This window comes from Palaemon carinicauda, chromosome 13 (genome assembly GCF_036898095.1).
Source record: "Palaemon carinicauda isolate YSFRI2023 chromosome 13, ASM3689809v2, whole genome shotgun sequence".
Lineage (NCBI taxonomy): Eukaryota > Metazoa > Arthropoda > Malacostraca > Decapoda > Palaemonidae > Palaemon > Palaemon carinicauda.
Window position 1 is genome coordinate 4,869,039 of NC_090737.1, and position 126,288 is coordinate 4,995,326.

Consider the following 126,288-nt stretch of genomic DNA (forward strand, 5'->3'; position numbering starts at 1 on the left):
CCTGGAGTCAAGGTCACAACTGAGCTATCAATATGCATAAGAACTTTTGCTTGCCACAGAGAGACGGGGGTAGAATCGAGTTTGACTAAACTTGTCAGTCTGCAATAAAGAATACTTCTAACCATTCACTTGCCTGATAATGGTAAGATTGATTCAGATCCAGGGCGGCTTTCTGCTTCTTCTTGAGAAGGCAAAAAATTTATACTCATACTCTACAAGGGATTTGTGGTTCAAGGAAATATGAACAATCCATGGGATGGAGAGGTTTTACCCATTTCCTTGCTGGTTTAATACAGAAACTGTTGTGTACCAATAAGGCAGTCGCCATAGCAAAGGAGCCTGGCAGTGCCCTTTGGTTCTGCGTGAGAATTGGAGCTTGGTTTAACGCCTGTAATGCTTAGTGGCTAGTGTGTTCCCCCTGGAAGCACCTGTGGACAGACGTCAAATTACCTATCTATGGTTGAGGAACTCCTCGTCTGATTGAGCGAAATCTTTTGAACATGCTCTTGCAAGTGCTTGTAGTAAAGAATGCACGTGGTCAGAAGAAGACAAAGACATTGCTGTCTGCCATACAGATTATCGTGAAAAAGAATGTGTTCGACCACGAGGTTGTGCCCCAACAAGACCATACAACTTTTCCAGGAGGTCATGAATGTCCAGGTCTGTTCTCGCTTCTAGATAAGCGCAGCAGCTGGGGACTGGACCTTGAACCTCTTATTGATAGTCAAGGGGTGCAGCCTTACAAGTGAAATTATCATCTAAAGAAGAATGGGTGCGACCACAAGATTTGAGTATCAAACTCATAAGGCAGCAACAAGTGGGGTACGAGTACATAACTGACAATTCATCAAAAGAGTTAACTTCTCTATAAGCAGACGTGAACTGCCACTCACAAAAGTGAAGAACCCCCTCAAAAGCGGGTTCTCCTTCTGAGGCATAAGTGTGCTCTAGGACACTAGCACTATCACATTTATCAACCTGATGTACCTGTTCTACCAAAAATTGGATGCAATCTGTAGGCATACAAGAGTATGATGGTTGACCTCACCAGCCTCAGAAGGGGTGGGTGCGTTTTATGCTGTGACCTGGCGGTGCCCTTGCCTCGTGAGAGATGGTTGGGAAACTGAATGGGCATAGGAGAAGCTCTCTTTCACCTTTGGGAGTTGAGCAGCAGCTGAAGACTATTCTTCCAAAGGATGTCTAAATTGCCTAGGTTAGGGAGGAAACCCGGTCATTTCTAACAGGAAATCCTTGCCACAGCGTGACAAGGCTAATGAAGGCGAGTATCACCATAACTACAGACACCTTGTTATATTTTCTTAGTCTGAAATCATAATTCTACTAATGGCCAAAGTTTGTTATGTGTAGGAAAAAATTAATTCATCAATTTATTTATCCCGCAGAAGCAAGAATACCTGATAAAAACTACTGTACTTATATTTAAAGGTTCAATTTCAAGAAAAGTAGGTATAATACAAGCAGTTAATAACATGGTATGGTCAATAAAAGATATCTTTCACTGATTTAATTTAATAAACAGGAAAGTTTTTGTAACCCAAAACATTGCTTTTTCATGGTTTAACCTCTGAGCGCTTAGCAGCTCTTTCTATCGCTCTTTTCTTCTGCTGAGAAGATGTAAGGTTGTGTTTCCTGGAATACTTCAAGTTGAGCAGAAACTTGGGATCAACCTGAAAGAAAAGGAGATGTTAACTTATAATCTTAAAACTATCACCTCTGTTTCTAAGGAAATGTTTAATAAAACCATTAAAGGTGTAATAAAATATACAAAACAACCTTTATATAATTCTTTCAGATAAAAATTGGATAAAGTTTAGATATATTTAAAAATTACGAATTTTTTTTTTAAACTTCACAAGAGATGATTTACAGTATACCCCACAATTTAGATTTGTGTGTAATTACCAAAATTTAGACTACTGACAACAAGAGATTAATTAAGAACCCTAACCTAATTGTAGCAACCTGGAGTGGAGAAAAAAAAAACTAAATAGATACTACATAGACATTGCTGTGCTTTTAAAAATACTTGTTAACCTCCAATACTTACACCTCGCATTGATGGATGTCTTTGAACCTTTGGTTTCCGGATTGGGTTACTGAAAGGGGAAAAAAGGTACCATTATGACAATTTCAAACATTATACCAATAAAACATTTACAATAATGTATCCAATTTAGACAAAACATTACAACTGACCATAATCATTACAATTATTCAATGCACCCTTCTTGACTGCCGGGGTTTACCTAATTTTACAATCATTTTCACGCTATGTAAATTCCTTGAAAGAATTATCAAGGGTCCCTAGACAATCGTCTAAACCAAACACAAACATGATTTCTTTCTCCCTAACGATCAATTAACTGTACACAAACTTGCATTCAATTTTCACGTCCCTCTTATAAAATACAGTACTTAACTATACACAATTTTTTTCCCGATCATCAATCAATAGTGGGTTAATATATAGCTTCTGCCTTTATTCAGGTAAAAGTAAGAAGTTCATACTTTACAATATTCCTCAACTTTCTCTCCCTTTACCTTCCTTGATACTTTTGGATGCTATATTTAGACACTTAGATAACAAAATGCTAAAAGCAGTTATTAACATGATATGCTATACAGTAATTGCCATTATTTCTTCAATTTTCTAATACCTTTTCCCTTTATCCCATACCTTAAGTTTCATAAAAATTTCATTTAAAAAATAGTATTTTCCCTTTTCTATCGTCCTACAGCCTACAAAATCCTTCCAACTTAGGCCTCCTATGTAAAGAATATTCACTTATAAATTGTAATTTCTAAGGCCAACTTTAATAAGTGGGACTGTAATTTCATCTATTCAGGTAATGCTTTCAGTCAGTCCCGTGTATAGATATATCTAAGAAAACAACATTAACCACGACAATTCAGCAACTTCAGTCATTCCAGCTAGTAAACTCCATTCATCAAATAAAGATTAGTTCCCTCAATTCTTAAGAATAATAAACACACACGCCCACATATGCTTCTCGGAAATTCATAAATTTCCTCACCACCTCTTGAAAATATTTCTGCACTCATAAGTAATTAATGGTTTGTCCCATAAAATAACAGACGAGTACATTTTATAATTTCTAGACTAAAATCTAGCTAGATAACTTACAAAAATTTTTTTAAATTTTTTTTTTTCAGCAATAAAACAAAAATACTGACCAGATAACTTTCACTATATTTGTTTGGCAATTGATCATGCAACATTCTGAAGTGTTTGAGTAAGGATTCTTTGCAACTCAAAAACTATAAGGAATCAAAAGAAACCTGACCAACTACTGCATAGCATGTAGCATAATTTGCAATATACCGCATACATAATACACATGAAGTTGAATCCTAAACACACTCCAAGTAAGATTGTAAGTCAGTCGAGGACATTGGTTCCTCAACATTCGGATCTCGGCATTGCTGCCGCTTCAACTCTGCTTGGCTTTTAAAATTCTAAGTGTAATTCTTGACTGCAAATTTACTTTTAAGAAACTAAACATTAGTTGTCTCCTTTTCAATTGCACAAAAAAAAAAATTGGGCTTATCGAGAAAGTCTTGTAAGATTTTTGGTGATTAAATTACTGTATCATAAACTTAGTCTATAAAATTTCTTATTCCTGATCTAGATATTCATCTCTGGTGCTGTTGTTCAATTAGTTCGTTATGCATATTGCATAAAGGTTTTTCATAATTCTGACAATCCTTTACAATCAGATATTCCCGGACAGTACCATCCTCTTCCTAATACTAGGTATGCAGTTAATTCTAATAGCTACAGTTCAGCCTTCTCCATCATAGAGCTCAATTCTACACAGTATTCTAGAAGTTTTATTCCAGCTGTGACAACGTTGTGGAATGATCTTCCTAACTGGGTAATTGATTCTATAGAACTTCCTGAGTTCAAACTTACAGCAAATGTTTTTATGCTGAACAGGTTGACGTGTTTTTTTTTTATAGTTTACATATGAAAGATCTGTATTTATGTTGTTACTGTTTTTTTTTTTTTTAATTATATTTTAGTTGTTCTTTACTTTTTGTATAGGTTATTTATTTCTTAATTTCCTCTCCCCACTGGGCTATTTGTCCCAGTTGGAGCCCTTGGGCTTATAGCATCCTACCTTTCCAACTAGAGTTGCAGCTTAGCTAGTGGTAATAATAATATTAACACTAAAATAGAAACTTTAAAAAACATAGGAAGAGAAATAAGATAGAGGTGTCCAAGAGAAATGAATAAAGTACCTTCACACGCATTTTTAATCACTAAAATCACTTAACTAGCAAACAAAAGAAAAAATTTCTTACTTTATAATCTTATCATTAACTAACGAAGGATTGCAAGGTAACCACAAGAACTAGCAAAGTTTAATTATATTTTTCTATTCTTCAACTCTCTGACTACTAAAATTAGCAAATAGTGTAATAATAATCTGAGAAGAGAAGGCAAATTTGAGGATTGAGAGAAATTGCGACACTGACTGACACGCTGAAAAGCTTATCTGGAAGCAGCTCTTCTAGGAGAACACCACTCCAAAATCAAACCATTGTTCTCTAGACTTGAGTAGTACCATAGCCTCTGTACCATGGTCTTCTGTCTTGTGTTAGAGTTCTCTTGCTTGAGGGTACACTCGGGCACACAATTCTGTCTAATTTCTCTTCCTCTTGTTTTGTTAAAGTTTTTATAGTTTATATAGGAAATATCTATTTTAATGTTACTGTTCTTAAAATATTTTGTTTTTCCTTTCCTCACTGGGCTATCCTCCCTGTTGGGGCCCCTGGGCTTATAGCCTTCTGCTTTTCCAACTAGGGTTGTAGCTTAGCAATTAATAATAATAATAATGTGGAGGTAAGAAGCATAATAGTCATCAATTTCTATATTCCTTAATCTTTTCACCCAATTCTGCTATTCTTAGAACTATTTATTGTACTGCAACTATCATAACAAAGGTTGCTTTGTTAACCTTTTGTTGACATCCATTGTCGGGAAATCGCCTAATATCTTCACTTTTCCAAATCATAAACCCAAAATTTAAGACCTTAAAATTGGTCTTCAAATAAAAAAATTTGAAAAATAAATTAGAAAAAAAAGACACGTACAGTAGTTGCTTATTAATAACTAATGTTCTTATTACACCATATATTTAAAGAACGATAAAACCAAATTGACATTTTTTCCCTGGCTAAAAAAGCTCTCAGGTTCTTAGAACCAATACCATTAATGCATTACTACACTTAGCTTAAAGCTATTTTTTTCTTTTTAAAATGACCTATAACAAAAAAAATTTTAATAACTTACCGATGAGCCTTTCGGTTCTGATTGTGATTGGTATGATTCTTTGACTTGGCCATCTTTAATTATCAGCTGGAAAAAAAAGAAAAACATTGTAGCAAATTAAAACATTCCCAAACTAAAGTTCAGTGTTTAACTTGTTCCAATTAAGCAATTAAACTCTCTTAGGCTTAAAATTAATATAACATTACTTATGCCTGGAACACAATTTAGAAGAATTAGGATTACACACAATTGTCAAAGAAATTGGTTGGCTACACTATTCATATTAATATTTGCTTCAACATCATTCTTAGTAGTAAACGGTCTGTGTACAGCTCATCTTGAGTTAGTAACACGTATGTATTTATTGTCAGCGTAGAACATGTACACATAACAAATAAAACTGCCTTCTGGCACAAGTACGAAACATATTTGGTACTGTACTGTATCACGAATATGGATGATTTGCTCTCATCCATGAAAATAATGAGGGTACTCTTGGAAATCTTTTGGAAAAGACTGGAATAGCTAGGGTACCTTAGTAAAAGGTACTCGACTAATGGTAAGGGGACGAAAACTTTTTCTAAATGCTCCCCCTCCAGTTCTCCTTTTGGGACAAGGAACTGGTTTCAAGTGAGATTTCCTTCCCCCATGATACAAATTCTTTGTACCTGTATGGACTAGCAATCCTTATTTGAGATATTACTATTGAACATTCCCTGTGCCCCAGAAGTCAAAGTATGACATGTAGCTATACCCCCAACAAATCAAGGCATAACTTCATGAATAACAACATATCCAAGGTCAAAAAGAAGGCACCTGCATCCTTACAACAGATGACTATACTAGTCTAACCCTTTACTGATGTACTCAACAGGTGCTGAGTTAGTAACATCATCCAATACTTCACAACAATGATAGTATAAGAGGTATGTTCCACATTCAAGCAGCCACATCAATTTTGAGGAGACAGAATCCCACAGATGGGCAATGTTCCGAGGTACAAAGACAGTCTGGCAAGACACCCCCCCCCCACACACCCTAAATACTGGCACAGTCAAGAAATAATTTATAAGGAAATGAGGACCCGAGCTCTTAACCCACGTGTACCTTCAGGTCGCCATCACAAAACCTGGAGGACCTTAGAAAGTGTGCCTGATCAGATTATAAAACTACCAGCCCTCTGATTAAGGAGCTACTTAGCCACTTCACAGGTCAGGTTTAATTTCTTGCTCTAGCAATTTAGGTCCTATGAACCGAGGTTGGGGCAAAGGAGATGATTACGCAACTGAGAAACAACCGCTGTTGCACTATGTAGTAAAACTTGAAAGGATTGGACAGCAAGATGGAAAAAGATTTAATAGAAGGCTAAGCAGTAGGTATAGTTTAGGGGATTAGAAGACGCTGCATAGACACTTAATAATGCCAAATGTTCACCTCAAGGTGTACTAGTTCCCATAAGGGAACAAAGATTGATTTAGAAATAAAATTGTATAGGTGGTCCCGCAATCAAGGTTGAAATCAACAAGATGTCTCCATAAAACTGAAATAGTTTCAAAACTAGTTTGGTTGTTCAGAAGCATTGAATAAACTAATAAACATTGGTTCATTGTTCCTCTGGTCAACAGCTACATCAGTCAGCATTGAGATAAAGATACTCTTCTCATCACCCAACAGTACTTTATGCCCTAGTCAGTAATAAAAATCGACTCTTGGGCCACTTATGGTGACATTATCAGTTCGAGTACTCTCTCCTAACAATGAAGTTATTTGTATTTTTCCTAACCATACAAACCTAAGAACTTTAATTCGAGCACGACTTCAGAAAAGGTTGAACGGGTATTTTATCTTGTAATGGGGTAAATACAGTTACTGGCAGGTGGAGGGTTAGGCCTGTCAACTTCCCAGATAGTAACCTTCACTTTGACCTGAACCTTGGACTTGTCGAGTGGTCGCGGCGAGCATTGTAACTTAAAAAGGTCTCAGGTCTAAGGTAGATACCATACAATACAAACTACTTAGGAAAATTTTTTATTTGTTCCAAAACGAATAAAAGTCATCGTTCTTTAATAGGAGACTCATTATTAGGAGGTTGGAATCCCTACACCAAACTAGCTTGTCTACCAACTCCAGAAATGCTAACATTTTGGTCTGTGAGGGGAACTTCCTTTTTCTTCATCTTTTCTCTACCAGCCTGGGTCTCAAGGGAAGAAGAAAAAACAGCTGGCTTTGTACCTGAAGGAATGAAGGCACTCAAAATTTCCTTAAAGTCAGTTTGGGTGATGCCAAGTCCAACGCCAAAAAATCCCTCTAACTTCTTTCCCTTTGAGAACTTTCCTCACTGCAGACTGCAGAGGCCACATCCTACACTTGAAACAAGGGCAACATAAGAGCAGTCATGTCTGCTGAGAAGCTACACAGACAAGGGTCCAAATTGGTCTTGATATACCAGCCACAACCTTGGCTGGGTTTACCAGGACAGAGTTGCAAATAAGGACAAGCAACATGAAAAGACAAACACAAGGGCACAACCTAACATAAGGATCCCCATCTAATATTGACCAAGGACTGATATCCTTACCTACTGGAGTTACAGTTATACAACCATATCATCAGCATACCTTAAGACACTCGCTACCCCATGTTTACTTCCAGAAAAGCTTAGCTTCTGTAACTTGCTTTTCCTGGTGCATTTCCTAGTTTAACCCATCTCTACTAGTCGAAAAATGATATTTTGATTATAAAATAAATTTTTGAATATACTTACCCGGTGAATATATAATAGCTGACGTCTCGGACGGCTCGACAGAAACACAAAAACTCACGAGCGATCGCCATGAAGGTTGCGGGTGTGCCCACCAGCGCCGACTATCGGCGAGATACAGCATATACATGTAAACAGCCTCAGTTCTTCTCATTCCGCTGGGTCTCTATCGGGGAGGAAGGGAGGGCCTATAATTTATATACAGTGATACCTCGGTACTCGACCATAATCCGTTCGAGATCCGTGTTCGACCTCCGATTTGTTCGAGTACCGAATTTTTTTTCCCCATAAGAAATAATGGTATATATTCTATTCCGTTCCCAAGCACTCGAACAGGCCCAAAATATTAATAAAACGTGTACCTAAACAACAATAATTATCTAAATGTGTATGAAATTGGTCAGAAAATCCTATAAAACAATTTTAAACCATTTACTGTACTAAAATAAAACAATTTTAAACCATTTTCTGTACTGTAGTGAACATACCTTTGAGCAGCGGTTCGATGGCATACAGGGATGGATGTGGAGAGGATGGAAGGGGGAGGTTACTGCTTGGAAGGAGAGTCCCCTTCCATGATGTGGCGGGGTAGTTCTCCTTCAGGAGTTGTTTCTCTCTCCAATGAAAGGGTGGGGAGATCTATTTCAGGGGTTTCTTCTCTTCTTTGTCTCTTCTTTGGAGGAGAAACAGGCTTTGATGTAGCAGCTTTCTTTTCTTTTGTGAAAAACTGGTCTATTGTTAATTGTTTCTTCCTCCTCTGCAGTATTCTTCGAAAATGATACATGACACTATCATTAAACATATGCACTGCCCGGTTTGCTACTGCAATTTCTGGGTGGTATTTTTCAGCAAAAGCCTGCACATCTGCCCACTTGGAACAAATTTCATTGATGAGAGAACTTGGAACATCCTCCCTTACCTCATCCTCTTCTGAAGATTCCTGCTCCACAATCAGATCCTGCTGCTGTTGTTGTTGCAGGTGCAACAATTCCTCCACAGTCAACTCGGTAGAATGGCTTTCTACAAGCTCATCAATATCATCCTTGTCGACCTCAAGCCCCAAACTCCTGCCCATGACAACAATTTCCTCAACGACATCAGTGTCATCAGAAATTACAGGGGTAGCAGTGCTTGGACCCGCCTCTGGTTGGAAACCTTCAAACTCCCTCTCTGTGACACATGATGGCCACAGCTTACGCCAGGCAGAGTTCAATGTCCTATAGGTCACACCTCGCCAAGCTTGGTCAATCATGTTAACAGAGTTGAGGATGCTGAAGTGTTCCTTCCAGAATTCCTTTAGGGTCAACTTCGTGTCACTGGTCACTTCAAAACACTTTCTGAAAAGGGCCTTGGTATAGAGTTTTTTGAAGTTTGAAATGACCTGTTGGTCCATGGGCTGGAGTATGGGAGTAGTATTGGGGGGCAAGAATTTGATTTTGATAAAGCTGTATTCTTCTTTCAAGTCATCCTCGAGACCTGGAGGATGTGCAGGAGCATTGTCCATAACCAGAAGACATTTCATTGGCAAGCTCTTTTCAATGAGGTAAGCCTTAACCTGGGGGGCAAACACTTCGTTTATCCACTCAGTAAAGAATTGTCTTGTGACCCAAGATTTAGTGTTCGAGCGCCACATAACTGGTAGTGCACTTTTACAAATATTATTTCGTTTGAACACCCGGGGGTTGTCCGAGTGGTACACTAACAAGGATTTGATCTTGCAATCGCCACTTGCATTTGCACACAGCAACAATGTTAGCCTATCTTTCATTGGCTTGTGACCTGGCATCTTCGTCTCGTCCTTGGTAATGTACGTATTGGCTGGCATTTTCTTCCAAAATAACCCAGTCTCATCACAATTAAAGACTTGTTGTGCGATCAAATTTTGTTCATTTATGTACCGATCGAATTCCCCCACGTATTTATCGGCTGCAATTTGATCCGAACTAGCTGCCTCCCCATGCCTAGTAACACGATGAATACCTGTTCTATTACGAAACTTTTCAAACCAACCCCTGCTCGCTTTAAATGTAAATGAATCACTTTCACTGGTACTCGGACTTTTCTTCACTAATTCTTCATAGATATGCAACGCTTTTTCACAAATGAACGCTTCACTAACACTTTCCCCGGCCAACTGTTTTTCTTTAATAAATATTAAAAGCAACTTTTCCATCTCCTCAATCACTTGTGGCCTTTGCTTAGTTACCGCCGTAACTCCCGTTGCAACATTCGCCTTCTTAATCATTTCTTTATGCTTTAAAAACGTAGAAATGGTCGACTTCGCCATTCCGTATTCTACCGCTAAATCGGACACTCGTACACCATTCTCATATTTCGCTATAATTTCCTTCTTCAACTCGATCGTTGTTCGCACTGTTTTCCTCTTCTCCTTCCCCTTAACACTCATTACTTTCTTGGGACTCATTATGAAAGCTAAAAAAGCAATTAAAAGCACTGAAAATCACTAAATCACAACGAATGCTGATCGCGCGTTGTCTGAGTGACGCTCTCGAGAGAACTGATGCTTCCCGAACAAGCGAGAGTGGCCGAGATGGCGCGATCATCACAAAGCCCATGCGGTCGTCACGTGTTCGGCTGGTCGAGTACCGAATTTTTGGTCGAGCACCGCAGCAAAAATTTCTCGAAAATTTTGGTCGAACTCCGAATTGTTCGAGTATAGAGTCGTTCGACTACCGAGGTATCACTGTATTCACCGGGTAAGTATATTCAAAAATTTATTTTATAATCAAAATATCATTTTTAAATATTTAACTTAGCCGGTGAATATATAATAGCTGATTCACACCCATGGTGGTGGGTAGAGACCAGTATTAATACAGTTTACGGCGTATATGCTCAGAGTTTTTGACAGTTATATCATAACAAAACCCAAATAAATATAGGTACCTGGTAAGGAAGCTGACACTGACGATTACTCTGCCTTGTTAGTCCGCTTTCCTCACGAAGCCCAGCCATCCTCTCAGGATGCTGAAAGACTTCCAGGAGCTGAAGTATCCAGGGCGACAACCCATACAACAGGACCTCATCAAAACCCCTAATCTGGGCGCTCTCAAGAAATGACATTTGACCACCCGCCAAATCAACCAGGATGCGAAAGGCTTCTTAGCCTTCCGTACAATCCAAAACAAGATTAAACACATTTCAAGAGACAGATTAAAAGGATATTGGAATTAAGGGAATGTAGTGGTAGAACCCTCACCCACTACTGCACTCGCTGCAACGAATGGACCCAGTGTGTAGCAGTCCTCATAAAGAGTCTGGACATCTTTTAAGTAAAATGACGCGAATACCGACTTGCTTCTCCAAAAGGTCGTGTCCATAATACTTCGCAGAGATCTGTTTTGCTTAAAGGCCACGGAAGTTGCTATAGCTCTTACTTCGTGCGTCTTAACCTTAAGCAAGCAACGGTCTTTTTCACTCAAGTGAGAATGAGCCTCTCGGATTAAAAATCTAATAAAATATGACAAAGCATTCTTTGACATAGGCAATGATGGCTTCTTAACTGAGCACCACAAGGCCTCAGATCCACCTCGTAAGGATTTGGTACGAGCTAAATAAAACTTCAGAGCTCTAACTGGACACAGTACTCTTTCAAGCTCGTTGCCTACGATCTCTGACAGGCAAGGTATATCAAATGACTTAGGCCAAGGACGAGAAGGCAGTTCATTTTTGGCCAAGAAATCAAGCTGAAGTGAACATGTGGCTTTATCTGTGGAAAAGCCGAGGTTCCTACTGAAGGCATGAATCTCACTGTCCCTTTTAGCCGAAGCCAAGCACACTAAGAAAAGCGTCTTGAGGGTGAGATCCTTCAGGGAGGCTGAATGTAATGGCTCAAACCTGTCAGACATTAGGAACCTTAGGACCACGTCTAAGTTCCATCCAGGAGTTGCCTTAGAGGTCTCGAAAGACTTAAGGAGATCTTGGAGATCTTTATTATTGGAAAGATCTAAGCCTCTATGTCTGAATACAGACGCCAACATGCTCCTGTAGCCCTTAATAGTGGGCGCTGAGAGGGAGCGAACATTTCTGATGTAGGAGAAAATCTGCGAATTGGGCTACAGAGGTACTGGAAGAGGAAATAGATGCTGACTTGCACCAGTCTCTAAAGACTTCCCACTTCGACTGGTATACTTTAATGGTAGAAGGTCTCCTAGCTCTCGCAATCGCTCTGGCTGCCTCCTTCGAAAAGCCTCGAGCTCTTGAGAGTCTTTCGATAGTCTGAAGGCAGTCAGACGAAGCGCGGGGAGGCTTTGATGAAGATCCCTTACGTGGGGCTGCCGTAAGAGATCTATCCTTAGAGGAAGACTCCTTGGAACGTCTACCAGCCATTGAAGTACCTCTGTGAACCACTCTCTCGCGGGCCAGAGGGGAGCAACCAACGTCAACCTTGTCCCTTCGTGAGAGGCGAACTTCTGCAGTACCTTGTTGACGATCTTGAACGGTGGGAATGCGTACACGTCCAGGTGAGACCAGTCCAGTAGAAACGCGTCTATGTGGGTCGCCTCTGGATCTGGGACTGGCGAGCAATAGGTCGGGAGCCTTTTGGTCAACGAGGTGGCAAAGAGGTCTATGGAGGGTTGACCCCAAGTCGCCCAAAGACTCTTGCACACGTCCTTGTGGAGGGTCCATTCCGTGGGGATCACCTGACCTCTCCGACTGAGACAGTCTGCCAAGACGTTCAAGTCCCCCTGGATGAATCTTGTCAACAGGGAGATGCCTCGATTTTTTGACCAGATGAGGAGGTCCCTTGCGATCACGAACAGTGTGTGGGAGTGAGTGCCTCCTTGCTTGGAGATGTACGCCAAAGCTGTGGTGTTGTCTGAATTGACCTCTACCACTTTGTTTCGAAGAATGCTCTCGAAACTCATCAAGGCCAAGTGGACCGCTAATAGCTCCTTGCCGTTGATGTGCATGCTCTTCTGAACCGACGTCCAAAGACCCGAACATTCCCGACCGTCCAGAGTCGCACCCCAACCCAAATCCGACGCGTCTGAGAACAACACGTGGTTTGGGTTCTTGACAGCCAGGGACAGACCCTCTCTCAGACTTATGTTGCTGTCCCACCAGTTCAGGCATGCTTTTACTGGCTCGGAGACCGGGATTGATACAGCTTCTAAAGTCTTGCTCTTGTTCCAGTGAGAGTCTAGATGGAACTGGAGAGGGCGAAGGTGAAGTCTCCCTAGTGAGACAAACTGCTCCAGGGATGACAGAGTCCCTACGAGGCTCGTCCAACTTCTTACTGAACAACTGTCTTTTTTCAGCATGAGTCGGACTTTGAGCAGGGCTTGCTCTATTCGGGTGGCAGACGGAAAAGCCCGAAAAACTAGACTGCGAATCTCCATCCCCAAACATAGAATCGTCTGGGATGGAATCAGTTGAGACTTTTCTAAGTTTACCAACAGTCCCAACTCCTTTGCCAGACCCAACGTCCAGTGTAGGTCCTGCAGACAGCGATGACTGGACGATGCTCTGAGAAGCCAGTCGTCCAAGTACAGGGAGGCTCGAATTCCCGATAAATGAAGGAATTTTGCCACATTCCTCATGAGCCTCGTAAACACGAGAGGAGCAGGGCTGAGGCCGAAGCACAGTGCTCGAAACTGGTACACCACATTCCTGTAAACAAACCTCAGATACGGTTGGGAATCCGGGTGTATAGGAATGTGGAAGTACGCGTCCTGCAGGTCGAGAGAGACCATCCAGTCTCCCTCTCTGACCGCTGCCAGGACGGACTTCGTGGTCTCCATCGTAAATTTTGTTTTCGTAACATGTAACTGCTTAAAGGACTGACTAGCAGCAACAACAGGAGCAGGAGGATGCTCGACGTCAAGTCGAGACTGCCTAGTTTGAGCAGTTAAAACAACTCTTGACTGCGGTGCTTGACGCCAAACGTCAAAACAAGTCAACTGAGCTGGTTGGTGAACGTCCTGAACGTCAACACGAGCATGCGGCAGCGGCTGAACGTCAACACGGGACTGCATCGAGTGAGGCTCCAAGTCACGTGACTGACGTGACTTTGTAACGTCAACAGGACGAAGGTTCGTTTGGGCGGCTGACGGCCAGGATCTCGATCAGCGTAACAGCGAGGATCATCGTGAACCTGCTCAACGGGATACTCCTCCATAAGGGAGGCAAGCTTATCCTGCATATCCTGCAGGACAACCCATTTAGGATCAACGGGAGTCGGTACGGGCCGAGACAATGGTAACGCCTGTGACGGCAAAACATTGCCTTTACTAAGACTCTCGGAGCCCGTGTTACGCTTTCGTTTAGGCGGCAAGCAGTCTTCCGATGACTGCACAGGGTCAGAGCTGTCCCAATGGCTACAGCCAGGACGCTGGACCTGTCCTGAAGGGACTGACTTCCACTTTAAGGGTCTAGAAACTTTGCTCCAAGGTTTCTTTCGCGAGAAGCCTTCGGATGACGAGGAGAAAACCGCCTCGCTCGTCTTATGGTAGGGGCGGTCTTGACGAGACACGCCCGAAACCATAGAGGGAACGTCTGTTCGTTGGTTAGAGCCTCTCGTCCCCATAAGTCCTACGACATTACTTCTTCCTGGTGCATGGGAGCTTGCAAGAGGTCTCGGACTAGGAGAACGACAAGCACGAACAGACGAACCCTCGGTCGTAACACTAAAAACACTTTGCGCACTAATCACTTTATCCCCACGATTTTCTAATGTGGCACTCTGACACTTTAACACTTTCACATCCGCCATGAGTTGATTACGGTCCGTTGCCAAAGACTCAACTCTCTCGCCCAACGCTTGAATGGCAAGCAACATATCCCGCATGGATGGTTCATGAGTGCTAGTAGAAGGTTCAGGCACAACTACTACAGGGGAAGGATTAGGTTCAGGGGCATGGGAGGAGGAAAAATCTAATGATCTAGAGGAACTTCTCCTCACCCTATCTCTCTCAAGCTTACGAGAATACTTATCAAACTCTAGCCAGTCGAATTCCTAAAGTACCACGCACTCCTCACACCGATCTCCTAATTGACAGGTTTTACCAAGGCAATCAGAACACACGGTATGTGGGTCGAGAGAGGCCTTTGGAAGACGTTTGTTACAATCCCTAGCATTACATTTACGAAATTTAGGAATCGGAGAAGGGTCAGCCATTTTGAAAAGTCAAAGAAAATCCAAAAACAATCTCAAAGTCATCAACAATAAAATCTATCCAAAAAAGGGTTCAAGAGTTTTAATTGAAGATAAAAACCCCTGCACTGCGAAAGCTCAAAACCAAAAAGAAGTACTTCACCAAGAATGACGAAAAACTCCAGGTCAACAGCGAGTAACGGAATCAACTTGTCGACAAGACCGACAGAGAAGAACCGAGGCTGTTTACATGCGTATGCGGTATCTGGCCGATAGTCGGCGCTGGTGGGCACACCCGCAACCTTCATGGCGATCGCTCGCGAGTTTTTGTGTTTCTGTCGAGCCGTCCGAGACGTCAGCTATTATATATTCACCGGCTAAGTTAAATATTTAAAATTTAGTTTTTCTGTAGATAACAATCATCAAAATCATTCAAAACACTCCAGTAACAAATTTTATTCCCATCAAAAGGAAACTGGTCACTTGTCTGGGATGATACTACTGAAAAAATCTTGTCTAAAAGAAGAATAGTTTGGAACATTTCGTCAGAGGAGCACATATTAGTATGGGAGGAGCTGGTACAGTATACTAACTTTGGAGGTAGAAGACCAGCCAAGAAAAGTAATTTTATAGTTAAAACATAAAGAATGAAATGCAAAAATATCTACTGGGTTGCACTTATAGTGTGGGCAAACGTACGTACCAAAAGTAGTTAAGTCACAAAGGATATATTTGAATTTGTACACGTGTGAAGAACTAGATTCTAAAAATCAAAGAACGTACTGCATGAGCTGCGTGATTTTACTTATATCATGAAGGCCGCTAAGTCTAATTTACCAATGTTTGCGAGTCCCGTGTCAATTCCTCCCGCTCGGTGAAACTCTACCACCAAACCATTCGCATCCACCCAAGACCCTCTCGTGTGACGCAGAGCCTACACCATTTAATCGCGTTTGCTAAAACATGAGGAATTAGAATTCTTGTATGGTGGGAGGAATTTGGAGTGAATTTAATCCCCGACAACTTAAGTGTTACAATATATCTATTCAGCTTTCTGGTGTAATATTAATAATAATAATAATGTTTATTGGACGAAACATATTTACATACAAAATCGGTCCAAGTCCATGTGGAGCAGAGCTCTTCGGGCAATAATACAATGAAAATATCATAAATTAAAAAAAGAAAATTTATAAAAAGTAATTATTGATATCGATAAACTAAATGTACACATACATATACACAAGTATATACAAATGCATACATATACACGCACATATACACATACACATATAAGTGAGATTTTTAGCCTAAAAATAAATGGAAATGGATATTCATATAATAAAGGGCGGAATAATAAACAGTGCAAATTTTGAATTTAAACATTGATATGGTAGAAATGCTAGAATTACAAATGTATACAAGCAATAAACAATATAAGAATTAAGAACATTATAGTGTGCATTAATGGTTAGGTCATGAAGAAATGTCGACTAATAAAACTTAGTACACAGATAATAACATATTAGTATATGATTTTTTAAAAGATTGAATGCTAAGCAATGTCTTAAGATAAGCAGGCAGAGTATTCCATTGTTTAACTCCCTGATAAAGATAAAACTGTTCACATTTCTTTACACGTACGAAGGGAAGAGTTAAGTTAGAGTCTCTTGTTCCATATTGGTGTGCTGATTGTACCTGAATTATTTTTTGTCTAATGGATGGATATTTATGCAGCGAAAGTGTTTGAAACATCAAATTCATTAAGGAGAGTTTGTGGGTGTCCTCCAACTTCAGAATCGAGAGAGACCAGAATAGAGGTGATGTATGAGCTAAATAATCACTCGAAGTTAATATTCTCACCAGTTTTTTTTGCATAACGATTAGCGGTTGCAGGACGTTTCTACTGCAACTCCCCCACGCTGTAATGCAATAATTTAGATGAGGAGATATTAAAGAGTGGTAGAGTTGTTTTAATATATATAGCGGGAAATAATCCTTTAGCCTATATATGATATATGCCGCAAAACTTATTAACTTAACTACGTTGACATGACGTAATTGGTCCATAGCCTGAGAATGATTTTGTCACAGCCGGGATCACCAAAATGGGTACATTTTATCCATAATTAATGTTGTTATGTTACTGATCAAGAAAGGTGAGGAAATACTGAGGATAAATTTATGATGACAGCCTTTTATTTTCAGCCCTATCAAGTGTTGTATAGAATAGAAATTGTTCAGAATGTTCTAAATAACCCCTAAGGATTTTCTTTTAAATCGAAACTGCTATAAAATTTATTAATCGTTCATGCTCTTTCCCTCTTTCTTGCTCTCATAGTCCTAAAAGTCACTGTCCTGTAGATGAATTTTGATAAACAGAGATACTAATCAGCAGGCATGGTAAACTGAAACCATCCAATTGGACCCCTCCTGGCATTTTTTTTATCCAATCAGATTTCAATCATTCCAAAACTCAAACTGAGTAGCGGGAGCATTAAGCATGGTGACACAGACACATGAGGATTGCAAAATATACCTCAGAGAGCAACCTACTGTACTTTATACAAGTGAGTTTTCTTACAACTTGAACTACCCGAAAATTAAGTTATAGACTTTATTTATATTGGATATGACTGCTGGGGGATTTTTCCGGCCTTTGTACAAAATGAAGTGTTGATGAAAGGCAGAAATTATGAAGAAAGATTAAAATCAACGGTAAATTTCCATTCTTTAAGCGTTGTTATATTGAACTAGAACTGCATGATTTAGATAATTACAATGACGTAACAAATACTTCCGAGGCGACTGGCATGAGCAGCACATCCATGTACTGCTTGCCAGAACAGAACAGTGTAATCTGTAATTTGCGAGCGAAGCAAGCCACAACAGAGCAAAAGCCAGTTGAATCAAGTGATTAATTTAATTAACGCCAAAATACTAGCCCACAGTTGGTATACGCACTACATACACATACCAGTTGCCAGAACAGAGCTGTGAAATGTTTGATGGCAAGTAAAACCAAATACTACCGAGTGATGAAGACGTTAATTTAGCGGACCAATACACGAATATATGCTTAATCAGGTAGAGTTTTGCAGTAAAACTGTCATAGCTACTAGAAAATGGGATGGAAATAGCCATTGTCCATGTGTGCAGGAGGGCGTTTGAGGGCAGATTATATTAACTTTAATTTGATCTCGTGATGCAATTATTCACTATGGTACAATATTCATAATGTAGAAAATAACAGCTTCTGGTATGGTGTCTTATTAGGTAGAGTAGTGTGCGAGTACAGTGGTTGGGTCACCAAAATTTTGCCTGCCAAAATACTCGCCCACTCAGATAACCCATGTACCACAACATGTACTACAAAGCGAACCACAGAGGACTGAAAGCCAGCGAGAGCATAATTACTGTACAGGTAGTTCATTGACCAACATGTCTGTATAGGAAGAGTGCAAGTCAAAACATACCCAAAAAAAAATTAGACAAAATGTACTCAGTCAGAAGTCAAAACGTACCCAATGTATTGCTTTTTTTCAACCCTATCAACAACCTGTACAAAATAAACTGTTCAGAATGTTCTAAATACCCAACTTAACACACATTTACGTAAATAGGTAAGAATACTGCTCGTAGGTTATGTTAGGTTAGGTAGTGTTGATGTGTAGGGGTTCTGCAGTACAACGGCCACAATAACAAATACGGGAAGTAAATTACCATGTTCCTTACAAGCAGGAGTCCTTGGCCGTCAACATATAAAGGCTCCTACCCTTACTGGTAGGGGTAACGACAGAGGAACGCCATCTACACACACACCAGGAAACAAAGACAGCTGAGCCTTTGTAATTTGTTGGGACGGGGTTGGGATCAACAGAAATTAAGAATAAAAAGTCATAAGGACTTTTCTCACGGGAATTATAACAATGAAATATTAATTCAATAGTTTTGTAAATGCTTGTCCCAACAAACTACATACTAGACAGGGTTGGGATCGTCATAAATTCGAGCAAAATCGGCTGTGTCAAGGGAATTATAACAATGAAAAATTATTGAGTTCACTCCATACTAAGGACACTCAGCACCGTAATGTCGGAGAAACGCAAGAATAGCCAACAAGAAATGTGTTGGAACACCAAGAAAACCGCAGGTTTGTGTTTAGCGTTTCATACAATATCAAATAATGTAACAGAAATTTCACTTGCTTGTCCCAATGTTCTACATACTAGGAACGCTGCACGAACGTGGAAACTCCCTTCCCGACGGACACAGGTGCGAACCTGGGACTTTGGACCAACTTAGGTGCCTTTGTATTCAGCGGACATCAACTAACCTAAATTTTCCCCCCTAACCTTACCTACAAACTGTGTCCTTACCTACTTACCTAAGGGGGGGGGGGGGTTAACACAGCTATCATACATACACTCCTCAACTTAACCTAGTAGTTCCGAGGTCACAAGCCCTATCAAGGGGGTAAACCCCACGGAACCACTTCAAAGGTCACAACCCCTATAGCATAATTTTTAACAGGGACAGGTCAGGCGATATCTTGGCAATTGTCAAATGGTTTTTCATACTTTAATAGACCTTAATAACATAAAACAAATAATAATAAACACGTGATATTTAAACAAAAATCAGAATTTAAAGTAATTCGTAGTCGACAACTTCAGGTTATGAGGTTTAAAATATAATTTCAACCATATCGCAATCACATACATATTTTTTTTTTTTTTTTTTTTGAAAATATGGGTTAACGGGAGCGAGAAAATTCAAGAAAATAACATTAAAATTTGGGGTAATTCTACAATTTTCCACACATCAGATTTCCAGTATTTTGAAACATTGAGAAGCAACTATTCTATACACGATTACGATATGATTGAAAACATGATAAGTATACCGATCTCCTCATCCAAAAACAGTTAAAAAAATTATCAAGAAAAACAAAATTACCCAAATTAAAAACAGGAGTTAGCTGGTAACACCAAAGACACCTTCCACAATCCGAGTCAGTTTTACCTCGGAATATCAGTAATTCAGGAAGGTACATTTTGCTATATGTTAATAAAAACAATGCATAAGTCACCATACATACGTTTTTATATTAAATAAATTCACTAAGTGCACCAGGAAAGCGGATGACATAAGATTAAAATGGAAACACGTCGTGATTATGTACGTACCTCAGACAGGCGCTGTCCTGGAAGAGTTTACCAAACGCAACGTTCCCTTTGGTTACGTTACTTCAGAAACATTACCTTTGTATCGGCACATCTTGAGTATTCTTCTATTTTTTTTATAATGGGTCGAAGTTGTTATTATTATCATTATAATTAATAATATCATTACTATCATTATTATTGTTGTTATTAGTCAGGCTAGAAAACTAGTTAGAAAAGCAGGATCCTATAAGCACCAAAGCTCTAACAATATTTTTCCTCATTTCGCTTTTTTATAGTTTATATGGGAAAGATTTATTTTAATGCTGTTATTGTTCTTTAAATGTTTTTTTTTTTTGAATTGTTCATTACTTATGTTTATTTCCCTTCCTCACTGGGCTGTTTCTTCCTGCTGGAGCCCCTGAGTTAACATCATCTTGCTTTTCCAACTAGGGTTGTAGCTTAGCTAATAATAATAATAATAATAATAATAATAATAATAATAATAATAATAATAATAATAATAATAATAATAATAATAATAATAATACAATTAGGAAAGGAGATAAAGAAACAGATTACTGTGCCTGTGTGAACAATATTCAATTATATAAAATAACGGGTATTGCAAAATCTTTTTTTATATTTAATTTGGAGATAGATTTATCTATGTAGGTTGAGAGAATCAAGATCTTACAAACGAAGCTTGAAAATACAAAATGCAAATTAGGAGTTGAAAGAAGGAACTATTCAACCTTAATAAAAACATTATCAAAACGACATAGCTGTTTAAGATTTACAATGAGGATGTATATTCAAAAATTATGGAAAAGCAGAAAACTTAGAAAAGTTTCTGGTTTACATACACTCTACTGTATGTGTAAAAGGTCTAAGCTTACATTCAGTATTGTAATTGACTTTTTTCTTTTTTTTAAATAAGTTTTATTCATATATTCTACATTGAATTCTGTTAGAATAATTTGTCATCAGTTTTGACAACCTATTGGAGTACTGTACTCTATAACTAATTTTATTTTTCTTTTAAACAAAAGTTTTACTTTTATATTCTACCCTGAACTATGTTAAAATAATAACTTGTCATAAGTTTTGACAACCTATTGGATTACTGCATAACTCTTCTTTCAGATTGATGGCCTGACTTATGAGAACCACCAGCTTTCTGTTAATATTTTACAATATCCATTTTTATATCTTATTCTCTTATCTTTACTATTTTTGGCATGAATATACATATTCTGCATATTCTTGCACAGATCACAAACATCATTTATGTACTTTCCCCAGAAATTTGCCTTAATCTTAAGTATGTATAACCTTGCTTTCATCATTAGGATTGCCTTATCCACCTATTTATTAAGTTATTTTTATACCTTTCTTTTCTTCAATTTTTTTTTTTAAGATTTTCTTCCAGGTTTCAGGGTCAGGGATGAAAAGCCTCCAAATTTACCTTATCACCGAAACTTTTCTTTTTTATCCTATTTCTTTTATTTTCCTTTCCTTTTTCCATGTGGTATATACACTTTCCTCTTTTCTACTCATTCCTCCCTATACAACAAAGATCAAGTGTCTGGATATACAGTATATATATATATATATATATATATATATATATATATATATATATATATATATATATATATATATATATATATATATATATATATATATATATTTCCTGTTATGCTCAGGAAGGAGGGAGTAGTCATTCTCTGGTGAGAGGGGTACCACGAGAAATACACTCAGAAACCGCACACTCCTACATATTGGTAAACCAACAGGTTGTAGTTAGGAAAGGGGGAGGTGCGCGAAGGGTTGACTGTGTATCTAAATATATAGACGTCCTTTTTACAGCTCGGGTACACTATTTTTCCTTTCCTCACAGAGCTACTTTCCCTGTTGCGGTCCCTGGGGTTATAGCATCATGCTTCTCCAACTAGGGTTGTAGCTTAGCAAGTAATAATAATAATAATAATAATAATAATAATAATAATAATAATAATAATAATAGACTTGACACTATGGGTGGGGTATAAGATAAATAACAAAATGATATAAAATTCAATTCTAGGGTGTTGGAAGGAAATGGAAGAGCAAATATACATATTGTAAGGACAGTGAGACAAGCGTCACCAAGATCAACTGATACTTTATTCGAATGTGCACGGGAGTATATTACAAGGTGCGGACGGAAAGGTAGGATGGCGCTGGCGCCAAATCAGATTGAAGTGCCCGCCAAAATATATGTGTTTTCTCACACTTACAAATATACGAATTATGAGTTAACAGAAACATGTAATGAAATGATACATATGTCAAAATGTAGCTCTGGTAGAACGGAATATATATACATGGGAAACCACAGTGGTGAAAGGAGAATTCAAATAAATAAGTAGTTTGTCGATTTTCTGGACGACGAAGGGATCGGTGTCCTTACAAGTACTCCCCCCCCCCCCAAAGACATCGGGCGGCGTAGAGGGCTGATGATCAATCTTCGTATCTTTTCGGGCGTCGGAGGGTTCCTCTTGTTTTTGAACGGAGGGGCGCGCTGGTGGTCGGTGTAAGGATCTCTTCCTCTTGTCGTCGTTTGGTGATTTTTCTTTCGTTGGGCGCCTTGTTTTGAGGTGGAACTCTGGATCTGCCAGGTCCGGCGGAGGTGGTGTCGCTTCCTTCGAGAAACGCTGGTTTCACGCGGTCTATTGAGACCCAGTCCTCTTGGCCATGGACGTCGAGAAGGAAGGCTTTCGTTGTCTTTTTAACCCTGGATAGGTACGGTGGGTCGTTTGCGACCCCGAGCGTCAAAAAAAAAACAGGTTTTTCTCACGTGACTCACCCCTGTGACTGAATTTGTGGGTGATCGACCTGCAGGAGGTGTCTCCCCTACACGCTCTAGTAGTGTCCAGATGTGCATTGCTGTAGCTGTACTCCTTCCCCGATTTCTGAGACGCGTCGGGGTCGTTCGCGTCCGAGTTTACCCTTCTGAGGTAGTTTGCATAATTATCAAAGTTATTACGTATTATGAAATTGTCGTAGAATGGTGCAACTTGTATAGGTTATCAGTTGTGGAAAGTCTTGGTGGATTGTTTGGCTACCATGTGCATGTTTTTTTTTTTAGTTAAAATGTCGTTCATCACCACGAGGACCATTTTACCGCGAGTGCCCCTTTTTCATTTTTTTTCATTTTTTTGCCAAGTCATTTTTCCGTAAGATATTGCCAAATAGTGTCGTAAAACTTTTGCTTGTTTAGTGTTGGAAAGTGTGTCTAGATGATCTGGCTACCCATGCATGACTTTGTTTTTGTCAGATACGACGTAGTTATTGGTATATTGGGTATTTAACTGCGGTTACCAATTTCTGTTTTTTTTTCAATATTTGTAAAAATTACTACGTAGTAAGGAATTGCCGTATATTATTCATTTTTTTTTTCATGTTTATGTGTTAGAAAGTGTGCCTTGATGGTTGGGCTAACACGTGCATGTCTTTTTTTTTATCTGAGATGTCGTATATTAGAATGTCGGGCATTTTACCGCGAGTGTCCCTTTTTAATTTTTTTTAATTTTTTTGCCAAGTCATTTTTCCGTAAGATATTGCGAAATAGTGTCGTAAAACTTTTGCTTTTTTAATGTTGGAAAGTGTGTCTAGATGATCTGGCTACACATGCGTGATTTTGTTTTTGTCAGATACGACGTAGTTATTGGTATATTGGGTATTTAACTGCGGTTGCCAATTTCTGTTTTTTTTTCAATATTTGTAAAAATTTACTACGTAGTAAGGAATTGCCGTATATTATTGATTTTTTTTTCATGTTTATGTGTTAGAAAGTGTGCCTTGATGGTTGGGCTAACACGTGCATATCTTTTTTTTTTATCTGAGATGCCGTATATTAGAATGTTGGGCATTTTTCCGCGAGTGCCCCTTTTTATTTGTTTTGCATTTTTTTGCTTAGTCATGTTACCGTAAGGAATTGGCAAGTAGTGTCGCAAAACTTATATTTTTATAGTGTTGGAAAGTGTTTCTAGATGATCTGGCTACCCATGCCTATTTTTTTTTTAGCCAGATATGGCGTATATATAAGTATGTGTTCGATTTTCCTGTGATTGCCATTTTTTCGTTTTTTCCCATTTCTTTCAAAATTACTACGTACTAAGGAACTATCACAGAGTAATATTTCATTTATATGTTTATTTGTCGGAAAATATGCCTTGATGGTTTGCCTAGCACGTGGCTGAAATTTTTTTTTTCTGAAATGCCGTATATTAGAATGGCCATTTTTCCACGAGTGCCCCTTTTTATTTGTTTTGCATTTTTTTGCTTAGTCATGTTACCGTAAGGAATTGGCAAGTAGTGTCGCAAAACTTATATTTTTATAGTGTTGGAAAGTGTTTCTAGATGATCTGGCTACCCATGCCTATCTTTTTTTTAGCCAGATATGGCGTATATATAAGTATGTGTTCGATTTTCCGGTGATTGCCATTTTTTCGTTTTTTCCCAATTCTTTCAAAATTACTACGTACTAAGGAACTATAACAGAGTAATGATTCCTCTAGATGTTTATTTGTCGGAAAATTTTGTTTACTTTTTTTTTGATTGAATATCATCAAATTTTTTTAGCTAAAATATTGTTTTACATTTTTTTTTTCGAATTTATTTCCCTTCAAAAAAAATTTTTTGGGTCAGAATTTTAATTTTATAGTCGTAAAATAATCGACAATTATCCAGCAACCCACCATACAATTTTTATGCATATCCAATAATAATTAGATTAGTAAATAACACCTTGAAATTGACATACCCTTCCTACATTTCAAGTGGCAGATTAGGGAGTCTGAGTCAGTGTGGTTGGCGGCCATTTTGTGGACATATCCGAAGCGTAAGCTGCCCTATCTATATATATTCTTGTTCCCTATAGAATTTGTGATATTTTGATATATTTTTACCTGCATAAATATCATATTATATATTAAATATATGTATTTTTTTACGAAATTTCCAAGTACTCAAAAAATTACCTTTAGATATGGCCCCTGATATAAATGTAATTTACAAAATAATGAAGATTTTTTTACATATTTCTATTTTAGGATAACATATGTTTATTCCATAAAAAAATTAGCCACTTCCTATTTCATTTGGGTACCCAAAAAAATTCATGAAATTTGGACAATTTTTTTTTACCAAAAAAAGTTACCCTTTTTTTCTCATTTCAGATCTTCACCTCCATGGGTCTGACTTCATCCAAAATACATCAAGATGTGTCCTAAACATTCAAGAATCAATTCCTAAAAGGATTTGTGTATATATGTATAAACTTTTTTTTTATGAATTTTTATGTCAGGTCTTTTTTTTTTTCTACTTAATTTTTTAAAATATTTATAATAAATAGTTTTTCTGCAGATGAGTAGTATTTATCTTTACAGTTGTTTTAAGCATTCATTGAAGTTTTTTTTGGCAAAAGAAAAAAGGAGGTTACTGCAAAAACTGATTTTTCAAGAATTTTTTTTGGCGTCGGGGTCGTTCGCGTCCGAGTATACCCTTAAAGGGGTGTCCGAGGACCGTACTTATCCAGGGTTAATTACCCGGTAGGGGCCTTGATAAGGTCTAGTTAGTGGTTGTCGATGAGCGTCGACACGGACGAAAACGTACCCGCAGTCATCCAGGCTTTTTGGCTTAAAGTGCTTGGTTCTGTCCTGGTAAGTTTTGAGACACGGCCTGAACTTCCTGGCGATGTCCCTTAGGTGATCCAGCTGCGTGTCGTCGGTTGATGAGGGATAGAATTCGCCAGGAACTGCGAGCGCCTCCCCGTAAACCTTTTCGGCGGGCGAAGGATCGCCGTCTGCGCGAGGGGCGGTGCGAAGGCCGAGGAGTACCCAAGGAAGTCGTGATTTCCAGTCCCCGTCGGTGCAGCTCGCCATCAGGGAAGCCTTGAGAGCGCGGTGAGTTCTTTCGACCATGATGTTTGTTGCGGGGTTGTATGCCGTGGTGCTGTGGAGTGTCGTCCTCATCAGGTTCGCCAAAGCGAGCCATATTTCTGAGAGGAAAGCGGGGCCTCTGTCTGTCGTGATGTCGTCAGGAACGCCAAACCTGCTCACCCAGCTTGACAGGAGGGCTTCGGCGCATGCTTGTGTCGTAGCTTCGGTCATCGGCGATGCCTCCAACCACCTCGTGGAGCGATCGATAATCGTAAGCAGGTAGCGAGCAGATCCAGAAGGGGGCAATGGTCCCATGACGTCGATGTGTATATGACCGAAACGTCTTTTTGGCTGGGGAAAATCGCCTACCCCCGATTCGGTGTGACGGCTGACCTTGCTTGACTGGCAGTTGATGCATGACTTCACCCATTCCCGGGCGTCCTTTCTTATCCCTGGCCAGTCGAACTTTTCAGACAGAAGGCGAGCGGTGGTGCGTCCTGAGGGGTGTGAAAGTCCATGGATGATATCGAATATATTTCTTCTGCAGGAGGCTGGTATCCAGGGACGTGGGCGGCCCATGCTGGTGTCGCAAAAAATAGTTACTCCTGCTGGTCCGAGGGGAATCGCACTTATCTTGAGCGCGGATGGCCCTGTCAGGTGATCCTGTGCTTCTCGGTCGGTGCGTTGTTCGGTTGCGAGATTGGCGTAGTCGATTCCCAGGTGGATTGCATCAATCTCAATCCTTGAAAGGGCGTCCGCGACTGGGTTTTTCTTTCCTGGGACGTAACGTATGGTGCACCCGAATTCGGCGATTGATGCGAGATGACGTTGTTGTCGGGAGGACCATGCGTCCGTCGATTTCGTGAAGGCGTGTACGAGGGGTTGATGGTCCGTCGCGATTGTGAAGGGGGTACCCTCCAAGATGTGCCTGAAGCGGCGGACGGCAAGGTAGACGGCGAGGAGTTCCCTATCGAAGGTGCTGTATATATCTTGTTTCGGCGGGTTTCAATTTCTTGCTGAAGAAAGCTAGCGGTCAAGGAGAACCATCGACGAGTTGCTCCAGCACAGCCCCACAGGCGACGTTGCTGGCGTCGGTCGTTAGTCGCAGGGGCGCGTTGTCATCGAAATGAGCCAGGGTGGTGGCATTCGCAAGGGCATCCTTCGTCCGAGCGAATGCCTGTTGCTGGGGCAAACCCCACTCGAGTTTTTTTGCTTTTCCTTTCAGGACGTCGTCGAGGGGTAACAGGGTTTGTGCGATGTTGGGGATGAAGCGCCTGTAGTAATTGACCATCACCAGGAACTCCAGAAGTTGGCGGATGGTCGTAGGTATTGGGAACTTCCTGATGACGTCGACCTTGGTTGTCATGGGTTTTACCCCGCGCGAGGATACGCGGTGACCAAGGAAATCCACTCCCTCCGCGCCGAACGTGCATTTGGCGAAGCGTACGACCAGGCCGTTCTCCTGTAGGCGTTTGAGAACAGTGCGGACGTGCCCCCGGTGTTCCTCCTTGGTTTTCGAGAATATCAGGATGTCGTCGACAAAGCAGACGCAGAAAGGTAGGTCACCCAGGATGCTATCCATTAGTCGTTGGAAGGTCGCCCCGGCGTTGCGTAGACCGAAGGTTGAGTATGCGAAGGTGTAGGATCCAAACGGCGTTACAATGGCAGTTTTCGGGATGTCTTCCGGGAATACGGGGACCTGGAAATAAGACTTGAGGAGGTCCATCTTGGTAAAATACTTCGCGCCGTGCAACGCGTTCGTTAGGTCCTGCATGTTGGGCAGCGGGTAATGATCGGGCGTTGTGAGGAGGTTGAGGCGCCTGTAGTCGCCGCAAGGTCTCCAGGACCCGTCCGGCTTTTTAACCATGTGCAGGGGTGATGCCCAGGGGCTCGATGCTTTCTTACAGATACCCATGCGTTCCATGTCCTCGAAGGCGCGTTTGGCATTCTTCAGTTTCTGGGGCGGGAGGCGGCGGAATTTGGCGTGAGTGGGAGGTCCTGTCGTTGTGATGTGGTGGTAGATTCCATGCTTGGACGGGGAACCTGGCGAGTGTCGGAGCTCGGGCTTGAAAACCTCGGGAAATTCTCGTAGGAGGTCAGCGTAGGGGTGCGTCATTACGGCGGATACGGACATTGTTGCGGGGCCGTGTTCTAGGGCGCGGGACTGGCAGGTTCCGTGTCGATGAGACGTCTGTTAGCGACATCGACGAGGAGTCCATGGTGGGCAAGGAAATCCGCACCGAGGAGGGGGCGATTGACGTCAGCGATAGCGAAGGGCCAAGAATACGAACGGCCCATGATAGATATCTTGAGGGTCTTGATCCCATAGCACCGTATGGGAGATCCGTTGGTGGCGATGAGTGAGGGAGATTTTTTGTTGGGACCATGGTCTAGGTCGGACTTGGAAGGTGGCAACATTGACTGCATTGCGCCGGTGTCCAACATGAGTCTACGGTTGGAAATGGTATCGAGGATATAGAAACCATTCTTGTTTTGGTTAACTGCGGCTGTGATGGTGGCAGGTGGATACTTCTGGTGTCATCTTCTAGGGAAACTGCATGGTGCTCTACATTTCTTGGCGTCACTGCCGAACTGTTGGTGGTAGAAGCACCATGCTGGGTTAGTCCTAGGGTTCGGTCGCGTCGGTTGCGGTGGTTTCTTTCTTGATAGAATGTTGATCTCGTTGTCCTCAAGGGCCATTGCCGAGGAGTCAATGGAAGAACAGCTGCTGAAGGAGGAGAACGGAGGCGGTGTTGACGATGATGCTCCGAGGTGAGATGCTTTGGAGGCCTCGTGGAGCTTCTGAGCCTTCGACAGGAGTTCGTTCATCAGGAGCGTGTCGGCGTCTGTCAATTGGGCCCGTACGTCCTGTGGTAGGCGTCGAAGAAAGATTTCGCGATAAGCTAATCTCACGTCGTCGGCCGTTGCTGTCTGTTTCGGGGAGCATAAGCAGGTCGGTTAGCTCGTCCCACGCCTCGACAGGAGAGGTGTCACCCATGGGCTTGCCGGCGAGGTCCAGTACTTTCTGTGCCCTTGCTGAGACGGAGAGGGAGTAGATACCGATGAGTTTCGTCGTCGGCCGTTGCTGTCTGTTTCGGGGAGCATAAGCAGGCCGGTTAGCTCGTCCCACGCCTCGACAGAAGAGGTGTCACCCATGGGCTTGCCGGCGAGGTCCAGTACTTTCTGTGCCCTTGCTGAGACGGAGAGGGAGTAGATACCGATGAGTTTCGTCGTCGGCCGTTGCTGTCTGTTTCGGGGAGCATAAGCAGGCCGGTTAGCTCGTCCCACGCCTCGACAGGAGAGGTGTCACCCATGGGCTTGCCGGCGAGGTCCAGTACTTTCTGTGCCCTTGCTGAGACGGAGAGGGAGTAGATACCGATGAGTTTCGTTCTCAGGTCGTCGTATGAAACTTGGCCGGCCTGGGCGTCGAGCCATGGGGAAATCTTGTCGAATACCTCTTCAGGTATGGAGGTGAGAACGATGTCAGCCTTGGCGCAGGAGTCGCTGAGTCTAACGACGCGGAAGAGTACGTCCGCTCTCAGGAACCAGGAAGCGGTGTTGTGTTGAGAAAAGGGCGGCAGTTTGACCTTGGGCGTGGAGGCGAGGCCGTTGGGTGCGATGGGCATGTTGCTTCCTGCATCGTGGCCAGACGACGAGTCGGCGAAGAGGTGAGAAGTTGATATGTCGGTTAAGCTCATCCTACTGCCTTACGTTCACCGAAGTGTGGGAGAACCAAAGGCAGGCTCATGCCTAAGGTAACGGAGTATGGAGAAGGTAGCACGGCCGTAATAAGTCCGTTAATGGCAAAGCCAAAACCGCTGATGCTACTTTCAACTCCGGGGTCACCAGTTGTAAGGACAGTGAGACAAGCGTCACCAAGATCAACTGATACTTTATTCGAATGTGCACGGGAGTATATTACAAGGTGCGGACGGAAAGGTAGGATGGCGCTGGCGCCAAATCAGATTGAATTGCCCGCCAAAATATATGTTTTCTTATACTTACAAATATACGAATTATGAGTTAACAGAAACATGTAATGAAATGATACATATGTCAAAATGTAGCTCTGGTAGAGCGGAATATATATACATGGGAAACCACAGTGTGGTGAAAGGAGAATTCAAATAAATAAGTAGTTTGTCGATTTTCTGGACGACGAAGGGATCGGTGTCCTTACAATATAAAAATAGGTCCAATTCCCAGTGAGGTAGTTAATAGTGGTGACTAACCAAAGGTACATATTTTCAATAGGGACATTAGTGGTGCAAATAAATCAGTAGATTTGGGCAATACATATAATTTAGACATTTTTTTTTTTTTTATGAAAGGAGATAACATTAAAGATAGGTCTTTATTAACCCTTTTACCCCCCCGCCTATTTGGAAATTTCTAACCCTTAACCCCAAGGGGTTAATTTTTTTCAAGCACATTTTGCAATTTATTTTTTAAAAATTGCTCTAACAGCCTTAATTTTCGTCATAGAGAGGTCAGGTTGGTCTCATTCTCTTGGAAAATGCCTGAAGTTTCTCAAAAAATTATCTAAAACATGCAAAAAAAAAAATTAAATAGCAGTTTTTGCCAAGAACGTACCGGTACGTCCATGGGGGTAAAGGGAAGAGTTTTGTGAAATGTACCAGTACGTCCTTTGGGGGTAAAAGGGTTATGAATTAATATAGAAACTAAATGTCTTATAAAAGACATTAAAATAAGGAAATAAAGCCACCATCAAGATATACTAGTAAAAGGTAATCCGAAAACTATATCTCATCTCATTCTAGTATATACAGTATGCCAACCAGTGACATAAGAAATAAGAATATATGAAGCCATTTAGAAAAAACACCTTATTGGTGCCTATGTTTCATAGGAAGTCAGTATTTTATAGAATATGACTTTGCTCTGATAAATAGAGGTGCTGCAAAGATAAAACCACAGAGCAGATGGGACAAGAAGAGCTCCTTAGAATTTCTTTAGGCCAATCAAGGGTTGTATAAAAGCTGAGGCAGAAACTACACATGAATTACCTAAACACGTAAAAAGTAGAAATTTAGGTTTAAAATAAAGTCCAAAACTAAATTATAAAGGAAATTTAAATCGAATACCTTAAATTGACTGGACTCAACAATGCGATATGTCCCCGAAAGTTATATAAGTTTTCGTGACATAAGCCTCATTGATAGGAGTTATACTTAATGTGGCCAATGGGGGGAACCTGGTTCTAATCAGATTTCCTCACTGGTGTCTTGTCTCCATAGATCATCAGCCTACTCTCTAACCCCTCCTCATTACCTGCTCTTATTCGCCTCTGATTTATCATCAATCTTCTCCTTTTCCCTTCTAAAAATTGCTCTATCATCGTTTGGCAGTGGGTTACATGAACGGCAAGAAGCCAGGGCATCAACCTCACTTCCCACTACTTGAGTAAGTGGTAAGCTTGGAAAATTATTGTTGATATTAGGCAAGTCGAGGGGTAGTTTTCTGGTTGGTAGCACTAGTGGCTGCTAAACTAGCCTCATGTCAATTTGGTTTTAACAAGGATGATTAAAAAGTTATAGAATGGGAGAGTAACTTGAGGAAAACAAACTGAAATCAAATTTTATGGGTTAAGGAAATCAAGAGGGAAATAAACCACTGAGGAGTGTTAATCAAACCAAGGAGGAAAAGCCTGCACCGAAGAAGAAACGGAAAGGATTAAGAAGCATTATGGACAGGAACAGAAAATGGCACTCTAAGAATATGAAGCGAAAAAGTAATATAAGGAAGAAGAAAAAATCTTGAAATGTCTAAAGGCTAAAAGGTTAAGAGTATATAAAATATAATCTTTGGTTCTACTTGCCCAATGCACAGAGGATTTATTAGGTACAGACTTTGATGACAAAAAAGACGAGACATACGAAGCTCAACCTAACTGGGAGAACCACCATGCAAAGCAACGGGACCGAGTCCTCTCTCTAGGAGGGGAGCATGTGGAACATGCCTTAAAGTAGGTTATCTAGGTTATAAAGGCTGCTCGTGCATGGCAGAGGCAAGGGACAGTGGCATTGCCCAAGTAGGCAGGACAATACCCTAGACCAGGGGTGGGGAACCCTTTTTTGGATGAAGGCCCTCTTGCGATTCCTCAATGCTCCTTAAGGCCGCATAGATTTTTGTTGGTTATTTTATCCTCCAAGTAATTTATTAGTAAGGGCAGTGAATGGTGGAATGAAGGAGTGAAGGTAAAAGTGGAAGAAGAAAAAGAGGGCTTTTGAAGAATGGCTGCAGAGTAATAGTATAGAGAAGTATGAAAAATATAGAGAGAAAAAGGTGGAAGTAAAGCGCAAGGTACGTGAGGCAAAGAGGGCAGCTGACCTGAGGTGGGGTCAGGGACTGGGTCAGTCTATGAAGAGAATAAGAAGTTTTGGAAAGAAGTGAAGAGAGTAAGGAAGGCCGACGCAAGAATTGAAGAGACAGTGAAAGATGGAAATGGAAGGTTGTTAAAAGGAGAGGAGGCAAGGCAAAGGTGGGCGGAATATTTTGAAAGTTTGCTGAATGTTGAGGATGATAGGGAGGCAGATATAATTTCTGTTCCAGGTGTTGAGGTGCCAGTGATGGGAGATGAGAATGAGAGAGAGATTACAATAGAGGAAGTGAGGAGAGCACTAGATGAAACGAGAGTAGGAAAAGCATCGGGTATGGATGGTGTGAAAGCTGAGATGTTGAAGGAAGGGGGTGTGACTGTACTTGAATGGTTGGAGAGATTGTTTAATGTGTGTTTTGTGTTATCAATGGTACCAGTAGATTGGGTCTGTGCATGTATTGTACCACTATATAAGGGTAAGGGAGATGTGCATGAGTGTTGTAATTCAAGAGGTATTAGTTTGTTGAGTGTAGTTGGAAAAGTGTATGGTAGAATACTGATTAATAGGATTAAGGATAAAACAGAGAATGCAATCTTGGAAGTACAGGGTGGTTTTAGAAGAGGTAGGGGTTGTATGAATCAGATTTTTACAGTTAGGCAGATATGCGAGAAATATTTAGCAAAAGGTAAGGAGGTGTATGTTGCGTTTATGGATCTGGAGAAAGCATATGATAGAGTTGATAGGGAAGCAATGTGGAATGTGATGAGGTTATATGGAGTTGGTGGAAGGTTGTTGCAAGCAGTGAAAAGTTTCTACAAAGGTAGTAAAGCATGTGTTAGAATAGGAAATGAAGTGAGCGATTGGTTTCCGGTGAGAGTGGGGCTGAGACAGGGATGTGTGATGTCGCCGTGGTTGTTTAACTTGTATGTTGATGGAGTGGTGAGAGAGGTGAATGCTCCAGTGCTTGGACGAGGATTAAAACTGGTAGGCGAGAATGATCATGAATGGGAGGTAAATCAGTTGTTGTTTGCGGATGATACTGTACTGGTAGCAGACACAGAAGAGAAGCTTGACCGACTAGTGACAGAATTTGGAAGGGTGTGTGAGAGAAGGTAGTTGAGAGTTAATGTGGGTAAGAGTAAGGTTATGAGATGTACGAGAAGGGAAGGTGGTGCAAGGTTGAATGTCATGTTGAATGGAGAGTTACTTGAGGAGGTGGATCAGTTTAAGTACTTGGGGTCTGTTGTTGCAGCAAATGGTGGAGTGGAAGCAGATGTACGTCAGAGAGTGAATGAAGGTTGCAAAGTGTTGGGGGCAGTTAAGGGAGTAGTAAAAAAAAGAGGATTGGGCATGAATGTAAAGAGAGTTCTGTATGAGAAAGTGATTGTACCAACTGTGATGTATGGATCGGAGTTGTGGGGAATGAAAGTGATGGAGAGACAGAAATTGAATGTGTTTGAGATGAAATGTCTGAGGAGTATGGCTGGTGTATCTCGAGTAGATAGGGTTAGGAACGAAGTGGTGAGGGTAAGAACGGGTGCAAGAAATGAGTTAGCGGCTAGAGTGGATATGAATGTGTTGAGGTGGTTTGACCATGTTGAGAGAATGGAAAATGGCTGTCTGCTAAAGAAGGTGATGAATGCAAGAGTTGATGGGAGAAGTACAAGAGGAAGGCCAAGGTTTGGGTGGATGGATGGTGTGAAGAAAGCTCTGGGTGATAGGAGGATAGATGTGAGAGAGGCAAGAGAGCGTGCTAGAAATAGGAATGAATGGCGAGCGATTGCGACGCAGTTCCGGTAGGCCCTGCTGCTTCCTCCGGTGCCTTAGATGACCGCGGAGGTAGCAGCAGTAGGGGACTCAGCAGTATGAAGCTTCATCTGTGGTGGAAATGTGGGAGGTTGGGCTGTGGCACCCTAGCAGTACCAGCTGAACTCGGCTGAGTCCCTGGTTAGGCTGGAGGAACGTAGAGAGTAGAGGTCCCCCTTTTTGTTTTGTTTCTTGTTGTTGTCGGCTACCCCCCAAAATTGGGGGAAGTGCCTTTGGTATATGTATATGTATGTATGTATGTATCACATGAACTAAACAATGGACCTATCATTGCCTTCATACCGCCACTTTAAGCTTCACACTTTCCATTCCCATTAAAAGCACAAGCACACTATTCATCTGAGGAGGTAGAGCATAGCACTTCGGGGTTATGGTAAAGCAATCTAAAGAGCACATCGGTAAGTTCAGGTGAACAAAAATGTTTCATGTATCACCCTCAGTGGCCAGAATGAGTGAGCTATACATGTGGGTGGAACTGCCTGCCATCCACAGTCAGTCCATCCTGAAAAACAGTCAGCTGCTAGATTTGCACCTAAGTGGTCTCCTATTTAAAAAGGTCAAGAGGCCAGTAGAGAATTAGATGACTAGGTTAAGTAAAGGATGATAAGGAGAGAAGTTTGGTGGAAAAGGATGCCTTTGATAGACGGCAATGTAGAGGGCACATCAAGCAACTGACCCCTTAATGTAGGGATAACAAAAGGAAAAATAAAGCCTACTATTCAAAAAGACCGAAGTTTTACTACCTCATCAGACAAATTGTCCTTAAAAAGACCTTAGAATAACTATGAGGTACTTATTGTCTTTTATCATGATTGATTGATTGATTTAAAGTTTTCAGGCATCCTTCTTTTATCATGAACCACCACAAATAAATACATGTTGTTTTATATAGTAGACCTCCATAACAGATTCCCTAAAGAATGTGCTTGGAATAGCTCGCAATATTAATGAATTGTATATTTTATGGACACGAGTAATTATTCCAATTTCTAATTTAGTATAGATTTTGAATAAATATCAAATGTACGCTGGCATCACAAACTTGTTTGGTTGATTATGTTGACAATGTTAGTTCCAGGTCATTTAGTGAGGAAACCAGGCTAGTTTTTTTTCATAATTCTAGTTTTTCTAAATCTAACTTGTTTCCCATGTGGCAAATTGTTTTAAATTATGAAAAAGTGATAAAAGAAAAACAATAGCTTTGCATAATTTGGCAGTCTATGGAGAGAGTGGTCTAGTAAACAAATACCTGTAGAATTGACATACAAAATATACAACACTGGATACATTCCAAATATTTACAGATCCATCTTCATTGCTTTCACACAAGACACCAATTGCCATAGAGTGCAGTTTACACAGGAACACTAGCTTAATGAGCAAACCATTAATAGTACTGTAAATAATGGATATTAAAATAAAATCAGAAGTTGCAAAAGAAAAGTATGGATTTACAGAACAGAAAGGTACCAGAAATGCAACATTCAACATGTACATGATAACAGAGGACAATGGCGGTAGAGAAAGATGTTTTTATGTTTTATAGGACTATGAAAAGGTATTTGATAGATAGACACTCAACTTATAGAAATTTCAAAGCTTAAATATTGACGGCAAACGCATTTGGTTAATTATCAACCTTTATTGGAATTAGGAAGCTATATCTAACATCGAAAATAATTCAACACAACAGATAGAAATAAAATAAGGAGTAAGACAAGGATGTGTAATAACACCAGACTCCTTCTCTATATATAGATATCCTAATGAGAAGTACTATCAGAAATGGAAGGAATAAGAGTTGGAGAAAATACAAATAATATTAAATTTGCAGATTATTATTATTATTATTATTATTATTACTATCCAAGCTACAACCCTAGTTGGAAAAGTAAGATGCTATAAGCCCAGGGGCTCCAACAGGGAAAAATAGCTCAGTGAGGAAAGGAAATAAGGAAATAAATAAATGAAGAGAACAAATTAACAATAAATCATTCTAAAAACAGTAACGTCAAAACAGACATGTCATATATAAACTACAGTATTAACAACATCAAAAACAAATATGTCATAAATAAACTATAAAAGACTCATGTCCGCCTGGTCAACAAAAAAGCATTTGCTCCAACTTTGAACTTTTGAAGTTCTACTGATTCAACCACCCGATTAGGAAGATCATTCCACATCTTGGTAACAGCTGGAATAAAACTTCTAGAGTACTGCGTAGTATTGAGCCTCGTGATGGAGAAGGCCTAGCTATTAGAATTAACTGCCTGCCTAGTATTACGAACAGGATAGAATTGTCCAGGGAGATCTGAATGTAAAGGATGGTCACAGTTATGAAAAATCTTATGCAACATGCATAATGAACTAATTGAACAACGGTGCCAGAGATTAATATCTAGATCAGGAATAAGAAATTTAATAGACCGTAAGTTTCTGTCCAACAAATTAAGATGAGAATCAGCAGCTGAAGACCAGACAGGAGAACAATACTCAAAACAAGGTAGAATGAAAGAATTAAAACACTTCTTCAGAATAGATTGATCACCAAAAATCTTGAAAGACTTTCTCAATAAGCCTATTTTTTGTGCAATTGAAGAAGACACAGACCTTATATGTTTCTCAAAAGTAAATTTACTGTCGAGAATCACACCTAAATTTTGAAAGAGTCATACATATTTAAAGAAACATTATCAATACTGAGATCCGGATGTTGAGGAGCCACCGTCCTTGACCTACTTACAATCATACTTTGAGTTTTGTTAGGATTCAACTTCATACCCCATAATTTGCACCATGCACTAATTCTAGCTAAATCTCTATTAAGGGATTCACCAACCCTAGATCTACATTCAGGGGATGGAATTGATGCAAAGAGAGTAGCATCATCTGCATATGCAACAAGCTTGTTTTCTAGGCCAAACCACATGTCATGTGTATATAGTATGAAAAGTAATGGGCCAAGAACACTACCCTGTGGAACACCGGATATCACATTCCTATAATCACTATGGTGCCCATCAACAACAACTCTTTGAGATCTATTACTTAAAAAATCAATAATAATGCTAAGAAACGACCCACCCACTCCCAACTGTTTCAGTTTGAAAACAAGGGCCTCATGACTAACACGGTCAAAGGCAGCACTAAAATCAAGGACAATCATACGAACTTCCCGACCACAACCAAGGGATTTCTGTACAGCATTGGAGATTATAAGAAGGGCATCACATGCTCCAAGGCCTTTACGAAAACCAAATTGCAAACTAGGGAGTAGATGATTACCTTCAGCAAACACTGATAATAGCTGACTCGGAAGAGAAACAGCAAAATACTTCTTGACACGATAAAAAGCATAGGACTAAAAATCAACGAAGAAAACCTTGGTGGTAGTAGCACCAAAACCTAGTTGCAAAATCTTAATGGATGGAGTAACAAAAACAAATGCCTTTGTATATCCAAGTAGTATAACACATGATACACAAATAGCAAAAAAAAAATTCATTCAACATTCTGAAAACCCTATTGACAAACAACAGGATAGGGATTCAGACAAAAGTTAGAACATGGAAAACCTAAATATGGTACAGACTTACTTGCCTCAGAGATGTGGGCATTACACAAGAACTTGTATAAAATAAATGCAGATAAATCATGGGTCTCTGAAGAATGTTCATGTTCCGATGGAGTGAGAGTAACATATGAGAAGGTATTCTTAGTTCAAGGGGTCAATTACACTCATTTTTCAGTGTCTACTTTCCTCTTGATAAGGGTAGAAGAGAACTTTGGTAATCACCTCTTCAAGGGAGTACACTCCAATTTCAAACTAATGTTCTTTAGTCTTGGGTAGCGCCATAGCCTCTGTACCATGGTCTTTCACTGTCTTGGATTAGAATTCTCTTGCTTGAGGGTTCACTCATGCTCACTATTCTATTTTATTTCTCTACCTTTAGCTATTTTTTGAAGCTTTTAGTTTATAAATGAAAAATGTCTTGTAATATTGTTACTCTTCTCAAGATGTATTTTAATCGTTCATTAGTTGCAGTTCATCTATTTTCTTATTTTCTTTCCTCACAGGGCTATTTTCCCTGTTGGAGCCCTTAGGTTTATAGCATCTTGCTTTTCCAACTAGGATCGTAGCTTAGCAAATAACATTAGAGATCACTTCGTAAAGTAACAAAGAGGCACATGGAATTTCTGAGACATTTAATAAGACGAGAAAAGATAGAAATTCTTTGCCTTACGGGAAAGATGGAGGGGAGAGGAGCAAGAAGCCGGCAAACGGAAAGTTTCTGGACAGCTTCCTGGAGGATATAAAATGAATGTCACAGCTGGTCAATTTATACAGAGGAACAGGACATGGTGGAGGCAACTGACAGCTCATGTCGAGAACATGGGACCTGAGAGGAGATTCCAGGTACCTCCTAAGAAAATAGTTCGATGTAAGTCTCTGTGTTGGAACAAACAGTATTTTAATAGACTTAGTTCCTGTCCAGCAATTTAGATGAGATTTCGCAGGCGAGGACCAACAATACTCGAAACAAGGTAGAAAGAACAAAATAGATTTACCACCGAAAATATTGAGACTATCAAAACAACAACATTTTGTGCGTGAAAACTTTCTCAAAAGTGAATTTATCATCAAGAATCTGTAGGGAGCAATTCTTTAGAGTAGTATACATCCAACTAGAAACATAAGAGATTGACTGTCTTTTGATCTTTACTATAACTTTACACCAAGTCACAATATAACAGGCAGTACAGAAACATCCAAGTTTCTATACAGTATAAGAATGGTGCAACATGGCCCCGTGAACTAAATTTTCTACATAAGAATAATTTTGCGTAAGTATATGCAAAATCCAAGTATTTTGAAAGAACCACCTGCATACACGCAACATATAGCATAGTGAGAAGTGAAGGCAATACAGTAATGCAATATTTAATTTTTCTGGGCTTGGTAAAAGTAGGCCTATCTTCTACACTTCACAATATTCCATCACAATGGTTACAATTAAACTAATTTTTATGGATATACAAAAGTTAAAAAGTTATATGAAATAAATCAGATGTCAGTCCCCCTTTATGTTCAAATTGAGAATGGTAAACATCAATCGCTACAATTATCACGAAATTTTATTGCAACAATTAAGTAGAGTTGAAGCAATTGCGTACATTTAACCGACTATGGAGTCATGGCTCGGTAGTATAGACATTTTGGTAACCAAATTGTAGTTTATTTACATACTACAGTATATACATTTTTACAGCATGCATAGCCACGACAATTGCTGTTGAGAATAGTTGCCTTGATCAACAAAAAGGACAACGTACTGTAGACAAGAGACGTGTCTATTAGAGCAGTTGTCAATTGCATTTACTTAAATTAGACAAATTTTGAAACTTCCTTTACTGATCATTCTCAACGTGAACACTGAAATGATCATGAACAAGTTCCAAAAATTACTACCATCTCCTGAATGGATAACTATATAGGAACATGAAATGTCAAGAGGATATACTAGGCTTCACATGGTGGTCTTAATGTATTAGTAGGAATTGCTTCTACAGCAAAAACTGATGGGAAGCATACTTTTTTCCCTTGTGCAGACATGAGCCATTTCATTTAACATTGGCTTTTTCATGACTTCAACAAAATACCTTGACCTCTCATATTCTTGCACTACTCGTGCAATGATAATAGCATCTCTTAGGGACCTTGCCACAGCTGTCGCCAACATCCCATCCTGTGGACAATACAGGTAAAAAGTTATTAAGACTTCTTACCTCACAGGAATAAACTCATGCTATCCTTATGTTGAATGTCATGAGATACACACTCTTCTTTGTGGTGGACCCGATAGAATGAACTGGGTGTGTTCATGTATGGGGAGATTGAAAAGAACGAGCAGGAACCACTCCTTCCCCAGGACAGACTATGTTGACCAGGGGATGGGAAGTTGGCTGACACTTTCTTCCAAGCAGTTAACTTCATTGGCTGGCCACATATCAAGGCAAGATTCTTGACAATGCATTGGGCCAGTCTCTGACGCAAAGAACAATTGGCGCGAGTGTTGGAATCTGACAGCTTCCTTCCCGGAGGTCAGATCTTTTATAGCATTACTGTCCCTGACCAAACAACATGCAGAAGAATTGTTTAGCATCTAAGAGACTACATCATATGCTATGGTGACCACATCTTATCTTGGATGTGGCAGACAGAGAAACAGACAAAGGGGTCCCGGACCATTTCACAGCAGCTAAAGGTTTAACCACTGGAGACAACTTATTGGCTAAGAATACATCAACAGAAAGACTTCCAAACCAGACCAGGTTAGATCAAGTCCCCTGTAGGGGAGATAGCACAGAAGCAGCAACATAAGATTTTTGAGCTAGTAGATATTTCACCACAGGCAGGGTTCTATTAACCCCAAACGAAGGCTGTAAATTAGACAAATCCAAATTCTCGCCAGGGTAATTATCAGTATTCACAGGGAATGAAATGGTAGAGGGAGGGGTGTATTGGTCCCAATACGAAGAGACCACACAACTGCCTTTTCAGTACCTTTCCAAAGAACCACAAAAAGCATACTTTACTTAATAGGAAAAATTGTGCCCAACAGCTTCTTTGGCATGTCTCCTGATAGCGATGAAGCCCTCCTTTTTCTTCTCAGTGTACTCCAACAAAAGGGACAGGTTAACATTCCCTGTACTCCTTACAAGGCAATGACTGCGAACAATCGAGGCGCTTGAAAAACCAGAGCACACGAAGGTCCACCTCCAACTTAGTCTTCTTTGCCAAGCCAGAGAGAGATGCCTGGCTTAGGGCTGGTCATCATAACCAAAGACAAAAACAACGAAATGCAGAAATACACATCTGTAATCAGCCGAAGCCAAAGTGAGGCTCACTCTGCCTGTCTGGTGGGCGGGGCTGACCTGCCACACAACTAATGTGTGCTTACCTTGTTAAAAGTCTAACTACTGCAGTTCTAACATCGATGAAGGTTCATGTTACATGTAGGAACAAATATTGTGTTACATGTAGGAACATATATTGGATAATGATAGATAGCGTCAAAACCTTTCCTGAATATTTGTTATTGGAAAACTGCATATCTTTGGATTTTCTTAATAACCCTTTACCATACATAACCAGTGGTATTTATTCAAAGAAAAAGCCAGATAAGTACGCAGTGAAGAACACCCGTTCTGCACAGTAGTCAAAATAAAGGGCAATTATGTTTACACTCTTGAAAGTTTAAAATGCCATTCCAACTTCACTAAAATCATACACCTATCATAAAGTGATGGTTTCCATTATACATACGAACAATTAAAATTTCAGTGGCTTACCTGGCACATTTTTTCCCTACCCTCAGTCGACACTTAAACTCTAACTTATCTTACCAAGACTTTTCCTAACTTAAACAGGTAATAAAAGAATTTATTTAATTCCCCCTTAGGATTTTATTTTAACTATTCAGTTGGGACTGGTGCTGGTGCAGGGGTAGGCACTGGCACGGCAGCGGGTTTCTCCATCTTGTTCTCTGAATGAGGCTCGGTTGGTAAAACTTCGTCCTTGGGTTCAACAATATTGATGTGATCTGGGAGAGGTGTTCGTGGACCATTCTTACCAGTTGGATCCCAAGGCAACATAATCTTGACCTTAATACCCAGCACACCTGCAAGAAGAGATGGTTCTAGATACAAGCCTAATAAGTGATTCTTGGAGAGCTAAGATATATTAACAGATACTGTATGTTGTTATTATTACTAGCCAAGCTAAAACCCTAGTTGGAAAAGCAAGATGCTATAAGCCCAAGGGCTCCAATAGGGAAAAATAGCCCAGTAAGTAAAGGAAATAAGTTAATAAATAAATGATGAGAATAACTCAACAATAAATCATTCTAAAAACAGTAACAACGTCAAAACAGATATGTCCTATATAAACTATTAATGTCAAAAACAGATATATCATATATACTGTACACTATAAAAAGACTCATGTCAGCCTGGTCAACATAGGGTAAGTAATACTATTGTTATTTCTATTACTGGATAAGCAACAGCCCTAGTTTGAAAAATAGCCCAGTGAAAAAGGAAATGCAAAACTACTGTACATCCTATATAAACTATATAGAGACTTTTGTTAGCCAATTACCATCTAAACATCCACAGCAAGTTTAGACTAAAGATACGCCTTCCCAATTTAGTTTTAATAAACATTTTTCCAAGCTATACGAGACCAAGTAAAACTCAAAAAACACCAAAAAGATGTTTAACCAGCATATCTCATGCTAGATTTGAACAGAAAATGCTTGCAACTTGCCTTGACGTAAATGAACGTGGCGGACAGCAGTGTCAACATAATGACGACGGGGTTCTCCAGAGTGGATCATGAGACCGTCTGTGAACTTCATGCTCTTGGCTCTCTGACCTCGAAGTTTACCAGACACAACAACTTCACAGCCCTTTGCGCCAGACTCCATGATGAAGCGGAGGACACCATAACATGCTCTGAAAGAGGATATTTTATAAATTAACTTGTACAAAATGTGCTTCGGTATAAATTCAACCGTTTAACAATAATCTCTGCGAATCAAATTATTTTAAGTAAAAATTGTAATCATGGACTAGCAAAGTTATAAAGCAGTGTTATACTACAGGGTTTATGTATAAATTTATATAATCATAAATTATTCAAGTTCCAATATTCTAACACCCAAAAATATTACTCTAGCACCAGACAACAACCCAGACCCCTGAACCAAAATCTTGGTACAAAAAAATGAATGATAAACTTTGAGTTAAATGAATCTCCTATCAAATGTACAATATATTGCATATTTTGTAAAATTTTCATGTGACAGAATAGATACAAATGTATGGTTCAAAAATAATAATCGCAATATCATACCTCCTGACAGCTAAGCCTCCCACCAGTTTGTAACGAAGTGATTCTGCCTGAGCAATGGCACAAAGACCACGCTGAGCGACCTTTTCTGCGTAGAGTTCTACAGTTCCGTCGGCAAAACCAAATCTCTTCTGCACCAGCGATGTCAACTCCCTGATACGACGACCCTTTTCGCCTGGAAAGATCATAATTCAAGTACTATACACAAGAATATATTTCAATTCAGCAAAATATGTACTGTACTACTGAAAGGAACTTTAATTTTCAATTTTGCACTATGTATTATCATTACAGTACTAGCTAAGCTACAACCCTAGTTGGAAAAGCAAGATGCTATAAGCCCAAGGGCTTTAACAGGGAAAAATAGCCCAAGTGAGAGAAGGATATAAGGATATAAATGAATATATAATTAATGAAACATTAAAATATAAATCCAAAATACAACTTACCCAACACATTCTGTGTACGGGTGGCAAGAATGATAATCTCAGTTCTTGCTGGGGTGTGGCGAACCTGCACGCCAGAATAGCCATCCTCGGCTAGTTCATTGGTAAGGAAGCGATTAAGTTCTGCCTTGAAAACACCATCTTTAACGAACTGTGAAAGAAATAAAATTTACTTATTAAAGAAACAATGTTGTAACAACATATATACAATTCCACTTGCTTGTTGCTAGTTTTAAATTATCTTTCGATAAAAAATGAGTTTGCAAAAACCAGAGTAATCTAAATTTAATTTTATCATACCTCCTTTTTTCTTTTGGTATATGTTTTTCATAAAAACCATTTGCCCACTTTTCCATTGCTAATTTTCACCTTTAAGATTTTATATTTTTTATTAATCTTTAGGAGCCTCTGTAGTTGGTTGGGATGGACCCAACCTGCAAATAAAATGTGCCAAATTGTTTTTTTTTTTTTTTTTTTTAAGAAAACCCCTATCCTTTTGTATGCCATTTTTTTTTCACAATATAAAATAAAAGAGCTATAAATCACCTATCCTTTTCAAGATTGCCCCAATTTCAACACAGTATTATTACCACAGCGTATACAAGGTTGGAAAACTCTAACTGCAACTAAATTGATGGGGGAAAAAATAAAAGCTATTTTTTTTATCTCGCATTCTGTTAAGTCCCGACATTGTAAGACCACTCAGTGCTTAAAGAGTATTCGCAATAATTTTCTAATAATTTCTGCAAAGTGCCGTGCATTTCATAACAGAAACGGATACTTTTGAACAAAAACTTTCTACAAACTATGAACACTTGCTATACGGAAGGTAACACTTCAACTTTACGTTTACACAAGTGAATCTGATCTATGTTTTCTCCCTCATTGTGTCGGGGGGGGGGGGGGGGGGTGGTCCCCCTACCACCAGTATCCTAAAACTGTATTTACTCATTTAGTTTCTAAATAATTGACAGGCAATCAATAAATGGGTCATGAATTCTTACCTTATTCCTAAGTCCCTAAATACAATTATCTCTGGCTCTAGCAACTATAACTACTCTTGAAGATGCCTAATAATAGCTATCTATGCCACTCGGTTCCTCACCGGTATTGCACATCTGACAACCAGAGGTTGACTAATAATGTCTCAGAAATAAATAACCATGGGTGAACTGGTCTACTGTAAAATATTTAATTGGCTTTACAGTAGCAATCTCTTCTATGGCACAAATACTTAGAACTTCCTAGGAGTGCATGTATGATAGCAGCCACCCGTATGTATTATTATGGCTAACTTAGAATATGTCAGTGTAAGGGGGTCGTTAGCCCCAACCCCCACTCAGTAAGTAGGTAAGGACAAGACTTGTAGGTTAGGCTAGGGGGGAAAGTTTAGGTTAGTTGATGTCCATTTTTAATGAACACGTGAAGAACTGACCGCGGATATACAAAGGCTCCGAACTTTCAAGGTTACACTGTATGTGGAACACTTTAGCCTTTAAGTTGGGGGCGGTTGACAAACAGGTTTAAACAATTTTTTTAAGGAGCTTAAAAGAAAAGTAGGCGTACAAGCAAACCATCTAGAACGGTTTGACTGATTAAGTTGGCCATGGGTTCAGCTTTGTAATTAACATAGGTTAGGTTAAATGGTGTTCTATGCACAGTCTTGTCCATCGTTATATAAAGGCTCAGAATGTACATAGCTGGGTCTGCGTAAAAGTTAAATTAGAACATAATTTGAGACCAGCGAGGTTCTTAACAGTCAGGAAATAGGCAAAAATGCAAGAAGTACCCGTGAATGGTGTGCAGACTGGGCAAAACTTTGAAAATGTTTTAGAAAACTGCCTTCATATCGCTTTATAGAAAGAATCCTTTTACCAAGATTACGCATGTCCCAAAGAACTACATACAGTATATCAAAGGTTAATGTCTAGGAGAGGGCCGTATGAAGATATCACTGATATTAAATTTATTTTTACTAGAATATGTAGGAATGTATGTATATAATGGTATACCAGTGAGATAATTTAGTGAAAATCAATAATAGTCGAAATATCGACGATCAAACTCACGCTACTTGTTATTGTTGACTGTGTCTTATTTTTGCTCAAATGAGCCCTGTAACCACTATAATCCGCAGACAAACTAGTCCACTATGACGTCTTCACGTTTGGCCAATCACAGTGCGACAATACATTTTCTTTCCCAATGACGTCTTCACGTTTGGCCAATCACAGTGCGACAATACATTTTCTTACCCATCACAGTGCGACAATAATTTTCTTACTGATGATGTCCTAGTGCTTGCTGAGAATATAGAGGATGCTGAATTAAACATAAAGAAAGTGATAGATATAGGAAAGCAGTGTGGTTTAGACATAGAGACAGAAGTAGCGTACTTATATATAATATGAAGGAGAAACCAGATAATATAGAGGGAATAAGAGTAGTAAGCAATATTAAATACATAGGTATCAAGGTAGATGATGGTAGGAATATGTTCAAAACACAGAAAAGTGAAATGATAGTTAAGGCGCAAAAGCTAGCCAATCTTACATATTCGATCATAGAAAAAAGTAATAAGATACTGATAGGGAAAACATACTGGAAAAGTGTAGCACTACCTTCTATATTATATGGAACAAATGTGATTAACTTAACAACAATTGTATCACTCGTTAGTATCTCCTCACCTAAATTACTGCAATACGGCGTGGGGGAGTAGTAGTAGAAATGTCTTGCAACCATTAATTGTAATTCAAAAAAGACTGGTAAGAATCATAAGCTCCAGTGATTACTTAGCTCATACATCGCCACTTTTCCGGTCTCTCTCGATATTGAAGCTGGAAGACAATTATAAGCTCTCCTTAATGAATATGATGTTCCAAACACTTATTTTGAACAAATTTCCAGATTTAAGACGAAAAATAATTCAGGAACAATCAGTTCATCCATATGGAACAAGAAATTCAAACTTAACTCTCCCTTTCATACGTATTAATAGATGCGAGCAATCGTATCTATACCAAGGTATTAAACTTTGGAATACTCTGCCCGCTTATCTAAAGGCACTGCTTAGCGTTCGGTCTTTTAAGAAATCATATACAAATCTCCTGTTATCTGGGTATTAAGCTTTATTAATAAATATTTATACTTGCCTACCTAACCACAACGCAAGTATGTTTCATTGTTTAGAATATTTTTTTATTTGTAAAACTAGTTCTTTTACTGAGTTTTTTGCTTAATATCTACAATTTTTTCAATGTATATACCATTAGCTTTCATATACCATCTTTCCTTATCATATAAATATGCATTTCCATTTGTTTTTTAGGCTAAGATTCTCATTTATATGTATCTATTTGTATACATATGATTATGTATATGTATGCGTACATTTTGTATATCTATATCCATATTTACTTTATTTTTTATTTTTACTTAATTGATGATATTATTTTGTTGTATTATTGCCCGAAGAGCTCTGCTCCACATGGGCTTGGACTGAGTCTTTTTTTCTTTTTGTAAATCTTTGAATGTAAATATTTTTTGTCCAATAAACATTATTATTATTATTATTATTATTATTAGAAACAGAAATAGAAAAGTTGCAGAGAATAGAGAATGGAGTGTATAGAAGGATGTTAGGGGCTGTAAAGAATACAGCAATTGTAGCCTTGAGAGGGGATGTAGGAGCATCTGCTATGAATGAATGAATGAATGATTTAAAGTTTTCAGGCATCCTGACATCTAAGGTCATTATCTGCTATGAAAACAAGGGTAATGGATGGTAAGCTGAGGTACCTTAATAGCATTTTTAAGGGAGAAAAGGACCTACTTACAGCAATAGTCAATGATATGGAAGAAAAAGAGAGGAAGTGGTGGATGCATGTGAAGAAGTATGCTGAAGAATGTGGGATGGCGATGAGAGAAGTCAAGAGATGTACGAAAGAGGACATAAAGAAGAGAACAAGAGAATGGGACAAGCAAATGGAAGAGTGAAATGGAGTGTAAGGAGAGTTTAATTTTGTATAAAAACTGGAAAAGTGAAATCAAGGAGGAGGAAGTGTATGACAATACATTTTCGTCAATTTTATTATTTAGAGCAAGGACAAACTCATTAGGCTTGAATATAAGAAACAGACACCAAGATGGAAATATAAACTGTGTATTCTGTGATGTAGAAGAAAATGCTAACCACTTTATATTATATCGTCCACAGTTTAGTGATATAAGAATAAAAGCAATTGAGCTTCAACAACCATACGAAGAAGATAGTGCACAAACAGTTGGAAAATTCCATTTTTGTGAAGAGAATATTGAAAATAAGAAAAGTATACTACAACAAATGTGGATGAAGAGAAAAACTAGTGAAAATAAGGAACACACAAAACTAAAAGACAGAGGCGCCGTTGTAAAGGCTATGCCTCACCCCAGAACCTGAACCTGAACCTGAACCCAGCCATTTTATTTCGTTCCTAGACATCGAGGCCGTAGCAAGCACGTCATCTGATATTGCACAAGAAGTTGAAATTCCATCTTGTCCTGACTGTTTCCTAAGTTACAATGAAATTGTTCTTACTTATTCGGGGTTATATTGAAAAACTAGTGGATTTGTGCCAGACACAATTTAATTTTACAAAATAAAAATTGTCCTGCATGTCAGGGAACCTTCGCAACGGCTTCACGTTTTCCTCAAAGCAGCAGCACATCTTTATCAACCAACAGGTTAAGGTAAGCTTCATTAATTTATTGAATATATTATAATGGTGATAGTATAACGATGTATACAGCAGTACCATCACTTTGGATTTGGTTTGATGGATGTGTCAGGCAGTGTCCTTAAGGGGGGGTCGTAGGGGGGGCGAAGCCCCCCCCCCCGGTAGGGGTACAGGGCTATTAGGCTAGGTTAGGTGGGTGTATTAGGTTGTGCCCTGAAAATCACTGTGGCGCAAAACATTGCTGGTATCTTAACCAATATACTCGTAGATACAATAAATAATGCATGCAACAGGAATGGTAACCCGAGGATCTACACGTAGAAAGGGGGCAGCGGGAGAGGGAGGGGAGTCCCAAATTACACCGTCCTACATTTGCTTAAGGGGTTAAATACTGGTTGAATCATTAGCTTTCTCAGAGTGAGTGAAAGGCATGAAAGATCTACAGTTTAATCCGAAAAACTGGTCCCCCTAATTTTACTCACATGGGGGTGGCTAATGCCAGCTATACTACCCCAAAAAAACTTATTATATAACGTACACTCGTCGACCAATTTTGGTTTTTATATAGTGTTAACGATAGAAATAAGGGCCATGACATATTGTAACATGTTTACGGTTACGGGAGAACATGTGGGTTCCATGTTTACATGAGACGGTGAACATGATATTCTTTGAGGGTGGAATATACATACACAAGAATTCAATGCCTATTTTAAACTAACTGTCTTAAATACTGTGCTTCCGTATATTGAAAACAACCTCCAAGCGATGGTAGAGCTTGTAAATTACAAAAAATACCGGGTCGTTTCCGGACCCTTGTACGGTGCCGTAGAAAAACTAGGCCATATATTTACGTACATGAACTTCACGGTTAAATAAAACGTACCTTCTATTAATGCTTCCAATCTCTATGCATCTGGTAAGGACACAAGTACACAGAATAATCGGCGAATAAAAATACGGTTAACAACAAATCTGAACGGCCAACTTGTGACAAGCATGTACATGATGCCGCGTGCTACGCGATTTTGGTCTAACATTATAATGTAATGCATATTTCTAGAGAAAATTCAACTCGCTACACGGAAAGCTGGACTTTCCATTAACAAAAATCCTCCAAATCATGAGCACTCGTAGTAATAACAAGGGAGAAAACTGTATAAACTTAATGTACCTTCTTCTTTTTGCTGATAGGGGTAGCCATCTTGGCGTAAAGAGAGACACTGAACGAAAGAGAACAACACATGAGATTTGGTAAATTTCTCACTTTTTTAAATTGACTTTTAAGTTACATTAATATTTTTTTTATTAATAAATATATTATTATAGTTCCAAATATATATTTTTTAACGATAAAATTATTTTTCAATAAAGATAATTTGTTAAGAATTATTGGCGGTTCCCAATGGACCGGGAAGCTTTTTCGGTGACGTCATTAAGCATTTGGTCTCCCTGAAAATTGTGAATATTTACATAATCAAACCGATTAAATGCCATTAAATCTTACTTAAAGTCACAATATCGGGGGCCCATTTATGTCTTCTATAATGATAAGATACAATGTAAACGTTAAACCATATGATCTTATATTTTCATGTGAATTATACGTTCTTTAACACTACTTAAATTTCCTACCATAATTTTTTTTTTTTTTATCTATAACTAACCCATCTTTTGTAATATTGAACAGCATTTCCAAATGTAATTTTTCATAAGTGAGAGCATTACGGTTAATGTGAACATTTTATTATAGATTCCCGAATCGATAGACAGCCAAAATAAATTGAGACTCAAGAAACTGAAGGCTATTAACTGTTTCGATAATGTGTGCCACTCTACCTATGAATGTATACGACAAACAGACATTGTATGCCCTGTAGGGCAAAGGGTTTCTATATATGACAGGACCAGGAAAACAGCTCTTAAATGACGCTCCCCACACATGCCTTCTTTCACATAAGTGTCCATTGCTTTAAAACTGTAGATGGTTATATTCACCCAAAAACTAGCCGATAAATTTCTCTAATTCTATATATATAAAAAATATAACTGTGCCTTTGAGGATATTCCAAATTAGATTGGAGGTGAAACCATACGAAGAAGAGTGGCAAGATCTAGCAGTTTAACAAATTGAAATGATGTCATCAGGATTATTAAGGGGGCAAAGGAAATAAATTATGTGATAGTAGCAGATTTTTCAAGTCTGGCGGGTATAATTCATCATCTACGCCTATTGACGCAAAGGGCCTTGGTTAGATTTCGCCAGTCGTCTCTACTATTGAGCTTTTAAATCAATACTCTTCGTTTATCCTTTACTACTTAAGGCTTCATAATCCTGTCATGTAGGCCTGGGACTTCCAACTCTTCTAGTGCCTTGTGGGGCCCAGCTGACATAATTAGATTATCAAAAATAGAAGAATTAACGAGAGTTGGTGAATCCGAGAAAGTGGATATAGTTACACCAGTTCTGAAAAGAGTTATCGATTATAGACCTATTTCGAATAGGTCAAAAGTTATAAAATATGTAACCCTTGAAAACTTAAGTTATTTGGGAAGAATCGAAGCATTGTCGGATAACCAGTCAGAATACAGATGATTACATTCTACGGAGAAAACTGTGTATTGTTGTAAATAATCTGCTGGAAATTATGGAGAATGGAAAATGTGGCATCTTAATTTTACATCTTAATGCTGTTTTTAACACAATTGTGTATTAAATATTAGTCTAAATACATAAGATTTAATACGACAAACATATCTTTAAAGTCCCACAATCATACTGTATTACTGTGTATGCCGCGAACGGAAAATATCGATCCAAAAGTTCCGAAACACTTGTGCATTTATCTCGAGAGTAAAGTTTCGTAATTGCTCACTCCGCAAAATGAGTTTGCGGCCACTTTACAGTACTATAGATAGGCACAAAGCTTCTTAGCTTATACTTATTGTAATTAGGCTTAATTTACCCATAACATGACTAAATTAATAATGAAATTCTCAATCTTTACTTTTACCCATTCTACCTTGAAATCATTTAAGGGTGTATATTCACAACCCCACCCTACCCGAAACACTTCTTCATCATTCTTCAAAAGGAAGAACCAAACTCCGAATAAGATTATGCATTTGTTATAATATTATATCTGTTGCTGGCTTACTTGCAAACAAGCATAATAAATATTATTATTACTATTATAAACTACAATACTAATTGGAAAAGCAGGGTGTTATAATCCAAAGGGCTCAAACAGAGAAAATAGCCCAGTGAGGAAAGGAAATAAACTACAAAAGTAGTAAGTAACTATCTAAATAACGAATTTTCATTTAATTCTTAGTTTTTTTCGGAGTACCATCTTTCATTTGAATAAAATAAATTCGCTTTATCTTTGTTTAGCAATGTTGCAAGCACGTTGAAATATTTTTTTTTTCATGCAATTTGCTAAATAGTAAGGTTCATATTGAACATATGCAATAGTTTTTACCATTCTCAATTACTACATATAATTATTTTTTATATCTATTCGAGGATTCACCAATTTTATTCAGCATATTTGTCTATTACTTAAAAAAGTTGGATGGCATCCAAATACATATTAATAACTCGGTCTCTATATCCTGTAGACCTCGTGACCTAAGTGTATAATTTAACTGTAATTTGTCGCAGTGCTCAAATGAATAATGTAGTAAGAAACGATACATATCACCAACATTGCTTTTGTAAAGCAGTGTCTGGATGAATATGCTGAGAAGAAACTTGTGATTAACTGTGTTATCATCTGGATCGACTACTAACTTCTGCAATATACCAAAAGTGCAACTAGAGAAATTACAAAGGGTAATAAACAGAGGAATAAGACTGATAAAAGATGTCTCACCCAGTGAGAGTGTTACTCTTAATTTAATTGAAATACACTAACTGACCACTAAAGCCAGACCAGAATTTAAGATAAGTGCTATGACTCATCAAGTTATCAGAACAGGATGTTCAAAATATCTAGGATAATTGCTACGCATCGTGTAGCCAACGAATCTTGTAAACAAATGTAAATGTATGTCTATGTCTATTGTAGGTTACAGAGCTTTCAAATATGCAGTCCCACTATACATTTGAAAGACTGGAGATATTAAGGTTTTCAAGAAACTGAAGACTATTCTAGGTGCTTCGATAATGCAGATTTGAAAGTAAAAGTAAAAGCTTACGTAAATATCACTGACAATGAAACTGTGTAATATATGATAAGATTTAAATTTATTAAATAAAAAAAAACTTATAATTTTTATACTTTAACATTTACGACACATATATTCACACCCTCTGATAGCGTCCACGTGAAATAAGTTGTAGTGAACAGTTCCGTGTACACAGACCTGACACAGGTGTTACAGATGCCATAAAAACAGACGAGAAACGAGTGCCAACTGTCAGAATATTATATGATAAGATTTAAATCTATTAAATAAAAAAACTTATAATTTCTATACTTTAACATTTACGACACATATTCACACCTTCTGATAGCGTCCAAGTGAAATAAGTTGTAGTCAACAGTTCCGTGTAAACAGACACACACAGGTGTTACAGATGCCATAGAAACAGAAGAGAAACACAAGTGCCAGCTGTCGGAATATTAATTGGGTGCGGCTGTAAAAATCCTCTGACACTATATTCATTTGAATAAAACCTCAAATATGGCGTTGAAGTGGCTGTACTGTGTGCTAGTAGTGATTGTGTTGAATAAAATCTGCTTATCTACAGCAGATAAACCCAGGACGGTTGGTGATAATGGTGATCGTCGCCTGATATTGGTGATATCTTTGGATGGTTTCAGTCACCGCTACATTCAGAATTTCACCCTGGAAAATCTCTCTAGGGTTTATGCCAGAGGAAGTTCGCCAGAGAGTTTCAGGTTTAGTTTTTAATAATCTTGTTTCATTGGCCTTCAGCTATATTCTTATCAGCTTGATAAAGGGGTTTTATTCTAGTATAGTTCAATATTAGTTATGATATTGAAAATGAGGTAAATATTGGAATGGACATTTTTTCTATAGAATTTTCTATGGAAAAAATTACTTTTTTCCCTAGGTTACATTACCCTGAAATAAAGTACAGTAATACCCTGTTCATTTCCACAGGTACGAGTGTCATTTTCGAAGAGAACGGACTTTTTTTCTATAGAAAAAAGTAGTTTTTTCCCTAGGTTACATTACCCTGTACTAAAGTACAGTATTACCTAAATATTTTTGTAGCAGGGGTGTTTGTATGATAATGGCCATGCCACCTAAAACTCCCTTATTTTTAATCCTATTGATAAGACAACGGCAGTCTAGGGGTTTGCAGTGGTCCGTTAGTTCCCCCCCATAAGTAAGGACACGGTTTATAGGTTAGATAGTGTTCTATGCACGTTGGTGGTCGGTCCTGTCCATCGTTATACAAAGGCTCCCTGTAGTGCTACTGTAAAGTAAAACCGAGGTTAATATACGATTTAAACCGAAAGGAACATAATTGTATAAATCTCGTAGTGTTTGGAGGAGGTTACGTAAAAACGTACCAATTTCACTTAACCTAATCTTACCTTACCCTACCCCAACTAAGTTCTTTCCTTAAAGACAGAGAGAGTTTGTAGGCAGTAGGATCACAGGTCTAAAATTAAGTACAGTAAAAATGTCCTAATTTCACCGAGCCTACTTACCATACCCTCTCTGTTCAGATCTACTATTTGAGTCCCATAACCTATGGTTGTCTTTTTCAAATAACATGGATAATTATTTTCATTGAAAATACGCTCATTCTTTGGGTGATCATTATTTTCGAGTCACCAGAGAACTACGGGTAGTTCACTGGTTACTGTTATGTAGTTTTTCCCATTGCTCATAATGTGCAGGACGATCAATGGCTTTATGATTTGTGCCTCAAGGTGGGCCACCTAAGCTGTTACAGGAGACTTATAATTCTTAACTGAAGGAAGGTCTTACCTGTCCCTTATCTCCCTTTAAGATTTATTGGTATGTTTTAGGGAGTATAGAGGTATAGTAAAGTACATGGTATTATTTATAGATGTACCTTTGCTGGTGTAGGTTTCATTTTAGTTTTACTAAGATGTCCTTTGTTGTATAAAAAAGTTATACATGTTCACTGAGGATACTTGCCAGGAGCTTGATCTATGGTACTTTTCATGGCATGCCAATAATTTATGCTTCATAATGCCATTGCAAGGTTTTCCCCACTTTTACTAAAGTGCTGTAAGGCTTGTAAGCCCCAGCATGGGCCCATGTGTCCTTAATAATTTAAATCAAATCACAATAAGAAGAGAAGCAACAAGTATAAGCATCAGGGAATGTAGTTTCAAAGAATTTTCATAAATAGTCAGTTCCACATTAACCAATGAGGTGGGTTTTAACTAGCCCCAATGGTTCACAACCATCCTTCTAAATGTGATATTCAGCTTATGAATGTAATGGAAGTTTCATCTAAATGGAGCTAATTTCCACGAGAAAATTTATTGTTTCATTACTTGCCCAATACAGTAACTCTCCCACCTTCAAACAATTTCATGGCATTAAGAGGAAGTGACTGATTATATTGATTAATGCTAGTTACTGACACCTGGCTGTGAAGAGGTGCAAACATCTGTGTGGGCTAGTTGCAATCGGGAAAACTCTTGTCTTTAATGTTTTTTTATCCAAATCTCTGGATAAGAATTTTAAACATAATACTGTAGTACAAATATTGATGTATGGTTTAATGACTTTTTTTAATTTTATCTAAATTTTAGCTATTTAGAAATTTACATGGAATATTTTCAATTAGATGAAAGAATTTTTTTTATTATTATTATATTCCCTCCTAGTTACCTTTCTTCACTTTTTTTTACTTCTGATCGTATATAATTTTCTATTTCAGGAACCAATTCGTGACTAAAACATATCCAAATCACTTCACTGTAGCAGCTGGAGTCTACGAAGAGGTCCATGGTGTTATAGCGAATACTGTTTTAGACCCCGTTTCAAAACGGAAACTTGGAATTGAAGACGAAGGGTTTTTTACTCAGAACCCAGAGATATATCCCATATGGGTAAGTGAAATGCATGTTTTTCTTTGGAATTGCATAACTGTTGATAATGGTAACGTTGTAGTGGTTTGCAGACTGTGGCCTGACGTAGCACGCGGACGGCCTAGTGTCAGGAGGCCAATCACACTCTAACTTCTTGCTACACATAAAATACGGTGAAATGCCCTGAGATCTGAGCAAAGAGTAAACAGCCAAGAATGAACAGATCCCTTTCTGTAGTTTTCATCTGATCAGTGAGACGCGACCTCCACTCCATGACTCGAGGGTGAACTAGAGGTAGGTCAGGAATTGGACCCTTGGACCTAGTCCATGGGGGACTAAATCCACTAGAGGTGGGGTTTTCAGGCAACAGACGGTCGTCACAATCGGGTGTCAAGAAGCCAAGAAAGATATAATCAGGATAAATGGACACTGCCAAGTCAGAAACAGGGCTTACTAAACTAGCAGGTCTAGAAAAGTCTGGACTGGAACTCTAGGAGCCACCAACGTGATTGTAAGAGAAAGAGAAAGATTGCAAGCTAAGTGAGTTGATTTTCTTATGTTGAGAATACAATTTTTTCCTGTAAAAGTACAAATCATTGTCCTTTAGTAGGGATTATGATTTCAGTGAAGCTGGAAATGGCAGTTTAAATTTGTAACTAGGTGGTTGTAGTTTTGCTGGCGGGAAAAGGGGGAGGTCCCGCCCACCCAACAGGTAACGTAACCCTTTCATTTCAGCTCCCTCATAGATTGGCGAGTGTACCCTGGGAAATCTGGCCGAAAATGCGTCATATTCATAAACAAACTTTTTGTGGATCCCTATCAATCTCGTGATTTCTCCAGGGTGCATGGCTGCTCGCAGTCAACCCCTTGTGACAAGTGTTGGTCGTGGCTGCCTTTGCAGTGGACAAAGTTCTGAAAGAAGAAGAAAAAGAAGGCTACAAGTTATTCTCTGACTTTGGGAGCCATGCCTGAGCTAATGCCAAAGAAGCTCTATACCTCCTTTTTCTTTTAGGGAAGTTTGAAACCCGCTGTGTCTCCTTTAGATTCCTGTAGAACTAGGTTTTCTGATAGAATTAAGGGGGAGAGAGGAGACTTCAACTTTACCTTGGGGCCAGATTTGGAGGGAGCAGAAGTATCACCTTCACCCTAGTGAAGGATACACTCCTCAGCTATTCTCCTGAAGTTTTCCTTCTCTTGTACTTCTTGACGACAACGCGTGACTGTGCAGGGACCTGGCACCTCGTTGGTGGAGAGGTTTCTGGAGGTGCTGGCTAATGCCAGGACTTTGAAGACTACCCTTGTTGTTCAGCCTGCAGAGGAATTGTGGTAACCATCGATGAGTCCTCACTGCTGGAAAGAAACCGGTTTTTTCTTGCTGCAGGATCGGTGTTGCTGGCCCCAAAATCCTCGGCGTCTGTGAAGCTTAGTAAGGGGGAAAAGAAACGTGGAAACTTAGAAGGAAAAACCCTAGAAGGCAACCCTTTTGTAACCTGTCTTTATATGCAATTTTCTGCTTAGGCTGTTGTTATCCTTTTCTGGATAATTTTAGGCAACATCTGGATAATGTTAGCTGACATGTGAGAAAATATTAGCCAGTATCAGAATGAAATTATATTGTCTGTAGGAACATGCAGACGACAAACCAGACAGGCTGTGTTTGGATGCTTTCATGGCCGAAGACAGGTGGTGACCAGCAGTACTTACAAACATTTTTTAAAAGAGAGCTAGAATATCAGGTTGCCAGTTAGTAGGTTAAGTCGTGGTTCATAGGGAATACACATTCTTCAATAGACACTAACAGTGTCTCTACATCAGATAGATTAGATCTAATTGAGCTGACCGTCGCATAAGGGTTAATAGAGAAAGTAAAGACTTATGATTTGCACATATGTCTAATACTCTGTGGAGTAGAAACTGGGGACTGACTGGAGAGAAAGTAGACTTACATTTACATAAGTCTCTACTATAAGCTGTAGAAACATGGGCACTGGCAAGGAAAATAAAGGAGATTTTGAAGTCATAATATAGAATACCAAGATGCTTGGTTAGAGTGAAATAAGAAAGTTGTTAAATGAAGGAAAAAATGGTGTGGAGAAATATAGTGACCATTAGTTGAAGAATGAGCTATTTCAAAGATTGGGGTGGTTTGGACATATGAAGAAAATGGAGAGGGATAAGTTAGAAAAAGAGTATGGAAGCACTAGAAAGAAAACCAGTAGGGAGGCTCATAAATCATGAAGAATTATATTGATGATAATCCGGATAACATAGGAATTGGAGTGGAAGATGCAAAGAACAAAGGAGATGGGAAACAACTTATTTTACATATGTACAGGCATAAGCCAACCTATATTGAACGATGATACTCGTCGTTTGTATTTGTGTAGAAAAAATCTTTTTAATATCTTTATTGAATTTTTACATTTAAAAAGGTGATCAGCACACTTTTATTCCTTGCCTATTGAATGGCTAAGCTCAAGTTAAATCAGATGCTTGTATTTATCAAACATTATGGGATAGTGTTTTTGTTTTTATTCTTTGTAGTGTGATTTGCTTTAGTAGTTTCTCTTTCCAAATTAACTTTCTGTATTTTAAATTATATTGCAGACTCTTAACGAAGCAAATGGCGGCCACAGCGGATGTATTATGTGGCCAGGATGCAGTGCTACATACCACGGGCGAAATTTAACTTTTTATGATCCTTATAAGCCAAAAAAGGATTTAAAAGAAAGCATTAGCCTTGCTTTCCAGTGGTTCAATAATGCCGAGACTCCAGCCAACCTCGTCTTTCTTTATCATGAACAACCCGATGCATCGGGACATGCGTATGGCCCAGATTCTCCAAAAATTTTAGAGGAACTCTTGAAGGTTTGTGTATGAATACTATATTAACTAAGGGACAAATTGATAAATTTAATTTTTGTCTTTTGATGAGATGAAGTTTTGCATGTGAGGTAGTAAACAGATATCAAAATAGAAGTTCTGTACAGTAATACAGTATATGACATTCTGTAAACTGTATAGTATGAAAATAATTGATGCTTCAGAAAGTTTTCAATTTTATATTAACTGTACTAAACTACTCAAAATGTAGATTCTAGGTGTGGAGAAAGCATCATCATTTGCTCTGCTAAATGATGCTTCTGTTTTTCAGATTGATAGAGCGATTGGATTTTTGTTCCAACTGGTAACTCTCAATAATCTACAAGAACATCTGGATATTATAATCTTGAGTGATCATGGCATGAGTAGTATACCAGAAGCAAATATCATAGACTTGAGCACTATTGTTGATTCTTCCTTGTATACATTCACTGGAAACTCACCTGTACTAAATGTGTGGCCAGATAACGGTAAGGATTTTCAGTTTGTATTTTGAGTAGTTAATAGTGAAGTTGTATTTAAAAACACCATTTAGCTACTGATGACTTTTGTAACAAGTATATTATAGTTTGTTCTTATATGTTTATAAATATTTCATCCTTTGAATTCATTAACAAGGTACAGTAGTTGATGAGATGGTGAGCACAGGCAAGTAGCCCTGCCAACTTTTTTGTATGTGGTTGCAACGAGTACAGACGTACTGTTGTGTGCTAACCAAGGCTGTTAATCTTATTCTCGAGTACAGACGTACTGTTGTGTGCTAACCAAGGCTGTTAATCTTATTCTCGAGTACAGACGTACTGTTGTGTGCTAACCAAGGCTGTTAATCTTATTCTCGAGTACAGACGTACTGTTGTGTGCTAACCAAGGCTGTTAATCTTATTCTTTATACTTTTAAGTAAATGGTTGATTGCTGGCTTCGTTTTTATAATGGAGGCAAACCAGCATGTTCATGAATGCATGGGAATGGGTAGACACTTAACAGATTGATGGCTAAACCAGCTACATCCACACACTATATTTTCTTGTTGGATTTATGCAGTCATCCTCATGTATGGGAAATTGTGGCCTTACATTCAGTAGCAAGCATTTCCTTTGAGGAGGAAAAGGGAAGCTAAGGACTCTTCCGAGTCATCCTTGGCAATTCCCAAGATGAAGCTGATAAAGCTCTATTGCTCTTCTCTCTCCCCATTGAGTTTGTAGGCCACTGAAGCTTCCAAATAACATTCCTGGCTCAGTCCTAGGGTAGTATGCATCAGGAGCCAGGAGAACTTTGATCAACATTAAATTTTTCAGGGTTTAATGGTGTGTGTTGTTCCCCAGGTGATCACTGCACTCCAACATGGACTGGAAGCTCTCCTGTTGCCATTCAGACAGCCGATGATATATTTAGGTCTTGCAGGTTGGCTGTCCTCCAAATCATTTTGGAGGGAACCGATAGCCAAAGCTATGTTACTCAGTGTTCCCAGTGCCACTGAACGCAGTGGTGACATCGAATAAGCTATTGAGCGTAAGGCCCAAGAAACCGATGGCTGTGAAACAGGAGGTGTTTCAAATGCTCATCCATGTGTCAGGGAGGCCAGTATCCTTAGGGCTCAAAAAGGCTCCCACTCCTGTACTAGTGACCATGTAGCTAGTGAAACCAATTGTACGTATGTATGTTGTAAGACACTTTTCAATGGTTCTTACAGGTTTTTGCTTTGTATAACTGTGACGGTTGTTTCCTGCTGCTTCCTACCGCTGAGGTAGTAGGAGTATGGGATTCAACGTATGAAGCTTCATTTGTGGTGGTTAACTGGGGAGGGTGGGCAGTGGCACTCTAGCAGTACCAGCCAAACTCAGCTGAATCCCTTGTTAGGCTGGGGGGAGCAAAGCAAAGTCCCCTTATGTTCTTTTTTTTTATGTTGGCCATCCCCAAAATTAATGCATTTTTTGTACTGTATTGTGTATTTAAGTATAAGAGACATCTGTAATGATAATTTTTAAATATTTAACTTAGCCGGTGAATATATAATAGCTACTACTCAGCGGCTCGACAGAAAACACACTCGAAAAACTCGCAAGCGATCGCTATGAAGGTTGCGGGTGTGCCCACCAGCGCCAACTATCGGCCAGATACCACTCTTGCATGTAAACAAACCCTTCAAATTCTTCTCTGTCGACCTTGACGACAAGACGTATCAATACTCGCTGTAGAACCTGGAGTTTTCTCAACATATTTGGTGAAGTACTTCATTTTGGTTTGAGCTTTCGCAGTGCAGGTGTTTTTCCTCAACATAAACTCTTGAACTCTTTATTGAATCAGATTTATTTATTGATGACTTGGATTGTTTTTTGGACTTTCTTTGACTAATTCAAAATGGCTGACCCTTCACAAGTACCTAGATTTCGTAAGTGTAATGCTAGGGACTGTAATAGGCGTCTTCCAAAGGCATCTCTCGATCCACATACTGTGTGTTCCAATTGTCGGGGTAAAACCTGTCAATTGGGAGATCGGTGTGAGGAATGCGTGGGCCTTTCGGAATTCGATTGGCTCGAATACGATAAATATGCACGTAGGCTAGAGAGAGATAGGGTAAGGAGTTCATCTAGGTCTGTAGATTTTTCCTCTCCACATGCCCCTGAACCTAATCCTTCCCCTGTAGTGGTTGTTCCTAACCCCCTCTTCTAGCACTCAGGAACCATCCATGCAAGACATGTTACGTGTTATTCATGCCTTGGGGGAAAGAGTTGAAGCGTTAGCAACTGATCGTAATCAACTCATGGCTGACGTGAAGGAGCTTAAGTGTCAGAGTGCCACAGCGGAAAATAGTGGGAAAGTGATTAGTGCGCAAAGTGTTGTGAACAGTGTTGCGACCGAGGGTTCGTCTGTTCGTGTCTGTCGTTCACCTAGTCCGAGACCTCTTGCAAGCTCCCAAGCCCAGGGGAGAAGTAATGTCGTACGACTTATGGGTTTGAGAGGCCTTGATCAGCGAACAGACGTTCCCTCTATGGTATCAGGCGTATCTCACCAAGATCGCCCCTACCATAAGACGAGAGAGCCCATTTTCTCTTCGTCTTCCGAAGGCTTTTCGCGCAAGAAACCGTGGAGCAAGGTTTCTAGGCCTCTTAAGCGGAAGTCGGTCCCTTCAGGACAGGTCCAGCGTCCTGGATGTAGTCATTGGGACAGTTCTGACTCGTTGCAGTCATCGGATGACTGCTCGCCGCCTAAGCAAGGCAAGGTTGTGCCGTCTCAGACGTTAACCCCGTCGCTTACCGCACCCATTCCCGTGGACCCTAAATGGGTTATACTGCAGGACATGCAGTCTAAGCTTGCCTCCTTTATGGAAGACTATTCTGCCGATAAGGTTTCCGTTGAGCCTAGCCGTTTATCTCAAAGAGATCCTGGCCTTCAGCCACCCATACGTACCTTTGTGCGTCCTGTTGACGTTGGCGTAGCCAAGTCACGTCAGTCAGGTTGTTTAGAACCACACTTGATGCGGTCTCGTGTGGATTTTCAGCCGCATTTGGACGTTAGGCCACTTGCTGATGCTCCTGTTGACGTTCAGGACGTTCGCCAACCATCGGAGTTGACTTGTTTTGACGCTGAGCGTCAACCTCCGCAGTCTAGAGTTGTTTTGACTGCTCAGACTAGGCGGTCAAAGCAGTCTCGAGTGGACGCTGTGCGTCCTCACGCACCTGTTGTTGTTGACAGTTCACAGACTGTCAAGCAGTTACATGACGTTGCGTCCTGGTCCGCTACTAATGCACCAGTGCGTGTGGACGCTGCGTGTCAAGCATTGCCAACCCCTTTGCTTGTTTCTCACCAGTTGTCAGATGAGGACGTTGCTGACCCTCAGCCTGAGGATCATCCTTCAGATATAGATGAACCCAGAACAGTTCCGCCATCAATGGACTTTAAGAAAGTCATGTTAATTTTTAAGGAGTTGTTTCCCGTTCACTTCGTCTCTGTTGCTCCTCGTTCGCCGCCGTCTGAGTTTGTTCTAGGCGTACCTGCTGACAAGCCAGCCTTTACAAAACTTGTGCTCTCTCGCTCATCCAAGAGAGCTTTACGGCTTTTAGGCGATTGGTTGGAAAACAAGAGGAGTTTGGGGAAGACAGCCTTTGCCTTCCCTCCATCTAAACTCTCGTCTAGATCGAGCGTCTGGTATGCCACGGGAGAAGTTCTCGGCTTGGGAGTTCCTGCCTCTGCCCAGGGCGACTTCTCAAGCCTTGTAGACTCTCCCCGCCGCCTAGCCATGAGACGCTCGAAGATTAGTTGGTCCTCCTCGGACCTTGACCATCTGCTGAAAGGCATTTATAGAGCCTTTGAAGTTTTCAACTTCCTTGACTGGTGTTTGGGAGCCTTAAGTAGGAAAATCTCATCGGCTGATAGAGATGTCTCCGTACTTATTATGTCCTGCATCGATAAAGCCATCCGCGATGGATCCAATGAGCTCTCCTCCTCTTTTACTTCAGGAGTCCTTAAGAAGCGAGAGTCCCTTTGCTCTTTTCTGTCGGCAGGAGTTACTCCCTGTCAAAGATCTGAACTACTCTTTGCTCCCTTATCGAAGTTTTTGTTCCCTGAACATTTGGTTAAGGACATAGCTTTGTCACTCGTGCAGAAGGACACCCATGACTTGGTTGCGTCCTCTGCTCGCAAAGGGACTCCTTCGACATCCTTTTCTGCAAGACCAAGGATAGACACTCCGGCGTCCAGGTTTATTCCGCCCTTTCGTGGCAGAGCTCCCAGCAGGGGAAGTACTCGTGCCGAGGGAAAGAGAGGAAAGAAGAGAGGAGCCAAGTCCTCACGTGGCAGAGTCTGACTGCCCGCAGCCTCAGACAGCAGTAGGTGCCAGACTCAAGAACTTCTGGCAAGCCTGGGAGAAGAGGGGCGCAGACCAACAATCTGTGAGGTTGCTCAGAGAGGGGTACAAAATTCCATTTGTACACAAACCTCCTCTAGCGACTTCCCCCATCGACCTCTCTCCCATATACCGAGAGGAATCAAAGAGACAAGCCCTGAAACTAGAAGTGTCTCTATTGCTAGAGAAGGGAGCGGTGGTGAAAGTCTCGGACCTTCAATCACCGGGGTTTTACAACCGCCTCTTCCTAGTACCGAAGAAGACAGGAGGTTGGAGACCGGTGCTAGACGTCAGTGCACTAAACGTCTTTGTTACGAAGACAAAGTTCACCATGGAGACCACGAAATCAGTCTTAGCAGCGGTCAGAAAGGGAGACTGGATGGTCTCTCGACCTAAGAGACGCATACTTCCACATCCCCATTCACTCAGATTCCCAACCTTTTCTGAGGTTTGTTTTCGACAATGTGGTGTACCAGTTTCGGGCCCTGTGCTTTGGCCTAAGTCCTGCTCCTCTCGTGTTTACGAGGCTTATGAGGAATGTTGCAAAATTCCTCCATTTATCGGGAATCCGAGCCTCCCTTTACTTGGACGACTGGCTTCTCAGAGCCTCGTCCAGTCATCGCTGTCTGCAGGATCTTCATTGGACATTGGATCTGACCAAGGAATTGGGACTTTTGGTCAACATGGAAAAGTCCCAGCTGATTCCATCCCAAACTATACTGTATTTAGGGATGGAGTTTCGCAGTCCAGTTTTTCGGGCTTTTCCGTCTGCCCCCCGAATAGAGCAAGCCCTGCTCATAATCCAACTGATGTTGAAGAGAGAACGTTGCTCAGTCAGGAATTGGATGAGTCTAGTAGGAACTCTATCATCCCTGGAGCAGTTTGTCTCGCTAGGAAGGCTACACCTTCGACCTCTCCAGTTCCATCTAGCTTTTCACTGGAAAAAGGACAAGACGTTAGAGGCGGTCTCAATCCCGATCTCCGAAACAGTAAAGGCATGCCTGAATTGGTGGAACGACAATATCAGTCTAAGAGAGGGACTTCCCCTAGCAGTTCAGAAACCAAACCACGTTCTATTCTCAGACGCATCGGATTTGGGTTGGGGTGCGACCCTGGACGGTCGGGAATGCTCAGGTCTGTGGATCTCAAGTCAGAGGAGCATGCACATCAACGGCAAGGAGCTTTTGGCAGTCCACCTGGCCTTGATGAACTTCGAGAGTCTCCTTCGAAACAAGGTGGTGGAGATCAACTCGGACAATACCACAGCCTTGGCATACATTTCCAAGCAAGGAGGCACCCACTCCCTCACGCTGTACGAGATCGCAAGGGACCTGCTCATTTGGTCAAGAGATCGAGGCATCTCCCTGTTAACGAGGTTTATCCAGGGCGACTTGAACGTCTTAGCAGATTGCCTCAGTCGGAGGGGTCAGGTAACTCCTACGGAATGGACCCTCCACAAGGACGTGTGCAAGAGTCTTTGGGCGACTTGGGGTCAACCCACCATAGACCTCTTTGCAACCTCGATGACCAAGAGACTTCCAATCTATTGCTCTCCAGTCCCAGACCCAGCAGCAGTACATATAGACGCATTTCTTCTAGATTGGTCTCATCTAGACCTATATGCATTCCCACCATTCAAGATTGTCAACAAGGTACTGCAGAAGTTCGCCTCTCACGAAGGGACAAGGTTGACGTTAGTTGCTCCCCTCTGGCCCGCGAGAGAATGGTTCACCGAGGTACTTCGATGGCTGGTAGACTTTCCAAGAAGTCTTCCTCTAAGAGTAGACCTGTTACGTCAGCCCCACGTAAAGAATGTACACCAAAGCCTCCCCGCTCTTCGTCTGACTGCTTTCAGACTATCGAAAGACTCTCTAGAGCTAGAGGCTTTTCGAAGGAGGCAGCCAGTGCGATTGCAAGAGCGAGGAGAGCTTCTACCATTACAGTATACCAATCGAAGTGGGAAGTCTTCCGAAACTGGTGCAAGTCAGTATCTGTATCCTCGTCCAGTACCTCTGTAGCCCAAATCGCTGATTTTCTCTTACACCTGAGAAAGGTTCGCTCCCTTTCAGCTTCCACGATCAAGGGCTACAGGAGCATGTTGGCTTCGGTCTTCCGGCATAGAGGCTTAGATCTTTCCAACGATAAAGATCTACAAGATCTCCTTAAGTCTTTTGAAACCTCTAAGGAACGTCGTTTGGCTACTCCTGGATGGAACTTAGACGTGGTCCTAAGGTTCCTCATGTCAGACAGGTTTGAGCCATTACATTCAGCCTCCCTGAAGGATCTCACTCTTAAGACTTTTCCTGGTGTGCTTGGCCTCGGCTAAAAGAGTCAGTGAACTTCATGCCTTCAGTAAGAACATCGGCTTTTCTACAGAAAAAGCCACTTGTTCTCTTCAACTTGGTTTCCTGGCCAAGAATGAACTGCCTTCTCGTTCTTGGCCTAAATCTTTTGATATTCCTTGCTTATCAGAGATCGTAGGCAACGAACTGGAGAGAGTGTTATGTCCCGTTAGAGCTCTTAAGTTCTATTTAGCTCGTACTAAGCCTTTACGAGGTAAATCTGAAGCGTTATGGTATTCGGTTAAGAAACCATCCTTACCTATGTCAAAGAATGCTTTGTCATATTTTATCAGATTTTTAATACGAGAAGCCCATTCCCACTTGAGTGAGGAAGACCGATCTTTGCTTAAGGTTAAGACGCACGAAATTAGAGCTATAGCAACCTCCGTGGCCTTCAAGCAAAATAGATCTCTGCAAAGTATCATGGACGCGAATTTTTGGAGAAGCAAGTCAGTGTTGTCTTCATTTTACTTGAAAGATGTCCAGACTCTTTACGAGGACTGCTACACACTGGGTCCATTCGTAGCAGCGAGTGCAGTAGTGGGTGAGGGTTCTACCACTACACTTCCCTAATTCCAATATCCTTTTTAATCTGTCTCTTGAAATGTTTTTAATATTGTTTTATGGGTTGTACGGAAGGCTAAGAAGCCTTTCGCATCCTGGTTGATTTGGCGGGTGGTCAAAGTCATTTCTTGAGAGCGCCCAGATTAGGGGTTTGATGAGGTCCTGTTAGTATAGGTTGCAACCCTTTATACTTCAGCTCCTGGGAGTCTTTCAGCATCCTAAGAGGATCGCTGGGCTTCGTGAGGAAGACAGACTTACAAGGCAGAGTAATCGTCTAAGTCAACTTCCTTACCAGGTACCTATATATTTTGGTTTTGTTATATTGATAACTGTCAAAAACTCTTAGCTTATACGCTGTAAACTTAATTAACTCTGGTCTCTACCCACCGCCTTGGGTGTGAATCAGCTATTATATATTCACCGGCTAAGTTAAATATTTAAAAATGATATTTTAATTATAAAATAAAATTTTGAATATACTTACCCGGTGAATATATAAATTAAAGGCCCTCCCTTCCTCCCCAACAGAGACGCAGCGGGACGAGAAGAATTGAAGGGTTTGTTTACATGCAAGAGTGGTATCTGGCCGATAGTTGGCGCTGGTGGGCACACCCGCAACCTTCATAGCGATCGCTCGCGAGTTTTTTTAGTGTGTTTTCTGTCGAGCCGCTGAGTAGCAGCTATTATATATTCACCGGGTAAGTATATTCAAAAATTTATTTTATAATTAAAATATCATTTTTTTTTTCAGATCACCAGATAGATGTTTACTTAAAACTTGTGGATGGGGAGAAAAAATACAACTACTCCGTATTTCGAAAGGAAGCAATACCAGAAGATTGGCATTATAAAAAGAACAATCGTGTTAGCCCCATTCTTTTGATTGCTGATGAAGGATATGTTTTTCAAGATTTTCATGATGTCATTGACTTTTATAAGAATGAAAATTGGCCTGATTGTAAGATTTCACATTAATTAATTACCTGTATTTAAATTTTAAAATAATACAATGAAATTTTTAGTATGTATTGTATTTTTTCTTTGTGTTGATCTTACAGTACAGTATTTGATATTTTTCTGTTATTCTTCATTTCAATAGTCTGAAAATAGTTGCTTATATATATATTGAGAACTGAAGTAAAAACCATTAGCTATATGTTTTTTATAATTTCATGATGAAAATATCACCTTGAATTCCAGTGACAGACGTGCACGGGGACCACGGTTATCCTACTTATGTCCAAAGCATGGAACCCATATTCGTTGCTTTGGGCCCTTCTTTCAAACGGAGATTCCAAGCACCACCTTTCAGTAATGTGGACGTTTACCCACTCCTGTGTCACCTGCTCTCCATCTCTCCAGGTCCCACCAATGGAACTCTGGAAAATATTTCTGCCATATTGGCAGTCCCCATCTCTTCATTAATCCAGCCTCTTCTTATTGCACTTGGTAAGGATCACATTTCTTGGCGGTGCTTGTATTCTATTATTTAAATATGATAATTTTATTTCTATGACTATTTTCATTTTACTTACGGTAATGTTGATAAAGTCTAAAACTGTAGGGGATGATCAAAGAATTATCAATGCATTAATTTTAACTCAATATTTCTTAAGTTTAGTCATTGTTTGAAAGTCCAAGATCATTATCCAATTGAGTTTCCAATATCAATTCACATATTTGTATAACCTCTATGTTTTATTATACTGTCCAAAAATAGGAACCCATATCTGCTAAAGAACAGATTAGTAGATCATCCGTCACTGATAAACTTTGATTTTATTTGCTGTATACACAATATTACAAGTGTAAGGGCAATCTTCTCATAAAAAGTGGTTTTGACAAAGGAAAAGCTTAGTTTTGGAGAGGTGCTGTGTAGTCTCCAAGTATTTTCTTGTAAAAGGCTAGAACAGGGAATCCAATACAACATAATTACCAAAGAAATACTGTCTCCCCTGATCTAGGGTTAGTGTATAAATGTGCAAAGCATGGATTCAGTGTGTGCTGTGTAAGGGAGACTCGAGTTCTGGCACCATGAGTTTGATAACTCCAATGTAGAAATTATCTGGTTATCAGTGACATGTCTTTAACGAGAACTATCCCTGCAGGTGGAGACAATGCTACCTGCACACCAACTTATGCCTAGCTGCTATCTTTCAACTCAGAGTGAGAATCAGTTAATTTTCCCTCTCCCCTGCACAAGGCTAGGGAAGAGGTAGGGTATTGGAGACCACATAGCACCTCCTCAAAAAATGATATTTTAATTATAAAATAAATTTTTGAATATACTTACCCGGTGAATATATAGCTGCAACTCTGTTGCTCGACAGGCAAAAAACTGTACAAAAAAAACTCGCCAGCGATCGCTATACAGGTTGCGGGTGTGCCCATCAGCGCCAACTGTCGGCCAGATACCAAACTCCATGTAAACAAAGACTCAATTTTCTCCTCATCCCTCTGCGTCTCTATTGGGGAGGAAGGGAGGGTCGTTTAATTTATATTCACCGGGTAAGTATATTCAAAAATTTATTTTATAATTAAAATATCATTTTTAAATATTTAACTTAGCCGGTGAATATATAGCTGATTCACACCCAGGGTGGTGGGTAGAGACCAGTTAAATATGTTTACATCTTATGAGCTAAGAGTTTTTATTTCATTTTAGAAGTTATCAAAATAACAAAAACAAAATAAATAGGTACCTGGTAAGGAAGTCGACTTAGACGATTACTCTGCCTTATAAGTACGTCTTCCTTACGGAGCCTCGCGATCCTCTTAGGATGCTGACAGACCCCTAGGAGCTGAAGTATCAAGGGCTGCAACCCATACAACAGGACCTCATCAAACCCCTAATCTGGGCGCTCTCAAGAAATGACTTTGACCACCTGCCAAATCAACCAGGATGCGAAAGGCTTCTTAGCCTTCCGGACAACCCATAAAAAACAACATTTCAAAAGACAGATTAAAAGGATATGGAATTAGGGAATTGTAGTGGTTGAACCCTCACCCACTACTGCACTCGCTGCTACGAATGGTCCCAGTGTGTAGCAGTTCTCGTAAAGAGACTGGACACCTTTCAAGTAAAATGACGCGAACACTGACTTGCTTCTCCAATAGGTTGCGTCCATTATACTTTGCAGAGATATATTTTGCTTAAAGGCCACGGAAGTTGTTACAGCTCTAACTTCGTGCGTCTTTACCTTAAGCAAAGTTCGGTCTTCCTCACTCAGATGTGAATGAGCTTCTCGTATTAACAATCTGATAAAGTCTGACCAAGCATTCTTGACATAGGCAAGGATGGTTTCTTAACTGAACACCATAAAGCTTCAGATTGGCCTCGTAAAGGTTTAGTACGCTTTAAATAGAACTTAAGAGCTCTAACAGGGCATAAGACTCTTTCTAGTTCATTGCCTACGATCTCCGATAAGCTGGGAATATCGAAAGATTTAGGCCAAGGCCGAGAAGGCAGCTCATTTTTGGCTAGAAAACCAAGTTGCAGCGAACAAGTGGCTTTTTCCGACGAAAATCCGATGTTCTTGCTGAAGGCATGAATCTCACTGACTCTTTTAGCCGAGGCTAAGCATACCAGGAAAAGAGTCTTAAGAGTGAGATCTTTCAGGGAGGCTGATTGTAACGGCTCCAACCTGTCTGACATGAGGAATCTTAGTACCACGTCTAAATTCCATCCAGGGGTAGCCAAACGACGCTCCTTGGTGGTCTCAAAAGACTTAAGGAGGTCTTGCAGATCTTTATGTTGGAAAGATCTAAGCCTCTATGCCGGAACACCGATGCCAACATGCTTCTGTAGCCCTTGATAGTGGGAGCTGAAAGGGATCGTCCTTTTCTCAGGTAAGAGAAAATCAGCTATTTGAGCTACAGAGGTACTGGTCGAGGATACAGAAACTGACTTGCACCAGTCTCGAAAGACTTCCAACTTCGATTGGTAGACTCTAATGGAAGATGCTCTCCTTGCTCTAGCAATCGCACTGGCTGCCTCCTTCGAAAAGCCTCTAGCTCTCGAGAGTCTTTCGATAGTCTGAAGGCAGTCAGACGAAGAGCGTGGAGGCTTTGGAGTACCTTCTTTACGTGTGGCTGACGTAGAAGGTCTACCCTTAGAGGAAGACTTCTGGGAACGTCTACTAACCATCGAAGTATTTCGGTGAACCATTCTCTCGCGGGCCAGAGGGGAGCAACTAACGTCAACCTTGTCCCTTCGTGAGAGGCGAACTTCTGCAGTACCTTGTTGACAATCTTGAACGGTGGGAATGCGTAGAGATCCAGATGTGACCAATCTAGGAGGAAAGCATCTATATGTATTGCTGCTGGGTCCGGGACTGGAGAGCAATAGATTGGAAGCCTCTTGGTCAGCGAGGTTGCAAAGAGATCTATGGATGGTTTACCCCAAGTGGCCCAAAGTCTCTTGCATACATCCTTGTGGAGGGTCCATTCGGTTGGAATTACTTGCCCTTTCCGACTGAGACAATCTGCTATGACGTTCAAGTCGCCTTGGATGAACCTCGTTACTAGGGAGATGTCTTGACCTTTGATCAGATGAGCAGGTCCCTTGCGATCTCGTACAACGTCAGTGAGTGGGTACCTCCTTGTTTGGAGATGTACGCCAAGGCCGTGGTGTTGTCCGAGTTTACTTCCACCACTTAGCCTCGAAGGAGATACTCGAAGCTATTCAAGGCCAGATGAACTGCCAACAGCTCCTTGCAGTTGATATGCATGCTCCTCTGACTCGAGTTCCACAGACCTGAGCATTCCCGACCGTCCAGTGTCGCGCCCCAGCCCAAGTCCGATGCGTCCGAGAAGAGAACGTGGTGGGGAGTCTGAACAGCCAGGGAAGACCCTCTCTTAGGTTGATATTGTCCTTCCACCAAGTCAGACAAGACTTTATCTTTCCGGAAATCGGGATCGAGACCGCTTCCAGTGAAAAGCCAGATGGTATTGAAGAGGACGGAGGTGTAGTCTTCCTAGTGATACAAACTGTTCCAGGGATGACAGCGTCCCCACCAGACTCATCCACAGCCTGACTGAGCAGCGTTCCTTCTTCAGCATCTTCTGGATGGATAGCAGGGCTTGATCTATTCTGGGGGATGATCGTCTTGTTGTTCAGCAACGTCCTCATCAGATAGTTCCTCATCCGAAAACTGATGAGGAAACGGCAACGGAGTGGGCAACGTCTGGCTCGCTGAGTCCGGTCGCACTGGTGCATGCGTGACGGAGCCGGACGCAACGTCATGGAATTGCTGCACAGTCTGTGAACTGTCAACAACCATGGGTGCGCGAGGAAGCACAGCGTCCACCCGAGACTGTCTAGACCGTCTGGGTTGTGCAGTCAACACCATACCGGGTTGCTGAGGTTGACGCACCGCGTCAAAACAAGTCACCTCTGATGGTTGTTGAACGTCCTGAACGTCAACAACCACCTCCGAGAACGTGCGGCTGGCAACCCACACTGGGTCGCATCGGTGGAGGAACCACCTCAACTGGTAGACGCGAGAAGGTTACCTCAGCGTCAACAGGACGCACAACCGACCGGTTGGAAGGTTGTTGGCCAAAAGGTTCGGCAGCAACCTTCTCCGCATTAAAGTCCTCTATCAAGGACGCAAGCTTGGACTGCATGTCTTGCAGCAAAGCCCATTTAGGGTCTACGGGAGCAGGTGCGGCAACAGACGGGGTTAGCGACTGAGGCGGTACCGCTTTCCATCCCTGAAAGCCTTGTTTATGCATGACATAATTGAACAGCAAAACTTCAAAGGCTCGAAAACAGCTGTGAAGTTGACCTGTAAAAAACTTGGAGCGTCTCCTGGCCAGGTGCCAGGGAGAGTCTACGAGATTTGAGAAGTCTATCTGGGCAGAGGCAGGAACTCCCAAGCCGAGAACTTCTCTCGTGTCATATCAGACTCTCGTTCTATAAGCCAGTTTAAAAGAAGGGAAAGCAAAGGCTGTATCCCCCAAACTCCTCCTGGTGATAAACCAGTCGCCTAGCAGACGTAAAGCTCTCTAGGAGAGCGAGAGAGCACTAGCTTATAAACAACGGCTTCGAAGTAGCTAGGCCTAGTGTAAGCTCTGACGTTTAGGCGAACGAGGAGCAGCAGTTACAAAAAGATCCGGACAAAGATCCTTAAAAATCAGCATGATTTAATTAAAGTCCATAGAGGGCTAAGCAGCTTTAGGCTCCTCTCCGTCTGACAGAGTCCTCAAGGGAATATCAGTAGGAGGGGGAACAGCAACTTCCTCATCTAAAGGAACCTTGTCCGATAAAAGCTGAGTCTCAAGCAAGGGAGAGACCTACCGTGGTGGCAATGCTTTACAAGCAGAGTCCACACACACTGGTGCATTAGTAGCGGACCAGGACGCAACGTCATGTAACTGCTTGACAGTCTGTGAACTGTCAACAACTGAACTGTCAACAACAACAGGTGCGTGAGGACGCACAGCGTCCACTCGAGACTGCTTTGACTGCCTAGACTGAGCAGTCAAAACAACTCTAGAATGCGGAGGTTGACGCACAGCGTCAAAACAAGTCAACTCCGATTGTTAGCGAACGTCCTGAACGTCAACAGGAGCATCAGCAAGTGGCCTAACGTCCAAATGTGGCTGAAAATCCACACGAGACCGCATCGAGTGTGGTTCTAAACAACCTGACTGACGTGACTTAGCTACGCCAACGTCAACAGGATGCACAAAGGAACGTTAGGTTGTCTGAAAGCCAGGATATCGATGAGATAAACGGCTAGACTCAACGGACTAATCGGCAGAATAGTCTTCCATAAGGGAGGCAAGCATATTCTGCATGTCCTGCCGTACAACCCATTAAGGATCAACGGAAATGGTTGCGGTAAGAGACGAGGGTAACGTCTGACCGCAACACTTTGCCAACAAAAAAGACTCGGAGTCTGTGTTACGCTTTTGTTAGGCGGCGAGCAGTTTTCCGATGACTGCATAGGGTCAGAGCTGTCCTAATGGCTGCAACCAGGACGCTGGACCTGTCCTGAAAGGACTGACTTTCGCTTAAGGGTCTCGAAACCTTGTTACAGGTTTCTTATGCGAAAAGCCTTCGGATGACGAGGAGAAAAACGTCTCTCTCGCCTTATGGTAGGGGAGATCATGGTAAGATACACCCGATACCATAGAGGGAAACGTCTGTTCGCTGATCAAGGCCTCTCGAACCCATAAGTCGTATGACATTACTTCTCCCCTGGGCTTGGGAGCTTGCAAGAGGTCCCGGACTAGGTGAACGACAGGCACGAACAGACGAACCCTCGGACGCAACACTGTAACACTTTGCGCAATATCACTTTATCACTACGATTATCTGTTTTGCACTTATTTCACTGAAATCGAAACTTTTACTGATTTCTACCTGAAGCACGCAATTCTACCCTCATCAAAAGGTAGTAAATGCGAAATCAGGCGTATAATGCAAGCACATTAATACCAGCAAAAAAAACAGTAAACATCTTTTAAGATTCAGTGGTTGGGGAAGAGAATAAATACTAGTTCATTCAAAACTACGTTTTCAATCTCTCACCGTACATTGCCTGGGGACGAGAATAAAACTAAAAACGTTTTATCCTTTCTCCCCGTACAGAGACTAGGGACGAGAGTAACTCGAGAACAACGTTACCCGCTTGAACGGAACGTTTTCTCTCCTCTCTCTCCCTCCGTCTCTATCTCTCTCTCTCTTTCTCTCTTGATTTCGCACCTAAGAGAAGAGCCCAATTACGTTTCGTCAAAAAAACATGTTATTTGACCAAAGGAAAAAACTGAAAGGTTTTTCAATTAAAAAGTTCCTTTAAAATATAATTTAAAACATTTAAGCTTTGAAAGAAGAATGAACAAAACGTCAGAATCGATTTACTCTTTCTGCAAAGTGAAACCGTGATACACTCTCTCTCTATCGTAACGATAGAGCGCAAGCTGCGTAGCATAAATAAACTAAACGTTAGTTCATCTTTGAAAACAGTACGAAGACTATTCAAAGAAAATCTTTCATAAAATATCTATTAAAAATATTCATTTAAAAAGTTTTAAATCCTTAGCTCTTTAAAAGCTATTTACGATTTAAAGGGCTCAACGTTGATTAACTTCGGTTTCCAAGTTAGGACCGCCTACTCTCAGGAAAGGTTGCATATAAACAAAACATTAAAATTTATTTTTTATGTTTATTATAAATGGAAAGTTAATCGAAGAGGAAAATCTATAATTAATTTATAACGTGATAAGATAATTACTAAAAGCCTAAACACACTTCCGTCTAAGGGAAGGGTCGGCCATTTAAAAGTCAAAGAAAGTCCATACTCTCTTTGTCACCAAAAATTAAATCTATCCAAAACGAGTTCAAGATTTAAGATGAAGATAAAACACCTGCACTGCGAAAGCTCAAACCAAAATATAGTACTTCACCAAAGATGATGGGAAAAACTCCAGGTTTCAACAGCGAGTAAAGTACGTCTTGTCGACATGTCGACAGAGAGAAAATTGAGTCTTTGTTTACATGGAGTTTGGTATCTGGCCGACAGTTGGCGCTGATGGGCACACCCGCAACCTGTATAGCGATCGCTGGCGAGTTTTTTTTGTACAGTTTTTTGTCTGTCGAGCAACAGAGTTGCAGCTATATATTCACCGGCTAAGTTAAATATTTAAAACAGGTTTTTCCTTTATCAAAACCTCGTTTTCGGGGTTATTATGCTTTGCGGTCTACAAGGCCTTATACCAGAATAGTAACAGTAGACTCTTATGCACCATCAAGGATAACCGTCTACCACAAAGCAAACAACTTAGTACCTGTAAATGTGAGAAGAAAAGCATACAAGTCTGACACTCATCTCATAAGGGATAACTCTGGAGAAATACTTTATGCCTATCACCTTGCTTCTGTGTAAGGACCTGGTTGAAATGGTCCTTCCTTTTTAAATTCCCCCCTTGCAGGGCTCACGAACAAGCCAGGTACCACTCATGGATGTTGTACCTCTTGGATTTGTTTCAGGTAATGTTTAATGAACCTGTGCCTAGATCAACCTGTAAAGCTCTGGTTGTTATGATATTGCATATTAGCAAAGAATGCGAATGAAAAAGCAATTTGTCTCATACGGAGGGCTTTAGGGATGGAGAGGAGATCAGGATTCTTAATAAGGAAGGTCATTAAAACATGTATTGCCCTTGTAGAAAAGGACTTCTTGGTTTGGGTATTTTGGAACAAACCACTTTTGCAAGGTCTGGATATCTGCAGGCATTATTATTACAGTATTATTATTATTTCAAGAAAAACTACAACCCTAGTAGGAAAAGCAGGATGCCATAAGCCCAAGGGCTCCAACAGTGAAAAGTAGCCCAGTGAGGAAAGGAAAGAAGGCAATAAACTACTAGAGAAGTAATAAACAATTAAAATAAAATATTAATTGCAGATAAACACCTGACAGGGGTTGCCCTCTCCTGAATCTAAGATTTATAATATAAAGCAGGTCCTGAAATGGTGAATGGCTTTCAAACCCTATAATGCCAGCTAAACTTTCTGCACCTTCTAAAGCTTCTGGCAGTGAAGTGAAGCATCAGAGGAGCTTATTATAGTGGAGAAGATGAAATCCATTGACATGCTTAAAGAAGGGAGAAGCTTTGCAGACGTAAGTCGCCATTAAGGCACCAACAAATCTACCGTTCGCTACATAAAAAAGGACGAAAAGAATATAAGGACGACGACAAATGTCACTTTTAACAAGACAAAAAAAAAGGTTGGCAACTTTCTGAAATAAGGCCATTGGAAGGATGGAGTCAGCATTAACCCTTAGGATAAGTAACTGTAGGATGAACAACATTGCCTTGGATACCAACACCATATTCAAGAAGGCCGGGCGGCTCTACGGCAAGTTTATTGATGGTGCTGACGACGACCCAGAACCAGGACTATCTATACAATTTCCCAACAAACCAACCGAATTTGATGCCAGTAACGGCTGGTTTGATAAATTTCAAAAGGAGTTCAATCTTTGAAAGTGTGCCCCTGCATGGAGAAGCTGCCTCTGCTGATGAATATAGGAACGAGATGTTTCAAACCATCATAGATAGTTATTCACGTGAACAAAGTTCTTAATATGGATGAGACTATCCTTGTTTGGAAACGTATGCCATTGGGGACTTTCTTTATGAAGGAGGAGGCCAGAGCCCTTGGATTCAAGGTCTACAAAGATCACTTCATACTTAAAGAAATGATGAAGCTGTCATTTATCTGCAAGTCCAAAAACCCAATGGCTCTCATAAACATAAACAAGACCCTGCTACCAGTGCACTGATGCACAACCAAAATGCATATACTGTATAACTAAAGCACTGACATTGGATTGCTTTCGCTAGTGCTTCCTCCCCAAAGTTAATCTTTATCTTGCCAAAGAGGGGCTTCATTTTAAAGTGCTTATCCTAATGGACAATGCTTAAGGCTTTGCAAACGACCTGTTTTATTATGGCCTACAGATAGAATTCTGACCGCTGAACACAACATCACTGATTCAACCCGTGGATCAAAGCATTATTCATGCTTTCAAGGTACTTTGTGTGAAACTCCCTGCAATATTTGGTAGAGTTTTTGGATGCAGATGACAACTTTACGCTGAAGTACTTGTGTGGGTACAACATTGTAACATGTTTCCAAAATATTCATATATTCAAATAGTTATATTAATGAGATAAAGAAAGAAACACTCAATGCTTGCTGGAAGAAACTGTGGCCAGTGATGGTCAACAATTATATGAGATTCTCTTCAGGCAAAATTTACCACTCGACAGTAGATGAGGCAGCGAGGCTGGCGAAATTGCTCAGATATGACCACAGACGATGTAAAAGACCTGATCAAGGCCCACTCAGATCTGCTGACAGATGAAGATCTGAAGGAGATGATGACGTCCGCAAGTGAAGACTAAGAAGAAAATGGAGATCCAGGGTAAGAGGAGAAGTCGACGTAACACTAGAATGGCTCTGAAATCTAGCAAAAATAGCAAAAGAACTTAGGACAAGATAGAGACTCCCAGATGATTCGTGCGTTGCAGTTTAGAAATGAAATAGACTTTGCCATGTTAGTTCATAAGAATATCATTATGCATAAAAAAAGGCAATGTTAGCAATTGCCGATCACCATGTTCCTCACTCACAAAAAAAAAAAAAAAAAAAGGAGATGGTACTACTGTGTCAGCTGCCCCTGAAAGGTCACACAGGATATTTGAAGCCCTCAAAATTAAACTCGTCAAGGAACCATAAATTGATCCAATGTGGATTCAAGGCATCACTTACCACTGCTTGGATATCTACATTCAGAGCTACCTATAGTGGCAGCTTGTGGTTCTCTTTTGGTTGAAAACAGGTCTGTTTGGAGATCTAGACCTAACTGTAGAATTTCTTAAAAGAGCTCTGATCCAAGGTCCATTCTGTATGCAGAACTATCTGTCAGGACAGGGTGTCTGACACTACACTGAGTGATAGTGATCCGGAAAGATGGAATCATGGGGAACAAGGTTTGGAGAGCATTGCAGAGGTATATCCTTTGCTGTCAGTAATGGGTTACTTTGGTTTGCACATTCCTTCCCTCTTCCATGCACATCTGCTCTGTACAGTACTTAATTTCCAGGTTCCATCTCTGGACATGTGACAGAGGTAGAACAATGCTGAATTTTTGCAATGGAAGTCTTGTACAGCTTTCTCCAGTCTTGAAGAGAGGTAGAATGATGAGCAAATTCCTTGCAAACTATATCTAACAAGAAGCAACTCCTTCCTCCTCCCGGCAAATTGGAGGATGGGTTGGTGTCTTATAAAATATTTTTGTTGATGTGCCTGGTTTAACATTGCCAATGCTATCTTTCCTATTAATGTCTTAGTACAGTACTAGCTCTCACCAATGAGTATTTTAACAGACAAAGGCTGTGTATATGCCTAGGAACAAGTGAAAATTTTTTAAGTAATTTATGTTTATCCTTGATATACAAACTAGAGTACTTTGAATTAAATTTCCCTTGTCTACCAACCCTTCAGTCCTAGGCCTAATGACAAAAGTGGCTATTCTGTGACAGGCAGGTAGGCGGGGCTACGCCACCTGTCGTATCCTAACTACCTAGTTAACAATTAAATTACCATTGCGGTGCAGCTTTAGATGTATCCTTATATTTTATATAGTTATTCATGACTTCTTATTGCCTATATTTAGTTCCTTATTTCTTTTCTTCATCAAGCTATTTTCCCTGTTGGAGCCCTCGTGCTTAAAGCATCCTGTTTTTCCAACTAGGGTTATAGCTTAGCAAGTAATAGTAATAATAATAATAATAATAATAATAATGATATTGTAAAAGACTGAGGTATGTATAGCTAAGAAAAATTCAAATTACTTTAAGATAAATTTCATTTTAGACTATCAAAAATGTGGGTCAAAAATATTTTTTTTAAATGTCACATTAAATGGGTTACATTATGAATTTCAGAAATGCTAAGCACTTTTTTTAAATAGTGTTACTGTATTCCTTTTCCTGAAATAATTCCACAAAGCTGCTTGAAAATACAGTATATTTCTGTTTAAACATCCAATTTTTATTAATGTTAATTTGATCAATCTGTTGTAGATTCTAAAACTTACTCATTACTGTATTTAATTTTTATACAAAGAATACAGTGCTTAAGCATAAAACATTTGAGAAATAAAACAATAAACAAATAAAATAAATGAAGATTTAACTTTGCTTGTAGTGAGGATAGTTGATGGCCATAGTATATTGCACAGCTAGATCAGATGTGCACACCATGTCAGACTTAGTAATAATTTATTTTCTGTTTTGTCAAGGTTCTAATAACTTTATATTTTGGTTTATCACTATTGCTAACATTCTTAAGGCTCTTCCACACGAGGGGCAAATGCACGGCGGGCAGACACTGTTACCAATTTCCTTGTATGGGTGACGATCACGAGTGTAAATGATGTCATAAGACGAGGAAACAACAGGTAAACTATCGAAGTGCCCGTGACCGTTGTTGAGGCACTGGATAGGCGCCTGACTATTGTCAGACGCAACTCTGACTACACTCTACCCTCTGCCTGGCCCATGTCATACATTCGCTTGCCTGTGCCTACTGACTGCCTTGGAATGTTTGATCTGGTAATACTGTTTCAAAGCGAAAGAATCACGGGCAAATCAGTGCCCTCCCTGCATTTGCCCTCCGTGTGGAAGGGCCTCTTAGAGTCCATAGTTTATGTATGAATAACAAAAAACCAAAACAGCAAAAAATACACAAAGTTAACCGTAATGTTTTACGAGTGTGCACCGGGTGACATCTATGTGCAAACTGAGTTTACACTTCTGTAAAAAAAATTTTTAGCAGCTTCAGGTGGCTGAATTTTAAAATTTCCAACAAATAGTGATTGTTCTTTGAATACAGAAGATTTGTGTGCTGACATTATTTTTCTCAAATACTTGAAGAATTTGATAAGCGGGATTTCTTTGAAATCTAAACCAATGATTCTTTTACACTATTTAGACTTAAAACTCTAGCCAGCTGATAGTTTTGCGGCTATCTGGAAGATCAATATAAATGTTCACCCACACAGTATTACTTAGTATCACTTTTGTTATTGCAACAGATGTCTTTTGTGAATGGGGATATATTATATAAAATTCAGTCTCATCAGGATGTAATATGAAAAACCAGTATACCAAAATGTAAGATGATTTTGCTACTGTTAAAAGATAATTTTGGTCGAAAGATCCTGTTTGCTGAGGAAATGACATGAGACAGTGAATCCTGTGCAGTAATTTTCAGGGTGTATTACACACTACAGGATCTTTTACGCACTATAATGGCTTTTAAATTCATGGGTAAAACACTGGTACATGAAATTAAGAAAGATCAGTTTTCAAAACATACTTTTTGTAGCTTTCTGTCAATTTTTCTTGAACTTATTTTTCCTTGCAAGTACTCTATATTAACTTTTGAATCTTTGCTTTTTGTGGTCAGGACTTGCTACCGTTTACTTCTCGATTCATCACTGTCGGTAATTGCAGGTATATATCATGTTGGTAATGAGTGCACATAACACTCAATATATTTTAAGTTTCTCAAGATTTCCTTTTTTCACTAACGACTGCATGGCTTATTTTATTTATGGTAATTTTAGTAACAGAGTTGTACATTTCTTTTCATTTCCTTCTTTTGTATTAACTTGCATGTGTTGTGAGAGTTGTTATAATTTTCCTAATTTATTTAGGTTATGTGTAAATTAACCAGTATTTTGTTGTAATAGAAAGACATACATTACTTTGTCATATGAAGTACATGGTAATTTTAATAATTAAATTTCTTTATGTAAAGATATTTCTTGGAGTATAATGCTATAATCATTGTAGTATTCAAAGTTAACATAGCTCTTTGTAAAAGTAAGATTGTATAGCTTCAAGCCACATTACATCTAGTTTAGCTATAATTGCTGATTATGAAAAGGAAATAGAAAATTTTTACTGTAATTATTTAATTTTCTTTCATTTCTCCTAATTTCTTACTAACTTGGATTAAGTTTTGATAGAACTAGGTATCTTTATACTTTTTTTCATTTGTTGGTTGTATGTTTGATGAAATTATTTCTTCCTAACCTACTGGAATACCATTTCAAATGGTCACCTAGGTGACTTTCAGTGACTTGACTACTGATAGCCCACCATCAAGCAGTGCAGATCACACACTTATTTATTGTAATGCTACACCTATTTAATAATCCTTGCCAGGACGTTTCCACTTGTTTACGTGGAATTTGCTGTGTACCTTTTTACAGCTTAAAATCTTTGCTCTATTATTTTGAATGGTTATTTCAATGTTTTTTCCTGCATTTTAGTACGAGGAAGTTAATAAGTTTTATTCTTACTCTAACACAAACCAGTTTTTAAATTACCTCTGCCAACGAGGTTGGAATGAGGTTATGTTTTACCCCCGTTTGTTTATTTGTTTGTTTGTGAACAGCTCCCTGGTCACAATTTTAATTGTAGAGTAATGAAACTTGCAGGGATTAACTGTTAGGTAAAAAACTGGGAATTATTAAATTTTGGAAGGTTAAGCAAAATGTCCAATTCACGTAATATAATCAGCCATAAGTTTGGACATTGTTGTCACAAACTTCAAACTTGGTTCATATTTGAGTGTATGAAAATACACTCCAATTAATACATGTTAAGGTCAAAGGTTAAGGTCGAGAAATAAGCAACAGCGGCGGAATTCTGCGCACTACTGAGTGCCCCTCTAGTTGGAGTATGATTCCAGCGGAGCTGGAAACTGACGTTGAAATTTGACGAGATAGTAATATTTGCTAGCAGTTTAGACGGTCCAAATACTTTGCATGAGCTTATTCCTCCTTGAGTGGATAAAGCTATGCCTTCCCTGCAGAGCACAAATCTGTTTTTACTAATATTCTTTCTGCAGGGCAGAGATTTGCCAGTTAGCTATTCAGGGCATGTTTAGTACCTGTTTCCGACAAGTTAGTTAATGTTTCTCACTCCTCTTTAAAGGAGGAATTTGGAACTTGTGATTTGAAAGGGCACGGAAAAAACAAAGGAAGTGATTTAGTTATTGAAACTGTTGTGCCAAACTCTGTGTATGTCAACAACTTTCTTCTGATGGTAAGGACTTGAATAATAGAAAAGAACTAATGGTACCGATACTTATAGAAAATTTTGATACAAGCATACTAGTCCCTCAGGGCATGTTGTTTACTGTACTTCAAAGAAAGGACTGATCTACTGTTCTGTATAGAGATATTTTAACTTGGATACATTAACTGGTGGTATAAAGAATGTCTGGTGTACAACCAAGTGTAAGTGTTGTTCCACCAAAAAAATGACATAGTACTGACCTAAAATAATGAGAGTAATAGTATATAATACATTTTTCTTAAAATGGAACATACAGTATTATTATCGGATCATTATCTAAGATGGGTAGATTTTTTTCATTGCCTATCCATTGCTAAACTATGCAATTCACTTGTGAAAAAAAAAACTTCAGAACAGCTGCAATTACTTTGGTAATTGATTGGTACTTTGGTGTCCTTCGCAGGTCGAGGGCATCTCTGGAGCTGCCCTGGTCAGATCTTGCTTGTTTGGCCCTGGATCAAGTTGACGATCAGATCTGTGGATCTGAGAAATCTTTCGCTTCTAGTTGGTCAAACACTTGTACTCTCGAGGCAGAAAAGGTTCTGTGTGCCAGAGAAAGCTGCGTCATCATCTTTTTAGAATGACCCGTCAGTGCACACACTGAAGGGGGGGACTTCTTGGACAGACTCAAGTCGGGAGGCACGGCCTTCCTGGCCACTGGTCATCAGCCATGGACTTCCTTCAACCAGTCTCATGTTTTGACCAGTGGTGGTACTAAAGTACTTTGGAAAGTCAATGTGGTTGTCGTTGGAGAAGTAAAAGTCTCATGTTGTCCGGTGGGAAGGCATTGACCTTTCTGGCATACCAATCAGCAAACCAGTAGGCCAAGTACTTTGTTTAAAAGATGAGGGATGCATTGTTGTCCCAATTCTCAAAACAAGTTGGTTCAAAGGTAGCTCTGACACTCCGGAACACTTCAGTGTGGATGGCCATATCTCTCCTTCTAAGGAGTCACATGCAGGCGTCGGTGGAGAAATAGAGACCTGCTACGCAAGTCTCCCTGATACAGTGTGCAGTCCCCTTCAAGAGCCCTGGCCCTTCAAAGGGATCCGTGACTAAACACTCAGATTCAGTCATGCCTGCTGGATCTGATGCAAGGAAGGCCTCTGGGGCTTTTCCTCGACCCCGAAAAGAACTGCTTGCAACCTCTTTTATCCGCTGCAGAGCCTGTGCATGCACAAGCCTTTTCCAAGCCACCTAACCAGGTTCTTCCAAGAAGCGGGCTATTGGGAAGAGGGGAAAAACTGATGTCAGCAAATATTCCAGCTAAGAAAGATTAGAGTAATCATGTATTATTCCATAAATATGCCTTGTATATATTTCTTTTCCTTAGTTTACATTTTCTATGAACTGTGTTCTTTTTCATATAATTACCAGTAGTTGCATACCTCTGCTTTCAAAATATAGCTATGTGACTGCTGGCTAGGTCTAAAAAAAACATTATGAAAATGTCTAATTTTTTATATTCATACTCAGTAATCACATAGCTATATCTTGTAACCAAAGATGCAGGACTACTGTGAGTGTGTAAAAAGAACATTGTATCATGAAAATGTCTTATATTTCAACAACATAAGGGTAATATTAACCAATAATTCTGTACACTTAGATGCTTGTTACATAGCTTCGGAGATTTGAACACATTTTAATACTACAAGACTCTTCTCAGCCAATTGTAGTCTTCAAATTGTAAATAAGAAGTGGTCACAGGCAAACCTCAGTTATGTTTATTGCATTATACAAGGTCTTCTTTAATAACAGGCTGTTTAGTTGGATTGATCGGAGCCATTGGAATTGTTGCGTGCGTACTTTCAAAGCGAGATTCTGGACGACGTGTATCGGCAGATGCGCTTATTAATGGCTATGTTCATAGGTGAGTTTAGTATTCATTAACAGTCAATGAATCTTTTTAGAAACTTTTGATTTAATCTCATTCTATTACTAATGATTTGATGTACAGTAGTCTGATAACTTATTTGATGACAAAAGAAAAAAGATACAGTGAACCCTCGTTTATCGCGGTAGATAGGTTCCAGACCCGGCCGCGATAGGTGAAAATCCGCGAAGTAGTGACACCATATTACCTATTTATTCAACATGTATATTCAGACTTTTAAAACCTTCCCTTGTACGTAGTACTGTTAACAAACTACCCTTTAATGTACAGAACACTTAATGCATGTACTACAGTACCCTAAACTAAAACAGGCACAAATATTAAAGGCGATTTTATATCATGCGTTTCCTAAACACGCTAAAATTTTAGCACGATAAAAAATGGCAACCAATGTTTTGTTTACGTTTATCTCTGATCATAATGAAGAAACAAACTGGAGGTAGAGCTTTGCTTATTACCCAGACATATATCCCATACTTTTCCCTTAGAACTACATCACATCTTCCTACTTTAGATATATATATATATATATATATATATATATGTGTGTGTGTGTATACTGTGTATATATATATATATATATATATATATATATATATATATATATATATATATATATATATATATATATATATATATATATATATATATATATATACATACCTACATATATACATACCTACATATATACATACCTACATATATACATACCTACATATATACATACCTACATATATACATACCTACATATATACATAAATACATATATACATAAATACATGCATACATAAATACATGCATACATATATATATATATATATATATATATATATATATATATATATATATATATATATATATATATATATATATATATATATATATATATATATATATATATATATATATATATATATATATATATATATATATATATATATATATATATATATATTACTGTATATATATGGGTTATGGAAAAAATCCGCAAAGTGGTGAATCCGCGATGGTCGAACCGCGAAGTAGCGAGGGTTCACTGTACACGTGTATATCATGGAATATGTTAAACCCTATGTAGTATTAATTTTTCATTTCTAAATGAAGCATTATAACTCAAACATAAATGAAATTTCCCTATAACGCTAGGTTAGCTAGTGTCATCCTGTTTTTTTTTTTCCGACCGTAATTTTCACTGCTACGTTGTTCCATTAAGTTATTGGGCAGGGACAAAGTATATAGCTGAACCTATTTAATGTTCTCTTGTTATGATATCTTTAAAGTGCACATTTGGGTTAACTAATAAGAAAATTAATACTGTATATTAAACTACCAAATCAGTATGATGTAAGGGTTGATCGGGAAGGGAGGGTGAAAATAGCAACAAGGGCACCACATATGCTTAATCAAGCATGAATGGGTTCAGTGACGCATGAAAGTAGTTTTGTTTCGTAACCGAAATACAAACCACGCTATTTACAAAGGGTATTACTTTTAGCGCAGCTGAAATGACGAGCCAATAGTTTTTAACGAGGGTTAATTACCCCCGCGCTAGTTAGCAGGGGGTGGGGAAGGGTAGCTTGCTACCCCTCCCCCCTCCACACACCGGTGACTTGCTTCACTTCACTTTTGGATCGGCGGTGATCAGACGTGTCTGTTCATCGCCTTCGTGACAGCCTTGAATTTTCTGCTTTTTCTTTTCAGCTTGTGTGATTGGTTGGAAGTTGACCTTCAGTTATTTTCTTTTATTTACTATGCGTACATGCCCTGGAGTTGCCGGCCGTCCTTGTGGGACTTTCATGTCGGACGTTATTACGGATCCTCACACCCTCTGCCCTCAATGTCGGGGCCGACGGTGCGACCAGGATAACATGTGCCGTGAGTGCAGGGAATGGTCTGCCTCCCAGTGGGAGAGGTTTTGCCGTCGGCGTAAGAAGAAGTCCAAGAGAGACCGTTCTCCTCCGGGGTTAGCCTTGAAGGAGGAAGGTTCTCGGGACTCTTCTTCCGCCGCCCAAACCTCCTCCGAAGCTCCCCCTCGTCCGCCTCCTAAGGAGAGTCGTCCGAGTGGGAGCGCAGGCCCTAGTTCTGTTTACCTACCTTCGGTGGGGGGAGAGGGCGTCGCCTCCCATAGCGAGGCGGTTCCCCCTCCTCCTCCGGGGGAGGTTATTGATGATAATGCCTTATCCAGTGATGATCTTTTACAGATTTGGTCGTCCCTGGGGCTTAAGGGCTTGCCCTCCAGGGTCGCTCTTATTGACCTTGTCTCGTTGGGGGCCGCTGTTAAACAGTCGCCGGTGGTAGCGGAGGTAGACCCTCTGTCTATTGTCAACGTCGTGGTGACAGAGGCCTCCGACGTGGCTGGGCCTTCCGGTGCAGGTGCTGTTGCTGGTGATGGTGCTCAAGGCTCTCCTCCTCCTTCCGTGCATCCTTCGAAGGGGGAAGTGAGTCCTTCGGTCTCGACTGCTGCCCAGCTTCCTTCTGAGGGAAGTGTTTTGACGGAGACTCCCCTTCGGAGGACCGATGGTCCCGACGATCTCCCCCGAGGCCGCCTCCGCCGTAAGGCTCACCGCCCTCTACGCCACAAGGGCCTCCCCTCCCCTTACAGGGGGACTAAGAGGCGCCTTTTAGGGTCTTCGTCCTCCGGGGGGGGACTCTCCGACTGCTCCGCCCTCCTTGAACCTCTCTGCAGACCGCTCACCATCTCCTGCCGGATCTTCGCCTTCTGGAGAACTCGTCACCCGACAGGCAACGGTCCCTTCGGGGCTAAGGGATTCTTCCCTTACGCGAGCAGGGCTAGCGCACAAGCGCTCTCCTGCTCGCCAGCGATCTCCTGCTCGTCGACGATCTCCTGCTCGCCAAGACTCTCCTGCTCGCCGACGCTCACCTGCTCGTCGGCTCTCTCCTGATGTTCGCCCCCCTCGCCAGCGCTCTCCTGCTCGTCAGCTCTCTTCCGAGCGTCAGCGCTCATTTGAGGACCATCGCCCTGCGGTCTCTGACCACCCTTTAGTTCCTGCTGAACTCCCTGCTCACCATCCACCTGGTCCTGTGGCTACGCAACATCGTGCTGCGCGTGTGTCAGAAACACATGTTCGCCAACGCGCCAGCGATCTTCCCGTTCCTACTCGTGAACGCGCCGCACCACCTGTCCTCTCACAGGACACGCGTCGACCTTCTGCTCGCCAGCGATCACCAGCTCGCCAGCGATCACCTACACATGCTGCTCGCCATCGCACGACCCTGCACGATCGCCCGCTTACGCATGCTGCTCCTCATCGCACAAACCTGAACGATCGCCCTCCTGCGGATGCTCATCACCATCGCACCCTTTCACGCAATCATTCACCGGCGCATGCTGCTCGCCATCGCACAACCCTGAACGATCGCCCGCTTACGCATGCTGCTCGCCATCGCACAACCCTGAACGATCACCCGCTTACGCATGCTGCTCCTCATCGCACAACCTTGAATGATCGCCCTCCTGCGGATGCTGATCACCATCGCACCCTTTCACGCGATCATTCACCTGCGCATGCTGCTCGCCATCGCACAACCCTGCACGATCGCCCGCTTACGCATGCTGCTCCTCATCGCACAACCCTGAACGATCGCCCTCTTGCGAATGCTGATCACCATCGCACCCTATCATGCGATCATTCACCTACACATGGTGCTCGCCATCGCTTACCATCACGCGGTCATTCACCTGCGCATGATGCTCACCATCGCACATCAGTGCATCGACATACTACAGCTCGTCATCGATCGCCTGTGGATCTACATCGCCAGCGATCTTCTTCACCTACGCGGCAGCACGATCCCTCACCGTCGTGCCATCGCTTGCGTTCGTCGCCTCGGACACGTGTTCATTTACCTGCCCACCCTCACGCCCACTCGCCTGCGCGCCCGCTCGCCTGTGCGCCCGCGCGACCGCTCGCCTGCGCCCCCACGCGACCGCTTGCCTGTGCGCCCACGCGATCACCCGCGCGACCATTCGCCCTCGCGCGACCATAGTTCGCGGCGAATTCCACAGCCGGTGGTAGCAGCAGGGACGCGTGCTCCTAGACGGCACTCGGGATCACCTCCATCCAAGCACAGGTTGGTATTGCAGGACGAAGACAGGTCAGTACAGCATTCTTCCCCACCTTCTTTTCAGGCAGGTACCGTCGTGTCCACTCCAAAGGATCGCCCGATCCCTTTCACCTTAGCGAGGATTTCGGACTCTGTGTCCTTGGAGCAGCAGACTTGGTTTGGTCCGCTGGCACGGGCGTTAGTGAGGGTTATGAAACCAGCACTCGCCGGCCAGGGTAACAAACCAGCGGCTGTCTCTCCTACGCTGAAGAGAAAGAGAGGAGTGGACTTCGTGGTGACTTCCCCCAGGGCGAAGTTGGTTCCCAAGAGGTCGGTCTCGAGGGTCCCCTCTCCTGCACGAGTACTCTCTCCTTCTCCCGTGGACGAGGCCTTTCCGTCCTCAGGTGAGTCCAGTGGGGCGGTAGTCTTCCCCTCGGCACTAGGGGGGGAGACTTCGCTTCAGGCAGGAGAATTGTCTCGTGAGGAAGGGGCCCCTCGAACCTCGTTGTTGGGATCCTGTATCCCTCCCAGGAGGGAACCCAAGGATTCCAAGACCATCCCTAAATCCTCTGCAAGGATTCGTCAGGAACCCACGACTAACCTGGGGAATGTCCACGTATCACCCCAGGAAGAGATTCCTGGGGCAGGAGACTTAGCTGCCAGCCCGCAGGGAGGAGAACAGCAAGAGTCCGAACATGCCTTCTGGCAGGTCCTAAGCCTGATAAGGCAACTTAACAGTCTTACGGATCCAGTCATCCCGCCCCCGTAAAGGCAAAGACACGATTCTGGATGAAGTGTTTGACGTTCGGAAGGCCCCTAAGACCAGTGCAGCTCTGCTCTGGTCTCGGGGGCTGAAGAGTGCCAGAGCTAGGGCCAATGCTCAGCTCGCTCTTCTTGCCTCCTCCAGTCGTTCCACTGCCGGGAACAAACTCATCCCTCCTCCTCGCCTTCAGCAGAGGAGGTATTTCGAGATCCTGGGTGAGCACAACCTCGCTCTTCCTCTCCATCACTCTGTGGAGGAGCTGGCGAAGGGAGTTCCCTTGGAGAAACTCTCTGCCCGGCAGGTGTCGTTCTCGGCGGCAGAGATCCTTAACCACGAGAAGGTCGCTAAGTGTGCCATGCAGGCCACTTCGTGGCTGGACTTCTGGTTAGGATCTCTGGGCATCCTATTGCGATCGGAGGACTTGTCCAAGGAGACCAATAGGAAGGCCCTAGAGATCTTCTTGCTCTCGGGCACCCGCTCCATCGAGTTTTTGGCGCACCAGGTTACCACCCTGTGGGCCAACTCGGTGTTGAAGCGTCGCGATGCTGTGTCCGAGAGATTCCATCCGAAGGTCCCCGCCGTAGATGTGTGTAGGCTCCGACATGCCTCCCTCCTGGGGGAGAGCCTGTTTGAGCCTCAAGACTTGGAGCGAACGGCTGAGAGGTGGAGGAAATCCAGCACGGACTCCCTCCTCCACAGGGCCCTTACAACTCGGCCCTATAAGCCTCCAGCCCCGCCACAACAGCAGCAACAGCCTCGTAAGGCTCCCAAACAGGCACCGGCAGCTAAGAAAGTGGTGTCTAAGCCCCAGCCCTTTCCAGCCAAGGTCAAGAGGGGCGGTAAGTCCTCCAGGGGAGGCAAGACTTCTAGGGGTGGCGGCCGCGGCCGCAAGCCCTAGGGGTGGCAGTCCCCCTGCGTGTCCACCTGTGGGGGGATGCCTTCAGCGTTGCGTCCGCAGGTGGCAACATCACGGGGCCGATGCTTGGACGGTCTCAGTGATCGGCCAAGGTTATCGCGTCCCGTTCACGTCATCTCAACCTCCCCTGACAGCGAATCCAGTGTCGTTGAGCTCCTATGCCATGGGATCGGCAAAGGGGCTGGCCCTTCAGGCCGAAGTCGAGACCATGTTCGAGAAGGGTGCTCTCCAGGAGGTCGTGGACGGCTCTCCAGGCTTCTTCAGTCGACTCTTTCTTGTAAAGAAGGCTACTGGAGGCTGGAGACCCGTCATCGATCTCTCGGCTCTGAACAGGTTTGTCAAACAAACCCGGTTCAGCATGGAGACAGCAGACACGGTCAGACTTGCGGTGAGACCACAAGACTTCATGTGTACACTGGATCTAAAGGATGCGTACTTCCAGATCCCAATCCATCCGTCTTCCAGGAAGTACCTGAGATTCTGCCTAGACAACAAGATCTACCAGTTCAAGGTGCTGTGTTTCGGTCTCTCCACAGCTCCTCAGGTGTTCACCAGAGTGTTCACCCTGATTTCGACTTGGGCGCACAGGAACGGCATTCGTCTCCTTCGTTACCTAGACGATTGGCTGATCCTAGCAGACTCGGAGTCGACCCTTCTTCGGCACCGAGACAGGCTTCTAGATCTTTGCCAGGATCTGGGGATCGTGGTAAACCTCGAGAAGTCCTCTCTGCAGCCGTCCCAACGACTGGTTTATCTAGGCATGCTAATAGACACCAATCTCCACAAAGCCTTTCCATCAGACGACCGGATAGCAAGGCTGAGGAGGGTGGCGGAACCTTCCCTCAGGCGAAAAGAACTCCCCGCCCAATCGTGGTTGCGTCTCTTAGGCCACCTATCCTCCCTGGCCCGTCTGGTTCCAAACAGCCGCCTCAGGATGAGATCCCTTCAATGGTGGCTCAAGTCCCGGTGGAATCAAGGATCCGATTCCCCGGACATTCTGATCCCAATGGGGTCTCTGGAACAGACGGACTTGCGGTGGTGGCTGGCCGACGAGAACCTGCGAAAGGGAGTGAGTCTTCTCGTCCTCCCCCCGGAATTGACTCTGTTTTCGGACGCGTCAAAAGAAGGGTGGGGGGCGCACGTTCTGAACCAGAGGGCCTCAGGCCTTTGGTCAGAATCAGAAAAGTGCCTACACATCAACCTGCTAGAATTGAAGGCCGTCTTTCTGGCCCTTCAACAGTTCCAACGGTTCCTGGCGGGTCACTCCGTGGTGGTGATGAGCGACAACACCACGGTAGTGGCTTATATCAACAAGCAGGGAGGCACTTTTTCGCAACAGCTATCCCATCTTGCAGTAGAGACTCTGAGGTGGACCGAAACCCACTCGATAACACTATCAGCTCGCTTCATTCCTGGCAAGAGGAATGTGCTCGCCGACAGTCTGAGCAGGGCTTCGCAGATAGTGAGTACCGAGTGGTCTTTGGATCCTCAGATAGCCAACAAAGTCCTGACTTTGTGGGGTTCCCCGACGGTGGACTTGTTCGCGACAGCCTTGAACTTCAAGCTGCCCCTGTACTGCTCACCAGTCCCGGACCCCAAGGCACTCTGGCAAGATGCTTTCCAGCAACGGTGGGACAACATCGACGTGTACGCCTTCCCACCATTCTGTCTGATGAGAAGGGTGCTCAACAGGACCAGACTATCGGTCAACTGTTCCATGACTCTAGTAGCTCCGCTATGGCATCACGCGGAATGGTTTCCGGACCTTCTGCAACTCCTGACGGAACTCCCAAGGGAGCTTCCTCCACGACACGAGCTTCTCAGACAACCCCACTCCGGTGTCCCTCACAGGGCTGTAGCCTCGCTTCGGCTTCACGCCTGGAGACTATCCAGCGTCTCCTCGCGGAGAGAGGCTTTTCGCAACAGGTTGCGGAGAGAATGTCTCGGCACCTGCGAAGGTCCTCTGAGGGAGTCTACCAAGCAAAGTGGAGAGTCTTTTGTGGTTGGTGTCGTGGAAGGGGTATCTCTCCACTCGATGCCACTATTCCAGCAATAGCGGACTTCCTTGTGTATCTGCGAGAAGAAATGCGCCTTTCTGTCTTGGCAGTGAAAGGCTATCGCTCAGCCTTAAGCTTGGCCTTCAGATTGAAGGGCGTGGATATTTCTTCATCGCTAGAACTCTCTTTACTCATACGTAGCTATGAGCTTACCTGCCCCCAGTCGGAAGTGAGACCCCCTCCTTGGAACGTGGTTCGAGTCCTCAGGTCTCTCAAGAGACCTCCCTTCGAGCCATTACGCCAGGCCTCCGATTGCCACCTGTCTTGGAAGATGGCTTTCCTACTCGCCTTGGCCTCGGCCAAGCGAGTTAGTGAACTTCATGGTCTCTCGTACGACATCGCCCATTCAAGGGGATGGGGGAAGGTAACGTTCAGGTTCGTCCCTGAGTTTGTGGCCAAGACTCAGAATCCTGGAGTGCCGGATCCTCGGTTCGACTCTTTCAGGATCGCGTGTCTCCGTTCTGTAACAAACGACCCAGACCAGCTGCTACTATGCCCAGTGAGGTGTCTGAGGTACTACTTGAAGAGAATGGCTGCAGTCCGTCCTCATGTGCGAGCTTTGTTTGTGAGCACAGGCAGGACAAAGAGGAGGGTCACCAGAAACACCATCTCTGCTTGGATTCGAAGGGTTATCCACCATGCCCTGAATCATGACCCTCCTCCGTCACGTTGCCCTCGGGCCCACGATATCAGGGGTATTGCTACATCCCTGGCCTTCAAGAGAAACTTCTCTGTGACGCAGGTACTTCAAGCTGGGGTCTGGAAGCGTCAAACGACCTTCACAGCCCACTACCTGCAAGACGTGACCCGCAGGAGCCTCGATACGTTCTCTGTCGGCCCTGTGGTGGCTGCACAACAGCTGGTCTAACCTCAGGCTCCTTTTTGGACAAGTAGCAGTAGGTTGAGGGCGTTGTTACCCGGTCTTAGTCTGTGTGAATGAAAGAGTATGTCTGACCCTTACTTCTTTCTTCATTCTCCCCTCTCTTGGGGAAGCAGCATCCTGGTCCTCGCATAGCTGACCTCGACCTCTGCAGGTAACCCATGCTTCTTTGTGCTCCTAGTATTAAGCTTAATACTGTTGCGTCTCCCATACCCTGACGAGGTGGTATGGGGAACGTCCTATCCTAGAATTCCTATCTGAAGGTCTCAAGGTCAACTTCAGAGGACGAGTCACACTCTCCTCCTCACACTACTTATGTAGGCCACTCGTTCCTAGCGATGCTAGGAACCTGTGAGGTACAGGGGCTCCCTCTCTCTAGTGCTGCTCACTGAGGGATCGAGCCCCCGGGCAAGCCGAAGTCAGTAAGGCTGGGGACTTTCCACCCTTCCTAAGGGGTAAGTCACCCTTTGTAAATAGCGTGGTTTGTATTTCGGTTACGGAACAAATGACAAATTCGAAGATAATTTGTATTTTTCCTAACCATACAAACCTTAGCTATTTACACATATGTGCCCGCCATCCCTGACCCCCAAGTCAAGTCCTACCTCTAAGTGAAGTGAAGCAAGTCACCGGTGTGTGGAGGGGGGAGGGGTAGCAAGCTACCCTTCCCCACCCCCCGCTAACTAGCGCGGGGGTAATTAACCCTCGTTAAAAACTATTGGCTCGTCATTTCAGCTGCGCTAAAAGTAATACCCTTTGTAAATAGCTAAGGTTTGTATGGTTAGGAAAAATACAAATTATCTTTGAATTTGTCATTTTTAGTGAAAGAACGAGGAAAGAAATATATTGCATATATATTGTGTTACACAATTTGTTGTTATGAAATCTATATTACATAAAGTTAATACTGCAAATCATAAAAATGTTTGACATCAATCTTTATGCATCTCATAGGTATTCTGTAAGTTTTTATTTCTTTTCCTTTGAAAAGAAAGTCTATAATCCATATACAGTAAATGCATAAATATTTTTAAAATTTTAAGATTTAATGGAGATATACAGTACAGTATAAACCATTCTCTTGCTTGAATATCCACATTAAGCTACGGTAATGAAAGATTTTCTTGAATGTCTGTGGTATTTTTCTTTTCATGTCTACATCCTCTGCAAAAGTACATGCCTCAGTAATCTCTGTGTAATGCAGATGTTAATTTGATGTTCAATTTTTATGCTGAATGAGGGGGTTGAACACTCATAGATAATAAAATAGTATAATAGCTGATGGATTCTTTTATATTTCAGAAAAACAATGCGAAGTGGATCCTCTATGACTGGAGGAGACATGAGTGAAGAGGAAGGTTTGCTCGAGTCGGAAGTAGTCACAATAGATCTCTGAAAGTACAGTACAGTATTTGGATGAGTCGAGACTGTTCCTTGAAGATTTGATGGGAACTATTCATTTTTTATTTTTTTTAATCAATTTTAGTAGTGATACTTTAGTTTGCCTATTTTCTACCAAGGCTGAATGATAGTTTGAAGTAGATCATTTTACTATCTTTGATACTTTTGTGTGCGTATTGAAGGAAGATAGTTTGGAAAACATAAGTTTTTAAAAGAATATTTGCTGTCAGGTTTTAAGTTTTTGTATTTAATTTTCTTAGTTTTCAAAGAAAATAATTCTCTCCAAAATTAACATACAGCGCAGTATTACCCTTCTCAGGTTTTTTTATATGATTTTCTATTTTATCAATTGGACATGATTTCAGTCTACTCTAGTAGTGATGTTGGAGTAGAGTATTAATTCTATTACTCCTTTCTTCAACTTCCTAAATCTACGGCTTAAAGTAATATACCTGAAAAGAACTAGAATTGACATGGTTTAACTATTCAACTTTTCACTTTTGTTTTTAGTTTTCCTGTGTTTTTGCAGTGTTGTAGAAATACTGTATATAATATGTGGTAGTGAAATTTTGGATCACCTTTGGAAGTTATTATTGTTTTTGTTTTCCAGTTCCGTTGTTTGTTGTTTAATGAATTTGTTTAACATACGTATTTTTTATGTATGTCTGATTTTTAGTTTGTTGTAGCCAAAGTTTGAACATTTACTTGAAATCTCCCTCAAAGGAATGAGGCGCCAGAGACGTATGGGGGCACCGTAAGGTGAGAGGATATGTAACGGCTCCTCACTTATCCTTCCCCTTAGTGGATTAGACTGGCTAAAGTCAATTGGGGGTGCAGATATCTATGGTTATCTTAGGATACGTCCCTGATTATACACGATATCTTCGGATAGTCGTTCCGGGGGTTGGAACCCCGTGATACCTGACGGTAATTCTCTTGTAATATCACTCGCAGAAATATTATACAGTAGGAAGCAGCCGAAGGGAACTTTCATCAGGACGACGTGGCTCGAGCCCAAAAATAGATTTTTCCTACATCAAAATTCCTTTTTTCTAATTATTATAAAAACAAAAAACTAACATTGTTATATAGTCAAGTTTGAATATTTACTTGAAATCTCCCTTGCATCTGTATTTATTTGATTATTAAAAAAAGAGGAAAACTAATACATGGAATACTTGTGCCAGGAATTTGAGGGGTTAAAGAATAATAATATTCACCTTTTTTATTTGGTTCTGAAATTCATTAATTGGCTAATTAATCTAATTTTTAATAATAATTTGAAACCTATTACAGCAAGTAATCTTCATGTTACTATATTTTGTTTACTTAATTGTAAGTATAATAATTTTTAATTGCTCTAGGATAAATTCATCAACATCATCATCATCGTCATTATCTTGTACGCTTATTGACGCAAAGGGCCTCGGTAAGATTTCACCAGTCGTCTCTTATCTTGAGCTTTTGAATCAATACTTCTCCATTCATCGTCTACACAGATTTTGAATTTTACATTATTGATTGCGTATGATGAACTGTTAGTAGAAATGATGACAAATTTGGCTGTTTAAACAATGACTTATTTTCTAGTCTATACTGTGTACAGTATTTAAGATTTCTGCAATCTCAGAATATATTTAGTTTTATGGCTTATAGTGCAGTATTTTATACCTTTCATGTAACTTGTATTCTTGTACGATATGTGTTCAATACTTAAAGTGGATAGTGTTGTAATAAATGTACGGAGCTTATTACAGCTTAGCAGACAAAAAGAGTACTGTACTGCACATAATGCAGTTCAAATTAACAAGTTAAAAACAAATTATATTAATGAGGAACAAAACTTATTAATTAAAAAACATAACCTATGAACCACAGTACAGTACAGCTTTTTTCAAATTACAAGTACAATAATGTTGCTTACAAAATAAAAATAAAACTGACAAGGAGATCTCCACCAAAGACTAAAGAATGGCTGCTTTTGCAAGTACTGTACCGTATATAAAACCAACACTTATAATTTCTGGTTTTAGATGACCTAGGCTTTAACTAAAGTTATCATGATGATAATAGATTGACTACAGTATTGTAATTTGTGACAGTCTATATGGACACATTGAATAGAACATCATACATATACCAAGGCACTTCCCCCAATTTTGGGGGGTAGCCAACATCAACAAATGAAACAAAACAAAAAGGGGACCTTATGCAAAACAGTCTTAATTTAGCTTTTTTCCTTTGTAGCCTTTTAGTGTGAGGGACTGATATTTAGCTGAGTGTAGATATTCTTTCTTGCTTGTCTGTGTTAACCTTTTGCCGCTAGTCATTCAACCAATTGGCAAAAGTTTGAGTATACTTAGATATGTAGTGTTCTTATGTGTTCATTTCAGTTAAAGTACGTATCTTGATCGCACATTTTAAAAGATTGGAAGGTACGATAAATCTGTTGTGATTAAAAGATGAATTAGCTAATGTCATTAGTTTATGTGCATTCTTTCAAAAAAATAATCCAGATGTAATAAATCGGCTGTGATTAAAACATGAGTTAGCTAATGCCATAAGTTCATGTACATTCTTTAGGAAAAAAAAACGCAGATGTATTAAATTTGCTGTGATTAAAAGATGAGTTAGCTAATTTCATAAGTGCATGTGCATTCTTTTAAAAAATAATCCAGATGTATTAAATCGTCTGTGATTACAAGATGAGTTAGCTAATGCCATAAATTCATGTACATTCTTTAGAAAAAAATAATCCTGATGTATTAAATCTACAGTGATGAAAAAATTAATTAGGTAATGTCATAAGTTTATGTGCACGCTTTAAAAAAAAAATCCAGATATATTAAATCTGCTGTGATTAAAAGATGAGTTAGCTAATGTCATAAGTTCATGTACATTCTTGAAAAATAATCCAGATATGTCTAGCTGATGTGGTAATTCTTAATTGTGCGGAAGCTTTAGTTTGTTTAATTTGTTCAAGTAAGATAACGATATTCTTTTTTATTTATGTATAAACTCATGCAGCATATGAAACATGTTTTATATGATTTCATTATTTTACCTCTTTTTTTTTTTTTTTTTTCTTCTTCAATAAATTATGATAGATACAGTTCTAACCATATGCTACTTTGATACAGAAATTATCAAAGCTTATTTTGAATTGTTAAAATATAGAATAAAAATGGGCCATGCATATAATGGTCCTGAGTTATTTTGAAATACAGTACTATACTATACTGTAGCTTAAAGAAATATGTTATTTTTATTAGTAAAATAAATTTTTGAATATACTTACCCGGTGATCATGTAGCTGCAGCTCTGCTGCCCGACAGAAAAAACCTACGGGCGGAATACGCCAGCGATCGCTATACAGGTGGGGGTGTACATCAACAGCGCCATCTGTCGAGCAGGTACTCAAGTACTTCTTGTCAACACAGAACCAATTTTCTCCTCGGTCCACTGGGTCTCTATTGGGGAGGAAGGGTGGGTCCTTTAATTCATGATCACCGGGTAAGTATATTCAAAAATTTATTTTACTAATGAAAATAACATTTTTCAATATTAATCTTACCCGGTGATCATGTAGCTGATTCACACCCAGGGGGGTGGGTGGAGACCAGCATACATGTTAACATTAGAAGCTAAGTATTCCGTATTTCATTTTAGCAGTTATTCAAAATAACAAACATAAAATTAATAAGTACCTGGTAAGGAAGTCGACTTGAACAATTACTCTGCCTTTTTAAGTACGTCTTCCTTACTGAGCCTCGCGATCCTCTTAGGATGCTGAGCGACTCCTAGGTGCTGAAGTATGAAGGGCTGCAACCCATACTAAAGGACCTCATCACAACCTCTAATCTAGGCGCTTCTCAAGAAAAGAATTTGACCACCCGCCAAATCAACCAGGATGCGAAAGGCTTCTTAGCCTTCCGTACAACCCAAAAACAACAATAAAAACATTTCAAGAGAAAGATTAAAAAAGGTTATGGGATTATGGGAATGTAGTGGTTGAGCCCTCACCTACTACTGCACTCGCTGCTACGAATGGTCCCAGGGTGTAGCAGTTCTCGTAAAGAGACTGGACATCTTTAAGGTAAAATGATGCGAACACTGACTTGCTTCTCCAATAGGTTGCATCCATTACACTCTGCAGAGATCTGTTTTGTTTGAAGGCCACTGAAGTTGCGACAGCTCTAACTTCATGTGTCCTTACCTTCAGCAAAGCATGGTCTTCCTCATTCAGATGAGAATGAGCTTCTCTAATCAAAAGTCTGATGTAATAAGAAACTGCGTTCTTCGACATCGGTAAAGCAGGTTTCTTAATAGAGCACCATAAAGCTTCTGATTGTCCTCGTAATGGCTTCGTACGTCTTAAATAGTACTTAAGAGCTCTTACTGGGCATAGTACTCTCTCTTGTTCGTTTCCAACCAAACTGGACAGACTTGGAATCTCGAACGATTTGGGCCAAGGACGAGAAGGGAGTTCGTTTTTAGCTAAAAAACCAAGCTGTAAGGAACATGTAGCCATTTCAGATGTAAATTCTATGTTCCTGCTGAAGGCGTGTATCTCACTGACTCTTTTAGCTGTTGCTAAGCAGACGAGGAAAAGAGTCTTCAAAGTGAGATCTCTAAAAGAGGCTGATTGAAGCGGTTCGAACCTTGCTGACATCAGGAACCTTAAAACCACGTCTAAGTTCCAACCTGGTGTGGCCAACCGACGCTCCTTCGAGGTCTCAAAAGACTTAAGGAGGTCCTGTAGATCTTTGTTGTTGGAAAGATCTAAGCCTCTGTGGCGGAAGACTGCTGCCAACATGCTTCTGTAACCTTTGATCGTAGGAGCTGAAAGGGATCTTACCTTCCTTAGGTGTAAAAGGAAGTCAGCTATTTGAGTTACAGAGGTACTGGTTGAGGATACTGAATTCGCCTTGCACCAGCTTCGGAAGACTTCCCATTTTGACTGGTAGACCTTGAGAGTGGATGTCCTCCTTGCTCTGGCAATCGCTCTGGCTGCCTCCTTCGAAAAGCCTCTAGCTCTTGTGAGTCTTTCGATAGTCTGAAGGCAGTCAGACGAAGAGCGTGGAGGCTTGGGTGTACCTTCTTTACATGCGGCTGACGCAGAAGGTCCACTCTTAGAGGAAGTGTTCTGGGAACGTCTACTAGCCATTGCAGTACCTCGGTGAACCATTCTCTCGCGGGCCAGAGGGGAGCAACCAACGTCAACCTTGTCCCTTCGTGAGAGGCGAACTTCTGCAGTACCTTGTTGACAATCTTGAACGGGGGGAACGCATAAAGGTCTAGATGGGACCAATCCAGAAGAAAGGCATCTATGTGAACTGCTGCTGGGTCCGGAATCGGTGAGCAATAATTTGGGAGCCTCTTGGTCATCGAGGTAGCGAACAGATCTATGGTGGGCTGACCCCACAAGGCCCATAGTCTGTTGCAAACATTCTTGTGAAGGGTCCATTCTGTTGGGATGATCTGACCTTTCCGGCTGAGGCGGTCTGCCATGACATTCATGTCGCCCTGAATGAACCTCGTTACTAGAGATATGTTTCGATCTCTTGACCAGGTGAGGAGGTCCCTTGCGATCTCGAACAATGTCATCGAATGAGTCCCTCCTTGCTTGGAGATGTACGCCAAGGCTGTGGTGTTGTCGGAGTTCACTTCCACCACCTTGCCTAGAAGGAGGGACTTGAAGCTTCTCAAGGCCAGATGAACTGCCAGTAGCTCCTTGCAGTTGATATGCAGTGCTCTTTGATCCGAATTCCACGTGCCCGAGCATTCCCGACCGTCCAGTGTCGCACCCCAGCCCGTGTCCGATGCGTCCGAGAAGAGAAGGTGGTCGGGGGTCTGAACAGCCAGTGGTAGACCTTCCCTGAGCAGAATGTTGTTCTTCCACCAAGTCAGTGCAGACTTCATCTTCTCGGAGATAGGAACTGAGACCGCTTCTAGCGTCATGTCCTTTCTCCAGTGAGCAGCTAGGTGATACTGAAGGGGTCGGAGGTGGAGTCTCCCTAACGCGATGAACTGGTCCAGCGATGAAAGCGTCCCTATCAAACTCATCCACTGTCTGACTGAACATCGGTTCCTCTTCAGCATGCTCTGGATGCATTCTTGGGCTTGACTGATTCTGGGGGCCGACGGAAAAGCCCGAAAAGCTTGACTCTGAATCTCCATACCTACAGTAGATATACTATAGTTTGGGATGGGATGAGTTGGGACTTTTCCATATTGACCAGGAGACCCAATTCCTTGGTCAGATCCAGAGTCCATTTGAGATTCTCCAGACAGCGACGACTTGAAGCAGCTCTTAAAAGCCAGTCGTCCAAATAGAGGGAGGCTCTGATGTCTGCTAAATGCAGGAATTTGGCAATATTCCTCATCAGTTTGGTAAACACTAGAGGTGCCATGCTTAGGCCAAAGCACAGGGCTTGGAACTGGTATACCACCTTCCCAAAAACGAACCTTAGAAAAGGTTGGGAATCTGGGTGGATGGGGACGTGAAAGTACGCGTCCTTTAGGTCTAACGAGACCATCCAGTCTTCCTTCCTGACTGATGCTAGAACCGACTTCGTCGTCTCCATGGTGAACGTCTGCTTGGTGACAAAGACATTTAGAGCACTGACGTCTAGCAACGGTCTCCACCCTCCTGTCTTCTTCGCTACTAAGAAGAGACGGTTGTAGAAGCCCGGGGATTGATGGTCCCGGACTATGACTACCGCTCCCTTTTGTAGCAAGAGAGACACCTCTTGCTGTAAAGCTAGCCTCTTGTCCTCCTCTCTGTACCTGGGAGAGAGGTCGATGGGAGTTGTTGCTAGAGGGGGCTTGCGCAAGAATGGAATCCTGTACCCCTCTCTGAGTAACTTCACAGACTGTGCGTCTGCACCCCTGTTCTCCCAGGCCTGTCAGTAGTTCTTGAGCCTGGCTCCCACTGCTGTCTGAAGAATGTGGCAGTCAGACTCTGCCTCTTGAGGACTTGGAACCCTTCTTCTTGTTGCCACGTTGACTATCGGCACGAGTACCTCCTCTGCTGGAGGTTCTGCCACGAAAGGGCGGAATGAACCTAGACGCTGGTGTGTCCATCCTAGGTCTAGGCACGGAAGGTAAAGCTGTGACTTTACGTGCGGATGACGCCACCAGGTCATGAGTGTCTTTCTGGATCAACGAGGCGGCAATCCCCTTGATCAACTCTTCAGGAAAGAGACACTTCGATAGCGGAGCAAACATCAGTTCTGACTTCTGACATGGGGTGACTCCCGCCGACAAGAAGGAGCAAAGGTGATCCCGCTTCTTGAGAACTCCAGACACGAAAGAAGCCGCAAGCTCGCCAGACCCATCCCGAATGGCTTTGTCCATGCAGGACATGATGAGCATGGCAGAATCCTTATCCGAAGGGGAGGTCTTCCTGCTCAACGCTCCCAAACACCAGTCCAGGAAGTTAAAGATCTCGAACGCACGGAAAACTCCCTTCAAAAGATGGTCCATGTCCGAAGAAGTCCAGCAAATCTTGGAGCGTCTCATAGCCAGTCTGCGGGGAGAGTCTACCAGACTTGAGAAGTCGCCCTGGGCAGAGGCAGGAACTCCCAAGCCGAGAACCTCTCCCGTGGCATGCCAGACGCTAGATCTGGAAGCAAGCTTGGCCGGGGGAAACATAAAGGATGTCTTCCCAAGTTGCTTCTTGGCCTGCAACCACTCTCCCAGTACCCTAAAAGCTCTCTTGGACGAGCGAGCGAGTACGAGCTTCGTAAAGGCAGGAGCTGCTGACTGCATGCCTAAAGCGAACTCAGAGGGAGGTGAGCGTGGAGCTGCAGACACAAACTGGTCCGGATATAACTCCTTAAACAGGGCAAGGACTTTCCTAAAGTCTAAGGAGGGAGGCGTAGTCTTGGGTTCATCTATGTCGGGGTGTTGGTCGTCCAAATGCGCAGCTTCGTCGTCATCAGAGATTCCTTCATCCGAATGCTGAGGAGGAAGCGGCAAAGGAGGACTCTGAACGGCTGAATCCGGCAGCACGGGTGCATGCGTAGCTGCACTGGATCCAACGTCATGCCACTGTTGGTCAGTCTGAGAGCTGGCAACAACCAAAGCGGAGTGGTGGTGCGTGGTGGGGACCACCGTGGGTTGCGGAGACTGACGCACCGCGTCAAAACACGGCAGCTTGACTCCACCTTCCTGCTGATGCGGTAGCTCACGCACGTCAACGGAGGGTGCTGCACGTCGGCTAACGTCAACATGCGTCTGGCAGGGTCGACTGCGCATAGGTGGTGGAGCTCTCACAGCCGGAGTGTGGGAGCAGGCAGCCGCAGTGTCAGCTGGGCGCACAACCGTGGCAGGTTGTAGGCTAACGGGTGCAGCGTCAACCTTCTCAGCACGATACTCCTGCATGAAGGAAGCTAGCTGAGTCTGCATAGACTGCAGCAAAGACCACTTAGGGTCTACAGCGGCTGGTGCGGCAACAGACGGAGTGATTGCCTGCTGCGGAACCACTCTACCTCTCTTGGGAGGTGTGCAGTCTTCGGAGGACTGCGGCGAGTCCGAACTGACCCAGTGGCTACACCTGGGCCGTTGGACTCGCTCGGAAGGGACCTTGCGCTTGAGAGGTCGTGAGACCTTGGTCCAGCGTTTCTGTCGAGAAACTTCTTCCGCAGACGAGGAATGAATGGGCTCACTCGTCTGTTTGTGGGTGGGATGATCTCGGCAAGATACGTCCTCAACCACGGAGGGAACGTCTGTCCGCTGATCAAGGCCTGTCGAACCCTTTGGTCGTACGACATTGCTTCTCCCCTGGGCTTGGGAGCTTGCAAGAGGTCCCGGACTGGGAGGACGACAGGCACGAACAGACGCACCCTCATGCGTAACACTGACACTTTTCACTGCACTGACACTCACTTCACTTCCCACTGCACTTTTACCTTTCAACTCCCTGACGTCAGCCATGAGTTGATTGCGGTCATTTGCCAATGACTCAACTCTCTCACCAAGAGCCTGAATGGCACGCATCATATCCGCCATCGAAGGTTGATGAGAGCTAGTAGGAGGGTCGGGTGTAACCACTACAGGGGAAGGAATAGGTTGTGGGGCATGGGGAGAGGAAAAATCAACAGAGCGAGACGAACTCCTCCTGATCCTATCCTTCTCTAGCCTACGTGCATACTTAAGGAATTCTTGAAAATCAAATTCCGAAAGCCCAGCGCATTCCTAACATCGATCTTCCAATTGACAGGCTTTACCCCTACAATTGGAACAAACGGTGTGCGGATCGATAGAGGCCTTCGGAAGACGCCTAGAACAGTCCCTAGCGCTACACTTCCTGTACTTGGGGACTTGAGTAGGGTCAGACATCTTGAATTAGTCAAAGGGGGGAAATCCAAAATCTATCCAAGTCGTCAACAAATAATCCAAAATCTAATCAATGAAAGTGAGAAAGTATTGAGGATAACTTCTGCACAGCGAAAGCTAATAACTAGAGAGAATACTTCACCAAATAACATGAAAATCAACTCCAGAAAACAACAGCGTATCAAGTAGGTCTTGCCGGTGGCACGACAGAGAGAAAATTGGTTCTGTGTTGACAAGAAGTACTTGAGTACCTGCTCGACAGATGGCGCTGTTGATGTACACCCCCACATGTATAGCGATCGCTGGCGTATTCCGCCCGTAGGTTTTTTTCTGTCGGGCAGCAGAGCTGCAGCTACATGATCACCGGGTAAGATTAATATTGAAAAAAACGTTTTTAGTCAATATGTAAATTGTTGAAATAATTCTATAATCTTTTTATTTCAGTATTGTCCTCATGTTTTGGACATGAATTAAGTTCATGATTTTCTTTTGTTTAGTAAATGCTGCTAAGTCAAAATGTAACTTGTTGAAATAATTCTATAATCTTTTTATTTCAGTATTGTTCTCATGTTTTGGACATGAATTAAGTTTATGATTTTCTTATGTTTGGTTTATTGTAGATTTTGTGTCAACTGTCAGCTTTGATGTCATTTTTAAAGGAGGCTGTTATATTTTAAGGACTTAATTTAAGGACAAGCTCAGAAATTTAAAGTAAAAATTTACTTTTAGAATAACATATTAAATTATTAGTTCTATCTGCTAAATCTGATGGAGGGCAATACTTATGGAAGAAATTAAGGTTCAGGTTGTGAGAATCATATGCTTAGAATACGTAATGTTGGATCTGCAATTAAAATCCGTAGCCTGTTTTGTTGAGTGCATTTTGTATCTTTGCTTTAGTAAATGTACCTGTGATTTACTTATTATAAAGGTTATGTGAGGACCAACATCAGTTTTGTTAATACAGAATTTTATATAAATTGTAATGTAAATGTATATTGCAATTAAAAAAAATTGAGAGAGAGAGAGAGAGAGAGAGAGAGAGAGAGAGAGAGAGAGAGAGAGAGAGAGAGAGAGAGAGAGAGAGAGAGAGAGAGAGAGAGAGAGAGATATTGTACTTTCTGGGTGCTTTCAGTATAATCGTAATTGATGCCCGAAAACCTCAAATCAATCTGCAATCATAGCAATTTTACGATATGTAGAGTACCATTGCATTGCAGTTATGCTTGTGATTATGATAATCTGAGTAAATATAAAAAAAATCAAATGAAGTACCTGTACTGTACCACAGTAATTATAACCAAAAGGTAATGTACAGTATTTCATGTTTGTTAGTGACATTCCTTTATCAATATTCATTAATTTCAAAATATTTGTATACAGTATATCATTGTTTGATATGAGATGTTTAATTTCTTAATTCTTCTCAATGCCTTCATTTTCTAACTAGAAGTCTAGTGATATACTGAAGACTTTCATCTTTGGTTGTTCTATAAGTTTGCTGTGTTTTCTAATTACAACATAGTTAATGCATTTATACTGTAGGTATGCAATGGCCCCGTGGTGTGTTCTTACAGATAACTTAGTATCCTGATTTGAAAACAGCTTGCTTCTGGTTGTTATTATTCAGCATATTAAATTTTAGGAGAGCATGGTTTAAAGCGGGGTTTACATGGTCAAATCCAGTTGTCGAACCTGCTTGTTAAACGGTTCGAAGAGGTGGTATCAGCCACAAATGCATAAGGGTTGTGGACAATGAAGCCCCGCCCACAAGAGTCAGGCGAGGCACAGACTTTCTTCAAACCGTTCGACAACCAAATACCCCCTTTCAAACGTTCGAACATTACTTCAAACACTCGTCTGTCGAACCGCGTTTGACGAACTGTTCGATCATGTAAACCCGCCTTAACATAGGTATCTTTGTAGTACAGTATTCAGATATGTCACATATACTACTTGTATATTGAACATGTTTAGAAAGATAGGCATCTTATTATCTGAAGGCCTTCATCAAAATAATTGTTGTAAAGCATACAGTATTTATTTGTCTTCATCAATTACTGTACGTGCAATTATCTTTTTTATAAATCTAGTTCAGTTGTACATGTGCCTTGCCACATTTTTATCCAAACCTGCACAATTTACGAACTTGGCTTTGTTTTCAATGTGCCATGACATATTTTTATACGTAAGTGATACTTTGTATTACAGAAGGTTCCTAACTTACAAACATTCGAAGATACAAACAAATCCAAGTGAAAATAATAAAGATAAGTTAAAAATATATTGTAATAAAACTATATCATTTAGCCCTTTTACCCCCAGGCTATTTGGAACTTTCCAACCCTTAACCCCCAGGCTATTTGGAACTTTCCAACCCTTAACCCCCAGGCTATTTGGAACTTTCCAACCCTTAACCCCCAGGCGTTTTTTTTTTTTTTTCCAAGCACATTTTGCAATATGTATTTTTTAAATTGCTCTAACAGCCTTAATTTTCATCATAGAGAGGTCAGGTTGGTCTCATTCTTTTGGAAAATACCTGAAGTTTCTTATAAAGTTATCAAAAATATGCAAAAAAAATTTAAATAGCAATTTTTTGCAAGGACGTACCAGTACGTCCATGGGAGTAAAGGGATGAGTTTTGTGAAACGTACCAGTACGTTCATTGGGGGTAAAAGGGTTAATACAGTATGCAAAATGAAATTTGTAATAACCTGAGATCTATTTCATATGAAATCTGACTATTTGTTGACTTTTGTAGCGGGAAATCATAGGCATGGAATTCAAGTTGGGCCTACCCAAGGCCGAAATTTAACAAAATTTGACTTACAAACAGCTTCTTGCAACCAATTAATTTTGTAAGTTGAAGACCTTCTGTAATTTTGTAAGATTTGCATTGCTTATACAATACAGTGAAATTGGGTGCTATGAATTGGTAATTCTGGTGTAATTTATTCAAGATGTTAATAGTGGTTGGTAGTTTTTGTATTTTGAGAACTGATTAAATTTTGAGAAAAAAATATTTTAGTGTAATTATCCTTTTGGTTTTGGATGCAAAGGTCTTTAGTTTCTTATAGGTCTTTTAAAGTGATATTTCTGTATCAAATGTGAAACCAAAATGTGAATGAAAATGTACAGTATTTTGAATGTTTCAAACTCCTCATTACTAAATTGCAAATTTTGAAAATAACTTGTATTTTTCCTAGCTATGCAATGCTGAGTCTTTTATGTAGATAATTCAGCATGCATTTGAAACTTAATAAGGTAGTTTGTGAATGACATCACAAATTTTAAGTAATTTGTATTTTTCCTAACATACTTACCTCGAACTACTTTCTTAGGAGAGCCTGGGGAACTCTTAATCACCGACCAAGAATTTTGCGTAGTTGCCCCTCTCTCCGCTGCCTCTCAAGGGCGTTCCAGGGCGAAGGGATACACGCCTTCATTTTTTTTTTTGGTGGGAAGATTCCTTGGTGGTGATAAGAAGTCCCATAAGGACCATGGAAAGAGGACTCCTTCAACCTCTTGATCAGGATCATATGTTGAAGCTGTAGAAGCTTGAGCAGGTACAAGTTTCATGTGAAACTTTTAATACAACTGAGAAAAGCCTCATCTTCCTTAAGGAAACAAATAGGGTGTTGTAGGGTTTCTATTTCACCGAGCCAAAAATGAGAATGATTTGGGTGGTTAGACTTTATCGTCCATCCTCTAACATTGCTAAAAAGAAGAAGAGGAGTTGCTTACTATCATCTCAAGTTTGTAAGGATAGTACTCATTTACTTAGCTTACCTTTATACTTGTCCGAGCCAGCTTACACTCAGTCTGGATGCAGACCAGACCCCCAGGAAAAGGATGGAGAAAGAGGTTATGAATTTAACTTTTGTCTTTGAGCTGATACCAACTTCAGACCTTAGACAAGATTCTTCAAAGTTCCAAGAGAATTAGAAGCCTTTATTTGTTGAAAAGACACAATACTCAAGGAGAAAGTACATTCTGTAGATAAGTAAATGTAGTCTCAACACTGGTAAATACCTGCTAAAATTACCCATGAGACTAATAGGATCTTCTTGTCTACAAGACTTAACGATGACCGATGACATGAATTCTCTCTCAAACTGTACACTCATCCCCATACTAAGCAAGTCACACTTTTGGTTGATCGTACCAGAAAGCAGCTGTTATTGGATACCTCCCCCATTGTTGCTGCTAATACGAACAAAGTTGTCGACACAAATTTGAGATGAATAGTCCTCTTTAGATAGTACAGTAGAGTTTTCACAAACTGAAAAAGCATCTCATCCTGGTTTGTGTCAACAAAGTCTCGAACCTGACATCTGAAACAGAGGGAGTGTGTCTTTGCTACAAATACTTGAACGAAGGAAGATGTATGTGTGATCTCTTGGACCAAAACCAGAAAACTAAAATTTGGATGACTTATCCAATACTTCCTTGATCATGAGCTCCACAATCATCCCCATCTTGTTATCTAAGATCTTGAACCAATCCCTGCTGTTACCATACATAACATAATCCATAGGGTGTGTTGTGAGAGGCAACTTATTTCCCAAAAAGGGTGGTTGTGACCAACTATTTGATATTTACACCTGCTCTACCCTTTTCTTCTGTCATGACATCCAAATTTCCGGAAAAGTGCAATCAGTGCTTCTTTGATAGGTGTTGAAGTATTCTGAAATCTTTTGATGCCTGGGATCTTTGAGAACATTTGTTAGGTCCAGCCTAGTCACCAGCTTATGAGAGTCCGACTTGTAACTTCAAGAAACACGAACATGTTGAGCTGGTCTCCAATTTTCAATGATGAAGAAAGGGCTTTGATGGTTACATCAACTTTATGTGTGGCAAAAGCATCATCCTCCAGTCCTTCAGGTCACTGCTGATGGTTTGACCTCCTCTACCAGAAGAGAGCTGAAGGCAATGATGACACACTCAAGCTAGTGAGAAACCTGTCCATCATGTCAGTCTCACAGCAGTAGTCACATTTACTGGAGACTTGCAGGAATTAATTTGGCATTGCCTTTTGTGGATAGGGAAAAGTGGTGCACCTGCACAGAGCAACCCTAAAAACAAACAATAGAACCATCTCGGCATGCAGTCAGATATGGTGAAGACACTAAAGGTCCCTCCACCTTCCATACAGAGCTTAACATATATCTAAGAGCTCTTGGTTCCACTGGCAATATCAACTTTCCACCTAAGGTCTTGCAAGTTGGAGATCTCTCAGATCAAGTCAAATGACATCAAAGATAGTGGTATCTTATTATTTTTCTTCATCAGGACACTTGACTAATTGGAAAATACAAAGGATGGGTCAAAGATAGTCCTTACAGGGAATGAGAAGAAACCAGAGTAGAAATGGACCTGGAGGTTAGGAGAGTCCTAGAAACCTAAGACATCTTTTGCTTAGCCAGCCAGAAGCTGGTTGACCTACTGTCTGACGTGGCAAGGGCCAAAGAGATCATTATCGAAGGAAAACATTCTCTCTTGGTGGCAAGGTATAGCTGCCTGCTTAGACCTTGATACAACATTAGTAAAGAAAGTAAGAGCAAGAATGGGGAGTTGATGCCTTTGTAAGGTGGTATGAATTTAAGAGGCCATTAAGGCATTCAATCTGCTGGAACAGTGGCTGTGATAGCAAACAGAACAAACATATCTACTGCTGTCACAATCTCTGGAAGATCTCGTATCAAAATATTCAGATAGACAAGAATGAACCCCTGACCAGACTACTTTACTACCAAAGTAGAACCTATGGTAAAACCTTTGGCAAATTGAGATACAAAACTTCAAAATATTTTCCAATTTATGTGGCTGCAAGAGTGTTTGTGGAAACACCTACTGGATGTAGCAGCAATGGCATATCAGCTCAGCAAAGGCAGTGGCAATGGTGAAGTAGGCAAAAGCAGGAGGCAAAGCCTGAAAACCATAGATATGCCATTGTAGTGGTGCAGCAAAAGATTAGTCAACAGGAAAGCCAGGCACAGGAGGAATAGAAGAAACAGCAGAGACATTGAATGTGGCAGATGCTTCTGGCGCAAATGTATACAACGCCTGTACAGTACTGCATTCATGGGGAGAACAAGAATATCAAGCACACTAGACAGCAGGCAAAGTCTCTCCAAATCCTGCTTCTCACGTTACGGCACTGAAGGGTGTGATACCTGCTTGTATTGTTGCTACTGTTTTTTAAAGTTCCTTCATGGGATGATCATCATTGATTACCAAGATCTCAACTCCAAATACTGCTGGCAAGAAGTGTACACTCATCCTTCTCTTCTAGTTCTTCCTCTTCCTTTGCATAGTCTTTGTTAGATTCTTCAAACGCAGGTACTTCTAACAAGAAGATATAATCGAAGTCAAGAAAGATAGATCGACAGAAGTTGCATAAGAAAGATCAATCTCTTCATGCTTATGCATGAAAGAGATGGAGAGGTACCGAGAACCAACCCAAACTGGGAAGACATCTCGTTACGCGATACAGGCTTCCTCTCCTGTTATTGGTGCTCGGTCTTGTACCAAACCAAGAACATGCACTGTTGGTTAGGGTGACAGCCACAGCCCTTCTTTTCCCCCTTCTTCTGGAAGCTCGACTGATCACTTTTCTCTTACGAGAGAAACGCTTCAGTATTTAGAACCAACCAAGACTGGGAAGGTGTCTCGGTACATGATAAGTGGCTTACACTCTCACTTTTGGTGTTAATTCCAAACTGAACATGCACACTGTTGATACCTTTCATCCCTCCCTTCTGATAGATGATCAATGTAAACTTCTGTCTCTCTCCACGTGGATACTCCAACTCAGAAGGTAAAGAATTTGGCTCATGGTGGGGTGAGAGGAACCAGTGATTAGTCGAGCAAAGCAGCACTCCCTTACATGAGCATGATCAGGAATACGATCCACAGTCTCTTCACGACCGGCCACCAATAGATCATTCACTTGGTCGATGCTTGTTCATTCTTGCGATTCCCAAGCCAAAGATAATACTTCCAAGCACTCGCTCAGGGGTGAACAAGGTCACCTTTTCCTTCCCCACATAGCCAGTTCATGCACCTCGAAGTTAAGACACGCTCGTTCGACTGAGAATAGGAACAAGTGACCACCCAAGATTGCTCTCAGTGCTCTTATGAACACAGAAATGCCTTATGTGCGAGCAATCAGCAGCAAGGTTCTTTACCACAAATTGACCAGCATGCCACCAAATACTTTGATCACTTTACGCTTCTCAGAGGATCAGGTATACTATACTTGTTATTATCCATGGGTGTGATGGTCACTAACAGTCCTGTTCTTGCTCCAGATCAATCATACACTGAATACTCCAAATTGAGCCTACTGTACTTCAGACGCTTACTGAGACTTATTTTCAACGGCCCAACTATACCTAACTTCGGTCCAGTGGAAATGAAAAATCCCAAGACAGAGTGTGGCTTGTGTATACTCTTGCACTTAAATAGGAGAATAAATGGACCTTGTATGTACCAACTGTACTTAACTTAAAAGTTGACTGTACTTAAAGGTTAAGGAGAATGAATGACCGTCTGGTACGGGAAGCTTGCCTATTGAAAATGGGACGTTCTGCTGGATGGGAGACATTGTTCCGCTTAAACTGTATAGTGTCTTGTAGTGTCTGCAACCTCCCCATCCATGTGAGCTAAGGATGGGAGGTTTGGGGGAGCTTATAGGTCTACCTGCTAAGTCATCATCAGCAGCCATTACCTCGCCCTCCCTGGTCCTAGCTTGGGTGAAGGGGGGAGCCTTGGGTGCTGATCATATAGATATATGGTTAGTCTCTAGATCATTATCACTGTCCCTTGTCTCTTCTATTCATGAGTGGCCTTGAAACCTCATGCATTCCTTGGTGAATTCAAAAGATGGTAGTCGAGCGCACACCAATACTCTGGTACTGTACCCGTGTTTGTTCTCAGCGAAGTGTCAGATATATTTTAGCACAAGAATTGTGGTAACAAATTCTATAGAGCCTGAATCCATATGTCTAACTTATACTTACTAAGTTTGCATAATACACATTGCTAAACTAGCCCTAAAGCAGGGAGGACAATAATTCTTAGGTATTTTCTCATCATAATGGATTTTATTTTCTAGCATTCCACAAGAAAGTTCTTGGAGACCACACAATACCTCTTCAAAAAATGTTATTTTCCTTAGTAAAATAAATTTTTGAATATACTTACCCGGTGATCATGTAGCTGCAGCTCTGCTGCCCGACAGAAAAAACCTACGGGCGGGATACGCCAGCGATCGCTATACAGGTGGGGGTGTACAACAACAGCGCCATCTGTCGAGTAGGTACTCCAGTACTTCTTGTCAACAAAGAACCAATTTTCTCCTCGGTCCACTGGGTCTCTATGGGGAGGAAGGGTGAGTCCTTTAATTCATGATCACCGGGTAAGTATATTCAAAAATTTATTTTACTAAGGAAAATAACATTTTTCAATATTAATCTTACCCGGTGATCATGTAGCTGATTCACACCCAGGGGGGTGGGTGGAGACCAGCATACATGTTAACATTAGAAGCTAAGTATCCCGTATTTCATTTTAGCAGTTATTCAAAATAACAAACATAAAATTAATAAGTACCTGGTAAGGAAGTCGACTTGAACCATTACTCTGCCTTTTTAAGTACGTCTTCCTTACTGAGCCTCACGATCCTCTTAGGATGCTGAGCGACTCCTAGGTGCTGAAGTATGAAGGGCTGCAACCCATACTAAAGGACCTCATCACAACCTCTAATCCAGGCGCTTCTCAAGAAAGAATTTGACCACCCGCCAAATCAACCAGGATGCGAAAGGCTTCTTAGCCTTCCGTACAACCCAAAAACAACAATAAAAAGCATTTCAAGAGAAAGATTAAAAAAGGTTATGGGATTATGGGAATGTAGTGGTTGAGCCCTCACCTACTACTGCACTCGCTGCTACGAATGGTCCCAGGGTGTAGCAGTTCTCGTAAAGAGACTGGACATCTTTAAGGTAAAATGATGCGAACACTGACTTGCTTCTCCAATAGGTTGCATCCATTACACTCTGCAGAGATCTGTTTTGTTTGAAGGCCACTGAAGTAGCGACAGCTCTAACTTCATGTGTCCTTACCTTCAGCAAAGCATGGTCCTCCTCATTCAGATGAGAATGGGCTTCTCTAATCAAAAGTCTGATGTAATAAGAAACTGCGTTCTTCGACATCGGTAAAGCAGGTTTCTTAATAGAACACCATAAAGCTTCTGATTGTCCTCGTAATGGCTTCGTACGTCTTAAATAGTACTTAAGAGCTCTTACTGGGCATAGTACTCTCTCTTGTTCGTTTCCAACCAAACTGGACAGACTTGGAATCTCGAACGATTTGGGCCAAGGACGAGAAGGGAGTTCGTTTTTAGCTAAAAAACCAAGCTGTAAGGAACATGTAGCCGTTTCAGAAGTAAATCCTATGTTCCTGCTGAAGGCGTGTATCTCACTGACTCTTTTAGCTGTTGCTAAGCAAACGAGGAAAAGAGTCTTCAAAGTGAGATCTTTAAAAGAGGCTGATTGAAGCGGTTCGAACCTTGCTGACATCAGGAACCTTAACCACGTCTAGGTTCCAACCTGGTGTGGCTAACCGACGCTCCTTTGAGGTCTCAAAAGACTTAAGGAGGTCCTGTAGATCTTTGTTGTTGGAAAGATCTAAGCCTCTGTGGCAGAAGACTGCTGCCAACATGCTTCTGTAACCTTTGATCGTACGAGCTGATAGGGATCTTACCTTCCTTAGGTGTAAAAGGAAGTCAGCTATCTGCGTTACAGAGGTACTGGTTGAGGATACTGAATTCGCCTTGCACCAGCTTCGGAAGACTTCCCATTTAGACTGGTAGACCTTGAGAGTGGATGTCCTCCTTGCTCTGGCAATCGCTCTGGCTGCCTCCTTCGAAAAGCCTCTAGCTCTTGAGAGTCTTTCGATAGTCTGAAGGCAGTCAGACGAAGAGCGTGGAGGCTTGGGTGTACCTTCTTTACGTGCGGCTGACGCAGAAGGTCCACTCTTAGAGGGAGAGTCCTGGGAACGTCTACTAGCCATTGCAGTACCTCGGTGAACCATTCTCTCGCGGGCCAGAGGGGAGCAACCAACGTCAACCTTGTCCCTTCGTGAGAGGCGAACTTCTGCAGTACCTTGTTGACAATCTTGAACGGGGGGAACGCATAAAGGTCTAGATGGGACCAATCCAGAAGAAAGGCATCTACGTGAACTGCTGCTGGGTCCGGAATCGGTGAGCAATAATTTGGGAGCCTCTTGGTCATCGAGGTAGCGAACAGATCTATGGTGGGCTGACCCCACAGGGTCCATAGTCTGTTGCAAACATTCTTGTGAAGGGTCCATTCTGTTGGGATGATCTGACCCTTCCGGCTGAGGCGGTCTGCCATGACATTCATGTCGCCTTGAATGAACCTCGTTACAAGCGATATGTTTCGATCTCTTGACCAGGTGAGGAGGTCCCTTGCGATCTCGAACAACGTCATCGAATGAGTCCCTCCTTGCTTGGAGATGTACGCCAAGGCTGTAGTGTTGTCGGAGTTCACCTCCACCACCTTGCCTAGAAGGAGGGACTTGAAGCTTCTCAAGGCCAGATGAACTGCCAGTAGCTCCTTGCAGTTGATGTGTAGTGCTCTTTGATCCGGATTCCACGTGCCCGAGCATTCCCGACCGTCCAATGTCGCACCCCAGCCCGTGTCCGATGCGTCCGAGAAGAGAAGGTGGTCGGGGGTCTGAACAGCCAGTGGTAGACCTTCCCTGAGAAGAATGTTGTTCTTCCACCAAGTCAGTGCAGACTTCATCTTCTCGGAGATAGGAACTGAGACCGCTTCTACCGTCATGTCCTTTCTCCAGTGAGCAGCTAGGTGATACTGAAGGGGTCGGAGGTGGAGTCTCCCTAACGCGATGAACTGGTCCAGCGATGAAAGCGTCCCTATTAGACTCATCCACTGTCTGACTGAACATCGGTTCCTTTTCAGCATGCTCTGGATGCATTCTTGGGCTTGACTGATTCTGGGGGCCGACGGAAAAGCCCGAAAAGCTTGACTCTGAATCTCCATACCTAGATAGACTATAGTTTGGGATGGGACGAGTTGGGACTTTTCTATATTGACCAGGAGACCCAATTCCTTGGTCAGATCCATAGTCCATTTGAGATTCTCCAGACAGCGACGACTTGACGCAGCTCTTAAAAGCCAGTCGTCCAAATAGAGGGAGGCTCTGATGTCTGCTAAATGCAGGAATTTGGCAATATTCCTCATCAGTTTGGTAAACACTAGAGGTGCCGTGCTTAGGCCAAAGCACAGGGCTTGGAACTGGTAAACCACCTTCCCAAAGACGAACCTTAGGAAAGGTTGGGAATCTGGGTGGATGGGGACGTGAAAGTACGCGTCCTTTAGGTCTAACGAGACCATCCAGTCTTCCTTCCTGACCGATGCTAGCACCGACTTCGTCGTCTCCATGGTGAACGTCTGCTTGGTGACAAAGACATTTAGAGCACTGACGTCTAGCACCGGTCTCCACCCTCCTGTCTTCTTCGCTACTAAGAAGAGACGGTTGTAGAAGCCCGGGGATTGATGGTCCCGGACTATGACTACCGCTCCCTTTTGTAGCAAGAGAGACACCTCTTGCTGTAAAGCTAGCCTCTTGTCCTCCTCTCTGTACCTGGGAGAGAGGTCGATGGGAGTTGTTGCTAGAGGGGGCTTGCGCAAGAAAGGAATCCTGTACCCCTCTCTGAGTAACTTCACAGACTGTGCGTCTGCACCCCTGTTCTCCCAGGCTTGCCAGTAGTTCTTGAGCCTGGCTCCCACTGCTGTCTGGAGAAGATGGCAGTCAGACTCTGCCTTTTGAGGACTTGGAACCCTTCTTCTTTTTGCCACGTTGACTATCGGCACGGGTACCTCCTCTGCTGGAGGTTCTGCCACGAAAGGGCGGAATGAACCTAGACGCTGGTGTGTCCATCCTAGGTCTAGGCACGGAAGGTAAAGCTGTGACTTTACGTGCGGATGACGCCACCAGGTCATGGGTGTCTTTCTGGATCAACGAGGCGGCAATCCCCTTGATCAGCTCTTCAGGAAAGAGACACTTGGATAGCGGAGCAAACATCAGCTCTGACTTCTGACATGGTGTGACCCCCGCCGACAAGAAGGAGCAAAGGTGATCTCGCTTCTTAAGAACTCCAGACACGAAAGAAGCCGCAAGCTCGCCAGACCCATCCCGAATGGCTTTGTCCATGCAGGACATGATGAGCATGGCAGAGTCCTTATCCGAAGGGGAGGTCTTTCTGCTCAACGCTCCCAAACACCAGTCCAGGAAGTTGAAGATCTCAAACGCACGGAAAACTCCCTTCAAAAGATGGTCCATGTCCGAAGAAGTCCAGCAAATCTTGGATCGTCTCATAGCCAGTCTGCGGGGAGAGTCTACCAGACTTGAGAAGTCGCCCTGGGCAGAGGCAGGAACTCCCAAGCCGAGAACCTCTCCTGTGGCATACCAAACGCTAGATCAGGAAGCAAGCTTGGCCGGGGGAAACAAGAAGGTTGTCTTCCCAAGTTGCTTCTTGGCCTGCAGCCACTCTCCCAGTACCCTTAAAGCTCTCTTGGACGAGCGAGCGAGTACGAGCTTCGTAAAGGCAGGAGCTGCTGACTGCATGCCTAAAGCGAACTCAGAGGGAGGTGAGCGTGGTGCTGCAGACACAAACTGCTCCGGATACAACTCCTTAAACAGGGCAAGGACTTTCCTAAAGTCTAAGGAGGGAGGCGTAGTCTTGGGTTCATCTATGTCGGAGTGTTGATCGTCCAAATGCGCAGCTTCGTCGTCATCAGAGATTCCTTCATCCGAATGCTGAGGAGGAAGCGGCAAAGGAGGAGAAGAAAGCTGAACGGCTGAATCCGGCAGCACGGGTGCATGCGTAGCTGCACTGGATCCAACATCATGCCGCTGCTGGTCAGTCTGAGAGCTGGCAACAACAAAAGCGGAGTGGTGGTGCGTGGTGGGGACTGCCGTGGGTTGCGGAGACTACCGCATTGCGTCAAAACACGGCAGCTTGACTGCACCTTCCCACTGCTGATGCGGTAGCTCACGCATGTCAACGGAGGGTGCCGCACGTCGGCTAACGTCAACATGCGTCTGGCAGGGTCGACTGCGCATCGGTGGTGGAGTTCTCACAGCCGGAGTGTGGGAGCAGGCAGCCGCAGTGTCAGCTGAGCGCACAACCGTGGCAGGTTGTAGGTTAACGGGTGCAGCGTCAACCTTCTCAGCACGATACTCCTGCATGAAGGAAGCTAGCTGAGTCTGCATAGACTGCAGCAAAGACCACTTAGGGTCTACAGCGGTAGGTGCGGCAACAGACGGAGTGATTGCCTGCTGCGGAACCACTCTACCTCTCTTGGGAGGTGTGCAGTCTTCGGAAGACTGCGGCGAGTCCGAACTGACCCAGTGGCTACACCTGGGCCGTTGGACTCGCTCGGAAGGGACCTTGCGCTTGAGAGGTCGTGAGACCTTGGTCCAGCGTTTCTGACGAGAAACTTCTTCCGCAGACGAGGAATGAATGGGCTCACTCGTCTGTTTGTGGGTGGGACGATCTCTGCAAGATACGTCCTCAACCACGGAGGGTACGTCTGTACGCTGATCAAGGCCTGTCGAACCCTTTGGTCGTACGACATTGCTTCTCCCCTGGGCTTGGGAGCTTGCAAGAGGTCCCGGACTGGGAGGACGACAAGCACGAACAGACGCACCCTCATGCGTAACACTGACACTTTTCACTTCACTTGCACTCATTACACTTCCCACTGCACTTTTCTCCTTCAACTCTTTGACGTCAGCCAAGAGTTGATTGCGGTCATTCGCTAATGACTCAACTCTGTCACCAAGAGCCTGAATGGCACCCATCATATCCGCCATCGAGGGTTGGTGAGAGCTAGTAGAAGGGTCGGGTGTAACCACTACAGGGGAAGGAATAGGTTGTGGGGCATGGGGAGAGGAAAAATCAAAAGAGCGAGACGAACTCCTCCTGATCCTATCATTCTCTAGCCTACGTGCATTCTTAAGGAATTCTTGAAAATCGAATTCCGAAAGCCCAGCGCATTCCTCACATCGATCTTCCAATTGACAGGCTTTATCCCTACAATTGGAACAAACGGTGTGAGGATCTATAGAGGCCTTCGGAAGACGCCTAGAACAGTCCCTAGCGCTACACTGCCTGTACTTGGGGACTTGAGTAGGGTCAGACATCTTGAATTAGTCAAAGGGGGAAATCCAAAATCTATCCAAGTCGTCAACAAATAATCCAAAATCTAATCAATGAAAGCTTGATAAAGTATTGATGATAACTTCTGTACAGCGAAAGGTGATAACTAGAGAGAATACATCACCAAATAGCGTGAAAATCAACTCCAGAAACAACAGCGTATCAAGTAGGTCTTGCCGGTGGCACGACAGAGAGAAAATTGGTTCTTTGTTGACAAGAAGTACTGGAGTACCTACTCGACAGATGGCGCTGTTGTTGTACACCCCCACCTGTATAGCGATCGCTGGCGTATCCCGCCCGTAGGTTTTTTCTGTCGGGCAGCAGAGCTGCAGCTACATGATCACCGGGTAAGATTAATATTGAAAATATGTTATTCCTATGTCAAGACATGTTTTTCTACATAACAAAAATATTTTCAAAATACAATAGCCCATTCATTTCTACTGTTTTGCACCTATTAATTAAATATTTATTGCAAACACTTTTCTTAAAGTCTGTGAAAGGCACTTCCAGTATAAGGTTCCTGGCAAATTCTAAAAACAATTTCACTGCCTGTATCTTTGGATTAAGAAGCATTACAGGCAAAAATCCTGTAAGGACATCAATCTCTCTGGTATTATAATTTATTTGTTCAAAGACTTACAAATACATAGCTACCAAATAAATTAAAAGCAAGGAGAAATATGATTGTAATCACACTGATAACTTTACACAATTGTTAAATTTGTTTCCATATATTAAAACAACATATCAGCATAATGTGAACTACAGTATATGCATACTATTAATATTTTGTGATAATATTACTTTAGAATTCTGAATGCAAATTAACAAACAATTTGTTTGCTTACCTTATCCAGCTTTTCCGTCAGTTCATCCTAATGATTTTCAGTTGATGAAAACAAACACTAAATGAACTCTGCAGTTCAGGTCTTGTCCTTATTGTTTGACCCCTTGAGGAACCCTCCATCGGAGCATTTCAAGAAGGGAGATCATAACAGGTTAATCCCAGTTTTCTACTTCCGGTGCAATGTCAACATCAGTCAAATCATCTTGCAACTTCGACATTTCTAAAGGTAGAGTAGACAACTGTTGAGAACTTCCTTTATTGCCAACCAGGAGTTCATTGGATGTCACAATGGTGGAAAGAGATGTTGGCAATATATCTTGTCTGTTCCATCAATTTGTAGGCTACTCCTTTTTTTTAAGTCAGACTTTCCAAAATGTATCCGTCTAACAACTATTCCACATCCATGCAAGTTGGTCTCTGAGAAAAAAAAAATAGAGGATTAACAAAGAAATTTGTTAACACAAAATATTTCATAGTTATCAAACAAATTAAGAAATTGCCTTTCAAAGAATGATAAAAAATTATAGCAATTAAAATGTCCAAAATAACCCAGATTATTATTATTATTATTACTAGCCAAGCTACAACCCTAGTTGGAAAAGCAAGATGCTATAAGCCCAAGGGCTTCAATAGGGAAAAATAGCCCAGTGAGGAAAGGAAATAAATAAATGATGAGAACAAAATAATAAGTCATTCTAAAAACATTAAGAACGCCAAAATAAATATGTCATATATGAATTATTAACAACGCCAAAAACAGATATATCATATATAAACTATAAAAAGACTCATGTCAGCCTGCTCAACATAAAAACATTTGCTCCAACTTTGAACTTTAGAAGTTCTACTGATTCAACTACCCGATTAGGAAGATCATTCCACAACTTGGTAACAGCAGGAATAAAACTTCTCGAATACTGTGTAGTATTAAACCTCATGATGGAGAAGGCCTGGCTATTAGAATTAACTGCCTGCCTAGTATTACGAACAGGGTAGAATTGTCCAGGGAGATCTGAATGTAAAGGATGGTCAGAATTATGAAAAATCTTATGCAACATGCATAATAAACTAATTGAACAAGGGTACCAAAGATGAATGCCTTTAAAACAGATTTAAACAGCTGTCGCAGTATCCCACATGGCTCGTTTGCTTGGCTGGTGATGTCAGAAAGTCTATCATTGTGTTTGTCTAGTACACTTTCCCTTTGACTGAAGTAGAATTGTTTACATTACATACTTTATTTGTCATTGGCTACATACACAATCATTATTCCAAGAATAAATAAATTAATAAACATTACTTTCACAGAATAGGACATCTAATATAGAAGTACTAATTTACACGACACATTAAAAATAATGTGTCAGTGACGGGAGATGAGAATGAGAGAGAGATTACAATAGAGGAAGTGAGGAGAGCACTAGATGAAACGAGAGTAGGAAAAGCATCGGGTATGGATGGTGTGAAAGCTGAGATGTTGAAGGAAGGGGGTGTGACTGTACTTGAATGGTTGGTGAGATTGTTTAATGTGTGTTTTGTGTTGTCAATGGTACCAGTAGATTGGGTCTGTGCATGTATTGTACCACTATATAAGGGTAAGGGAGATGTGCATGAGTGTTGTAATTCAAGAGGTATTAGTTTGTTGAGTGTAGTTGGAAAAGTGTATGGTAGAATACTGATTAATAGGATTAAGGATAAAACAGAGAATGCAATCTTGGAAGTACAGGGTGGTTTTAGAAGAGGTAAGGGTTGTATGAATCAGATTTTTACAGTTAGGCAGATATGCGAGAAATATTTAGCAAAAGGTAAGGAGGTGTATGTTGCGTTTATGGATCTGGAGAAAGCATATGATAGAGTTGATAGGGAAGCAATGTGGAATGTGATGAGGTTATATGGAGTTGGTGGAAGGTTGTTGCAAGCAGTGAAAAGTTTCTACAAAGATAGTAAAGCATGTGTTAGAATAGGAAATGAAGTGAGCGATTGGTTTCCGGTGAGAGTGGGGCTGAGACAGGGATGTGTGATGTCGCCGTGGTTGTTTAACTTGTATGTTGATGGAGTGGTGAGAGAGGTGAATGCTCGAGTGCTTGGACGAGGATTAAAACTGGTAGGCGAGAATGATCATGAATGGGAGGTAAATCAGCTGTTGTTTGCGGATGATACTGTACTGGTAGCAGACACAGAAGAGAAGCTTGACCGACTAGTGACAGAATTTGGAAGGGTGTGTGAGAGAAGGAAGTTGAGAGTTAATGTGGGTAAGAGTAAGGTTATGAGATGTACAAGAAGGGAAGGTGGTGCAAGGTTGAATGTCATGTTGAATGGAGAGTTACTTGAGGAGGTGGATCAGTTTAAGTACTTGGGGTCTGTTGTTGCAGCAAATGGTGGAGTGGAAGCAGAGGTACGTCAGAGAGTGAATGAAGGTTGCAAAGTGTTGGGGGCAGTTAAGGGAGTAGTAAAAAATAGAGGATTGGGCATGAATGTAAAGAGAGTTCTATATGAGAAAGTGATTGTACCAACTGTGATGTATGGATCGGAGTTGTGGGGAATGAAAGTGATGGAGAGACAGAAATTGAATGTGTTTGAGATGAAATGTATGAGGAGTATGGCTGGTGTATCTCGAGTAGATAGGGTTAGGAACGAAGTGGTGAGGGTGAGAACGGATGTAAGAAATGAGTTAGCGGCTAGAGTGGATATGAATGTGTTGAGGTGGTTTGGCCATGTTGAGAGAATGGAAAATGGCTGTCTGCTAAAGAAGGTGATGAATGCAAGAGTTGATGGGAGAAGTACAAGAGGAAGGCCAAGGTTTGGGTGGATGGATGGTGTGAAGAAAGCTCTGGGTGATAGGAGGATAGATGTGAGAGAGGCAAGAGAGCGTGCTAGAAATAGGAATGAATGGCGAGCAATTGTGACGCAGTTCCGGTAGGCCCTGCTGCTTCCTCCGGTGCCTTAGATGACCGCGGAGGTAGCAGCAGTAGGGGACTCAGCAGTATGAAGCTTCATCTGTGGTGGAAATGTGGGAGGTTGGGCTGTGGCACCCTAGCAGTACCAGCTGAACTCGGCTGAGTCCCTGGTTAGGCTGGAGGAACGTAGAGAGTAGAGGTCCCCTTTTTGTTTTGTTTCTTGTTGTTGTCGGCTACCCCCCAAAATTGGAGGAAGTGCCTTTGGTATATGTATGTATGTATTAAAAATAACAGTTAAATATTTAGATTTGCACACACACACCCACCCCACTCTCACGAAGGTATGAATATTCCCTCTCCCCCTACTTGAGGGATGGGGAGATGAATGACCAGAAATATATATATATATATATATATATATATATATATATATATATATATATATATATATATATATATATATATATATATATATATATATATAGCAAGACACTTGATCTTCATTATACAGGGGTTGATGAGCAAGTTAAAAATGAGATTCTGAAAATCACTGTCTAATATGGCCCTTCCTAACCTCACAGGTAACCTTAACAATATCACTCTCCTCCAAAAACCCACTATAAAAACTTCAAAGACTAAATTAATGCCAAATTAACTCCCATTAATGCAAATTGATTAAAAGAGCGGTATTACAACAAATGTCCCTAATCAAAACACGGTCATTTACCTCAGATGTCCATCAGTCATATTAGGGGAATTTCCTCCTCCAAGGGCTCCACAACCTTTAATCAGGTGCTCCATAGCCTTGTGGTGTAATATAATAACTGTACTCCAAAACTTAATCGATTGACACTTCCTAGATTAATCACTTTAGTAAATTGACTGAACCGAATAGTATCAGTTAGCATCAACTTTCCAGTTTTCAAACTCAACCTGCCATTGGAGAAGAAGAAGAAGAAGAAGAAGAGTAATAACAATAACAATTATTCTGCAATTTCAAAAGTTTTACAGATGGTTTTGACAGATATGAATTTTTAATTGTTACAAGGATATTTGTGATTATAAATTTTAACTATTCTAATTATTTTGTTTTTCAATTTAGAATATAACATTCTTTAATTTCTTAGGCACCGATGGCCAGGAATAGCAACTTCTTAGAGAATCTTTCAATAAATTTGCAAAGCAATATCTTTATGAAATGTGGCTCTTATTAATACATTTTGTATAATCATTTGCATTTTATTTCCATTTTCTTTAAAAACAGTACTCTTCAAACTACCGTATTTATTAGAAATCAGTGTAAAAATAATTTACTCAATGAAGAATATCGCCAATTCTATAAAAAGTACAAAAAGAACCCCTTTTTAGGAGCTGAAAAATCAGTTGTCTTTATAAAAAAAGCAAAACAAAGGCAAAATATAATTTGGGTTAAGCACCTTCATACACATCAAGGTCCTGCAAATATGTTTTGATATTTTTGGGACCAAATAGTTAAACTATAGTCAATTCTTTTTAGTGAGGCGGATTTACACCGACTAGCAGGGGTGCCCTTTTAGCTCGGAAAAAGTGTCCTGCTCGCTGATTGGTTGGACGAGATAATTCTAACCAATCAGATAGCAGGAAACTTTTCCGAGCTAAAAGGGCACCGCTGCGAGTCAGTGCAAATGCGCCTCATTAAAAAAAATTTAGTATAGTTGGTTTAACTTCAAGAAAATAATAATGAGAGAGATTAAATTTCTCATTGCTCTGCTTACTTCCAAACACATTATTATTATTATTATTATTATTATTATTATTATTATTATTATTATTATTACTTGCTAAGCTACAACCCTAGTTGGAAAAGCAGGATGCTATAAGCCCAAGGGCTCCAACAAGGAAAAACTAGCAGAGAGGAAAGAAAATAAGGAACTAAATAAACTAAGAGAGAAGTAATGAACAATTGAAATATTTAAAGCCACTCATAGGACCCAACAACTGTCTAACAGCAGTATCTCAACAGGTAGCTGGTGCCATGGCCAACCTGATACCTTCTCACTGTTTCCAATGGCTATTCTAACTAATGGTTAAAGGTGTCTAGTTCAAGTTCCAGTTTCATCAGAATAGATGCTCACCAGAACGTCAGCCTTGCGGGCAAGTCCAACGCCCTACTGTGGTGCCTAGCCACAGCAGTGGCCTCCCCAGTAAACAGCTTAAACTCACGGTCCCGTGCTGGGATTGATCTGCTGTCATACAAATGCTAGGCAAACACGTTCCCGTTGTACTAGCCAGGAGGCTATATTTAACTAAACCTATCTTTTTAACCACTTTGACAGATATACATCATTGAGACCATATGAAAATATTTAATTATGATTCATGATAATTTCCAACCCAGCCACTGGGGGGTGGGGGGGGGGGCAAGCCAGCCTCAACTTGGTGCCGGTCCCAAGCCCGGGTAAATGGGGAGGGTTGGCGACAGGTAAGGCATCCGGCCATGAAAAATTAGCCAAAACAACTATGGTTAATGAGTATAATCAGAATGAAATTAATGCTAGGGCGTTCCCTTTAGGCGACGCGTTGGGACCTCGCCTGATCCCTCCGAAAAATCGGGCGAGGTCCCAGCTTAGGGGGAGATTAACCGGTGATGAAGTGTGGGACAGAGGTAGATGGAGAAAGCTGACCAGAAACATGGACCCCACATAGAAGTGGGAAAAGATGTAGACAAAGAAGAAGAAAAAAGAAGAAGAAGAAGAAGAAGAAGATAATTTATGGAAATTAACTACAGAAAACAGTTAAGAAATAATAGGATTTCCCCTACGAAATACTACATTCCAATACTCATAGGCATTTCCTAACTACGCTTAGATAACGAATGATTATTCTGGGTATTGTTTAGCTAACTCTAATCGCTAAAGATAAAGGCTGCTGTTGTTATCTTGCCCAAGATTGTCGCTATCAGATACCCTCCCAATCTGAAAATAGAAATTCCCACAAAACATTCAACGAATATAGCATCTCATTTTGTCATTTTCATCTTAATCTTTTTGAAATAGATCTGTTTTTAGAGATATTTAAAAAAAAAAAAAAGTTTTATATGTTTACTTGTGGCGTTCTCTACGCGATGTTTGCTTGCATTTATGCTAGCAAATATGATCGTACATATGCATGTAACATATAGTCACTAAAAACGCGTGACTAAAATATATAATATACCAAAACTAAGGTAAAAGCAAGTAAAACAACAAAAATATTTATGTAGGCTACATGAGTAAACATTCAAGATGGGTTTATTATTATTATTATTATTATTATTATTATTATTATTATTATTATTATTACTTGCTAAGCTACAACCCTAGTTGGAAAAGCAGGATGCTATACACCCAGGGGCTCCAACAGGGAAAATATCCCAGTGAGGAAAGGAAACAAGAAAAAAATCCAATATTTTAAGAACAGTAACATCAAAATAAATATTTCCTATACACACTATAAAAACTAACAAAACAAGTGGAAGAGAAATAAGATAGAATAGTGTGCCCAAGTGTACCGTCAAGAAAGAGAACTCTAACCCAAGATAGTGGAAGACCATGGTACAGAGGCTATGGCACTACCAAAGACTACCGTAGTAATGGTATCTGAGGGGGGGGGGTGATTTTTTCCTCTACCTTTCTATAATATTTGAAGTGTTCCCTAATTTTCTACATTATTTCGATCATGTAGATTTGGTAATTTAGAATGTATATGAAAAACATATCTTGTAGGTCCTACAGTGCACAAAGTTTCCATGAGTGATAGTACCAGGAAACTATTAAGTAAGTAAGTAAGTAAGTAAGTAAGTAAGTAATAAAATCTATCACGAAATGAACAGAAAAGAAATTGAATAATCAAATATCAAAACTATCCCTTAATTATGATGTGGTCTTTGGAATTCGTTCTTGCAATGAAACCTGGTTATCCTTACTGCTATTAATTAAGTAAGTAAGTAAGTAAGCAAGTAAGTAAGTAAGTAAGTAAGTAAGTAATAAAATCTACCACGAAATGAACACAAAAGAAATTGAATAATCAAATATCAAAACTATCCCTTAATTATGATGTGGTCTTTGGAATTCGTTCTTGCAATGAAACCTGGTTATCCTTACTGCTATTAATTAAGTAAGTAAGTAAGTAAGTAAGTAAGTAAGTAAGTAAGTAATAAAATCTATCACGAACTGAACAGAAAAGAAATTGAATAATCAAAACTATCCCTTATTTATGATGTGGTCATTTGTCTTTGGAATTCGTTCTTGCAATGGATCCTGCTTCTCCTTACTGGTAGTACGTGAGCACTCACAGATCTTGCTATCTCAAAAGCTTCTGATGTTACTGAATTAATTGAATCAGTTCGTGATCTTACATAGTGGGAGAGAGAGCGAGAGAAATAGGAGGCTGGTGGCCTAGTTGTTGACAGCGAAACTTTAGTTTAAAAAAGATTAAAAAGTTATTCACTTACTATTTTAGCGTGTGATGTGTTTGTTAACATTAACTTGCTAAAAATGTTTCATTTAAAAGAAAATATTTTTATTGATAGCGAAACTTTAGTTAAAAAAGATTAAAAAAGTTATTCACTTACAATTTTGGTGTGTGATGTATTTGTTAACATTAACTTGTCTCTGCCAAAAAAATTTTCATTTAAAAGAAAATATTTTTACGTAGTCTACGATGCAAAACGTAGACTAGCTAACCTGTTCTTCATATGACTAAGTTATAACCCTAGTTGGAAAAGCAGGATGCTGCAAGCCCAATGAGCTCAAACAGAAAAAAATAGCCCAGTAAGGAAAATGAATAATAAAACAGAATAGTGTGGCCGAGTGTACCCTCATGCAAGAGAATTCTAACCCAAAGACTGGATAACTATGGTACAGAGGCTAGGGCACTATACAAGACTAGAGAACAATGGCTTAATTTTGTGGCCGAGTGTACCCTCATACAAGAGAATTCCATGGTACTACCCAAAAGTAGAGAATAATGGTTTGATTTTAGAATGGCCTCATTGAAGAGCTGCTTACCATAGCTAAAGAGTCTCTTCTACCC

The 126,288-nt window shown here is 41.3% G+C and overlaps 3 protein-coding genes across 4 annotated transcripts in view; 2 read left to right on the forward strand and 1 right to left on the reverse strand.

Moving 5' to 3' along the window:
- Nucleotides 1-41,901: 41,901 nt before the first annotated feature.
- LOC137652145 (small ribosomal subunit protein uS3-like) lies at nucleotides 41,902-49,782 on the reverse strand. Its single transcript, XM_068385347.1, has 5 exons — nucleotides 49,711-49,782; nucleotides 43,822-43,969; nucleotides 43,376-43,547; nucleotides 42,788-42,975; nucleotides 41,902-42,140 (listed from the first exon to the last, which is right to left on the reverse strand). Exons 1-5 carry the CDS (start codon nucleotides 49,780-49,782, stop codon nucleotides 41,935-41,937), a joined length of 786 nt encoding a protein of 261 aa, XP_068241448.1. The 3' UTR covers nucleotides 41,902-41,934.
- Nucleotides 49,783-52,895: 3,113 nt separating this feature from the next.
- Nucleotides 52,896-94,899, forward strand: LOC137652146 (bis(5'-adenosyl)-triphosphatase enpp4-like). Of its 2 annotated transcripts, none has more exons than XM_068385348.1 (8): nucleotides 52,896-53,443; nucleotides 55,438-55,609; nucleotides 58,196-58,456; nucleotides 58,743-58,941; nucleotides 66,973-67,179; nucleotides 67,422-67,670; nucleotides 83,658-83,769; nucleotides 93,777-94,899. In XM_068385348.1, the coding sequence occupies exons 1-8, from the start codon at nucleotides 53,226-53,228 to the stop codon at nucleotides 93,868-93,870; spliced, it is 1,512 nt and encodes a 503-aa protein (XP_068241449.1). In that variant the 5' UTR covers nucleotides 52,896-53,225; the 3' UTR covers nucleotides 93,871-94,899. The 2 variants fall into 2 exon arrangements, with proteins under 2 accessions (XP_068241449.1, XP_068241450.1); XM_068385349.1 differs by lacking the exon at nucleotides 93,777-94,899 and adding an exon at nucleotides 80,215-80,261.
- A 30,707-nt stretch (nucleotides 94,900-125,606) lies between these two features.
- Nucleotides 125,607-126,288, forward strand: part of LOC137652147 (D-beta-hydroxybutyrate dehydrogenase, mitochondrial-like) — a 10,731-nt gene continuing 10,049 nt past the window's right edge. The window contains exon 1 of the mRNA XM_068385350.1: nucleotides 125,607-125,694. The gene's annotated coding sequence lies outside the window, so the exon portion shown is untranslated. The remainder of the gene's footprint in view (nucleotides 125,695-126,288) is intronic.

Bases quoted from the DNA above. Each gene is read 5' to 3' on its own strand.
- LOC137652145 (XM_068385347.1), bottom strand. From the start codon at position 49,782: ATGTGTTGTTCTCTTTCGTTCAGTGTCTCTCTTTACGCCAAGATGGCT. The intron at 43,970-49,710 runs GTACATTAAGTT...TTTCTTTCACAG, and splicing joins CTATCAGCAAAAAGAAGAAG to TTCGTTAAAGATGGTGTTTT. The intron at 42,141-42,787 runs GCAAGTTGCAAG...CTCTTCTTGCAG, and splicing joins CCACGTTCATTTACGTCAAG to GTGTGCTGGGTATTAAGGTC.
- LOC137652146 (XM_068385348.1), top strand. From the start codon at position 53,226: ATGGCGTTGAAGTGGCTGTACTGTGTGCTAGTAGTGATTGTGTTGAAT. The intron at 58,457-58,742 runs GTTTGTGTATGA...TCTGTTTTTCAG, and splicing joins TTTTAGAGGAACTCTTGAAG to ATTGATAGAGCGATTGGATT. The intron at 83,770-93,776 runs GTGAGTTTAGTA...TTTATATTTCAG, and splicing joins ATTAATGGCTATGTTCATAG to AAAAACAATGCGAAGTGGAT.